Source organism: Lycium barbarum, chromosome 6 (genome assembly GCF_019175385.1).
Source record: "Lycium barbarum isolate Lr01 chromosome 6, ASM1917538v2, whole genome shotgun sequence".
NCBI lineage: Eukaryota > Viridiplantae > Streptophyta > Magnoliopsida > Solanales > Solanaceae > Lycium > Lycium barbarum.
Genome location: NC_083342.1, coordinates 125,444,379 through 125,588,138, shown reverse-complemented (window position 1 = coordinate 125,588,138; position 143,760 = coordinate 125,444,379). Strand labels below are relative to the sequence as shown.

General features: G+C 36.2%; 8 protein-coding genes and 1 non-coding gene across 29 annotated transcripts in view; 4 read left to right on the top strand and 5 right to left on the bottom strand.

The window, feature by feature from the left end:
* LOC132598661 (nifU-like protein 2, chloroplastic) overlaps positions 1–3,471 on the bottom strand; it is a 3,642-nt gene extending 171 nt beyond the window's left edge. The window contains exons 1-4 of the mRNA XM_060311663.1: positions 3,104–3,471; positions 2,937–3,015; positions 1,939–2,249; positions 1–415 (exon numbers count right to left, since the gene is read on the bottom strand). The exon at positions 1–415 is cut by the window's left edge and continues 171 nt beyond it. Coding sequence (XP_060167646.1) covers positions 224–415; positions 1,939–2,249; positions 2,937–3,015; positions 3,104–3,250 — 729 coding nt within the window. The 5' untranslated portion in view covers positions 3,251–3,471 and the 3' untranslated portion in view covers positions 1–223. The remainder of the gene's footprint in view (positions 416–1,938; positions 2,250–2,936; positions 3,016–3,103) is intronic.
* Positions 3,472–19,618: 16,147 nt separating this feature from the next.
* LOC132600136 (WEB family protein At3g51220) lies at positions 19,619–21,875 on the bottom strand. The gene is made up of 2 exons (XM_060313243.1): positions 21,244–21,875; positions 19,619–20,127 (listed from the first exon to the last, which is right to left on the bottom strand). The coding sequence occupies exons 1-2, from the start codon at positions 21,701–21,703 to the stop codon at positions 19,841–19,843; spliced, it is 747 nt and encodes a 248-aa protein (XP_060169226.1). The 5' UTR covers positions 21,704–21,875; the 3' UTR covers positions 19,619–19,840.
* Positions 21,876–29,174: 7,299 nt separating this feature from the next.
* LOC132598656 (DExH-box ATP-dependent RNA helicase DExH7, chloroplastic) lies at positions 29,175–57,896 on the top strand. 7 transcript variants are annotated; one of them, XR_009566627.1, is made up of 34 exons: positions 29,175–29,567; positions 31,162–31,264; positions 31,368–31,561; positions 32,445–32,498; positions 32,918–33,074; positions 33,146–33,555; positions 34,305–34,523; positions 35,151–35,262; positions 35,896–36,078; positions 36,684–36,763; positions 37,574–37,696; positions 38,115–38,201; positions 38,883–38,983; positions 39,853–39,910; positions 40,078–40,143; positions 42,626–42,708; positions 42,822–43,005; positions 43,339–43,485; positions 43,584–43,685; positions 44,195–44,347; positions 45,826–45,930; positions 46,861–47,001; positions 47,111–47,200; positions 47,307–47,363; positions 48,731–48,814; positions 49,143–49,241; positions 49,317–49,457; positions 50,777–50,847; positions 51,650–51,719; positions 52,526–52,618; positions 52,875–53,087; positions 53,634–53,876; positions 54,738–54,830; positions 56,299–56,328. XR_009566627.1 is itself a non-coding variant. In XM_060311653.1 (34 exons), exons 1-34 carry the CDS (start codon positions 29,295–29,297, stop codon positions 57,283–57,285), a joined length of 4,347 nt encoding a protein of 1,448 aa, XP_060167636.1. In that variant the 5' UTR covers positions 29,179–29,294; the 3' UTR covers positions 57,286–57,896. The 7 variants fall into 7 exon arrangements, 5 of the variants coding, with proteins under 5 accessions (XP_060167640.1, XP_060167639.1, XP_060167638.1 ...); XM_060311653.1 differs by lacking the exon at positions 53,634–53,876 and adding an exon at positions 57,208–57,896 and having other exon boundaries at positions 29,179–29,567; positions 56,299–56,421; XM_060311654.1 differs by lacking the exon at positions 53,634–53,876 and adding an exon at positions 57,208–57,896 and having other exon boundaries at positions 29,180–29,567; positions 32,921–33,074; positions 56,299–56,421.
* A 1,871-nt stretch (positions 57,897–59,767) lies between these two features.
* Positions 59,768–64,113, top strand: LOC132598659 (uncharacterized protein At5g49945). The gene is made up of 3 exons (XM_060311661.1): positions 59,768–60,979; positions 63,239–63,442; positions 63,526–64,113. The coding sequence occupies exons 1-3, from the start codon at positions 59,939–59,941 to the stop codon at positions 63,754–63,756; spliced, it is 1,476 nt and encodes a 491-aa protein (XP_060167644.1). The 5' UTR covers positions 59,768–59,938; the 3' UTR covers positions 63,757–64,113.
* Positions 64,114–64,480: 367 nt separating this feature from the next.
* LOC132598658 (embryogenesis-associated protein EMB8-like) lies at positions 64,481–72,028 on the bottom strand. 3 transcript variants are annotated; one of them, XM_060311658.1, is made up of 14 exons: positions 71,693–72,023; positions 71,240–71,329; positions 71,051–71,112; positions 69,702–69,802; positions 69,299–69,388; positions 68,832–68,954; positions 68,165–68,242; positions 67,649–67,734; positions 67,447–67,495; positions 66,371–66,427; positions 66,160–66,290; positions 65,648–65,731; positions 65,226–65,292; positions 64,481–65,075 (listed from the first exon to the last, which is right to left on the bottom strand). In XM_060311658.1, the coding sequence occupies exons 1-14, from the start codon at positions 71,941–71,943 to the stop codon at positions 64,656–64,658; spliced, it is 1,689 nt and encodes a 562-aa protein (XP_060167641.1). In that variant the 5' UTR covers positions 71,944–72,023; the 3' UTR covers positions 64,481–64,655. The 3 variants fall into 3 exon arrangements, with proteins under 3 accessions (XP_060167641.1, XP_060167643.1, XP_060167642.1); XM_060311660.1 differs by having other exon boundaries at positions 71,051–71,108; positions 71,693–72,022; XM_060311659.1 differs by lacking the exon at positions 65,648–65,731 and having other exon boundaries at positions 71,693–72,028.
* A 3,480-nt stretch (positions 72,029–75,508) lies between these two features.
* LOC132598655 (uncharacterized) lies at positions 75,509–84,843 on the bottom strand. 2 transcript variants are annotated; one of them, XM_060311651.1, is made up of 14 exons: positions 84,486–84,843; positions 83,957–84,046; positions 83,345–83,406; positions 82,050–82,150; positions 81,640–81,729; positions 80,529–80,651; positions 79,645–79,722; positions 78,936–79,021; positions 78,750–78,798; positions 77,718–77,774; positions 77,500–77,630; positions 76,799–76,882; positions 76,417–76,483; positions 75,509–76,203 (listed from the first exon to the last, which is right to left on the bottom strand). In XM_060311651.1, the coding sequence occupies exons 1-14, from the start codon at positions 84,734–84,736 to the stop codon at positions 75,766–75,768; spliced, it is 1,707 nt and encodes a 568-aa protein (XP_060167634.1). In that variant the 5' UTR covers positions 84,737–84,843; the 3' UTR covers positions 75,509–75,765. The 2 variants fall into 2 exon arrangements, with proteins under 2 accessions (XP_060167634.1, XP_060167635.1); XM_060311652.1 differs by having other exon boundaries at positions 82,050–82,129.
* Positions 84,844–96,333: 11,490 nt separating this feature from the next.
* Positions 96,334–98,464, top strand: LOC132598653 (protein WHAT'S THIS FACTOR 9, mitochondrial). The gene has a single exon (XM_060311647.1). It carries the CDS (start codon positions 96,495–96,497, stop codon positions 97,713–97,715), a length of 1,221 nt encoding a protein of 406 aa, XP_060167630.1. The 5' UTR covers positions 96,334–96,494; the 3' UTR covers positions 97,716–98,464.
* Positions 98,465–98,644: 180 nt separating this feature from the next.
* Positions 98,645–101,470, bottom strand: LOC132598654 (uncharacterized). Of its 12 annotated transcripts, XM_060311649.1 has the most exons (5): positions 101,295–101,466; positions 100,697–100,779; positions 100,060–100,239; positions 99,808–99,893; positions 98,645–99,161 (listed from the first exon to the last, which is right to left on the bottom strand). In XM_060311649.1, exons 1-5 carry the CDS (start codon positions 101,304–101,306, stop codon positions 99,121–99,123), a joined length of 402 nt encoding a protein of 133 aa, XP_060167632.1. In that variant the 5' UTR covers positions 101,307–101,466; the 3' UTR covers positions 98,645–99,120. The 12 variants fall into 12 exon arrangements, 2 of the variants coding, with proteins under 2 accessions (XP_060167632.1, XP_060167631.1); XR_009566623.1 differs by lacking the exon at positions 98,645–99,161 and adding an exon at positions 100,357–100,536 and having other exon boundaries at positions 99,174–100,243; positions 101,295–101,468; XR_009566622.1 differs by lacking the exons at positions 98,645–99,161; positions 101,295–101,466 and adding exons at positions 100,357–100,536; positions 101,138–101,286 and having other exon boundaries at positions 99,174–100,243.
* Positions 101,471–124,669: 23,199 nt separating this feature from the next.
* On the top strand, positions 124,670–124,775 carry LOC132600989 (small nucleolar RNA R71). Its single transcript, XR_009567443.1, has one exon. It is a non-coding gene; the product is annotated as a small nucleolar RNA R71 (small nucleolar RNA).
* Positions 124,776–143,760: the final 18,985 nt, after the last annotated feature.

Sequence of the window (143,760 nt, the reverse complement as noted above, 5' to 3'; positions counted from 1 at the left end):
TCGATCCACAAACTGGCTAGTGCAAATCCCTTTCCAGGGTGCCTATTCAAATAAAACAATATAGAACATATAGACTGAAAAATTAAATGCAGCACAACTGTACAAAGTAAAGTGTACTGTTTCTTTTAAGGGCATGGTAGCTTATGAAGTGGCGCAAAGTGAGCCAATCGTGCTCCAATTTCCTCAGCTATGATGTCCAAAAAAGATAGATGCGCGACACATTCTACTGTAAGAGTTGAACTGCTGCTATTGCTGGGATCTTTTCCCTCAGTTTCTGAGTTACAGCCACGCGAACAGTCATTACACCGGCTGCAGGACCTGTGATTCGGACTTTAACAATTGGCTCCTCAATTGCCACAAGCTCCAAACTTCCACCAGCTGCCCCAATGAGATATGGCCTTATCTCTTCAAGAACCTAAAATAGTTAAAATAAAAATAAAGTAAGAAGATCTGCCGGAAGAAAGCGAAACTTGAGCACATATTTCCTTTATTGGTCAGAACTAGTGACAATTTGAGTAATAAGTATAGCTGTTGAAGTGCTGAATGAGTCTAAGATCACATCTTGAACATGCAGATGCCTTATTCACAGACAGGGCGAACAAGAATTAACTATGACAGAGCAATTTCTATGCCGTGGCTGCAGCCACATCTTGGTGCACATTAAGCAAAGCATACAGTACCAATGAAGCACATATTGCTCTTTCAACTCCATTATTTATAACTTTTCTGATAATCGAGAAATAATAAGGGCCACTGGCGCAAAGTTTGGAACTCGGTGGATAACTGTCCCGCACCCCTCTACCCTTCTCCACTCACATACCAGGCTTTTGTGTGTGAGAAGCGCTCAAGCCAGCAGGTACCCTTAACCAAACACACACAGGCGCTGCCTCTTACCACTAGATCAGGGCCAACTCCATAATCCAAATATATCTATGAAAATCATGTGAACTGCACAATTCAATCACACCTCATGCCAAGCTCTCAGAGAAAATAAATAGCTCAGATATTAACTGGAGTCAGAAGCAACAATTTAATCATGTCACAATTGTCTTCCATAGGTCTTTCAGGATGAGAAGAAAATGGAAATGCAATGTCCTACTCAATTCATGACTGAGTCAGCCTGACTCAATGCCTCCTTGTATGCTGGATTTCACAAGGGCAGCGGTTAGAGTCTCACTAATAACAACAAGCCATTGTTAACTTCCAGTTATTACAAGAAAACCGCCACATTATTGCTAAATGTTTCACACTTACAGATTCTCTAATAGAGGAAATGCTCAGGTGGATGCTTCTGTAGCCAATTTAGAGAACACTGTAGGAACACGATATATCCGATGCAGCAGGCCTAGACTCACCATGGAGTAGTATGGTTAGCTCTTGGCACTACTGCAATAGACTCAAGTATGTGGTCAACCTATCCAGGAAGGAAGCTTAGCCGGTTCAGCCAACTCTGAAGGTAAAATGGCATGTTCTTCTTATGAACTGTGTGACTATGCATGACAAGTTAACAGGTTTAGAAAAACCATCAATAATTGGATCTGAGGCAACAGATCATATAACTTCCAATCAAACATTATTAACAAATATGGAATCACTTCTCCTTCGATATCTTTTCAAATTGCCCAATAGATACTGTATAAGGTCCGGGGGGACCAAAAGTCCAAAACATAATTAGAATGGATTCTTGAAATAAATCTGACACTCCCCATTTCTCAGTGCCACAAACTAGAAGGTCCTATTTCAATGGATCTATAAGTTGAGAAATCATTCAAAATAATCTATAACTTGAGAATCCAATATCTCTTTGGATGGCGACAAAGTAATTTAGGACGTGACTTAATTTGTCCAAAATGTGTTGGGGATCATCTTCAGTTTGCAGTTTTGAGAGGATTGTGCCAATTGTATGTAAGACATATAAATAATGAGAGAAGCATCTACCTTCTCTATGTTTTCTTCGTTAAGCTCAAGACCAGTTTCTTCATCTGGTACTGCTTCAACCGCAACAATTTCTGGTATCTTTTCCATCAAACGACGCTCAATTCCCAATTTCATTGTCGTGACAGAACTTGGGCAAGAGCCACACGCTCCTTGTAGTTTTAGCTTAACAACGTTGCCATCAATTTCATGCAGTGCAACATTTCCTCCATCTGAAATCAGATATGGTCGAATTTCATCCAGCACACTCTCAATGTTTTCTGCAGTAAGCGGCAACTCTACTGCTGAGTCTGGAGTTGCAACAGCCTTTACAACTGCACCAAGAGCCAGCAAGCAAAATCATTTCAGGTTCAACACAAAGTCACAACATTTATTAGCAAAGTTGAAACTACTAATGACAACACTACGTATTCCATCAAACGAAGAACATGAAAATTGTGAACTAAGCTTAAAAACCAACAGGCTAAGCTAATAATGAACCTTTGTAATCGTATCCTGTATATCAAATAGAAGAGATAAAGTTAGGGCCTTTTGGTTTGTGCGACTATTTCTAATCTTCTAAGTAAGTGATTATCGGAAAATTCATTACAAAATAATCAATTTCAATAATATAACAGTTGTCTATTTTCCCAAAAAGGCTAAAATCTTTAAACATATTAGTTCTAACCATAAAAAAGGATTTAAGCAAAATTTCCAATTAAAACAGGTAACAACAAACAAGCAAAATATTCCCCATATTTTTCGACTTCAGGTACAAGCTAATAAAATTCAACAAAATCAGAATAAGCTTTCTTTATTGGTACTGGTTCTGATCATAGAACTGATTTAAGCACAATTTCCGACTAAAACAGGTAACAAAAAGGTACTGTAAATTTATTTGATTTCGAGCATAATCAAATTCAAACTTGCCACGGTAAAATTCCTAATTAACGAATATTGTATTCATGAAGGTAAAAAAGGTCAAAAGGCAAAAAAAAAAAAAAAAAAAAAAAATTACAGACCTTGATACTGTGAAGCTCTACGCAGGGAGCGCGATGATGAATTACGCCTGGAAACTCGAGTTCCAAAGAAACCTGAAATCTGCAAAGCAAAATCAGATGGTTAAACAATTGAAAAATACAAAAATAGAAAGTAAAATAAGAGAATTAGAAGAAGCAAAGTGATATACCTTGAGAGGAGGAGGAGGAGGAGGAGGAAGAAGAAAGAGAGTGGTTGTAGATGAAGAAGAAGAAGAAGGCGAGCATGAAGATGAAGAATCTAGGGTTTGGAAGGTTCTAGAACAAGTTGGAGGATTCAATATCATGGCTGATTGCATCTCTTTTATTCTTCAAAATAAAAACCTTAACGAACTGATTCTATTTCAGCAACTGGAAAAAGTATTATCTGATTGTTCCTCAATATCACAAATAACCCCCGACTTTGATTGCTTTCTCTTCCGTTTCTCACCTCCCTTCTTCTATATATTTGTGGCCGGACGATATATTTCTTTTTTTGGTGTGCATCTGTATTTTGTCTTGCTCTCACTTTTTATACTTGTCACTAGACGATGAAAGTCCGTCGACGCAAAAAAATCGAATCACAATCTATTATTTATTTTAGACTAAAATTTTAAAAATCTTTCTTTTCTTTTCTTTTTTAAATTTTGTGTCTACATAAATTAGGACACAGAGAGTACCCTTTTAATAATATAATTATGAAATTTTTATTATAGAAAGTATTATAATTCAATTAATTAAAAATATCAATAAATTATTTTACTTAGTTGAACTTATTATTATTATTTAAATCTCTTTTTTTATGACTTTCCTGGTTGAAAGATTTGAAGTATACCTTCTTCTACCAAGTTTTATGTCATCATCTATTTCTACTCAATAACACTAAAATACGCTTTCATGTGTTAGCATCTATTGTAGTCTTAAATTTTTAAGTATAGACCAACTTCATCATTTTAAGAAAATATGTGTATACATTTCTTGACCGTTTATATTTCATCTTCTTGATGTTATTCCTCATTATTTGTGTGAAACATATGTGTTTGGGTATAAGTTTTAAATCTTTTGATTTTATGACTTCTTTAGCGATTTTTGTATTCAATTTAAATCGTTATTTCTTTTTTCATGAATTTCTCTTCTTTAAATTTTACCTTTACCATTTTCTGAACTTATTATTATTATTTAAATCTCTTTTTTTATTACAATTGTTTGCTACTTCTTCACGTGAACTCCACCTTAATTTTATTTTTTTAATTTAACTATATTAGAAGAATGGGTGGACGCCGATCCAACCCACTCTTCTAATATAGTACTAGACGGCGTATGCCCGTGCTGCGCATGAGCCCAACACTTTGAATTATAACGTATCTATGTGTATGTAGTTGTGTTTGGGTAGTGATAATATATATATATTTTATATTGATAATAAACATACATAAGTTTGCACTGTTTATATATATACTATATTCAAAACACGATTAATATAACATTGTAGTTTGTGCTCTGTATCCAAAACTTTATTATATTAGTGTTTTCTACAAATACAAAGTTGGCAAAAATTTATTAATACTTTTTAAAAGAGAAGACTTGTTTAAAAGAAAACTATTTTCCTATCTTTGAGATAAAACAATACCAATATTTAAGCATCAGTTGATACTTGGAATTTTAATTTGATTAATTTAAAGGTGTAAAATATTCTATTGTTAATGTATGTAGATTGGACCTAAATAATACTTATTATTTTTTTATCAAGTTTTGATTTGGATAATTCTATTTCAAATTATTAAATTAATTTTACATGTTTAAAACGAAACAAAGTAGAAATTTAATTTTCTATTTAAACGAAGAACTACTATTTTTTAATTTTTGGTAAATATTCTTGGTTTAGCTCATTTTACTTGTCCTGTTGTCTTTTGCATGGTTTTTTTAAGGAAACATCAATTAGAATTAGAATTTGACTAATTTACCTTATTAATTATTTGATCTCTATTGAATATTATTTTTTCTTTTACGACATTAATCTCTTTTCACATTTAATAGAGTAAGGAAAAAAATAAAAAAGTAATAGTAATTAAATTCTAACTTATTTTAAAATATAAATATTTTAAGTATATTTATTTTAGTAAACATAACAAATAAATGACATGGCGGAATAACAAATACAACATTTAAATAACTAAATTAGATTTCAGGCTAATATAAGAAAAGAAAAGAAATTGTATGGTTTGGCTACTTAACCTTTTGAAGAAAAGAAATTGTATGGTTTGGCTACTTAACCTTTTGAAGAAAAGCAATAGGGAAAAGGGCGTGATTTACCCCTCTACTTTGGGAAAAGGTTCATATTTACCCCTCGTTATACTATCAGGCCATTTATACCCCTACCGTTACAATAGTTGAAATATTTGCCCCTATTTTTAACGGAGGGGTAAATATGAACCTTTTCCAAAGTAGAGGGGTAAATCAGGCCCTAAAAAATAAAACACCCTAAAGTTTCCAAATAAAACTTACTTCGGGTACCTTTTCAACCCCTAAAATGACTATCCGAACGTCTACATATCGTTGATGTATTGAGCCTACATTATTGTACGCAGAAAAAATATCAGGTTCTATATAAAATATTGACGTTTCGGAGTCTTGACACACCACTAATCATTGGTCAAAGTATGAAAAAAAACTAAATGTTTTCAACCAAAACTTACTTCGGGTACCTTTTCAACCCCTAAAATGACGATCTGAACGTCTACGAATCCTTGATGTATTGAGCCTACATTATTGTACGCAGAAAAAAATATCAGGTTCTATATAAAATATTGATGTTTCGGAGTCTTGACACACCACTAATCATTGGTCAAAGTATGAATAAAAAACAAAAATTGGCCAACTTTATTTTTTGCAACACTTAGTGTTATTTTTCATACTTTGACTAATAATTAGTCGTGTGTCAAGGCTCCGAAACGTCAATATTTTATATAGTACCTGATATTTTTTTCTGCGTACAATAATGTAGGCTCAATACATCAAGGATTCGTAGACGTTCGGATCGTCATTTTAGGGGTTGAAAAGGTACCCGAAGTAAGTTTTGGTTGAAAAAATTTAGTTTTTTTTTTCATACTTTGACCAATGATTAGTGGTGTGTCAAGACTCCGAAACGTCAATATTTTATATAGAACCTGATATTTTTTCTGCGTACAATAATGTAGGCTCAATACATCAAGGATATGTAGACGTTCGGATAGTCATTTTAGGGGTTGAAAAGGTACCCGAAGTAAGTTTTGTTTGGAAACTTTAGGGTGTTTTATTTTTTAGGGTGGTTGCATTGATCAAACTTTGCTCCATTTTAGAACGAGTCTTTTTAGTTAACCAGATGATTAGTGATGAGTCAGAGTCTGATTTCTTGGCTCTAGACCGTGTGAAATATGGATGCTCCGCCAGTTCCCCTTTAGCACAAGTCAACCTTTTATTTTGAAAATAAATTTTAAAAAGAAAAAAAGATAAAACAAGAAAATGAGTCAGTATACGGTAAGGACATATTATTGCATATAAACACATTATTGCACATAATACATCGCGTTTTATAATGCAAGGGACCTCTTTATGCCAGAGGTAGGCCTAACGAATATTTGAAGGACAAACATGTGAGCCATCTCTTAGTTTACCGATCACGAGTGATCCCACATCTTCTAATCAACCAGAAACACATTTGGAGATCATTGCTCGTTTGGAGCGACGAGTTGCTGAATTAAGTCACATGGTACTTCACAACCGGTCATTTTCTCAAACGCCACCACATATGACTCCATCTCATGGGGTTCGTCAAACTTTGCCTATGCCACCTCCATTCCCAAATTTGGACGAATTTAACCAAGCAAATTATTTTACCACCTCTCAGCCGGTTCGTTCCGAACCCCTCACTCAAAATGCTCCCCTTTTATTTACAACCACCTCTTCAAAAACTCAGTTCATACCGCCGGCACATGATGTTACCAATACACATCAAGTTCCGCCAGTATATACTTATACCACAGCTCCACCCATGACACAAATCCAGGGACAATGTCGCACAGATGTTGATCATTATGTCGAAGTTGAAATGAGGCACGGTCAATTAATGATGAAATGATAAATAGAAAGCTCAAAAGTTTGGAGGATGCCATGAGAAGTTTGCGTGGACTTGGTAGTAACCAAAGCGTGAGATATGAAGAATTATGTGCATTTCCTGAGGTAGAATTGCCACCAGGTTACAAGATTCCAAAATTTGAGAAGTTTGATGGGTCGGGGAACCCTTTCTTCCATTTGAAGGTCTATTGTGAAAAGTTGATTGGTGTGGGGAAGAATGAAGGGATAAGAGTCAAACTATTCAATCAGAGTTTGAGTGGAAAAGCCTTGGAGTGGTATTCTAAGCAAGATACAACCAAATGGCGTACTTGGGATGATCTGGCAAATGCTTTTGTGGATCACTACAAGTTTCATGTTGAGATCGCTCCTGACAGAATCTCAATTACAAAGTTGAAGAAGAAGTTCATCGAATCATTTCGAGAATATGCTATACGGTGGAGGGAAGAAGCATCTAGAGTACACCCACCCATGGAGGAGACAGAAATGGTTACTTTCTTCATTCAAGCGCTAGAGCCGGAATACTATGAACGTTTGGTGACAATGGGTGGAAAGACTTTTGCAGAGGTGATCAAAGCCGGGGACATGATCGAAGATGGCATTAAGACAGGGAGAATAACAAGTCTTGCGACTTTACAGTCTACTAGTAGGGCCATACAAACTGGTACCCTCGGAAACGGAAAGAAAAAAGAGAAAGAAGCAGCATCGGTAATGGCTTTGGGAAACACATCATACCGCCATCAACAACCCCCACGATACCAACCTAACGCTCACCACTCACAATATTTCCAATATTCTCCACATCCATACGACCAAGCTTTATCTTACCAACCTCAATCACCACAAATATCCTACCCTGTTTACAACACACAACCAGCATATCGAGCTCCACGACCACCAACATGCCCAGCTCCACCATCACAATCTCATCATCCAAACGATGCATCCGCACCTCGCCCAAATAGACCTTTCCGCAATTTTACACCGTTAGGAGAGCCATTGAGCGTTGTTTTTGAAAGACTGCAAGCTTCAGGCTTATTGTATCCTGTGGAAGGTAGAATTCCAGATCCATTACCTAGAGGTTTTGATCCCACTAAAACATGTGCATATCATTCGGGGGTAAAAGGCCATTCCACTGATCGTTGTTACTCATTAAAACACAAGGTTGAAGATCTTATTGAAGCAAAACAGATCACGGTCAAACCACCAACACCAAATGTGGTTAACAATCCACTCCCGACCCATGATGGGGCCACGATAAATATGATTGGAACAGATGAAAATGTTGACGACCCAGCCGAATTTATAGTGTCTGTGGATCGTGTGGAGGATCATGATCTTGTAGCCGTTGCTTTTCCGGCTGTAGTGATAAGGGGTTGTGTGCCTGTCGAGATATTAGGAGCTTCATCAACGCCTGTGGAAGTAGTTCAAGCACCAAATCAGTTACCAGTGCTCAATACAAAAGCCGTACCATGGAATTATCAACAAACTGTGATGGAATGTCGAGGAAAGGACGCGATCACTGACAAGGTTAAGACATCAGGAATGACAAGGTCTGGAAGATGCTATTCTCCAGAAGAGCTAGTTAGATTGGGGCAAGTTAAGGAAACCAACGTACCTCCCAAAAGGGTCGTGACTGAATTCGAAGCAGAAGAATTTCTGAGGAAAATTAAAGCTAGTGAGTACTCGGTCGTGGATCAGTTGAAAAGACCAATGCTCAAATTCCTATTCTCTCTTTGCTTTTGAGTTCGGATGTGCACAGAAATGCACTCTTGAAGATTTTGAATGAAGCATATGTTCCTAGTGAAACAACTAGTGAGGCGTTAGCTGGGATGATCGAGCGCGTGCTTGACAGTCATCGAATCAGTTTCGATAATGAAGAACTGCCGCCAGAAGGATGCATGCATAACAAAGCGCTCTATATAACTGTCAAGTGTCGTAACATGTTTGTGGCTAAAGTGTTGATTGATGGGGGTTCTGGACTTAACATCTGTCCATTAACAAGTCTGAAGAAGATCGGATATAATGTTAGTGAGCTCAAGACAAGTGATGTGAATATTCGAGCATTTGATGGGGCTCAAAGGCGCCCTATTGGAGAAATAAAGTTGAAAGTGTTGATTGGTCCTGTTGAATTCATTATGGATTTTCAAGTACTGGATATTTCCACGACATACAACATGCTGTTAGGAAGACCGTGGATACATCTGGCTGGGGCTGTACCATCTACTTTACACCAAACTGTCAAATTCGAGTGGGATCAGCAACAAATATGTATACATGGAGAAGGGGATACGTCTTTCTATCGAGAGCAATCCATCCCATTCATCGAGGCAGAAGGAGGGTTCGACGGAGCAGCTTACCACGCTTGGGAGGTTGTGAATGTCACTAAAGTGGGTGAAGTCTGTCAAACTCAAGAGTTTAAAAGGTCATGCGCCGCGATTATGGTTGCAAAAGAAATGCTGAGAAATGGGTACCAACCTGGATTTGGGCTAGGGAAGACATTAAATGGGCGGGTTGAGCCAGTCGTTCTCCCTACGCAACAGTTTACATTCGGTTTGGGATATGAGCCAACTGAGGAAGAAGTGAAGAAAGCACGAAAGAATAAAAGGAAAGAGATTGCATTGCCAAAACCCATTCCTACCATTGATCAAACTTTCTCAAAACCTTCAGATCTGATTGTTGAAGTTGCCTATGATGATATCGTGGAGGGAGTCAAGAACCTGTTCGTGGAAAATGAAGATGATCATGCGGTGATAATCAAAGACTTTGCTGAAATATTGACTTTATAGGCTGCTGAGTCAGGACCGGAGTTGCAAAATTGGACTTCTATCTTAGCCCCGGTTCGCCGGGAGTTTCAGTATTTTAAGTTTAAATTTCCTTTTGTAGTAGGCCGGAGGCATCAACTAGAACATTTAGTTCCTTTTGTCATGTTGCCTCTATGTTTGTTACGACCTTTTTAAATTAAGATTCTGTCATTTTGTTTGTAACGAACTACGTTTGGCCTGACTTCCTGTTGGATACGTAGGCAGCCCACATCGGGTTCGGCCACTCTTTTAAAATCATTTCAGTATCTTTGTTTATGGTTGGAACTACGTTTGGCCTGACTTCCTGTTGGATACGTAGGCAACCCACATCGGGTTCGGCCACTTTTTCAAAATATTTCAGTGTTTTTGTTGTATGGGTGGAACTACGTGTGGCCTGATTTCCTTTTGGATACGTAGGCAACCCATATAGGGCTCGGCCCCCCTTTTTATCAAAAAAAAAAAAAAACTCAAAAGTCTTTATTTTTATCACGAACTACGTCTGGCCTGATTCCTTTGGGATACGTAGGCAACCCGAGGCGGGTTCGGCCCTTCTATTTTAAAATTTTCAATATCTTCGGTTTGTTCAAACATTTTGGTTCCTATAAAATACATAAAGATTTTTATACAAGATTTTGGTCTTCCCACCGTTTAAATTCATGTGTCTTAGTATCTTGAAACTGGGACAAATTTTTGAAATCGGTCAAATCGCTTCCAAAAACTTTCATTACAACTTTCTCACTTTTCAATTGTTCAGAACCAAGCTCCTCCAGGACTGGAAACTGGGACAAATTTTTTAGAAGTAGCATAAAAGTGGTCTTAAATGTTTAACAATTTTAAATAAAAGTCCATCCATATATTTCTAAAATACGGATAAATTCAAAAATCTAGTTTTCCTAATCATTTTACCTATTAGAGCCACTAAGTATTTCCCTTCGAAATCATCCAAATCTCGTTACTCTTATTTTTGTAAAGTACACTTTTATGACTGAAACTCCCCGTCAAGGCAAAATATGGAATGAGGTATCGAAGAACGTGGACGCGACCTAAACAAGGATTAATTCAAGGGCCAAGTTCCCCGACATGCACAAGTCAATCAATTTTCTTTTAAACTCACAATTTTCCTTTGATGAGACAGGTTCATTAACATGAATGTGGTGCATATTTGACTTATCTTAAAATTTAAATTATGGACATGATCAAAGAGTTAGCTTTCTTCAAAATGCAAATATTCTTAAACATGGATGCAAAGGTAGCTCGCGCTAAACGGTGGTCGTCATGCCACTCGTCACGAAATTTCGATTGCAACAGTGGACACAAGTTCATCTTCTCAACCAAGGGCTGTGAGCATAACTCTTTCAAACCCAGCTATTTACATATTCTTATCACTAACAGTTGTTTTAGCTCGTGGCATTTCTCGATGGATCAAGTACATATAATCGTGGATTTAACCTTCTCCAAAGTAGATACTGACATTGGTCATCCGTTATTGGTTTGAATTTCTCAATTTTGCTATCACTTTATACATATTTATTTATTTCAAGTCGCTAACAAAGTTCTTTTAGAATGTGGTATTTTAATAAGGTAACAAGATCGAAATTTTGCGTCGTATATTAAATTGTGGGGATAATTATAGATTTAACTTCCGTCACAACGAGACGTGGACTAGGATGTGGACATAAATGTGGATTCATATGAACATTGTGGACGTGGAAGTGGATTTATTTTCAAAGTGGAGGTGGATTTATTTTTTTCTTGCATCGTGGAAAGTGGATGTGGATTTATTTTTCGAAAGTGGAAGTGGATTTATTTTTGGTACCGTATAATACGGACGTGGAAGTAGATTTATATTTGTACATTATAAAAAAAAAAAAAAAATTGTGGAAGGGGATGGGGATTCATATGAACATTGTGGACGTGCAAGTGGATTTATTTTTAAAGTTTGTGAAAGTGGAGGTGGATTTATTTTCTTGCACCGAGGAAAGTGGATGTGGATCTATTTCTTTTTGCATTGTGAAAGCGGATGTGGATTTATTTTTTGTACCGTATAATACGGACGTGGAGGTGGATGTGGATTTATTTGTTGTACCGTATAACACGGACGTGGAAGTGAATGTGGATTTACATTTTTTTGTACCGTGAAATGCGGACGTGGATTTATATTTTTGCACTGTGGAAGTGGACGTGGATTTATTTTTCTGCACGTGGAAGTGGATGTGGATTTACATTTTTTTTTGTACCGTGAAATGCGGACGTGGATTTATATTTTTGCACTGTGGAAGTGGACGTGGATCTATTTTTCTGCACGTGGAAGTGGATGTGGATTTACATTTTTTGTACCGTGAAATGCGGACGTGGATTTATATTTTTTGCACTGTGGAAGTGGACGTGGATTTATTTTTCTGCACTGTGGAAGTGGATGTGGATTTACATTTTTTGTACCGCGAAATGCGGACGTGGATTTATATTTTTTTGCACTGTGGAAGTGGACGTGGATTTATTTTTCTGCACTGTGGAAGTGGATGTGGATTTACATTTTTGTACCGTGAAATGCGGACGTGGATTTATTTTTCTGCACTGTGGAAGTGGATGTGGATTTACATTTTTTTTGTACCGTGAAATGCGGACGTGGATTTATATTTTTGCACTGTGGAAGTGGACGTGGATCTATTTTTCTGCACGTGGAAGTGGATGTGGATTTACATTTTTGTACCGTGAAATGCGGACGTGGATTTATATTTTTGCACTGTGGAAGTGGACGTGGATTTATTTTTCTGCACTGTGGAAGTGGATGTGGATTTACATTTTTGTACCGTGGAAGTGGACGTGGATTTATATTTTCAGTTCAGGCGCCCACCTCCGAATGCGGGTATCTTATATTTCAGTTCAAGCGCCCACCTCCGAATGCGGGTATTTTATATTTCAGTTCAGGCACCCACCTCCGAATGCGGGTATTTTATATTTCAGTTAAGGCGCCCACCTCCGAATGCGGATATCTTATATTTCAGTTCAGGCGCCCACCTCCGAATGCGGGTATCTTATATTTCAGTTCAGGCGCCCACCTCCGAATGCGGGTATCTTATATTTCAGTTCAGGCGCTCACCTCCGAATGCGGATTCAACTTTCAAAACAGGGGTTGCAAGTGTAACTTCTCCAACCTCGTCTTATTTACACATATATTTCTTTATTGCTAACAATTGTTTTTAGCTGTTGGCTTTTTGACAATATCGAAGTTGGCATCACACATCAACTCGTGGAACTATTTCTTCGGCAGCGAACTGGGACAATTTGTCGGGAAGGATAATAAGACTTTCCGACACGGGTCAAGGATCTACCTCGAACACTCGTCTCTAATCACAAGTATTCTTTTGCATTCCAGCAATTGAATTCTCAAGTCTCTATCATAATACCCAGTGTCATCATAATTCAACACTGGGACAATATTTTGCAAGATTCGCGCTAATCGGGTTCAGGTGTCGTAATTGTTCCAGAACTACACTCGACCTGATTCTCGTGCAGCCCGAGATATGTAGGCAACTCATAGACCGCAGTTCGGTCATAATCCTCTCAAATTTCCTTTAGCCGGGACAAAATAGGCTACTGAGTCAACGTCTTTGCCCGACAACTCTTTCATCATTACCGGGCAAAGAGGGACAAGTTGTTGACACCCAATTTTGTCCCGCCTCTCTTCCAAAATACCTATTTACGCCTCTAATATTTTTAGAAAAATTAAAATATATATATAGTCATTTTTTACTAAATTATCAGCTTCTCATCAATACCGGCACTTTATTATTCTATTGCAGTTACTATTGTTGTTGTTGTTGTTGTTGTTATTACTATTATTATAATTCACAATTTTATCATTTTTTTAGCATTTTTTACCAGCTTACGCACACGCATCGCATTTATCTTTTTTGCATAATTAAATAATAGTGTTTATTTACTGTGGATTTTCGAAATATTATTGCACGGCTATTACAACGCCATTTTTTTATCTGAGCACTAATAATTGCATATTTTATATTAAGTAATATTTTTAACACAAGTTATTAAATAGGTCTTTTATTTAAATGTAGTAGCCCAATCAACTCATACTATTTTCGGGTCAATTCACAAAACCAGTCCACATTTTGATTTATCTGACATCATTTAGTTCACCCCAGCCCAAATAATTAACCAACATTTTCGGACCAGCCCACTCTTTTAATTTTGCCCAGCCTATATTTTAGCCAAACCAGCCCATTTTTAACCCGACCCGGTCCAGCCCATCCCTTATTTTCTTTAACCCTAAATCCTATCTCTCTCCTTTCTTTTTCCGCCTCCTTCGGCTCTCTCTCTCTCTCTCCTTTATCACCTCCGCCGCTCACCCCCTCCCTCTCTTCCTTTCTCTTCCGCTCCCTTCCCCACACCGCTACCCCACTCCCACGCTCCTCGTCCCCACCTCGCCGACGACCCCCACACCGCTACCCCACCACGGTCCTCGTCCCTACCGCGCCTCATCTCCCTCTCTCCACTCATCTTTGTCCCCGCTCCTCTCAAACTCAAACCCGAAATCAGTCTATAAGTATTCGTTTCATCATCCATTAAAGGGGAGGTTTTTTTTTCGATTCATGAAATTCCCCTAGATCGGAGGATTTTTGGATTCAGAAAATTCCCCCAAGAATTGAAGGGCTTGGAATCGCAGAAACCCCCTAAGAATCACATTTCTTGAACCCCAAAAACCCCCTATTTTGTAGTTTTTTTTTTTTCGGGTCGCAAGAATCCCTGAAGACAAAAGTTCTGAAATAAATTTCTTTTGAAATCCCGTTTATTCTCTGAGAAAAAGTGTTCGAGTGTAAATTGAAGATCCGCACTCTGTTCGCTGCACCCGAAAAAGGTAATTTCTCTCCCTTTTAATTTCTGTAGCCTTTGTATTATTTGAGTGTTAATCATATGTTAGTTTGAGTAATCAGCACATTTTGAATCTTAATTAAATATGTAGTTTAGTTGTATACTGGTTCGAGCATGATTGGTGTATTGACCATGAAAAATGTGTATGATTTATGGTCTATTCTACTTAAATTTCCCGAGTTAGCTATGTGTTTGATTGATGAAGTCATATTCAGCATGTTCTGTCAAGTAGTAATACAGCTCCCCTTTGGGAGCTTTAATCAAGAACTTGTTTTGTTCAAGTAAAAATGCGAATTCAGTTTGGCTTAGAAAAACTTAAAAAAAAAAAGGATTGCAATTTGGATCTTGCATGATTATGTCCCCACTTAAATGAGTTCTCCTTGTTTTTTTTTTCTCTTTTCTTCCTCTACTTAACTGATTATGTATTACCAAAGGGAAATTGAGTTATTTTACATTCTAGTTAAATTTAAAAGGAAGGTTGAAATCAGTTATCATTTCAGGAGTCTTTAGAGGATGAATCTGTCATCTTTACTCTACTCCTCCCTTTTCTAGTTATCCAGTTTTCTCTTTTCTTTTTTTTTTGTGTTTTGAAGTCTAGTCCATGTTAAAATATGGGATTTGCTCCAGTGATGAATGATTTTTTTCATTTAGTGTATGAATTCCTGAAATAAGAAAGAAACACTAGTTGAGTTGAATGTTGTTTGTGCATAAAATGTGCAAGGTCTTTGTTTGAAGTACAATGCTATATCATAGTTTCTATTACGTCAAAATGGCATAAAATGTGTTGTTTCCCTTTTTATCATCCCTCTCTGAATGTTCAAATGCCCCCTGTTATGATCCTAAATAAGAATAGTGATAAATTAGTAACTTGTGATCTTAACTACAACTCAACTTGTGTCTTTCCAATCCATTACATGTTTTGTAGTCTAGTTAGGTTCTAAAAAATGATTTAGCCTTAAACCATGACTAATCCTGCTCTAGTCATTAATATTTATCTGATGTTGTTATAAGTTTTCTGGGAATTAATCTTGAAAGCTTGAAGTGATAACACTAAGTTATGTGAGGTCAGACAACTGTTGGGATTGAGCCTTGATTCAGAGTTTTCATGTTGTTCCCCTATAGCAAGTTTAAGAAAAGTTTATTTACCTCTCTCAAAGAGGCATGTTTTCCTAAAAGACATTCTGGTTTCTCTTCAAGACTTTAACACTGGGAATATGAATCTGCAATTTTACCTACTGTTCTGTTTGAGTAAAGAATGATGGTTCAGCATGATTTTCAAGGTTACCTTTGTTTGAGGCATCAGCTTCCTTCAAGACCTGTTGACTGTTAGATTAAGTTGAAATCTGACCCCTTCTTTGATGAATGTGGCTTGTATTTCATCTCTATCTTCAAGCATGTTTAAGGCAGGGTAGAAGTAAGGGCATGCCACCTTCTTTACACTTTGTTCTTCCCTTTTGACATGTTCAACCTCGACCTAACTCTTTATTTATTTGAGAATCTATGATTGACTCATTTAACTCTAAAAAAAACTAGAGTAGGTTCACAATATGTCTGCATCCTACTTACTGTCAATATGTTTGTGCCTGGTGTGTGAGTTTGCTGCTATAAATCTTGTTTTAAGTCCAGTTGTGCCAAATTCATAGAATCATTTTAGAATTATAGTTGTCCAGTTAAACAAACCTATGTGATGTTGTATATAGTTTAATAAGTTTACTTTGATAAGGAATAAGTATCCAGATTTCTTACTTTAAGAATTGATTCTCACTCTGTTTGGTTTATATGGCCTTGGGAAGTTTCTGGTTATGATGTTGACTGTGCTGACAGAATCAGAATCTTGAAACTTAACTCTTTTAATTAGCTTAAACAATTTTCAAAGGCTGTAAACCAAACCTACTAATCAATAGAGAAGGCATCTCAGTTAATCTTATCTTGTTAAAAACCTTCCTTGTTTGGGATACTCTCTTTCACCCTTGTCTTCTTTGTATGACTTGATGGATTTTCAAATCCCGAATGCTTCCTGAGTGGCTGCTGAAACTTTGGACGATACATTGGATGAGACCTTGCAAAGAAGATGAATTTGGATAATTTTGTTGTTGCTTCCCCCCCCCCCCCCCCCCCCCCTCCTCCCCCTGCATTTGAGATAAGCTTGCTAGTCCTTTATACTTACTTCTATCATGACTCATTACATGCTAATGAATTAACCATTGCAACTAATTTGGGAAAAAGGCCAAAAGTAGCCTGAGAGTAAGCATAGGTTGATCAAAGCTTAGCAAAAATATGTTGAATATATCCTCTTAAGAATTCTGCAGTTGTAAAAATCTTGTATAATTAGCCTTTTATGATCATTTTCTGAAAAATCATGGCTGCATATTACATTAGCAAACCCAGCATTTAAATATTGTTTCAGTTAGGGAATTGCAACTGCTTTTGTCAAACATTAGTTGGTTGTGGATCATGTATTGCTATTGTTTGTTATGGCTTCATTCAAAGAAAAATCTGTGAAATGAGGCCATTTGCTAGAATGTGCCTGTTATTTCAGTTGTTGGTAGGTTTGCTGTGATTTGGATTAAAGTTTGGGATAGCATTGGGTGATCATGATGGCTGCATATTTGATTTAGAGACTACTGTCTATTGTTGACAGGAATATGCAGCTACTGCCCTCAACTCGCTATACTATGTAGCCACTGCCCTCAACTTGCTACCCCTCTAAGATTGAAAAATGTTATCAGTAATTTATTATCCTGCATATCTGTTTGATTGTCTATCTTGTTCTGCGTGATTTGGACTATTTCGAATAGGGATATATGGGGCTAGGCTGCCGCACTCGGTTTAAGTTTTGTGTTTATTTGTTTGTTCAAAAACCATTAACATAATCACCCAAAAGTAATCTGTTGCTTTAACTAAGTTATTAAGTAATTAACGGACTTTTGCAATATGTTCCCTAAAGCAGTGGGTTTAAAATTGTTTCTTTCACTAGTGTAAGGTTTCTAATTTGAATGTTGTTACTTGGCTTTGTTTCTTTGCTGGACCAGTTGTGATTTTATTTTTTTGCCAAAAAAACATGAAACATGCGTAAATCTGATTTCGTGTATGGATATGCTCGTGTGTGGACAACCCAATTAAATTAAATTTTCTTATTATGTGATGGTATTTGAAGTTTCTTTCTTTGAGTTATGAATTTTGCATTAGTAATTATCTTGATCACACACTAATCCTTTTCTTTTCATTTTATGCATGATCATTGCACACGAGTCCGAGGGACTCGTTCTTCTTCCGCATTCGGTGTTGGGCTAAAAGCCCAACGAGATCTTCTCTCGGTCCATCCTTGTCCACAGCAAAAAATGGAAAATACAAAATTCTGGGCCAAAGCCCAATAGACAAAAACAGCCGAAGCAGTCAATATAAAGAATTTGCTGGGTCGAAGCCCAACATCAAATAGGTCCGGCAGTTCCCAAAGGGGCTGGCCCATTCGATATTTATTTACCCCTTTTATTTTATTTTGTGCATTTAACTTGTATTATGCAACTAACCCTTTATCTTGCTTTATTTTCTTAAATTAGATGAACCTTAGCAAACTAGTGGGGTTTAGTTTAGTAATGGGTAGTTGAACTGATAATTATAATGCCATAGGTTTCACTCTCTTTCATTGTTTACATTAAAATTTATAGTATCAACTTCATTAGAATAATTGATTTTCAAAAGAGCATGACTATATATTTTGAGCTAAGGAATCATGATTAAATATTCAACGTGCCAAAATATTAATCCTAGTATAATTTTATAAACATTTTAGATTGATTCGATTTCACACATTTTAGTCTAATATAGCTAAATAAAAATTAATAAAAGAGAAAGAAAGTTATGCCTTTTCATCATAAAAACAGGCTTTTGTACATCACAATATTTGCATAATATATTTTTTCACTTAAAGGTTCATGTTTGATAAATCTTCTCTTAAAAAGGTATTATTCACGGGTAAATAACTCTATTTTTTTTTTACAGATCTTATTTTGAATAGAATTACTATATTTTCTAAGGCCTCAGCAACATCTTTAAGTTCTATTTAGCTCTTAAAATCCTTTTTTATGCAAATTATTATATTTTCTACAAGTCTTATTTTTCTAAATAGCATTATTATTTTATTCAAAGTTTCAACAACATTTATATGTTTCATTTTAAAATGCATTTTCTTTATGTAAATTACTATATTTCCCTATAAGTTAGTTTAAATGGCATCATCATATTTCCTTTAAAATTTCAGCAATATTTACAAATCATTTTCTTAAAAACTTAAGCATTACCTTTAACCTTCGTTAATTAACCTAAGTTTGGCCGGACAACCGTAGTTAGCGGATTCTAAAGGATGCCTAACCCCTTCCCTTTAGGATAATATAGAGCCCTTACCTAGAATCACACTGGTTAAGCAGACTATTAACGGAAGTTTAGTTTTAACTTTACCTTAGTTAGTATTTAGGTGTCCTAATTCACCTTTAAAATTAATTAGGTGGCGACTCCTTAAAACAAATAAAAATAGGAATCACCAATACGTCGTATCCCTAAATTGACTCCGGTTAAAATGGGGTGTGACATAGGGTTTTTATGTTTATAAAAAAAAAAACGGTAACTTAAGAAATCCAAATTGCATGTCCAAACATGATTTCATCACATAAGATAAAATCATGTCCAAACCGCTCCTTAGCATAAAATTTGTGCGTGTAATTACTTTACAAGTGATGTAATTGTATAAATATTTCACAACATCTGCCAACGCATAAAATTCAAACCTCAATTCAGAAACACATAATATATGGGACAGACAAAATAATACTCCTTCTAAAACAAGGTACATTAACTGTTACATTGAAAAATGAAAACTTTGAGAGGAAAACAAAAAAAAGAATAGACTAGCATCATCAATATACATACACACGAATTACAGAGATCATGGTGTCCCTCACGATATAAACACCCACAAGCTTGAATCTCAACGACAAAATCCAGAAAGAAAAAAGAAAAAAAAAAGAGAAAAAAATTAAGTTACAACAAGCAATGATAGCTAAATGTAATTCTTATTACATTTCTTCTCTTTTTTTTTTTTTTTTCAATTCAAAAGAGATGAGAAGAAGCAAAAAGTGGATTATCAACAGTAGTAGAAGATTTTTTTTTCCTGGAGAACAAGTCTCCCACGAGTGGGATGATGGGCTTCTTCTTCATTGTCTTCTTCTTTTCCTTTTTCTTCCCAAGCAAACCTAGATCTGTCTCTTCAATAGTTAAAATCTCTGATAATGTTGGTGGTGATTCCCATCTCACTTTCATTTCCTTTTTCTTATCACGATTATTATTACCGTAATCTTCATTGTTAATTTTCACTGATTTTGACGCCGCCATTGCACCTGTGTCAGTCGCGGAGGTATGTTATTATTTAGACAATACAATAACAACAACATATATATATACTCAGTGTAACAATATATAAATATATAAATGTGATAAGGCTTCCAATTATAAATAGAGTACATTTGGTACAATGGAAGTTATTTTATACATATATATATATATATATATATATATATATATATATATATATATAGAAAATATTTTCCGAACATAAATATTTGTATAGAATGTCTTCTAGCGTTTGGTTGATGATCAATCAAAATGTTTTATTATATAGTAGAATTCGCAATTAGCCTAGGAGTGTTACGATTTCAGTATTTTTATTGGAGCCCGATTAATTTGAATTCGCACAAAAAAAATTCATATCAAAAGTAAAGTGTTCCTTAATAAAGACAATTTCATATATATCTAGGCTGAGTCAGTTATTAACGAAGGCGATTTGACATGCTTTCTTCTTATATTCTTTTCTACTTTGATTGTTTTAACACTAAACTTTGTTGTTGTAATAATTTCTATGTGTCAACCAAATTTGTTGGAATGAGTAATAGCCTATTTGGCCAAATATTTTTTACAGATTAATAGTGCTATTTTAAATAAAATGAAAAACACTTACTTTAGAAAATGAAGGTATTTGATCAAGTTTTTGATGAATCAATAAATAATGAGTTATAGCATTAGCAAAAGTAGTTTCTCCCAAAAATAAGTGTATTCCATTTTTTTGTTGTCACGTCAAAAATTTCATATTTATCAAACTAAAATTAGTAATAACTTCTTTTTAAATAATTTGACACCTAATTTTTTTTTCTTTATTAGCCTTCCTATATGATTTAGCTAACACAAAATAATATTCTCCCTATACTTTTTCGAAAAACACTTTTAACAAGATATGTATTTGACCAAACACGCTCTCAGTTAAAAGTGAGAACATCTTTTCGGTAACGAAAGACTAAAAAACGACTTTCTCATTAAAAATATTATTTTCTTGAAAAATAATTCTATGGTTACCAAAAGCACTTATGTTTTGAGCCGGTATTTTCAAAAAAGTCATAAACTGATGATTAAGATAAAATCCTAGTATATATTTATATATGCATGAATCGGCCGGCTCTAACCTGCGTGAGCTGCTTCAGCTTGTGCCAATTTGGACATGTTTTTATGAAGCTCCGCGTTTAAAGACGCTAACGCAATTTCAGTCTCCGATTCTCTTGCTTTCATAAGCTTCAATTCCGTCTTGGTTTCTTCCAGCTCACTTTCTAGCTTCTTCAAAGCTTCCACAACTAGAGGATCATTGTTATTCAAATCTTGAGGACTTGGTGATGAAGCAGATTTCCATGACGTTGCACTGGCTACAATTTCTTGAGAATTAGCACTTCTAGGAGAATAATTATAACTATTATTCGATGGACTTTCTTTTGTTGGAAATGTGAAAGGCTTAGGCGAATAGATTTCTTTAACCAAGAATCGCTCACCGAAGATGGCTACAGCTTCTTTGACAGAACGAAAAGGCCGCGAACTATCCACGTTGGAGTGATAATCCATGGGTGGTGGTGATAATTTTGGTGTTATTTCCATGGTGGTGTGATTCTTTTTGAGAGGTGAAAGATGTGGAAAGGAGATGAGACAATATTATGATTAGATCATGATTGCTATAAGGTTGGAGGTTTGATGAGTTTTCTTTGCTTTCACTTCAAATATATTCTGAAGGGATTTTGATATGGGCTCTAGTGCATGGTGGGGGGTCGTAGATATGTATATATGCTAGTAAGTACTCTAATGGCTAGCTGGTGAAAAAATGAATATTAGAGATACTGTCGTTTGAAGGTTAAGTTATAAGGGATTTTGAAGTTGGAATAGAAGTTGACTCCTCAACTACCAAGCAAACGAATAATTTTTTTTGTCTTTTTTGTTTTGTTTTCTCCTCATATTCGGTATATGTATTGGGATCCGACTAATCCGGATTCACACACTATAAGACCCTTTAAAAAGGGAAACGTCCTATGGAAGTTAAATTTTACTCATATTCTCGAACCAAAAATTTCTTATTAAGGGTGGAAGACGACTTATTCATTTTATTTTTTAAATTACCAATTTCATTTATTATGGATTAGTGATGGAGATCGATAGCGTAAAAGACAATACGCCATATTTTACTCTATAGTGTAGAAAAATTGAACTCGTTTGTATTAGGGTCAGAGACAAAATTTATCCTAGGATTTGTTTATCAGATCATATGGATGCTGATATAAAAAGGCTACTTATGTATGCAGTAACGGTATCAATTACGTTCTTTAACAAGTACTAAAAAGGATTGCACGTATTACTACTCCATCTCCATCCATTTTCTTCTTTTCACGAAAAATAGATGCTTGTGGTTGTTACATATTGCAGTTTTTTGTCTTCATAAGCAACATGCAATTTTTTAGATCATTTTAAACTTTTTGTTTTCTTGTTTACGTAAATGAATATATGTATGAAGTCTTCAAAGCAAAAATAGTGGACGGAAATCGGAAACTAAGCTACACCCAAAAAAAAAATAAAAAAAAATAGCAATTCTTTTTCCTCTTTTTGAAAAAGAAAGGTCAAATGCTCCTCAGAATTATTCAAGTATATGAGTCCAAAGCAGTATTACTTCAACCGTTACTGATTAAGAGCCCGTTTGGATGGGCTTATAAGTTGGTCAAACCAACTTATAAGCCCTTTTTAGCTTATTGTAGGGTTTGGCTACCAACTGAAAGTGCTTATTTTAAGCCATAAAGTGCTTAAAGTCACCCAAAAATGAAAAGTTGGGAATCCTAACTTTTTTTCTGGAGGGCTTAAAGCCATTTTTGTTGACCATTGAAATTACTTTTATATCTCTTATATTTTATTTTAATTCCCAAACTACCCTCTCACCTAAAGCCCTAAAAGTCACGATCTGTTCCTCATTTCTTCTACAACAACGCAGCCTCCACGATCTGTTCATCATCTTCTACAACAACGCAGCCTCCACGATCTGTTCATCATCTTCTACAACAACGCAGCCTCCACGATCTGTTCATCATCTTCTACAACAACGCAGCCTCCAAACCCAGAACTTTCTTCACTCCCACACTCACTCTCTTTCTCTCTCTAAAATTTCCCCAAATCGCTGAGTTCTTAAAAAAATGTAAGGTTGTAAATCTAAAATCAATGTTGAAAATCGCTTAAGTTCTTCAAGTTTCTACTGATCTAAGGTATTCTTCTTCCTTATTCTTTGATTTTGCTCTACAAATTGTAATTTAACTTTATTTCATCTTGCATGTGGATTTTTTCTGCATACTTGTGTTTTTTCTACGCTGAAACTCTCAGTAGAATTAGTGATGATAAGCTCGTTGTAAATCACTGATTTTGTGTTTTCATTTTCGTATCTAAGTTCGTTGGTTTCGAAGAAATTGCTTCTTCTGTTGCTGAGATATCGATAAAGGTACTGTGCGATTTTCAGATTCCAATTTTTCGGTGTAATCAGTGAGACCTTTCATTTTTTATTTGCTTCGTGTGTAGCATTGCTTGAACAATTTTGTTTGAAATCGACCTTTGTTAATGCGCTTTTGAAATAATTGTTTGATTATCGTGGATATTACGGATTGAAATTGTTGGCGAAGGTGATTCAATATTGTATTAATAGAGATCTATTAGCTATAACCAAGGAATCTGCTAGTATTATTTGGTGATTTTTTTGGGGGGGGATAATGATACCTGCAACTATTTTTTGCTGAAATTTCTTAGTTTAGTGGTGTGTTTGGTAATTTCTTCCCATTTTTCCAAGCACTAGTGGACTAAATTACCCGGTACTTGTGCTCGTTAAATTAGTTGAGGTGCACACAAGTTGGTTCGGAAACCACGGTTGTAAAAAAGTAGTTCTAGGACTGGTCCGACATATTTAAAATTGTACAACAACTTCATTACATGTCACCTGCGTGATATGTAAAGTTTGAAATTCACAAATTGGATAATTAGAAAAAAAATCCACATGAAAGCTTTTAATTTAATATTCTTCGCGATAAATATTTTTGGTTTTTAAGTAAATAATAACTCTATTTGATAAGATTAGTATACTGAACACAACAAATTTCTTGTATCTTTTCGTTCACTATAGCCTATAGATTTGCGGTAAGTACAAAGGCCTTTAGCTAATGCAGTAAACACAAACATGTGGATATATCTGCATGAATAACAGTCAAAGTTCATTGTGTTTTAACATATAGAAATGTACTAGTCTGGGTGGTGATGTATATCTGTATTCAGTATCGTGGTAGTTGCCTTTGAACTACACATTCTAGACTAATTCCATCTTTGCTGTATAGTAGCTACTTTAAAAGTCCATCATCCAGTGTGATTCTGAGCTGAATAGTGTCTGGACTATTTCATTTTTGTTTTAGTACTTGCTTTTCTCATTTAAGCAAAAGAAACTGCAACCAAATGCTCTGTAATTGTTGATATTCGTAATTCGTATCATGCATAAACCAGTTATTCAGAGTTATAGATAGTCAGTCAATTGTTAAATGTCTTGGAGTTAGGGAAGAGCTAAATCCTTTAACATTGGTGTATTGCTTCAGGATAGTCTATACATAAACCTAATTCTTTCTATGATTTTCTCATTTGGAACTGGGACTTCGGTGATTGGCTTGTGACTACATGATTAAATTAGGTTAAGAGGAAATAATAACAAGAAAATGTAGAAGTTTCTAGTAGATACTCGGAGGAAATAAAGCAAGCAGAATGCTTGTGTTCTCTCTGTTATATGTTGTGTTGGCTATAATGAATGTGAGAACTTTATGTATTGCTGTGTTTTTTTTTTTTTTTTATGGAATAGTAATTTGTGATTTACAATGTGATTTTCCGAAGATAGATATGAGTGCATTGAAACAATGAAGTTTCTAAAAAATCTTGAAATTGGGTCGTTGGAAAAACTTTCATTCTTTACTAATTTGAGTCATTTCCATTTTCAGTTAAATGGAGAGTTGGGATATTAGCAATGTGGTATCTCCTCATTTAAGTGATTTGTTAGATGACGAAGATCAAGATCTAGAAGAGATCCGGAGAGAGCAAGGTGAGAAGGAGCGGATGGCTTTATGTCATATAACAGGTAAATACATTTTGATGTATTGTGAAAAATATCTATGCAAAGAACCTTGTCGTACATCAATGCGCTCTGGAAATGAGTTTATTCAAGAGATATTACGAGGAAATGAGTTTATTCAAGAGATATTACGAGGAAATGAGACTCGTTGTTACGAAAATTTCTAACTGAAGAAGGCGGTGTTCATTGATCTATCCAATGACCTAACTGATAAATATGGGCTTAAACCCACTCGTGGAATGTCTATACATGAAATGTTAGGCATATTCTTGATGACTTGTGCACGTGGAGTTGGAAATCGAATGATACAAGATACCTTTCAACATTTTGGAGAGACAATTCATAGACACTTTCATAGTGTTTTAAAGGCCGTTTGTAAGCTTGCAAGAGATATCTATTGGATGGGGTTTCGTGATATGATTGCTAGTGACATTTCTAATGCTTGATGCTTGTATTATATGAATATTTTCCACTTCTTGTATTTATAGTGGAGTGCTTTCGGTTGTATTAGCACTTTTATTTTGTGTCAAATTCTCCATCTTTGAAATATGAATTCTATTACCCTTTTTTAAGTCATGTTTATCCTAACTTATTAAAAAAATTGTGTTCTTTATAGTAGTCCTAGGCAAAAAATGCCCATTTGCTTCCGATTTTTTCATAAATTCCAATAATAGATCATCATTATTAGAATTAGAAGTTTTTGTTCTACTTGCACGTTCATCTAGTGCTTCAGTTATGTAATTGTTCAAAATGTGGAGGCTCTTCTTTTGACTTTTTTCCGATCCAATGGACAAAATTCTCATAAATTTCCACATGAAGTTGGGGTAGAACAATCTTTTGAAAACTGATTTTAGAGTTGTATCCATTGCAAGTGCAATTGAATTATCATCATGAAGGTCAATGGTGAGAATATTCAAACTTTTCCCTAGAGCAAGTCCAAAAATGTTATCAGTGCCAAAACGTATCATTAAATCTTGTAAAATCCACTCTTCACCGTTAACATAGGATATATCTGTTGGAGGAAGAAGAATGGTTTAATTAATATTCTCATAATTAATACACAACTCTTTCTTGAAACAACAAATCAATATAAATACATTCCAATAATGAAATAAATCAAGAAGATATTACTCCCTTCATTCCAAAATAAGTGTCTCTTTTAGCTCATGCACCCTCCTTAAGTAACATGTATTTATAAAAAATTAACTTAAATAAACATTTTATAGTGGAAGTGATTTTAAAATATAAATTACTTTTGATTTGAATCAACTTTAGAGTTTAAAAATCTTTTAAATCAACTTATTTATGGTGTTAACAGCTTTAAGGGTATTTCAGTCATTTTGACAGAAAATAAGTGCTTAACAGCACTTATTTACCAAACACATCAATAACTTATTTTCAACATAAGCACTTTTATCCAAACACTCAACTACTTATTTATAAAAATAACTTTCAGCACCTAAAAGTTCTAAAAACAATTTATACATAAAAGTCACTTTTTTTAAGCCCATCCAAACGGGCTCTAAGCCTCTGTTTGGATGGTCGTTACTCATGATTTCATAATGTACAATATAGTATTGTATTGTACTGTATTAATAAATACAATGTTTGATGGACTGTATATTTTGTTATGATTTAACAACAATTTTATTGTTTGGTTTGACTGTATAGTACTAATAATAACATGTAAGTTTACTAAAATACCCTTAACCCTTGATTACAAACTAGTATATATATATATAACTAAGATAAAAGATAAAATAGAAACTTTAAAAAATAAGTAAGTGGCGAGTGGGGGCGGTCATTGGGTAGGTGGGGGTAGTGGTGTGGCATGGTGGGTGTGAGTGGTTGTGGGTTGGGGTAGTGGTGTGGTATGGGGGGGGGGGGTGAATGGTTGTGGGGTGAGGGGTGGGAAGGCGGGGTGGGTGGCGGTAAGGGTAGTAGCAGGGTGGGTAGTGGTGAGGGTAGTGGTGGATGGCAGGGTGGGTGGTGGTGAGGGTAGTGGTGGGTGGCAGGGTGGGGTGGGTGGTACAGGGTGGTGGGTGGTGGAGTGTGGGGGTGGGAATGGGCTGGGTTTGGGTGTGATGGAGGAGGGGATGGGGCGGGGGTATAATGGGGAAATGAAATGCGTGACCACGCAAAAACTATCAAATCCGTGGTTACAAAAATTGGACTTTTTCATAGTTATATACCCACTGAATTACAACGGGTTTACAACACCATACAACATAATTTTAAAAATAATGGAAACAAATATGGCTTCGTAGAAAACAATACAATAATGAACCACGGGAAAAAACCATTCATACGGGGGTAAAAGTGTCATTTGAGAGGACGATTTTGGCAAATTATAAGATGAGTAAACCAAACAGAAGTATAGTTGGAGATGTCTTAGTTATAGACGGACTAAATTAAGGTCAGAGGCAAACATATTTATAAGGTGTACCTCTAATTAACTAGTCTTGATGTGATTTGCAGTATTTTTTCGAATAAATTTGTGGTTTTTTGTTTTGCTGAAGAAATTTGCGTGCATCTAAGACAAGGTAAATTATCTATTGTTTGAATTCGTTTCGGCAGAGGTAAGACTTAATCGAAAAATAATTATGGAGTACTATATACTTATTCATAGGTACCGAATATTTATTCCAAATCAAATAGTTAAACTTTAGCAGTTAAAAGTATTATCAAAGTAAGCATACATATTATATCAGGTGACCATTGTTAATTGGTAAATACGTGTATCAGAGTGGCGTGTATTTATTTTTTAATGTAATATTGAGTGCAAGTTTTTATGTTTCATCTCAGACTTCTTTTACACGTAATGATGTTTATTCTTGGGATAAGTCATAGAATCCATCTAACCTATACTGAAATTGTTAATCACACATCTAAACTATGCGAAGGTCTTATCACTCCCTTAATTTTTTTCATATTATTTACTCCCTTCACTAATTAAATAATTAAAAAAGTAAGTTAAATCATATCATGTGCATACGCACGTTTATACTAGATAAAAAGAAGGATTTTAATGTCTTATTTCATTTGATTCTAGTAGACCTAAATCGACAAGTCCTCATCGTCTCTCAAGTCTCATACCTTTTTTGGGTGGCTGAATTTTCACTTTATTATCTGTAGTATATACTTCAATGGAGCATGAATTTCCCGTTTAGCTGAAAACGTTCTTTACATCTAATATACACGAATGCCTCGACTTTTCTCATTTATGTGATCAGTATTTTACATGCAAAATATTTAGCCTTTAGTCCTTATGCATAATCCTTAATTAACTTTAAGAGATGCTGAGTATTACTCATAATTCTTGACTTTGTACTTTGTCGTGTCTGATCATTATCAAATGAAATAAGACATTAAAACCTTTTTTTTTGTCTAGTAGAAGCGCGTGTATATATATGACATGTTTTAACTTATTTTCTTTATCAGGATAAGGAAGGACGAAACTAAAACATACACAACCTTGCAGAATGTGAAAAAAAAAAGACACACGTGGTCATAGATAATCCTTTTTTTTTAACCCCTCCGAAGGAACTCCCAGCTTTTCGCTTTCTCGATGACTCAAACCCACAACCTTAAAGTTGAAGGTGGAGGGTGTTTATCACCTGAGAAATCCTTCTTGTCATTACTCAGAATCCTTGAATTTATACTTTGTTGTGTCAGATCAGATTTGAAAAAAGCAATAAAATCCTATCATTTTTGGTTTGAAAGAATCACATGACATGTTTTAACTTATTTTCTCTACTAGATAATGTGATCAAATTGAAACACACACAACCTCGTAGAAAGTGAAAAAAAAAAACACACACACACAAAGTAGCCATAGACAATCAATTAATAACAAGTCTCGCGTCAAAGAACGAGTACGGGCTTCTTGGTTGGCCCAATAACATCTGCCTTCATATTTGGGCTTACAGCATATATTGCCGTCTATTTGGTTCCCGACTATAAATTCACTCTCTCGTCAAAACTCGACTGTACTGTTCTCTCACTGATAAATCTTCCATCACCATTCTTTCTTCTTTCATTCTCCCGCCCATTCTATTTATAGATATGCCACCGAAGAAGAAACAGTCGTCATCAAAAGGCAAAGGTTCTTCTTCTTCATCAACAGGTCCCAAATTACAAATATCTGCTGAGAACGAGAATCGTCTCCGACGACTATTGCTTAATTCCGGCCGATCAACACAATCTTCGGCCCCGACTCCCGCAGAAGATGCTCTCTCCAAAGCACAGAAAGCCAAGAAACTTCGTTCTATTTACGAAAAGCTTTCTTGTGAGGGCTTTTCTGATCATCAAATTGAACAAGCTTTATCCTCTCTCAAGGTACACTTATCAAGAATCAAATAAATTTAATACTTTTAATGTTCTCCTGTTAACCCATCAAAGAAAAAAGAAATTATCTCCTTTTTAGCTGTGTAATTTCAAGAAAGGCCGTATAGATGCCTATCATGTTATGTGCATTATGTAAAATATACATATACAAGACACACTTATGTAATTTCAAGAAAGATCATGTCTACGTTACTGTGTATTCTCTATTTGGTACTTGATAGTTAGTGTTTCCTTTTTGGTTATTTGGAGATATATTCAGTCAGAAAATTGCCTTATGTCTCCACTCACAAAATTGAATGCTTTTAAAACTCTCATGTTAATCAATCAATTTCGTCAAAGGAAAAGAGTATTTCCTATTTTACTGTGTAATTTTAAGAAAGGCCGTCTATAGACATATCATGTTATGTGAATTACAAGACACACTTATGTAATTTCAAGAAAGTAGTGCTATTTGATACGTAGATGGTTTGTGTTTCATTTTTTGGTTATTATATATTCAGTCACAATCTTTGTGCTATAATTTAAAATTCTCCTTTTAACCGATCAATTTTATCCAAGAAAAAAAAAAAGTGTTTCCTATTTAACTGTGTAATTTCAAGACAGGCTGTATATATGCCTACCATGTTATGTGCATTATATAAAGTATACATGTAAATATACAAGACAGACTTATAATTTCAAAAAAAAAAGAATATACAAGACACTTATGTAATGTCAAGAAAGTAAAGTCTGGTAATTCCAAGAAAGGTAATTTCAAGATAGTTAATGGAGTTAACTGTAGTTTAAACAAGGTGGAATTAGTAGTCAAGGCCTTATTATTTTAAGAAAGAGGGGAAAGGTACTAACAAGAAACTGTTGAAGCTAGCTAAGTGGGTGTGAATGAGAAATGGAGGGAAAAATAAAATAGAGGAAAAATAAGATTTAAAGCAAAGTCCTTTTTGGAAAGAAGCTTTGCCCCACATAGGTGGTGGGAAGGAAAATAAGTGTGCTTAAATAGAGAAACACTTCTTCTAGCTCTTAAAGAGTTGAGAAGAGGGACTCCCTTCGCGCCGTCGTCGCCGCTCGGCTTGGATACTGTTTTGTCATTTTATTTTTCTGGTTTTATTAAAGCATTGTTTCGTTGTTTGAACATTCTTTTACTAACGTCATTTGTTGTTTTGAGCACAGTTTGGATAACAGAAACCACCTTATGTCTCCACTTACAATATTGAATGCTTAAGATTCTCTGTTTAACCAATCAATTTCATCAAAGAAAAAAAGTATCTCGTATTTAACTGTGTAATTTCAAGAAAGTCCATATATATACATATCATGTTATATGCAATATATAATATACTCATATATACAAGGCAGACTTATGTAATTTCAAGAAAGTAGAAGTGTGGTAAAATCAAGAAAGGCCATGTGTACGTATACTTTATTTGACACATGGATAGTTAGTGTTTCCTTTTTGGTTATTTGGAGAGATTTGTTTTTTTTTGTTTTTTGAGAAGGTAACAGTAGGTTGTTTGGAGATATATTCGGTCACAATCTTTGTGCTATACTGTTTCTAATAATATTTACCATTTCAAAAAATATTACTTAGGAGAGAGCCACGTTTGAAGCTGCGTTAGATTGGCTATGCTTGAATTTTAGAGGGAATGAGCTTCCTCTGAAGTTTTCAAGTGGTACTTCCCAATTGAACGAAGGTATTGATGAAAAAGATTATGTTTAATTTCCAGAATTGGCGATAGTAGGGAGTTTTACGTTAGGATAAAGAAGTTAAGTTCATGATCATATGCATTTTGGCAGGTTCTGTTGGTATCATATCAACTGCCCGAGAAGATTGGGTTCCTTCAGCAGATTCATCTGTGGCAGAAGTTAAAGATGAGAGAATACCTAAAGTTTCAGTTGTGCCGAAGGGTCGAAGTGATAGTGAATCTCTACGTACAGTTGAACGTTCACAGGCTGATTGGATCCGTCAGTATATGGAACAACAGGAAGAGGTACTTCTACAGTTCTACTTGATACTTATAGTTCGACTGACAGGTACAATAGGTTCTGTGGTCAAACTACTGCAGTGTATCTGATTTCAGCTTTTGTGAATTATCTCTTTACAGTGAAACTAAAAGGTAACTGAGAAAGGTTCTGCACGGGAGTGCATATGCCTAGTTAGTTACTGCATGCTTTACACTTCTAACTTATTTCTTGGTTTCACAACTAGCTGTTGTCTTAGAAAAACTTAATTAAGATACATGATAAAGAATTAGGGCATGATGCCGACTCCCTCCTAGATTCATCATTTCACTTGCTCTAGTTTAATCTATATACTTTTTGCTGTTTTTGGTTAGCTCCTGGGCTGAGTAGTGTAACAATGTAGGAGCTAAATCTACTTATCTTTGTAATTTTTGCATCCTTTTGATGCCAGCAACGAAATAGCTTATTTCATAAAAAAAAAAAAAAGAATTAGGGCACGACCGCGTAGTCCTGACTTAGTTGGCATTTAGGAAAACAGAGAATATGTTGTAGGAGAGTGTCATATTATCAAAATCAGTATCTGAAGAAACAACAGTACAGTATGTCATTTGAGAATTTTAGAGAAGCCAAAAAAGGCAAAATATTCTTCCACAAAAAGACAGGGCACTTTTCACAGTTGAAACAAGCAATTATTTCTGGTTGAGAGTCACCTTTTTTCCAATCAATGCTCTATGCAGTGTAGGATATGGCGGCTAGACTTTGTGAAACTCTATCTTTAATCCCATTGGTATCAGAAACAAATCACTCTATTTTCTAATCTTAAAGTACCCAATATTATAAATCTTAAAACCACTGAAATTCAAAGTGTATAGCGCTGAATACATACATTCTTCTTTTACTATGCATTTGCAGGATGAAGCTGAAAGTTGGGAATCTGGTTATTTTGATGATGGTTCCCTAGAGCAGGTAAATCTCATGGAACTTCTTCCATGTTTTTACACTAATCGAGCATCAGTTCACATGATTTGTGTTACACAGACTCTTTAGTCTTGACTATCTGATGATGTAGGGTTTCCTTTTACCGGTATCCATTGTCCAGTTCATTATAATATGTTTAGGCTTTATATTGGGCGAGTAGACATATGGTTTACATTCTTCGGAGCTCGTACGGCTATTTCTCTTGCGGGAATGACCTGTTTATTGTAAAGTTGAATCTAGATATAGTAACAGTTAGTTCCTTAACGCATTTATCCCTTTTTCCTGTTGTTGCGAATTGAATTTTGTCTAATCAGAGTAGATATAAGGTCTATATCCCTCAAAGACACTTGTTACTCGAACAATCTGAAAAGCATCCTACTCTCCTCGATTCATGGTTTATTTGTCAGCAGGTTCCGCGGAAAAAGCGTAGTATTGAGTCCATTGTCCAAGAATTTCATACTGCAAGGCTGGAAGCTATTCATGCAAAGGAGCGCGGAGACAAAAAGAGCCATGAACAAGCCGGCCGAACCATTCGGAAGATCAAGCAGGAGATATCTGCTCTAGGTGGGAAAACTTTCGATATTCCGCTTTCATTCCATTATTATAGCAGGTTTAACATATAACATCTATAATAGGGCTATCGGCTGATATCCTGGAATCTGCACATGAAAGTGCTTCGAACCATGCAGTACTGGACATGTCCTCAGAGAAACTTGATGTTGATGATGTTACTTTACACAATTTCAGAACGTCGAATATTTATGAACAGGCGAATATTCATGAACACGAGATAGAAATAGATGAAAAGGTAGCTGTCAATAGCAGCTCTAATGAATTCACTGAAAACACTCCACCAAGTGTTCCTATAGATGACGAGGTGGCTTCAGGAGGAGCACCAGAAGACGTAGAGCTTGGTGATTTCTTATTTGAAGAAGATTCCTCTGCTGATGTTTCGTCTACTATACTAGAGCTGCAGAAGAAAGAAAAGATGAGAGAATTATGTAGTCAGAAGAACTTAGAGAAGTTAGAAGGTATATGGAAAAAGGTAAACATTTGGTACCTGATCTTACGAGTTAGTTGTAAACTTATACCGTAGACTATGATCTAGAGCACCTCTTCAGTTACCTTAAAAACAAAGAAGATTTAAAGCTCCCCTTTTGGTATAAAGAGGATACAATAGGATAAAAGAGCCTGGTCAGTAGTTGTAACTTTAATAAGGTAACCTCTTCTCAGTGGAAGGAAGTACAATTTCATTGTTTTCCTTTTCTGTGTAGTTACTTTGACAGAATAAGTTGTAACTTATTTCTATGTTTTTTTAGTTGTGAAAGAACCGATAGTGTTATTACACTAAAGGGTGTGGCGTAACAGTTAATGAAGTTGGTAGAAACCTGGAAGACCAGGGTTCAAATTCCAATAGAGACAAAAAATGCTAGGTGATCTCTTCCAATTTGCCTAAGCCTTGGTAGGCTGAGTTACTAGTACCTGTGTTAGTGGGAGGTAGTAGGTATCCCGTGGAATAGTCAGGTTGGAGCAAGCTGGTACAGACATTACCCCGTTATAAAGAGAAGGAACTGATATTTTTATTTAGGTAAACTGATAAGAAGGTTAATCTACGATGAGCCCGTGTGGACCTGGTCTGCATCGTGAAGTTAAACCACCCCCTCCACTAACAAAATGTGATGCAAAATGTGAACCATGGTAGACTTGTGTCGTCCCTTTTCTTCTTCAGGTCTTCTTGCTTTTGTTCTAAAGTTCTTGTTCCTTCCTTAAAAGTGACTGTTGGCATAATTGCAGGGAGATCCACAAAAGATTCCAAAGGCTTTTCTTCATCAACTATGTCAAAGATCAAGGTGGGAGGCACCAAAGTATGCGAAAACACCTGGAAAAGGAAATATTTCAAATTACTCAGTCAGTGTAATGCGCAAAGCCAGTGGGAGGGGTAAGAGCAGAAAAGCTGGAGGGCTAGTAACAATCGAGCTTCCTAGTCAGGATCATACTTCTTCTACTGCTGAGGTAATGTCTAATGCTTTGTTGATACTGTTTTGTATTTGTTGTAAGTCCATTAAAAAGAAAGGAACGCGAAGTTAATGATAATTGCAGTACTACTATTTGGTCGTTACACAACGTTTCAGATTGTGGGTGTAAGATGGGGGAATTGCATGTATTCACATGAAAATAGGATCGTGTTATGTATCCCGTTGTTTCTTGTAATAGCTGTTGAATATGTTTAGCTATATCTATATTGTTTGTCCCTGTCCCCTCTAAAGCCTTACGGTTTCTTCCTTCGGATAGTCCACATAATTGTTTGCCCATGCTCTGTTTCTCCACTCTGTTTCTATCACCTATCTAAGCCATTTCACCAACCTGATTAAAAAGAGCCCTTATCACAAAATTCATGATCTTTGTTTCAGGAAGCAGAAATCTTATCAATTAGCTAAGAATTTGTCTTGCTTACGCATATAAAATAAATTGGAATTTGCAGGGATATGTTGTAAAAATGCTTGTCAGCTTTTTGTTAGTCTGATAAGATTTTTGTTTTGAAATGTGAATCTAAAACACCATTCTCAAAAAAATAAAATAAAAATAAATTGTGAATCTAAAACATGGTTCTCTTCTTTTCTGAACTGTGATTTGCTTTAGGATTCACAAAACAGAGTTGCAGCTTATGCTCTCCATCGCTTGTTTCCGGATCTCCCAGTTCACATGCCAATTACCGAGCCATATGCATCACTTATTTTGCAGTGGGAGGAAGGTGATTTTTCTTACTTCTCGTGCAGTCAAATATTTAATATTGATATTATATTAAGCATCTTGGTAACTCAATTTTATACTTCACCCTGATCAAACTGGTCTCTTGTAGCCATAGATCCCATAATTGTGTATCCAATCTTTTTACTACAAACCTTGCATTGATAAAGAGTGCTCCTTTTTCATTGATGAAAACTTTCATAGATGGTGGAAATAAAAAAACTTTCATGGAGGTAATACATCCATAAAACTTGGTCCAGAGGTAAAACTAATGCTACAACTGCTATGAAAACAGGGAAAAAAAAGGGAATTTATTAAAAAGCATCCCACGAAAATTATGTACCTGATAAAAGAAAAAGAATCCCATGAAGAAAGATCAATCTCTCCAAGATGTATTTCGAACCTTAGAAACGGTTTCGCTGACGTAGGCAGCATAAAGATGCAGAAACAGTTGTTCATGTTTTAGCTTGTTGCTTGTCTTCTTTCTCTTCTGTTAGTTTTTCTTTCCTCTGATCTCTCAGTGGTTGTACACCCTCATTCACAACCTGCAGAGGCCGAGTCTGTAACAGTTAGATTTGCAAGGTCTGATCTGATATCTCCTCCTCTTTCATGTGCATGGTGGTTTTTATTGGGACAGGTGATTCCGTGAAAGATATTGTGGATGATCAAGTGGAACGAAGGGCCTATTTTGTGGATTCATTACTAGACGCTAGCAGTTCAGAAACCATAACTCATTCTGATGTCTCCAATAATGCTATCGAAGAAAAGTTTTTAGAGCCTCACACCACAAAAGATAAGACAGTGGCTGCTGATTTTACAGGTGAAGTATGCTTATGGATTTCTTTTCTGGGTTGCATCAGGAAATAACTTCAAAATGTGACCAATTTTCTTAAACACTGAAAAATGTATGAAAACTTTTATGCAGCTGGCTTTGTTAGTTTTGAACCTTTTTTTTGCTTTATTTTATTGATTTTGTGTCAACCATGGACTTTTTTAAGTAAGGCTGCTTTTCAAAGCATTGCTGATAATAAGTCTTTAATATTTGGTGATTGTGTTCATTAGCTGGCAATAAAAGATTTATTCTGACGTCTATTGCAGTTCAATTTGTGCCCTTTTAGAGTAGATTGTTTTTTCATTTTTCCTTCTTTGGGGAAGATATAACTCATAGGTAAGAACAGCAAAATCAGCGAACTAATTGTTTCGTGCGGGGGAAAATGAAAAGTACCTCAAACAGATAATGCTTTCTGTTTGGGTGTAGGTTCAGCATTGCCCTTAGGGAGGGCTAAAGGGTGAGTTTAGTTATTGACTGTTACAAGATCTTGTATTCCTGTTAGTTTTTGCTGGTTTGGAGGCATTTGGGAGTTCACTGCTCTTTCAGAATGTAAAAGGTGGTTTTGCTGACTAATCTCTTTTGTTTTTCTGCAGCCAAAAATCCCCGTAAAGAAACAGAAAGTCTCTCTCTGAAAAAGGAACAGGAGGGGCGGAAGAAGCTGAAGAAGTACCAGGTCAGAGTCCTGCTAGTTCTATACTATTAAAATTATGTGGCACTGTGGATGAGATTGTGTTGGTGCTGCTGTAACTTTAAGGCAATCTACAATGGAGTTGTCATTCATTTTGGGCTGCTTGTTACACTTTTACCTAGCTATATAGACATCACAGATGAATAAGTCAGATTTGAATGATCGAAGAACTTGAAAGATGACAGTTTACCCAAAAAAAAAAAAAAAAGAAAAAAAAAGAAGAAAAAGAACTTGAAAGATGACACTAAAAAAAGGTAATAAAGATCCTGAAGATAGAAGAAAAAGAACCAGAGGGCCCTAGCTTGGAGCCGCTTTTCTTTTTGTTTTGTTTTTTGGGGTGGGGTGGTGGTGGTGGGGGAGGGGTGTGGTTGTGGAGGAATTTGAATTCTATTGCAAGTTAGGGTTGATACTATTTGTTCTTTACATTTTTTAGTTTTAACCCAAGCGGTTCTTTTTCGTTTGGTGATAGAGCTTGTCTGCAGCTTGCTAAGCCTAGGTCGGTTTCTCACCTTTTCATGTTATTTTGGTAGAGCTTTCATGACTAACAACTGACCTGGGGCAGTTGTTCGCTGGGACGGTGAGGTTTCAGGTTATGTGCATACGCTGTAATGGTGGTTAAAGTGTATCCATCCTTACATCATGCACTTCCGTCGGAGTCATTACATAGCAGCTTTCCTTATTTCCCACTTTTCTCTTCATAATTTTGATTTTTTTTTTTCCTTTTTATCATTGATGTTATTTTACCTCTCTGTCTGCTTTAATTTCTGAAGATATTTAATTATGTTCTCTGTGCAGGAAATGTTAAAATCACGGGCTGCCCTTCCTATTGCTGACTTAAAAGGCGAGATCCTGCATTCACTGGAGGAGAATGATGTTTTGGTCATTTGTGGGGAAACAGGTTGCGGGAAAACAACTCAGGTGTTGAATTCTTAAATTTTGTCTTTATATGTACCAAATTACTTCAATACTGTGTTGAGGTGCAGCTTTCACTTTTGTTTCGGCGCTACTAATTATGTGCTTTGATCCCGTTCTTATACTCTTCGGAGAACTTTCTTTCCCTTGTTTTATTGCAATGATCCTAGCTTGACATGTTTTGTGAAATCAATCTTTTTCCAAATGGGAATATCAAATCAGTGCCTCTATTTTCCAGATAGTGAGCTGTCGAGAAGATCCTACACCTAAACGGTTGCTAGTAAATAAGTCAGCAGAAATTGTTCCGAAAAAAGCTAATTGACTTAAGAAATTAATCAAGATGGTTTCTATTGCAGTGGAGGGTATCTTATAATTCACATTCGTATCTAGAATCATTGAAATCTTACATTTTGATTTCTTGTAGGTCCCTCAATTTATACTGGATGACATGATTGAATCAGGACGTGGGGGACACTGTAACATTATATGCACACAACCAAGGCGAATCGCGGTCAGTGCTACCATCATTACCCATATATATGCCTGCACTGACTGAAACACTGGCTCTGGAATTCACTTCTTTAATTGTCGGTTTGTTTGATTCAAAATAAAATGTAATGTTTTATATGCACCTGTTCTGCTGACTGACATTCTCAACTTCTATGACTTTCACGTACCTGCCAATACTTTTGCAGCTTTTAGCTGGTTGCAACTTTATCCTACCTTTCAATAGCCTTGTTTCACTGGGGATGAAAAATTAAGAATTAATGTTGTAGTTGGTTGAATTGTAGCCAAAATTTATTGGTTGGATTACGGTGAAGCACTGCAAGTTAGAAGAAGTGTATCACATCAAGGACAAGGCTAAATTGAACTCTTGTATATCGAACCACCTACCATATTATATGAAGAAGCCATTCATATTTGAAGCACACATGCATGGAATTCAAAAATTCGGTTAGATAAGTTTTTCTTTATCTTTTTCTTGGGGGAGGGGGAGAGAGATGGGTTCTTATCATCCACTATGAGAGGGATCTTTAGGTTGACTGCAATAGCTGAGCTAAGATTGGAGGCTTTTCCTCTTCAATTTTGTTGAGATGTCATTAGGCAATGCTTTCATCTTGCTCTTTACACCCACATATCTGGCTTTCTCTCACTTAACAAGATTTGCTGATTGTCATTTTCTCTTTGCTAGGCTATTTCTGTGGCTGAAAGAGTTGCTGATGAGCGTTGTGAATCTTCACCAGGTTCGAGTGAGTCCTTGGTTGGTTACCAAGTTCGCCTCGATAGTGCAAGGTATTGCTTCTCAAAATCTTCATTTATAAATGGATACAGAATCACTTGTCCCCCCCCCCCCCCCCCCCCCCCCCCAAAAAAAAAAGGGGGGGGGGTGGGGGAATACAAAATCATGAAATTGGATGTCATGTTGACTCAAAATTTGCCCTTCTGGAAATCGATTTATATCACTTTTTAGTGTCGATAAAGCTACCAGGGCTTAGTAACACCAGTCAGTTATCTCTACGTGGCTGGGTGTATGGATTGTGCATTATCATTTCGCTTGGTTTGTGCATAATTAATCATTCGATTACATTAAACATGTTTTAATCAGGTTTACCATGCATGATTCACGGGAGTAGTAGGAATACAAATAAGACATTGCTCATTGGATCCGAGAAATGGAAGAATGAGCAATGGAAGGATTTAGGTGTTGAATCTTGCGATACTCGGGTTCAAATGGATAGCCAATGTTTTTTTTTTTTTTTTTTAAATTTTTTTAACCATGGATAGCCAATGTTGTGCGTAATGCTCTGCTACTTTTACAACTCCCACCATGATCTGCTTTTGTTTAGTTGGAGATCTAATTATTCCTGCTGAGTCATGTTTCCTTAGATTTCCTTGAGCATTGCAAACCTGTTTTCACTTAGCTTTTTATGGGTCTGGTTATCATCATATAAGGACATAGGAATCTCACATCAGTGGTCTACCTAGAACAAGTATCCTTTTATATTCGTGCTTTAAAAACTATAATTATAATTGATATTGAAGTATGATAATGATTATGTTTTCTCTTGTTATTATTATATCAAAACATATGATAATGATTCTGTTTTCTCTTGTTATTATTATATCAAAACATCTTTTATTAATTTTTTATCCTCTTTTAGGAATGAGAGAACAAAGCTCCTCTTTTGTACAACTGGCATTCTTTTGAGAATGTTTTCAGTAAGTCACCCACTAATTATTGCATGCTTACTGACTGCAGTGTTCTGCGTTTTGAATTTGTTTGTCATAATAACATACTTTGCCCAGTTTACATTTTTTTTTCTTTTAACAGAATGTCAAAATATTAGCTAATATCTTTTGGTGCTGTTAAATGTATTATTTTGCAGGGAAATAAAAACTTGGCTGGTTTTAGTCATATCATTGTTGATGAAGTGCATGAGAGGTCACTTCTGGTGAGTTTTTTGTGCACTGCATGACATGTGTTAATGAATTGTGGCGATCAAGTATATTCAATTGTTAATTAATTGCGACTACTCGCTTATCATATTGATCGGGCTATCAAAAGATTATCCACATGAATATGAAGGCATGTTGTTTAAATTTTCTTGTGCTGATCTGATGACATTAGTAGGTACCTACTAATGGTGGTCGACTAGATATAGACCATTGTTGTTCGGGTGGTTACGAGTTTGAGGAAAGAGGAGAGGATAAACCAGGAAAATGCATGACAGTCTCAACTAGTATCCATCATGATAATTGCTTACGTCCATACTAAATCATGCTTCTTTCTGTTTCTGATACCTACTAATGGTGGTCGACTAGATGTAGACCATTGTTGTTCGGTTGGTTACGAGTTTGAGGACAGAGGAGAGGATAAACCAGGAAAATGCATGACAGTCTCAACTAGTATCCATCATGATAATTGCTTACGTCCATACTAAATCATGGTCCTTTCTGTTTCTGATAAGGTAGATAACTTTTTTTTTTTTGATAAAATATCTCGTATACAAGCAAATACCAAAAGGTCGAGAACCTACTGGAGAATATGATCTCCCCAAAAGACACCCATTTTTTACAAATTGGAACCTCATGGGTGCATTGAGAGAGGAGAAAAATGAGAGAGTAATAAAAGAGACAAGACACGAGTGACGAGTGACTATTCTCTTTTGAATGCTCTCGTATTTCTTTCTTTTCATAAGACCCACACAAGTGCTGGTGGGGCAACGTATCATGCCCTTTGTCTTCTCCACTTCGAAAGGCCAATTAAGTAGGCCTCCTTCACTGGATTCGATTGTCGCCCATTGCATCTCGAACCATCTTATGATCTCTCACCATAGGCAAGTTGCCACCTAAAAATGCTAGAGCTGTTCATGTCTTCGCTCGTTTTTTGCACATAAAACGTGAGCTGACATCTGTAATTTTTCTTTCTTGCTGCAAACTGAGTAAAAATTGCATACCTTTCTGGGCGGCCGTGAATCCAAACTGACGACTGCAGGAAACCTGATCCATACTGACTATAGGAGCATTCGATGATATGATTTTATGAAGTACCATACTTGTATGTATAGATGACTGGGTGACTTTTTTAGAGAACGATATTCCGATCCAGGTGTTGCTACTTTTTAGTCTACTTTTTGCGTGGTTGCCGGCAAGGGGTGTGATCTTGACAGCGGAAAGCCTGAGAAAGAGGAGGATCACTTCTTTTAGTTGGTGTTTTATGTGCAAAGACTCGGGCGAAGATGTAGACCACTTACTATTGCATTGTAAAGTGGCTAGCTGGTTATGGCGGGTGGTCCTTAAGTTGTTTCGATTGCAATGGGTGACAACCGGGCACAGTGAAGGAGGCTTTGCAAAGTTGGACGCACATGAGGGGGAAGAAGTACAAGGGCATGGAAGGTGGACCCTTTAGCAATTATGTGGGTTATTTGGAAGGAGAGAAATAGGAGGGTATTTGAAGGGGTGGAACGAGATTTTGTAAAATTGCAAAGTACTCTTTTGTCTCTAGTTTCCTTTTGGTGCACTTATGAGTTCCCTGTTTGTATAGAGGATTGGATCTCTTCTGTTTAGAACCATTTTTGGGGTGTAGGTTCTCTTCTCTTAGGGATACGGCTTGTATACGGGGTTACCCTTTTGTTAATAAGATTATTTACATTTCAAAAAAAAAATGACTTACCTTGTTTTAAAAAGCATACTCAGAATTACTAACTTGACAAATTTGGAAGAACTGCACATGGCTATGAATTCTGTAAAGAAGTAATCAAATGACTTATACTTCGTTGGGCATTATGAGAATTGGAAAAATGACCGTTCGCTGCTGCATATTCTTTCAGAAGCACTTCCATTTTTTTCATTTGGTTGGTGTACTACAGGTGCTATTGCTGCCAAATTTAGGCACACAGAGAAGCTGCTTCCTGACTGAGCGACCTGTTTCTTACTAGACTCCATGACAGTCTGACTCAGACATCAGCGAGATGCTTATACTCCTTGTTGTTTCTGAAAATATAGCTTTGATGTCACACTCTTCGTTCTGCAAATTGTTGCAGCTATAGGCAAATGCTGAATCCTCTTGCTGGACACCCCATGATATGCCCTTTATTCTAGTAACGGAAAGGATGACTTTCTTTCTCGTCTTTTGTCACATTCATTTAATTCTGAAATCCTGACTCCTGTGTCTATAGTAGTTGGGTGCCATTATTCTCATCTGCTTGGAGAGATAAGCTATGGTTCATTTTCATTTTCATGAGAACCTCTTTTTATCCGCTCACTACTCACTAGATGACTAGGACCGTCAAACTGAAGAGGGAAATAACACTTGCTTTCCGTGGTCTACTTTTATATACTAGCAATATCTGGTTCTTCCTCTTTTTTTGTTGTATATTAATGGATAAATTTGGAAACTAGTTGGAATAAACACTAACCTCTTTGAAAAAACAGGGTGATTTTCTGCTCATTGTCTTGAAGAGTCTCATCCAGAAGCAATCTGCCCTTGGTACGGCAAAACTGAAAGTTATACTCATGTATGGTTTGATTTCGTTTATCAATATCTTGCAGCCATTATCTTGTTCTGTGTCCTTTTTATATTTATGAGCATTCATGGAGGAATTTATTCTTTATTTTACACATTATTTAGGTCTGCGACAGTAGATTCACATTTGTTTTCTCATTACTTTGGTGACTGCCCTGTACTTACTGCTCAAGGCCGAACACATCCTGTTTCAACTTACTTTCTTGAGGATATTTATGAGAGTATCAATTACCGCCTTGCATCTGATTCTCCTGCTTCTTTGAGCTATGGGACATCTACTAGGGAAAAGGTATTTCTGTTTACCTGCCTTGATTGATATTTTAGATGGACTCAAAATTTGAAATTGTCTTTCTTTTCCTGATAATGCTCTCGTTGGCATTCCTGGCTTCTGCTTTGGAACTGTCTTAAAGTCTTCATACCAGTCTTTACTTTTAGCTGAACTCATTTCTGATCAAAATCAATTATTAGTTAAGGAATAGATCCTGAGAAACCATCATGAGTGCTCTGGTATTGGCTTACAGTTGAAGTAGATCTTCCTGTTATTGACTTGAAGTTCAGTATGCTAGCTTTTTGTTTATGTAGCTCGAGAGCTTCTTATATCTTTCCAATTGGATGACTGCAGAATGCTCCTATTGGCAATCATAGGGGGAAGAAGAACCTTGTTCTCTCTGCATGGGGTGATGAATCGTTGCTGTCTGAAGAATACACAAATCCCTATTATGATCCCAGTAATTATGAAAACTACAGTGGACAAACTCAAAAAAATTTGGTAATTGTTTCTTAAAAGTGCCTCTTCACTGATGCTAATTAAGATCATTAAAACTTTACTGATAGAATACTGTGATGAACCATCTCTCACTATCTCAGAGGAAATTGAATGAAGACATTATTGATTATGATCTTCTCGAAGACCTGGTATGCTACATTGATGAAACATACCCGGAGGGTGCTATACTGGTTTTCTTACCGGTAAGTTCATAAATTTAACACTTAGGGTGTGTTCGGTGTGAAGGAATTTTTTTTCCATGGAAGATGTTTTCCAGGAAAATAAGTGGGTTTCTTACTTATTTTCTTGTGTTCGGTACGTAAGCAAAAAATATTATTCTAAAAGAATTTGTATATAATCTAGACAAATACTATGGGAGGTGGGGGTGGGGGTAGGGTGGTGGGGATGGGGGCTACGTGGGTGGAGGTGAAGACGAGGTGTGTTGGAGGGTGGAGAAGACACAATCAAGGTGGAATGCCGCTTGTGGAACTTGTTTTCCCTACTTCCACTATACAAGTCGTTTTTCTCATTTTTAAGGGACTTGTTTTCCTAGAGAAAATGTTTTCCAAAATTTTTGACCAATCGAACATGGGGAAATTGGTAATTGTCCTCCATACGGAGCACACCCTTAATTGTGTTTTGATTTTCTCTCTCGAAGTTTTATGGCTGCATAGAAAAGGAAAATTGACTTGTGAATTGTATTCTGCTGAAGGGGGTTGCAGAAATACATACCTTACTCGATAGACTGTCTGTCTCCTTCCAGTTTAGTGGACAGTCTTCTGAATGGATTCTTCCTTTGCATTCTTCTGTAGCATCTGAGGATCAGAAAAAAGTGTTTATGAGACCTCCAGAAAACATCCGTAAGGTAATGTTTTCTATTCAATCTTATGTTCTTTTGTTATAGACGATTATGCTATCTGATTCCACCGTATGCATCTTATCATCTTGAATTTGGGTTCTTTTCCCCATGTGTTTTTTTTTTTTTTTTGTCTTTCATGTGTTGGTTGTACAGTGTTTTGTGTTATTAGTTTGCATCATTGTCTGAACACAAGCAAATCAAGTAGTTACTCTCTCAAGGCTAAATGCTTACTTTCTTCATTTAGCTGGTGTAAACTAACTCTTGTAACTAGCATTGAACACTTTTTGAGTTTTGCCAGCTCTTTAGCAGCTTAATTTATTTTTGTATCAGAGCTGACAACTCCTCACTTTTGTAACTTTTTGCATCTTCTTGATGCCAGCAATGAATTTTACTTCATCCCAAAAATAATAATATTAGAAGATGGGAAATTGCTGTTTCCCTCTGCAGTGCAGGAGTTTTTGTTGATGATTTTTCAGCAATGATTTGCCCCTAAAAAATGCTTAAATGGAACATATGTTTGGGCTTGCAAATTGCCTTTCACCAGAATAAGCAATTGGATCTCCTTTTGCTATTACACATACCAACTAGAAGGGTTATGAAGTCTATAGACTCTTAGCTGAGACAGAAACTTCCTCTCTCTACATTTCCTCTCATTGACCATGCAAGTTAATGCTCCAGTTGCTCTTGCAAATCTGTCACCATAGATCTTGTACTGATTGTTAATACCCAAGATTCACATTCTTTAATTAAACCTGTACGATGAAGCAACAAGCTTACTGTATTCATCCTCGCAGCTACTACTTTTCAGCTTTCGTTGGTGATTGCCATTCAATTTGCATCGAAACCCTTTTCCACTGACATAATTCATGTATAATCTCAAATGATATGATTGGCACATTTATCGTCTGCTTGTGTGACTGGCACCTGAAATGCTGACTGGCACCTGAAGTGCCACATGATATAATAGACTTCAATTTACTCTGCTTGACATCCATGCCATCCTTCTATTGTTACTATTACTTATCTTCATAGAGAGCCAAGAAAGGCCAACCTTTCCTGATGTTGTTTAGGATGAAGAACTGTGTCAGGAAATTTTGAAGGGTCTCAAAATGATGTGTAAGGTCCCTTAAAAATTGGAAGTTAGTACTTAAATTTGAATCTGAAAGCTGCACCAGCGAGTTTCTTCTCGAGAGTCATTCAGCAAGAACACATTTGCAACCTTGTCTTGCATGATAATGAAGAATGGAAGGGTCCAACATGGGAACAAGGTTATTTTGTCTTATTGCAGATAATGCAGAAAATCATCATATCTGTCTAGATATGCATGCTCATCATTTACTCCATGTTGGACCATATTCAACTTCAATTGATAGTTGTACGTGGAATCTGAGCTTCTCAGTCTTCACCAGATTTTGCCTACTTTCAAGTGATTCATTCATTTGCTTATTGTTTCTGTACTTGTCTTGGTAATTTACCTCTTTCAGGTTATAATAGCTACAAATATTGCAGAGACTAGCATAACCATAGATGATGTGGTTTATGTGGTTGACTGTGGAAAGCACAAAGAAAATCGCTATAATCCGAAGAAGGTTGGTTTTCTGCTCTCTTTCATAGAAAATAACAAGGCTGATTATCTGAGAGGAATGTTGTCTCAACAAAAAAATGCAGCTTATGTTGCATGTTTGCTGTTCTGGACTATAATAATTAATATAAAAGCCCCCCCCCCCCCCCCCCCCCCAAACACACACACACACGAAAAAACAAATGGCTTCATGCTTCCACATGAATTATATCTAACAGTTGAAATATTTCATTTCATCTACTTTTTTTAGATTTTTCAAGTTCTGACTCGTTATACAAGTGTTACGACTACTCTATCTACATAATGGCTGCTGCCTAGCGGTACTTCTATAAAGTGTGCATGGAGTCATTTTCATTCTTAAGTTTGCTCTGTCATATTTAGATTTTGGTGTGTGAATTAGAAATTGGCTGCAAAGAGCATAGCGATTTGGATAGAAAAATATTTGTCCACAGATGGCTATGACTAGGTCTAGAAGCATCATCATCAGAGAAGTTTCAGCTCACACATGTATTGTCATCTCTGTTAGGTAAAATAAAAGCTCAAATAGATATATTTCTTTGGAAACTGGTTAGCCAATGAAGTGGTTTTGACAACATCGAAACCAGAGAGAGGACAAAATTGTATTTTTGCTTGATGATGAGGTTAAGGCATGATGACTCTTGTATATCATCTGGTTATCTAAATTGGGCTTTCAGTTTTGAATAAGTGAAAGGTCTTGGTCCTTTATCATGCAATATATAATCAGCCTGCTAGGCTTTTCTGGATCCAGCCATGGGCTTCTGATTGCTGAGCTTCTAAATGACATGATTTACTTGTTGTTGGGACCTCTGCTTTTATGTGTTTCGTTTAAAGATATGTCAATTCTCTTTGCCTTTTGTCTTCAGAGTCTGGTTCACCAGTAATCATGTTTGCTATTGTGTAAACTTCTTGATTTTAGAAATTGTCGAGCATGGTTGAAGATTGGATATCTCAAGCTAATGCAAGGCAACGTCGAGGCAGAGCTGGACGTGTAAAGCCAGGAATCTGCTTTTGTCTCTATACTTCTTACCGATATGAGAAGCTCATGCGGCCTTACCAGGTACAGGGTATTAGTGGTTTTTTCTCGTTATTCTATCTAGTAGTTCTGTTCTTCGTTTCGGATAATCCTCTCTCTTACATTAGACTGATGTTTAGTTTGACCTTGGTAGATCCCGGAGATGTTGCGGATGCCGTTGGTAGAATTGTGCTTACAAATCAAATTGCTATCACTTGGAAGCATAAAGCTATTTTTGTCTATGGTGATTTTATCTTCTTTTTATTTTAATTTTATTCTGATGCAATTTATGTATTTTGTTCTATGGGTTCTCTAATTCATTTTTATCTTCCCAAACTGTGTCTTGTTAGGCTCTTGAACCTCCGAAGGATGAGGCTATTATGTCAGCAATTTCTTTGTTGTATGAGGTATACCCCGTGGAAGTTAATCTGTCTTTTTGTTTCTTAGCATCAAGATTTGCATATGTTATGATAACAGCATCATCAGTCAACGGCAGGATAGGGAAGTTGAGCTACTCTTCCAGGAAGAATAATTTATAAAAAATGTTGATGAAATATCTAAGAAGAAATTTAAATCCTTCACTTGGGAGATCTATTTACATAAAATATTTCTTTTCTAGTGTTGTGGTGTTTACACACCCTTTGGTCTTTAAACAATAGAGTCTTCACATGGGAGATCTGTTTACATAAAATATTTCTTTTAGTGTTGTGGGTTTTACACCTTTGGTATTTAAACAATAAAGTCTTCACATGGGAGATCTATTTACATAACATACTCCCTCCGTTTGAATTTATATGAACCCATTTGACTGGGCACGACATTTAAGAAAGAGGGAAGACTTTTGAAACTTGTGGTCAAAATAAGCCTTGAAAATTTGTGTGGCTGTAAATCATTCATAAAGTGAATTTGTTTCCAAATTAGGAAAGAGGTCACTCATTTTGGCACGGACTAAAAAGGAAATAGGTTCAAACAAATTGAAACAAAGGGAGTATATCTTTTCTAGTGTTATGGTTTTTACATACCCTTTGGTCTCTTTCATTGAGAGCGTGTAGTTACCTAATATTTTTGTCCCTCTGTCTCAGTTCATATGACACTTTCTCTATAATTGAAGCGTCCTAAACATTTGAAGACTATCCATTTCTAGACAACATTCTCAACTTTCAAGAATTCAAAATCATGAAACTAATCACTTTTTAAACTTCAATGCGATGTTCTCTCTATCAAATTAACTTCAGAACTAGTACTAGTATTTTTTCTTTCTACTATCACTACTATGAAGTAAATGCTCATGTTAGCATGTTAGTTCTTTATATAATCACATGTCTTCATATAAAATGGGATGGGTGTGTAAGGTATTAGGGTGTGTAAGGTATCAGGACCCATACACTCTACGAGGTCTTTTGTAATTTGAGACATCTGCTGTTGTTTCATAAATGGACTTTGATATAAGTTTCTACTATGCTTCATTTGTATTGAGGTATATATTTGTCATGTCTTTGGATGGTTCCATTTCTGTGGTACCATTGATAATGTTCATGCAAGATGGTATGCTGTCTTGCATAGCTTGGTTTGTTAAATGCAGTGCACTTGCACTTGTTTGTTTCCTAAATTTTCTTTTATACACATTCTTTCTTCTTATGTATATAAAAAGTACATTCCTGCCTTTCCATGTAAAAGGTGCTAAATCGCAATACTGTTTGTCGCATGAAGTGCCAGTTGAACTGCACGGTGCTGTGCTTTATGGTGATAATCTCATAGTTCAATTCATGTCCAGGTTGGTGCTGTTGAAGGGGATGAAGAGTTAACTCCTCTCGGGTATCATTTGGCGAGACTTCCTGTTGATGTGTTGGTGGGAAAGGTATTTATGTAATTATCCCCTTTCTTCAACATCTTATATATTTCCCGTTACAACTCTAATTCACAAACTTTTTTTCGAAAAGGTAAATGATTCTTTTTAATTTTTTTTAATTAAGGATTTCTCAAAAAAATAAAAAATAAAAAATAATGATGGAGAAATCTCTTGTATACAAGCAGAATACTAAAAAGTAGAGAATTTACCAAAAAATATGATTCTCTACAAGTGACAATTTTCAATATGAATTAAAATTTCATTGGTGTTCCAATTGTCTGGCTCTTGAGCTTTGTTGACCACTATTGTCTTATATTTTTCAAATGTGGAACTGTAGATACTGTTATATGGTGGAGTATTTGGCTGCTTGTCACCAATTCTATCTATTTCAGCCTTCCTGAGTTACAAGTCTCCATTTGTTTATCCAAAAGATGAGGTTTGTATCTTCAACGCTTAGAAGCTTCATTGATGTCTATATAGAATTTAATTACGTATTGACATGCATATGCAGAGGCAAAATGTTGAAAGAGCCAAGTTGGCACTTTTGGGTGATAAACTTGGCTGTGAAACTGACTCTGGCAGTGGTAACTGGCAATCTGACCATCTCCTAATGATGGTAGCGTATAAAAAGTGGGAGAAAATTTTGCGGGAGGTCAGTGATTTACTAACTTGCAACCGCTTATAAAATAACTGTGTATATTTTTTGATGACTGAGAAATCCCAAGAGCAGTGAACATGGTATGAATCTGGGTTGATATTAAGCCGGTTCCTCTATCCTTCCCCACTTAAATACCAGGCTTTTGTTTGTGACAATGTTCTAACCCTGCCGCAAAAATTAAAAGCTTTCCCCTGGGGCATTAGCCTATTAGTAAAGAGTGTAGCTTGTGATGTGTGGGTTCGAACCCTGCCACAAAAGGAGCCTGGTATTTAAATTGAGAAGCGTAGAGGGGTGTGTTATTCCCCGAGTTTCAAACTTTGCGCCTTTAGTCCTAGGAAATTTCTCGATTATTAAAGAAAGGAAGAACTAATTGAAAGTTTAGGTGTGAGTTGGCTTTTGCAATGGAAAACCTATGAATAATCATGATACTTTTGTTAGGGCTTGGTTCTTAGCATCTATAGCAAGTATTACTACCTCCATCCCAGACAGATTTGTTGTCCTTCCAATTTCTTGTCAATTTCAAAACTTGTGTCCACTCCTTCATTTTATATGACACAAGGTGTGGGGGATCCACTTATTACTCTTAGTGCAACTTTTTTCTCTTTTTTATTTCACAGAAATTGCAAAGTCATCATATAACCAACTGGTAAATAACTCATGATTTTCAACTCTGCTCCATATTTGTGCTGAGTCAGACCAAGGCTACTATTGTAGAGGATCAAAGGAGTAGTTATTTTGTTGCTTCAGATTGTTAATTATTAGTGAGCTGATTTCCAACTGTCATATATAAGAAGCAGATCACTGCTGGTAAGGGTGAACCATGACCTGATTTTAATCTTGAATAATTTGGCTAAACAGCTTCTCTCTATCTATGGCTACTCAATGTTTACCACACTCCACAGAGATTTACCAAAGAATATTGCTTCTGCTCCCTTTTTTTTTTGTTTTTTTGTTGTTTTTTTGCTTCTTCTGTTGGGTGCTCCTTTGACAACAGACCAAACAATAATGTATTTTGTAGAACGTGCATATTTTCTCCAGTGGAATTGTGACGTTCATTGTTAGTCGAATAAGAATAGTAGAGCCCTTGCGGATCAGATAGGCCGTTATTCCATGAGCGGACACTCAGTCTATTGATAAAATGCTTCAATGTATTTTAACACTTTTTACCTGTAAAAAAGTTAATTTACAACAACAACAACAACATACCAAGAAGTGTGAAAAAAAAAAAGGAAGAAGTTATTTACGAACGTTTAATTTAGGCATTGTCATTTTTTAAGCAACGCTACTGATGCAGTTCATTTTCATTCTGGCAGAATGGAGTCAAAGCAGCAAAGCAGTTTTGCAGCTCATATTTCTTAAGCAGTTCTGTCATGTATATGATAAGGTGTAATTTTTATTCCATACTAAATACATCCCTTGTTATTGATCATCCCTCATTATGCTGTGAATTTAACCGTTATAATATCAATGTAAAGCTTCTCTAACAAAGGAAAAATATCACTTTATCAAAAAACAAAGAAAGAATATTCTGTAGTCCCTGGGGTACTATTTCCTACTCTGGAATGCCTGACTAATTTGGAAGGATATCATGTAGCTCAATTTTTTTGTAATTCAAAAGTGATGGTGGTGTTTTATGCCTTGGGGCTGTAGAATGGATTCAACTAATGGGATTATGGTTGTCATTGTCCACATTTTTATACTTGAAAGGAAGCCAATACCTGATCCTTAATCCATTTCTGAAGTGAGAACCGGTAAGAATAAATTGCATATATAAGATGGGGTTAAACATGTTATGAGCAAATGTGCAGGATAATAGGGAGAAAACCAAAACCTCCTCCCCAGCAAAGAGCACTTCTTAATCCAGAATAGTCTTTACCACCATCAGCATACACTACCTACCCGAATTATTTTTCACATAGCCTCCCAGAACTACTTTCACCATCACCATTTATCATAGTGATCATTGGCACCAATCTACATGTTGAACTTATAATGATCCTTGAAAAAGTCCATGGAGGACAATAAGCAACAAACTCTGAATAGGATATACACCTGTGGTTTGCGAAGTTTAGCTCTTCCTGAATAAGCCACTGAGCTGTGAGAATTATGCCTCCTTTTCCTGGTTACCTCCTTTTTGAGACCTCAAATTGTTTTTCCAACTGCTAATACATGTCTTATTGTGCCAGAGACATGAGAATACAATTTGGAACATTACTAGCTGACATTGGACTCATCAACCTCCCAAAGAAGTCGGAGGTACTTTTATTTCTAAGATGCCTATTTATCAAGTATGCATTATTAATGTTATGACTTGTGAGTTGCATTCTCATCCTTTAAATTGGATGGTAATAATTTAGTGAAGTTAATATATAAAATTGAACTATGAATTACCTGTTTTTTCTGGATATTTACAATGACGGGAACAATAAAAACACGGCTAGAGGTATCTCGAGGACAATGTTAGACCAGGTTTACTTCAAAAAAGGTTAGGATGTTAAGGATCTGAGGAACTGCAGTTGTATGTGTATTCCTAGACAACTCATTGTGGACTCTTTAACAATTTGCGTCTTGGGTTCATGATTGCAACTTCTAGCTATATTGTCTACTTATCTCATATGATTATTTCTTTCTGTAATTAGCAACAGCTTTAATAGCCCCCTTTTTCTGTCAAATTGATAAATGTTTTCTTTTTGGTTCATAACTTTTTTCTTGTATGGGGGGCGAGGTGGGCATTGCGAGGGGCAGGGATTCTTCTGGTGTTTAGTCTGCAAAAGTATGACGCTGTGTTGTCACAGCAGGGAATTTCTTGATTTCAGTCTTCCTGGTTTAAGGGTGGCTTGATGGTTATCACTTCCCTCCTACTTACGTGCCAACTCTGCCTAAACTTGTGGACTCCAATATATTCATTCGGCTTCAATGGATTTATACATGTTTTCATAATAGTTAAACCTATAAATTTACCAAGTATTTAGACGATTTAATTTCTCTCTCCTCTATCTGTGTTGCAAGTCATATTACCCATTATTATGGTGCTTTAACTTTGGAATTATTGTTGAACGCAGATTGATTGGAAAAAGAAAGAGAAGCTTGACAGTTGGCTTTCAGATATATCACAGCCTTTTAATATAAATTCAAATCATTCCTCAATTCTTAAGGTACATTAAAGATTAGCTTTCCTTTTTAAGTCACCAAGGCAGGTTTGCTATAAAGCTTATAATGACTTTAATTATCTCCCCAAGGGCACAAGCAAGCTAAATGCATTTATTCAATATAGCAAATATATTTGAGGGTTTTGGAGGGGAGAGGCGGAAACAGATAGAGAATGAGGGAGATTATTTCACTCTAGTTATTCTTTCTGTCAACTTACATCTTTGACTTGTTTGAATACTGATCCTCTATAAATGTGTCTAGGCCATATTGTGTGCAGGTCTGTATCCCAATGTATCTGCGAGAGAAGAAGGCATTGCTACAACTGCTCTTGGGAACCTAAAACAGAATGCAGGTCTTTCAGCAAAGAGTTACCCTGCGTGGTATGATGGAAAACGGGAAGTTCACATACACCCTTCGTCAATCAACTTTGACTTAAAAGCTTTTCAGTACCCATTTCTCGTCTTTCTTGAAAAGGTTTGCATTTCTTAATCTTATACTTTGAAAACCTAACATTTGATCTCTGTGACCTTATCTATGAATGTCCTCCATGCTTTCAATAAGTGTTGCTTCTTTCTGTCACTTTAGGTCGGAAGTGGGTGGGGAAAGAAATTCTAGGTGCCTTTTCTTGATGAAGTTTGCTGTTTGCACTAAACACCTTTCTCCCTTTTGTTTGGGATAAAGAAAGAAATGCCAGGCAAGATGGCAAACTAATTGTATACTCGACACTATTGCATTCATTTGTCCAAATACATCACATTTTAGCATTCAGGAACAGTTCCGTTAATGTTTTCCTATTAGACCTTGCAAAACCCCAAATATGTAAAACTAATATCATCTCTAAGCATCTTGGTGTGACTAAATTTTTGAATAAAGGGCACAAATCCTCTGATAATCACGTAAGCTGCAAGTGGCTTATGAAGAGCTCTGATCTATGGCTATCTATGGTGTATGGACATAACATACAGTCTGCAGTTAGAGACTTATTTGTTTTTTGTTTTTTTTCCTGATGCAACTACCCAGATTACTCTCTCTGATGTTGCTGTTATAGCTCAAACTTATACAGACTTAACTGGAGGTGCGTGCTCAATTGGGGAGCAGCCAATAAAAGGTCTTTTGGATCCAAAATGGCACGGCTGGCTGTCGGAGAAGCACTCAATCAGCCTCCAAAACCATGATAAGAGCTTTACTCAGAATGAACTTTTTCTTTCTAGGACACCGACGCTAACAGGGTGATTATGGTTGGAATCCGTATCTAGTGTGCAAGTGAGTCCTGAAAGAGTGTAATGCCAAATTCTATCAAGACATCAGGAAGTTGTTATAAGACGATGGAATCCTTAACTGCATGGTTTCTTCAACATCTCTATTGATAAGAGGATAAAATGATAGGAGCTGGGTTTACCCTGTGCGCACCCGAAGGGTAGCGGCTGCGGGTTCCCATGTCATCAAAAAAAGAAGATAAAATGATGTAGATTCAAGACATGATGCCTTTTTGAACTTGTGCCTTTTTGAACTACTCTATTGATAAGAAGTTAAAATGTTGTAGATTCAAGACATGATGCCTTTTTGAACTATAAGAAACTTTTTCAACAAATTATGCTCCCGAAAATTGAAAAAGAGACGCGAAGATGAAGTAAATCATTCGCAAAATTTTAATAAACTATTCTCTTTAGTATTTATTAGATGATGCATTGGAATTTCGATGACCAAATTCTCCTCCAGTGATGGGCATTCTAGAATAGCAACTCTAATTGCTTATGAAGCAATTAAACAATTCATTCACCAAGTCTAAGCATGGACTCCGGTGAAACTAATGGTGACTGACAAGCGTGCTGAAGGTTTAGGACTGAGACATGGAAATAATCTAATTGTTGTGATAGTTTTTCTAACACCTTGTAATGTGGAAGCCAAGTTTGGCTTACCTTTCTATAAGATAACTGAAAATGTGTTCTTTTTCTCTTTGTGAATCCATAGCAAACATATTCAAATTGTTCAACTTAACTATCTGACTCAAATTTTGTATTGCAAAAAGTTTACTGATTTTCTTTACATAACTGATTTTTATCTGTAGTTATATATTTTGTTTCACCAATTTTTAAGAATAATTCATATTTGTGCTGATTTCAGGTAGAGACTAACAAGGTATTTTTGCGAGACACCACTGTTGTCTCTCCTTATACTATATTGCTTTTTGGTGGACCAATAAACGTTCAGCACCAGGTATCTTTTGTTTATGGTCATGCTTGCTTACCCTGCTTTTTCTTTTCCATAACTTGATAAGTTGTTTCTTATTTCTCAACGAGTAGTAGGTGTCTATTTCATTTGCCAAATTTGCTCAAAATGGTCACTCGAACTTTGAAGCATTGCACACGAGCGGTGTCCATCTTATGCTGTCTAGTGACAGAAGGGTAGGAGACTTAGCTGACAAAGTGGGAAAAAGAAAAGGAAAAGGAAACAAGAACTGTCGAAAACTGTGATTTGCTTTGTTGTTTATTTAGCATGGAAGATTGAGCATTTGTGCTACGAAATGCTAAAACAAACATGCTATATTGTACTTCTGTACCCCCTCCTTTTCGTTGGTTTGCTTTCCATGATTTTCGATGCAGAAGTAGGGTATTGCTTAGTTTAACCTGATACCCCCTTAAAAGGAGGAACATAAAGGCGGACAAAGTAAAACAGGTGCAATCACTCCCAAAGCAACCAATATAATTTTTGGGTACTATTGTTTGAGAGGATTTAGAACAGTATCTTACTCTGGAAACTGGTATCCAGTACTCCCTCAGTTTCGAAATGTTTGCCTGGTTTTAACTTGACAGCAAGTTTAAGATAGTAGAGAAGACTTTTGAATCTTGTGGTCTTAAATTAAAGATGTGTAGAATGTACCAAAATGTCATTTAATCTTTTGGTCTTAAACATGCCACGTGGAAAGTTGGAATTTAAGAGTTGCTAAAAAAGGAAAGAGATTCTTTTTTGAACGGACTAAAAAGGAAAGTAAGACAAACATTTTGAAACGGAGGGAGTACTATTTTAGAAGTAGCATACTTCCTGAGTTCCTTCAGGGGACATCTGATAAACATGTGAAAGTAGCGTACCTTCTAAATAGCACCTTTTTTTTTTTTTTTTTTTAAAGTGGCATGCAGAGCTTTCCTTTTGGCCTTTTCAATTTCAAAGGCATGATTCTGCGGAAAATTAAGTCAATTGCTTACCCTGCGTCCATATTGGCCTCAGATGTTAGCAAGATCTTACCAATTCAGTTCCAGATTATTGCAGTTATATGCAGGAAAAAAAGGATAGAACCCATTACATGTGTTTCTCCATTAATCGTTTGCAATATACTTGTACTATTTGTCCTTTTTGAGGAATATTTTCTTCTTGTTGGTTCCTAGTCCTGTCTTTCTACCCTTTTTTTGTAGGATATTGCATATAGTTGTAATTATTTGTCTTTTTTGAGGAATATTTTTTCTTGTTGGGTCCTAGTCCTGTCTTTTTCCCCATTTTTTGTAGGATGTATGACCTTCTAACAGCATTACATTTTCCAAAAATTCATTTATATGTCTCATTACTCAAGGATAGGAAGTTGTAGACCACTTAATTAGCAGTTGGAGAGAAATTATTTAGTTCTCTTAATGAACCCCCTCCTGATTTTATCCTTTTTCCTATGTAATGGTGTGTAATTGTTTTTTTCCAGACTGGAACAGTTACCATAGATGGATGGTTAGAAGTTGCAGCACCGGCACAAACAGCTGTGCTATTTAAGCAACTCCGGCTAACTCTTCATGATATCCTCAAGGAGCTTATTCGTAATCCTCAGGTAGATGTTTTATCGTAAAATAATAGATAGTACAACTTGTTTCAGTACTAACATATACTGTTTCTTTCTGATTTATCAATGCACCAACCCCGATCATTTAACTAATCTGAAGAGATAATAGTTGATGTACATTGCATCTTCCAACATAACTTTATGAGACAAAGAATACTTTTCAAATTTTAATCACTGCCAGCTCAGAACCTAATTGAGGTGGGGATCCCAAACTACTGCCCTGTTGAGGGAATGGTGCGCTTCCGTTTTGGCACTTGATCTGCTCCTTCTGGGCTATTCCTACAAAAAGTTAGTATGTCTTTCCCAAGTTTCTCTCCACCAGGTTCTCTGTCATTGACGTTTGCTAGTAGGAGACTCCATATGTTTTGGCTACTCGTGAAAAAAGATCCTTAGATGTTCCTATCCAATGTCCTCTCCGCATGTGCTACTGACATTTCTCTGAGACTCCACTTCCTTTGGCTATTCCCTCTTGAACGTAAAATTAACACATGCCTCTTTTCTGTTCCAACAAAGAAAAGGTTCTGCACAACCTTCCTCTGTGAAACGGAGTTCTCCCCCTTTTATACCTACCACTATGGTAACCATTGGCTCAAGATTCTAAACAACTTTAGAGGCACAGGGGCCCTTTCATTGTTTTAGACTTTTGGGCATTTGCTTGGATATCATTTTTCCTCTTTTTTTGGGTGCCAATAAATTTCTTTTCCATTCACATGTTCAGCCCTTTAAACCTTTCTTTTGGATTGATATGAATTCTTCTGACACTTCATATTTCAGGCTTCCAAGGTGACTGATAATGAAGTTCTCAGATCTATAATCCAATTGCTATTAGAAGAAGATAAACAAAGAAAATAGCTACTTAGCCTTGGATCGGGTGATCAATCCATGCCCACACAGAGCAGAAACACCTAGGAGCTCAACCTTTTCTACGGTTACATAAGGAAACTTTCTGCTATTGAGGGACTGTCTGGTTGCTGATCTCTCCAGGATCAGGTGGACACAAGGAGTGGGACATAATTTGTTCTTTGCTTAATTAATAATGAACCATCATGCATGTTGGTTCTCGCAAAATTAATATTTCTGCATTTGACAGAATTACTAAAGTTGGATGTGTATATTACCCCAAAAAGCTAATGAGGGAACCATGTTAAATGTAGCACCAAAATGCATTTACGGCACCTGCTGCATTATTGCTTTACTCATCTGAGTTGAGGCCAGCTTTTGTTATCTCTTTCTTTGCAGTACTGATGGTGGCTCCATAACTTTTTCTGATAATTAAGGGAATGCAAATTAATTTCCTTGTATAACTACTGTACTATCAAGAACAGACTTAGTTGAAGTGCTTGTTTCATAAGATGGGGTCAGTACCACCCTTCTACTGTCTGCCCACTATTTTGTATATATTACATCCAGGGGAGTTTATCATCTGAGGTGAGAAATGCTGTCAGGATTCGTTGACTAAAGTGCTTAATCATGTTCTTACGATGCTTCTTTTCTTTAATAGTCCATAGGTTTTTTAAACTAGCATTATGGATTTTGCAGCTTATAACAGTAATAAATTGATTTTGGCGCAGTTATATTTGTTATGTTTAGTAGTTGTGGACTGATTGCACATTTGAGTCAGTAAAATGTATGTTCGGCATGACCCTGAATTAAAACACGTGCTCAAACTTCAGAGATGCATTATGTGTTGTAACTTCTGGGTTATAGGTTGAATAATCTGACTAGCTGATCGACCAGATGATGGATGCCTAGCAAAAACGACCAAAAAAAAAAAAAAAAAAAAGGAGGAAAATGATTAGACTGTTGATGCGTCAAAAACATTCAGTTGATATCGCCGAGTGTAAAATTTAGTTCATAAGTATAATTCACCCAAATTGTCGAAGTTTGAACGAGTTGAGTTGAGACGGTTACATCAATCAAACAGGGGAAAAGGGCTAAAAATACCTTGAACTATTTGAAATAAGTAAAATTTATCCTCTGTTATGTATTTTTTTTTCAAAAATACGTTCGCCGTTACGTTTTTTTTTTTAATTAAAAAATACCCTCTAACTATCCAATTAGCTAAAAAATATCCTTCCTATTAACAGCTATTCCAAAACAAGGGAAAATGAGTCAATTTTGCCCTTGAACTATTTGAAATAGGGCAATTTGCCCTAATAAATTATCTTTCTTCTCACCTTCTCGAAGCTTTAGCGGAGTTTTACAACGGGCCTGATTTTTCTTGCGCAAAAACTAATCAATCCCAAAATGTATAATGTAGGGTGAAATAACAACCAAAGTTGGATCTAATCATTAGGCTGACACACGATTATTCGTGAGTTCATGAACTAATTATGCAAGAATAATAAATACCGAATTTATTATACATAAAAAATCGTAATGTGACATTGTTGTACCTCAGAGGCTTCCTGGATGGTACTACAGGCTCGCCATACTCTCCAACTGGTTCAATATCCTCAAAGTAACAAGTATAGCATGATTAGAACCATCTACCTTGAACTACTGCCTGGTTCTGCCAAGAGTTCAATGGAAATCACTGATGTTCACCAACAATGTCGGACAAAAAACTAGATTCACATAGTGGCTGCACTTCCATGACAGGCTCCTAACTGTGGATAGATTGCTCAAATGGGGAATACAAGCTGATCCAAAATGTGCGTTGTGTCACAACCATGATGAAAACCTGGAACATATGTTTGTGCAGTGTCCGTTTGATATGAACTTGTGGAAAAGATTTCTAGATTGGCTTCAGAGACCAATAGTGACTGCTACTCGATGGGATCAGTATATGAGCTCCGCTATTTCAAATGCTAAAGGAAGTCTCTTCATGCCAGCTCCTTTAACATTATCTTGGCTGAATGTGTACTCTCTATCTGGATTAAAAGAAATGTCAGACTCTTTCAAGGAAGGTCAACTGCCTATGATGCCATTGCTAAAGACATTGCCTGCTCCTGTTGTGTGAGAGCTGTATCAGTTATGGAGAAATACTTTCTTAGATTTTCTTTCTGAATTTGCTAGTGTTGTGTGATTCTTATTATATTGTCTGATCATTTGTTTTGTTTGTACCTGCTAAGATAGCTATGCTGTGTTGTAGCTAGCTATGGCTTTGTAACTCTTCATTTGGTGGTTAATGAAAAAAATTTGATTACCACAAAAAAAAATCTAATGTTATGTGGTGAATGACAATGCGCAATAGTTCTTACTAGTATTAAGAATTTTATTTTAAATACAAGGATTAAGTATAATAATTTAGTTAGTAATAATACTAGGATTATTAATTAGCATAGATGTGAACATCCCCTAGAGACTTTAAGTTTGGATGCAATCATTAGGCTAAAAGCCGATTACCCGTGAGATTTGGAGGGTTGGCTAAGCGGCAAGTCAAATTACGGTAAGTGCACTTTGGAAGTATCACACAGACACACACATCCACTTAAATTCTGCATCTTCTCCATTTCTTTCCAAATCCAAATCCAAATCCAAATCCACACAAACAACCTCTCTAATGGCGAAGCACTCCTCTTTTTCCCTCATCCATCTCTCTTCCTTCATCCTCCCTAGAGGAGGCGATACTCGCTTTTACCTAATTGCCCTTTTGTCCATCCTCTCTCTTCTCCTCCACATCGTCGTCTCCGCCACTCCCCACCACTTCGAGGGTTTCGACGCCGATGAAATCGACGACTCAGATGAACCCATCATCATCTCTTCCTCATCCACCCCTCCCCCACCCCTCACCACCACCCTCTCTGTCTCTGACCCCATCGAATCCCACCATGGCCCACCTGATCCCTCCCCTTCACAGCCGTCCGATCCAAAGCCTGCTTCTACATCCTTCGATTACTGGGATGAAGATGAGTTTGAAGGTATCCCTTCACCCTCTGATTCCGTTTTAATTACTGAATCTGCCACTGCCACTGCCACCTCATCCGAATCCGGTTCGGATCCCCAACAAGAGCCCGAGACTGAGCCCGAAACTCCCAAGTCTATATCGGCTTATACTGTTGAGATTGTTTGCGTTTCTTTCTTGATTATGTTTGTTATTAACTACTTTACTGGTAAAAAAGAGAATGAGAAGTTAGCGTTAGCTTGGGCTAGTAAATTTGCGACGAAAGATTCGATATTTGAGAAGAATTTTAGTTTATTGGGTGTTGGGGAAACTGATGATTCGCCGTTATTGTTGAAAGAAGGTCAAAATGTGTTTAAGTTTTATGCTAGTGGGAGGAGATTTTGTCAGGGTTTGTTGGCTACGATGGAGTTGAAGAGTAGGCATGATTTGATATCGAGGTTGTATAATATGGTGGTGCCTTGTAAAGATGAAATAACGTTCGAGGTTTATATGAATGATGATGCAATGGATCATGTGGTTGTTGCTGTGGGGAAGAAGAAATTGGCTAAGACTATGCAAAAGGAGCTTACGGATCTGCAGAGATTTGCATCGTTGGTGAGTCCACCCAACGGGAGGAAATGGGTTGCTGATGAGTTGGCTGTTGTTGCTGAGTCGAAAGAGGTTGCAGGGGATATGATCAGTGAAACTGTGCTTGATCAGGTTCGTGTTTGAATGGATTTGTATTAGCTTGAGTGCTACTTCAATTATGCTTTCATAGTTCATAGTAATCTCAGATGTTTTATTGTTAGAAATAATATGAATGGCTTCAGCTTACTGAGGATATGACCCTAGATAGGAAGGTATGGAGGTCGAGGATTAGGGTAGAAGGTTGTCGCACTACATGTGGGAGAGGCAAGGGGATAACCTCCTCTCTGCTTCTCCCTATTAGTAGTATTATTTAGTAATCGCGTAGTTTATTGTTCTTCAGTATTTTACTACTTGTTGCTTCATTTGAGTTGTATCCTGTTATTATGTTGTCTTATTTTCATGCAACCCTGCTTCGAATTCTTCGTTTCTTTTGAGCCGAGGGTCTATCGGAAACAGCCTCTCTACCCCGCAAAGGTAGGGGTAAGGTCTGCATACACCCTATCCTCTCCAGACACCATACTGATTTGTGCTAGATTAAAATTTTTGTCTTCTTTTACTGGAATGTTTGTGAGTATCTAATCTAGCTCAGCTGTCATCTGGAATGTTTGTGAGTATCCAATTTAGGTGCAGCTTTTATCCTCCTGAGCTCCATGCACAGTGTTCTCTGCATTTCATGTGACACCTTATAAACCGTAGTATCTGTTCTGTCGTGAGCGTAGACATTCCCTCCAAGAACTCTCCATTAACACCATTCTCTTTGAAAATCTGACGATAGCCACCGAGATTTATTTCTTCCAACCATAAACCAACATCCTGGCATCAAAATTATACATTCCCTTCTCATGTTGTTTATTAGTTGAACAACATACACATATCCTTTTTGTGTGGTTCAGACGCCAACCACTGCAAGAGCTCGGAAGGCATTCTATTATTTCCCACTTTTTTTTTTTTTTTTTTAAGTTTTTATTTTATTTGGGGATGGGTTAGGGGCAAGGAAGCTCTTCATCATGTGGATGAGTGTGGATTATAGCCCCAGGCCCCAGGAAAGCAATTGTGACGTGAGTGTAGTTAGAAGATGTGAGAATAGTATGACAATGTCACCCCAAAGTCATAATGTTATGGCACTATATGTGGTTTCTAGATTGGGAAGAAGAGGGGGAAAAGAGACTAACTGGTATTCTTTACTGTCTCTTCTTGTTGCTAGGACAATAAGTCATCAATACTTAGAATACATAAACTAATTGAAGATAATTCCTTTTTACCGATAAAAAAATGAAGCTACCTTCTTAATTCTCTTTTTCCAATATCAGTAATAGAAGCTAATTGGAGGGGTACCCAACTCATTCGCTTCTACTCCACTCCTCTTTTACATTGAAATGACTCCTTATGCTCCACTTACTTCAGTCCTTTTTCTTTTTCCCCAGCAAACAGCGTAAAGTAGTGTCATCATCAATTAACATGGCTTTCTAGAGATGTTAGATTTTGTTCCCAGTTGAAGAAATAGAATACTCTTTTTTCTGGAGCATGCTAAGTAGAGAATTGGTCAAACAAATTGAGGCAGTGATGAAGTATTTGATGCAAATTTCTTTTAGGTAGGTTTACAAGGAAACAAGAGGCGGTCAATTTGCTTAGGATTGATGGGATTAAGAAATTTCTGATTGTTGAATTTGGGATTGATTGGTTAAATGAAATTCCTAATTATTGAAGAAGTAGACTTTCTTAAATATAAATGTGTTGTAATCTGGCTATTTGCCGTTATTATTATTTCGAGTTTTTGGTGAAACTGTTGTGAAAAGTTAAAGCATTCTGTCTTTTCCCTAGAATCGATGCTAGCTGGATATGTTTAAAAGCAGTATTTAGGTACATATAACAAATCTTAGTAAATAGTGCAGTATTATGAACTCTGACTCGAGGGGTAATCAGTCGGAATATTGTTCTTATTTTCAATAGTGCCAAGAGGGCTAATTTTATTACAAATGGTGTGAGGAGAGACTTTTCTGTGGATAAGGAGTTTGACTTTGTGTGAAATCAGAACTGTTCACGTGTTTCTATGTCTCTCTGTTTTGCTCCGTGTACATATTTATCCAGTTTTAGCAGCTACTTTTCATTACTGTGATTGTAACCTACCCCATTGTTATGCTTATTTCTCCATGGCTAGTCCGCTATACCTCGCCTAGAGGTTTCTTTTCATTTGCTCTCTCCTCTTCTGTGGGACTATTTGCTTTTTTGGTTCACATAGCTGTAAAATAAGATGCTGATGAACTGCTAGTGCTCTCTGAATAGCAGGCTAAGTGAGTAATATGTAATATAGCTTTATGTTGATACTTGCAGGTTTTCGGTGACAAAGCATATGAGAAATTTGGTAAAGGTTTCATCTCGATGCATTTCTCTGATCAACATATTGGGTCACACAAGAAGATGCTGGTGTTCAAGTTTGCTCTCCCTGATGCTAAAAACATGGCTGACATGACCCGGCTTGTGGCTCTTGTACCTTATTACATCGACTTAGTTGGACGATACAAGCTGAGCTCGCATGTTAGTAATTATGGATGAAGCTTTGACTGTATGTGAAATTTGAAAACGTACATATTTCTTAACTTCTGTTTTCTGCTATTCAGGCCCGTACTAAGACTGATGGAGCAAGACAGAAGGTTGCCCAAGAGATTTACAAAGAACTCCAGAATGCCAGGCAAGAAGCACTGCAAAGGAAGAAGGCTGAACAGAGAAAGAAGATAGAGGAAGCTGAGGCTAAGCTTAGTGCAGAGGCACTTCGCAAGAAAGAGGCTAAAGAGCGTGCTCGGCAGATGAAGAAGGCAATGCCAAAAATGAAGATGTCCCGCACTGGGTAGATTTGAGTTTATGTGCCATCTCAATCTTCTCAAGATCCCGTCAATGGTGATTGTGTGTCCCTGTGTCATGAGTTTGCTTCTTGTATTAGTTAGACGGGATGTCTCTCAGCTGGTTCTGTACCTTAGTTAAGTAGTAGTCTAGGGGTCTTCCTTATTTTGGCCACAATTTGTGGATTTTGACTTAGTCTGGTGCCTATTGTGAAGTAATGGGCACACTCAGTTAAAATAACATTTTGTTAGAACTGAGAACCGTTTCTAATTACACTTGAGTAGAATATTTTAGACTTGAACTTTGGCGGTTTAAATGACTGGAATGATTGTTTGCTACAAAATTCGATGTAGTTTATCTGTGTACTACAGAGCTGGAGCAGTCACCACATTGTTGGCCCTTTTTATAAAATTTACTTGTGTTCTTTAATTCTGATCATCATTTTAACCCACATTGTATTGCAATACAAGATTTGATGATTTATTGAGAGCTTGTATCAGCAATGGCTGCAGATAAATGCTGAACTGTGAGTCTGAAGGCCTAAGAAAGAACCCTTGCCTGCTCCCCAGGAGATCCAAGACCCTCATGCATTGGGAAATTGGTGTAGTAAAATAACCTACAAGGACACAATTTTCCAAATGCATGATCTTGACCTCTTGGCCAAAAAAAATTCCAAGACTAACGAATCTCGTCTTGTATTCTTGCAGACATGAAATAATCAGGAAACAATGAAAATCTTTCTAAATGGCTCGTGTTATTATATGATCATTTTGAAGTAATAAGAAATAGTACAGCTATTCCCAAGTCTGACTTGGAAACTTAACTATTCCCTCTTCCCCAGCAATTGTACGATAATTGTATCTTCAATAGCAATGAATATTACTTGGGCACGGCTACATGCATGACATCGTCATCTTTTCAGTGAGAAAATGTTACGCAGCTTTTTCTTGAAGAACATTGGTACAGCTGAGCCAAGAATTGGCCAAGTAGTTATGAGTGCAACATATGCAAGTACCCACATTGAAATCTTACTATGCCGAGAAAGCTGATTTAGACGTCTTTTAACAGGAACCATCACTGCATCAAAATCAGGTTCAGGAGCCGGATCAAACTGAGTTGTTGCATTTGTTTCTAGTTGCATGGTGCCATTGACACCTCTAATACCATCTCCAGCCTTGTCATCTTCGACCGGTTGCTCATTCTGCTGACTTCCTACTTCACCTGATGGCTCATTGCTAAATGCAGTCACCAATCCATCTTCTCTAATATTCACATATGGTGCCTGATCAATGGATGAATCCACGGAACTGTCCACTGTGGTATTCTGCACCTGCATAATACAATGACATAAAGGCTCTCAATCACTCTCAGCATCAACTTTATGAATAGAGCTATCAATTAGCATAGCCAATTAACTAAGTATGTGAGCTTATCTTTTAAAGTATGACAAGTTTCAAAGTGAGAATACAAATTTGCATACCTTTTCTCGATGGATCAATGAGCTGGAGTTCAAAGCACAAAGAAATTCATCAACAGCCCTAACCCACCTGCACATAAGGAGCAAATCATAAACTTGTTCTCATTAAGTATTGTTGTCATAGCTCATGCTACTAATCATTACACTTTAATAGAAAACACTAAAAGGGTGAGTAACACTTCTGGTACTTATGAGTATCACTTAATTCTCTAATTTAGGTCTCCTACAACCCCCAAAGTCTATATTCACGGAGAACTCAGTTTTTTCTTGATTCTTTGTTTTTGGGGCATATTCTCGTGCTAAAAGAACTAAGGTGACTGAATAATGGCGAGATGCAGTGCTAATCTTAACAAAAACATAAAGAAAAATATATTACAATGCCAAAAAGGCAAAAACCATAGGTTGATGAGAGTAAGGCAAATAACCAGAGGCTTTTTGCAGTTATCCCTTCAAAATATCCCAAGTGTCCTCCATGGTGTGTGGTAGCTAGTACGATATTTTTGTTTGCCCTGGAAGAGAATCCTGTTAGTCATCCTATATTTAGAGGCACACCACACACACAAATAGAAAAGAAAATGAGTGAGAGCAAAAAGAAAACAATGATCCGGTGAACACAAAGATGATATGAGGATAACTTTGAACTAATAAAAGAGTCTTCTACTTAAGCAAGTCTCAGCCGACACTAGATAAGGTAAGGTTTCTTGCACAAATGCCTGCAGTTTCCATTATGTTTGGCGCAAGGCTGACTCCACAATATGGTTGACAAATTAAATTATTATTTCATGCCGTACTAGATAACTATACAGTTATATCCTTTTTCCAAACAAGCAAATAATTTTGCAACTCTATTAATTCACATAGTACTGGTGTTTTATCCTATCTAGCAATTCGAATTGAAGCTAAAAGGACAGATTGTGTAACAAAAAGGATGACATACCTACATTCATCCCATGGAATTGCTTCCCTTGTACAGACTGGATCATCCAAGGCACTAATACAGAGGAGGGGAACCATCACATTTCCTATATAACTGGTACAGCTAGCTTTCCTGTAATATGTATCAACAGTCTTGGGGAGAGGGGATGGAAATAAATGCTGGTTAATTAGGCATCGGACAAATGTACCGAAAAAGGAGACAGTTGTGTTACCTCAAGATTAGCAAGGACACGAGTAGAATGGTTGTCAAAATCTCTGAGAAAACGTGACTGCAAGAGAAACAAAGAAAATAAGCCATCAGAATAAGGAATACACAAGATAGAGATAGATTAACCACTTGTAGTTGCATGCGTTATCAACTAAATTAACTCTTTTACAAGGACTGCAGAGAACTGTGTCGTTAGGGGGTGTCGAAAAAAGAGGACTTTCCCACATCCTAGAAGTTACTTTGAGATTAGATATTGTATCTAACTGTTTATCTGAGGGCACCTTTGTTTCACTAGCTTCTTGATACTGCAATGGTGCTAAAAGTACAAGAGAATCAGGGTTTTTTGTCCTCTACTAATAGTTATCTTTCCTGTATTCTGTAGTGGATGTCTCATCCCAAGAGGAACACACCGAACTAAACTAAAAGGGCTAGACATCAATATACGAGAAAGTAGAGTCACCCTGGGGCTTGCATAATTATCTAATAATTAAATTTTCCATCAGATGTAAGATTTCACGTTTACTTTCTTTTGACATATAGGCTTCTTATAGTATACTATTCCAGATGTCACACACATGTTGTATTTCCCAACTAATAAACCACCATTTTATGTAAAGTCAGCACTATGGTCCTTTTCAGGAAAACCTATAGTTTGGTCGCATCATGCAGGATGTAAAGTCAGCACTATGGTCCTTTTCAGGAAAACCTATAGTTTGGTCGCATCATGCAGGCTAGAAACCTCCCTCGGTGGTTAGTACAATTCAATAAATTGTAACTAGGGGAACTCCACATATGTTAGTCTTTCTTAGCAGGTCCTAGCGTGAAATAGTCATATAGTATCAAAAATCCTTTAAACATTCAATTCATATACACAGCATGTGCTACATCTGCACCAGCGTTTAGTGCTAAATGGGCAAGGGTTCCATGATGATACCAGCCTGAGAGCGGAAAGGATATAGAGGACTTATATAACCAACCCAACTAGTATTGGATTGATGCGCAGTTGATTGATTGATTGATTTAAGTGATAGTCATAGACGATAAAGCAGTGACAAGAGATGACTAAGAGAAATAGATGACCTTAACAATGCCTTCCCAATCTGTCAAACGAGACAAAGTAGTCTGATGCCTGCAAAATTCAGATTTTGCCACATAAAAGAATTAGGATAAGAATATTAGAAAACATAGAATCAACTTAGGATTAATGCAATCATTCCAGTTAATGCAAAGCCATGAAACGAAATACAAGATCAGACTGATAAAAGAGACTACAGGTGCTTACAGCTTGGCATAATCTTTTAATCCAAGCGCAAGAGCTCTGTTGTAGAATCTCTGCACAAACCTGCGATTAATATACCTGTCACAAATCTGAACAAAAAAAAAAAAAAAAAAGAGAGAAAAGTGGATTTGAGTTAGATACTTAGAGAAAAGCAGGGATAATTCTTGTGTGACATAAGCAAAGGACAGAATAATAAATCAGGTCCGTATGGTGCAGAATAAACTTAAGAAATGACTAATTTGACTTTTTTTAATTAGGTTTCCACCATCACTATCTTCATCTAGCATCTTCACGGAATTCTTTCAGGCTAGACAATCTTTCCAGATCATGATAATCCAACAGATCATACCATCCAGAATAGCCCTTAACCCAGGAAACAAACAATATGTGTAAGAGAATCCAACTTAGTGGGAAGATATACCAGATAAAGAATGACATGTATGAAACCAAAGAAGTTAGCAATTCACCAATACCTTAAAAAAAGTCAGATCATGCAGATTAGTTAGTCTAGATACTAACCAAAAGGTCCCAAGGAGAACATATTGCAGCTGCCCCAACAATTGCAGTATTAACTCCTTCCTCACCAAGATATTTTACCTGGAAATTACTAATATTGTCAATAAAATAGTTATTGGCTTCGTCCAGAACATCTGCCATATTGCATATGCTTGAACTCATTGAATTCTCAAAATATAGAAGAGGAATGCTCATTTACTTTAAAAATCCTAAGAAATTTAATCATTAACACATCAACTCATGCTTAAGGTTTGTAACGTATCAAACTAAAGTAGATGGGTCAACTAGTAAACAAGGATTATATTGTGTAGATGTAAGTACTACTGCAGATTTTTTTTTGTAATGGTCATAATGTTTCTATACACTAGGTGTTTTGTATATAATGATGAAGAACTGACAGATTAAGTGTTACGAAAGCCATCGAGACAGTTGTAATATGCTTGTATACCTGTTGTATGTGCATGTATGTGAACCTTTCTGACAATAATAACTTCCCTGAAGATATTTACTGCAAAAAGCTATGATAATTCTCTTCCTTTTATCTTTCAAATTTAGTTTCAGTTTTCAGGTAACCACAAAGAAGATTTTTTAGTACAAAGTGTTGCAGAATTTTTTGGTAATATAAGGAAAGCTAATAAAATATTCAATCACAAAATATGTAATGGCGTACCAGAACATTAGCACCAATGCTCAGGCCAACAGCAAATAATGGAGCCTGAGGGTATTGGGTGTGGAGATGGTCAATGACTTTGCAGGCATCTTCCGTCCATGCAGCATTATAAAAGCAATCAGACTGCCATCAAGATAATCATGAATCTTCAGTTTCATTGCTCAATAGTCCACAAACTATATAATCATAGCACAATTAACATAATAAGGCAGCATTATAAAAGCAATCAGACTGCCATCAAGATAATCATGAATCTTCAGTTTCATTGCTCAATAGTCCACAAACTATACAATCATAGCACAAAAAACATAATAAGGCAGTTTCAATGCAAAAACCAGCTGATCCACCAATCATAGCACCTCTCATCTGCCAAGCAATTCAACTGATGAAAATATACATCATATTTTCTCTTATCAAAAGCAACTAAACTGGAAAACATTAAGTTTGGTCAAGGATGGAGTACTCACAGTTATTGACACTCCACCGAGACCCCGATGATTGCTCACGACGACATTCCATCCACGGTTGGCCATCTTGAAAGCCAGATGCTTTATGTACTGCTAATTTAAAGCAGATTTAAGAAATAATAAAGCAAATATTTGCAGTCAACAGCACATAATCTCAAATAATCATACGATAGAGCTCAATCAACTCCAGAATAAAGTTGAAAAACTACAATTTTGTCAAAGCCAGAAGGCCTGATAATATCAAATGAGAGGAAAAGGGAAGAAAAATGTTTATAAACAGAGAAGAACGTGGAGAAAGAAATTATTTTTGAAACAAAATTGTTTCTCCAAAAGAGAAAGACATAAACAAGGCAAAAAAATCATAATTTTGAAGGCGACAGGAAAAGAGTGGACGAAAGCTTACAGCAGAATCAGAGTCACTTGTTAAACCAGGAATCACTACCATGATGGGACTTTTGTCATCACTCTGAACTCCATCAAAATGTTCAACGGATGGCTTTTTAACTAACAAATAAAAAAAAGAAACAGGATTGGTGGAAATTTACTCCATTAAGTAGCGCATAAAAGCAACAGGGAATCAATACTCAACTGATCTGGTGAGAGCTTGACTTAAGACAAGTACTTGTTAAAGCAAATGATTAGAGATAGTAGCTTTGCATATTTAGCAGAGATGATCCATAACATATATCGAGTGCTATCAAAATGCAACCAATTAGATATTCCAAGTTCACCTTAAACATAAGTATTTCAATAAGGCTAAAATAACTATTAGTCAATGAAAGTTATTTATGGTTCTTTTTATTTTTAAATCAGAATTTCGTTAATACAATGAAGTTTGTTAAAGCATGTGACCAAATCATCTAAAAGCTGAAGTTGTTAGAGAGAGCACACTTTTATTTACTCAATTATATCTTCAACAAAGTCATGTATGATATAGGCTGATAAACTGCTTGAATAAGCTACCTCAAAAACAGGCACAACGATGTTTGAGAAAAAAGCACTAAAATTCCCAAGTTATCTAAGCATAGAAATACACGCTTTCGTAGAGAGAGGAGAATAAGGCAGCTTCAATGATGAGGAAAGGCAGATTAAGTATTTGAATCACTAAGAAGTTTTTTGATTACTTCAAACACCCTTATATTGCTTTCCACCAAGTGCACCCAAAAAATAGAAATTCATCTTCTACTGGTTCATTCTAGCAATTCAAAAGGGCTTCTTCACATCCTAAAATATGGAGTTGGAAGAGGTTCTTCCATAGCTTTTTTATTCTACTTTATGGTACTTTTATAAGCCTTTCATTGATTATTCTTGCACAAAATTAATGGCGAAGCTAAATATAATACGATCCTCTTTTTTCCCCTGAATTTTCTCCTCGAACAACAAAAAAATTATATGTGCTCCTCCTCAACTCAATTTCTTTACACTTTGTAAAGTTGCTTCACTAATTCATGTTCTCTAGAGCATCCATTCATAAGGTCTAAGTTGTCTAGAAAGTAATTCCTTCAGAACTGGTTATCCAACATAGTTGGGAAAAGTTCTCTATGACTAGACAACACTTTCACTACTGGAACTCCATGAAAACTTCAGTCTCGTAGATAAATTAACCACATCGTCAAAAGTACATTGGCATATTCCAGCTTTTTATTCTTTATTTGAAGTTCAGTAATTTCTAAAACACAAGCTTATTCAATCAAATTATGAGTTGAAACAGTCCATGATGAAATGAAGACAGATGATTAAAATGTACTTTACCATCGATCTTCCTTAGCCAATCCAAAGCTATTGTCCCACCATCAGACGTATGAAATATCTGTCTGGAGGCAAGAATGCATTAGTAACCAAAATGTAGCAATTCTTCATCTGTAAAAGTAAGACTTAAATGCTGTATTTTGCAAGTGGAAAGAGGTGAAACTAAATAAGTTTGCTAATTGTAGTTGTCACCGTTGGTAGTTGCAAACGGGTGCCCTTCCAAAGAACTGTAAAAAGGCAGTCTGCATATGAGGACTGCAAAGCCATGGAGTAGACAAATACCTGAAATAAGCAATAGGAAAATGCCATTGAGTAAATAAAAATGAACATAAAAGCCATATATACTCATGTCATACAAACTTCAGTTCAAAACTCAGGATAGATACAGCAAAGTATGTTATCTAGAATTAACACTTCTGTTACTTATAAGATAGAATTAATTAATTACAACAAAAAGTGCTCAAAAATATGTATCAGTACATGATTTAGACTAACAATCCACCTGATAAAATGGGTTTCTTGAATGGTTCCAAATTAAATCATCATCATCAATAATATACCAAAGCTCCAAATATGATCAAGAACCAGAAAGCATTCAAATTAATCAAGATTATATTTTTATTCACCCCTTTATTCAGTTTTTACCTGCCATTAAGAGTTTTACATTTGGAAACCACTTCTTGATACAGGTCACAGCAAGAATTAAAGGTTAAAGACACAGGCTGTCCTCTAAACGCAGTGAAGAAATCTTGAAAGAAGTGAATCTCCACAAAATGATACAGAAATACAAAGAGTAAAAACAGAAATCCCAATAAATAATGAGAAATAGGTATCAAGAAAGCAGCTTTAAGCATAAGCTCATATGGGGATTCTGAGCTTAACTCAAAGCAATCCATGGAGATCAAAACAAAAAAAAAAAAAAAAAAAAAAACACAACAAAAAGACAAGAAAGATTTATTATGGAAAATAAATATATTGGAGCAAAAGGGGTAGTTAAATGGGTATGAAGGGAGGCGAATAGTTCGTTCTACTAATGGTTGGTCCATTACACGTGACAATAGAGTGCTGACAGCCTGACACTGTTTACTTGTATTTTTTTCCCACTTCTTGTTAAAAAAGAAAGTGTTTATTTAGCCATTTACACATTTAAAAAAAAAAAAAAAACTAATTTTTGAAAAAAAAACTTTTGATTAGATTATTTCTAATTAAATAGGTATTGAGATTTGACACTTAATAGGAACAAACATGAAAAAATAAAATTAATTATTTCTTGATTTGATAAGTGAATACTTTTTTTGACCGGGAAAAAAAGGCTAAGCGGACACTCTTGGCAGCCCAGTGCATTAAGAGGCTGTGTTTCCACGGCTCGAACCCGTGACCTCCTGGTTACATGACAATAACTTTACCAGTTACGCCAAGACTCCCCTTAAATGTATTTTAGAAAATAATTATAGTTAACTTTACATAAGAAGTGAAATTAATATAACATGAATAAAAAGACAATTAAATCAAAACCCTATAAATAATGACAATTAGATCTAAAGATGACAAGCTTCCAACCAAACAAAACTTACTTTGGGGCACTCTACAACCCCTAAAACGACGATCCAAACGTTTAGGTATACTTGATGTAACGAACCGACGTTATTGTACGCAAAAAAAATATACTAAGTTCTATATAAAATATTGATATTTCGGGATTTTGAAACATGACTAATCTTTGCCCAAAGTATGAAAAAAAACGTAATTTTGATAGCTTAAAAAAAAATGTCCTCTGTGCGAGAAAGGATCAAACTCAAAAAGTTACAGTTGGTCCTTTCACGCACAGATTTTGTGCGTGAAGCCTAGTTTAGTTTTTTTTTTTAAAGGGTTAGTTTGATTTCAAAAGTTATTTTTTGAATTAAAAAAGTTTCGGATCCCTTTGTCTAGGGTGTTTGGAAATTTGGTTCAACCAAGGAAATCAAAATGGTTGGTCCATTTTGGAATCAGCACGTGACAACAGAGTGGGCCAAACATTGTAGTATTTTCTTTGCTCTCGTTACTCGTAATTATTATTCTAAAGCTGTCTTATTTTGAAAAATCAGTTTAACTTCAACACGCTTGTAGCCTAGAGAAATTTTTTAACTATCAGATTATTTAAAAGATAGTTATAGTTAATAGTATGTAAAAAGTAAAATAATTAATATGAATAAAAAGACAATTACCGGCTACAACACGTTTAAATACACAAATAGTGTAAATAAAAAATTTCATTGTGTATAAAAGTTAAATTATTTCGAAACTTCTTGAAGGAAAAGAGTGTTTGGACCAACCAAGTATTAAGGTAGAAAAAGGCTATATTTCTTTTTTGTTTGATGATTCCGCTGCACTTGCAACTTTCAAAGCCTATTTGAGTGATTGTTTCAAAATGAAAGACCTTGGGTCTCTCAAATATTTTTTGGGTATTGAAGTAGCTCGTAGTTCATCAGGGTTGTTTTTGTGTCAACGCAAGTATACTCTTGATATTATCTCTAAAGCAGGATTGTTAGGTGCAAAGCCAAGTGGGTTCCCTATTGAGCAAAATCATAAACTTGGCCTGGCAAATGGAGATTTGTTGTCGGATCCGGAGGTCTACCGTAGATTAGTCGGGCGTTTGATTTATTTGGGGGTCACTCGACCGGACTTGGCATATTCTGTTCATATTTTGTCTCAATTCATGCAAGAACCCCAGATTGAACATTGGGAATCGCCTTACGAGTGGTCCGTTATTTGAAAGGCACACCAGGACAGGGTATTTTGTTACGTGCCGACAGTGAGTTGACTTTGCAGGGATGGTGTGATTCTGATTGGGCGGCTTGTCCACTTACTCGTCGTTCGTTGACAGGTTGGCTAGTATTTCTAGGTCAATCTCCCATCTCTTGGAAGACAAAAAAGCAGCACACAGTTTCTAGATTTTCTACAGAGGCTGAATATAGGTCCATGGCTGTGGTCACTTGTGAGTTGAAGTGGCTGAGAGGTCTGTTGTTGAGTTTAGGTATACAACATCCCAAGGCGATCAAATTGTTTTGTGATAGTCAGTCCGCTTTGCACATCACAAAAAATCCGGTTTTTCATGAACGAACAAAGCACATTGAGGTAGATTGCCACTTTGTTCGTGATGCAATTAATGAAGGTTTGATTTCTCCGTTACACGTTTCAACATCTTCACAATTGGCAGACATTTTTACCGAAGCTCTCGGCAAAACTCAGTTTGACTTCTTGCTTTCCAAGTTGGGCATTTTTTATTCCCATGCTCCAACTTGAGAGGGGGTATTACGGTATAATATCTTTATATTATTTGATATTATTTGGTAGCATATTTGTAGGGAGATAATTACCATATATTAGTTAGTTTCCTTGTTTCACTAATTACCATATATTAGTTAGTTTCCTTGTTTCACTAGGGTTCAAGATTGTATCCTATATATATTCTCTCTTGGTGAATGAATGAAATAAGTCAAGATTGTATAGTTTCTACAAAGTTTAAGAAAGTGATTTGAAAGAGAAACGCTCGGAGAAGAAGACAGGAAAGTCTACTTTGTCTGTTGAACAATATTGTTAAGAATCGTTCAACATTCTATAACAAGTGGTTGTCCTTGTTTAGAATAGCAATAAGATTTTCACACTTTTTGTCACTATACAATTATACATGCCTTTATTTTTTGACGAGAAAGAACGTTATCAATGTGATCTTTTTTCCACTTTGGCCAAACTTGTTTTTCTCCAAAAGTACTTAGTTTTTTCAATAAGTGCTTATTTTTAAAAAGTGAGGTCTTTGGCCAAATTTTTTGAAGAAAATAAGTGTTTTTAGGAGTAGCAGAAGCAGTTTTTAAAAGCCAAAAAAATAGCTTATTTGAAAAGCACTTATGAAACAAATACACTTAGAAGCACTTTTTAAAAGCTTGATCAAACACTAATTGTTGCTCAAAAGTGTTTTTTAAATTAATTTGGCCAAACACAAACTGATTTTTACCAAAAATACTTTTCAAAATAAGTTAAATTTTAAAAGCTTGGCCAAACAGGCTATTAGAACAAGGTAACCATCCTTATTCTTCCTGAATTTATCATCACCATGCTCTTGGTATAAACAAGTTGTGAATATAAAGAAAGTGATTCACATTCATCAGCCTATCAATATATAAGGTAATTACAGGTGATTCTCTACAATAAACATCAAAGGTAACCTTATTCATCAGCCTATCAAAATATAAGGTAATTATAGGTAAATCTCTATAATAGACATCAAAGGATAACGTAGTAAAATTGGTAGTTAACATACTACCACAGATTGTATTATGCTGATAATGTAAGAAAACTGTGCGTGGAAGCTTACTGCAAAGCTTCCCGCTCACACTGTATGATCCAGTGGTCGAAGGAAATAAACCAAATTGAGTGTAATGAATACTACAAAACCAAACTAACAGATGAATTAGGAGACGTACAAACACCAGAATTGGTTAAAGCTTCTATACCAAAACTAGCATAGTAAGAAGCAGCCACAATAACTAGCTCTTATTCATTACGAATGATCATTTTAAGTGCTAATAAGAAATAGTACAGCCTTAACAAATCTACTTTTACAATAGATGGGATATCTAAAATTCCGATAGCCGACTTTGGAGCTCAGCTGTACCCCCTTCCCCAGTATTGTATGATGAATGTATCTACAATAATAATGACCACATGCATTACATCATCCATCATCTTTTCACTGAGGATGAGGAGAAAATGTTGCGCAGCTTTTTCTTGAAAAACAGTGGTAAAGCTGAACCCAGAATTGGCCATGTGGTTGTGATTGCAACACATGCAAGTACCCATATTGAAATCTTATTACGGCGAGAGAGCTGATTTAGACAATTTTTAATAGGAGTAATAGGAGCGATCATTGCATTAATATATGGGCCAGGAACAGGATCAGATTGAGTCGTTGCATTTGGTTCTTTTTGCACCGTGCTATTGTCAACTCTAATACTATCTCCAGCCTTGTCATCTTTGACAAGTTGCTCATTCTGCTGACTTCCTACTTCACCTGATGTCTCATTACTAAACGCAGTCACTAAACCGTCTTCTCTAATATTCACATATGGTGCCTGATCAATGGATGATTTCAGGGGACCGTCCACTGTGGCATTTTGTATCTGCATAATACAATGAGATTAGACTGAACTTTCAAGGTTCCAGTAGCATCAAATATCATGCTAATATATAAGAATTCATCATTGCTTTTATGGTGCCTTCACAATAACGTACGAGTAGAGCTATCAATCAATATAGCCAATTAACTACGTAGGTAAGCTTATCTTTTAAAGCATGATCAGTTTAAAGGGGAGTGAGTGTGCAAATCTGCATACCTTTTTTCTATGGATCAATGAGCTGGAGTTAAAAGCAGAAAAGAATTCATCAACGGCCCTAACCCACCTGCACATAAGGAGCACATGATAAACTTGTTCTCATTAAGTTTTCATCATGGATATCACGCTACTAAATAGTCACCAGACACTTCAATACATAACTTGAAGGGATACGAGCAATACATCTGAATAGTTACCAAACATAGATTACTCAATTCTCTAATTTATGTCCCTTACAATCACAAAGTGTGTGACACACAGAGAACTCAGTTCTTTTCTGGATCCTTGGTTTTGGAGCATTTTCCCATGCTAAATAATAGCGAGATACAGTGATAATTAGATTTAACAAAAACCAATCTGTGATGAGAGGAACGTATATTACCAGAGGCTTTTTGCAGTCATCCCTTCAAGATGTCCCAAGTGTCCCCCATGCTGTGTGGTAGCTAGTACGATATTTTTGTTTGCCCTGAAAGAGAATCACGTTGTCATGCTATATTTACAGTAGCAGAACACACACAAATGGATTAAAACCAAAAAGATTATAATGACCAGGGGATGATATGAGGATGACTTTGAACTAATAAAAGCGACTTCAATATAAGCAAGCCTCAACCTCCGTTAGGTGATAATGTGTTTTCGTACACAAATTACTTTACTGAACACCCAGTTAGTGTTGGAAAGAGTTACACTCCCTAGAGGAGCGAAGGGACAGAAATAAGGTTTTCTGCACTAGTGCCTTCAGCTTCCATTATGGTTGGCTCAAACCTGACTCCAGCAAATGCTTGAGACATTAAATTATTCCTTCATATTTTACTTAATAGTTAATAGGGTTAATACATAGTTTACCACTAAACTATCCTTTTACACACCCCAGTTCCACGGAGAACCTTTTACACACCAAATGTTACACCGAGCGTGTCTATGTAGTAAGCCTAGTTCATAACCGTACAGTAACATCCTTTTCTGGTACAACCATATAATCTTTCAACAGTATTGCTTCACATTGATACCGACCTTTTATCCTATCTAAAAATTCGAAATAGAGCTAAAAGGAGAGAGTATGCAGCACAAAGGATGACATACCGACATTCATCCCATGGAATTGTCTCCCTTGAACAGACTGGATCATCCAAGGCATTAATGCAGAGGAGGGGAACCATCACATTTCCTACATAACTGCTACAGCTAACTTGCCTGTAATACGTATCAGCAGTCTTGGGGGAGAGGGAACGGAAATAAATGCTGATTAATTAATTAGGCATTGGACAGACGTATTCAAAAAGGAGGCAAAGTTGTGTCACCTCAAAATTAGCAAGAACACAAGCAACATGTTTGTCATAATCTCTGATACAACTTATCTGCAAGAGAAACAAAAAATATAAGCCATCAGAATAAGCAATACACAAAAGAATGAAAGATAGATAATCTACTTGTTAGTTGCATAAATTATCAACTAATTAGTAACTCTTTTACAAAGAACTTAGAGAAGTGTGTTGTTAGTACGCCTTGAAAGAAGAGGACTGCACCACATCCTTGAAGTTACTTAGGATTAGGATATTATCTCTAATCGTTTATCTGAGAGCGCCTGTGCTTCGTTAGCTTCTTGATACTGCAATGGTGCTAAAAGTTCAAAGAGCATCAAAGGTTTCTTTCCCCTACTAATATTTTTCTTTCATGTATTCTATGTAATAGATGTCTCATCCCAAGAGGCACCCGAAACTAAAATAAATGGATAGGTGCCCATATACATACGCTCATTCCGGACTTTATATTTTATCTTTGTCATACTTTCTTGGCACTAAAATAATCACTTTGTTCAAGCACTTCTATAGCATGTTATTCCACATGTTAGTATTCCCCCAACTGACCCACCATTCTATGTTAAGTCAGCAGTAAGCCCCTTTATCAACTAGAGTCTCCATAACCTGCTTTACAGGAACACCTATAGTTTAGGTGCATGCTAGAAACCTCAGAAATTAATACAATATGTTTTAATTAGGGAACTCCACATATGCGAGTTCTACATAGCTAGTCCCAGCATATAAATAGTCGTAATATCAGTTTTTGATCAGTTAAATAGTGATTAAATCATAAATCCTCTGAACATTAAATTTGCTAAGATGTGCTCCCCTGGGAACATGCTATATCCACACCGGGGTTTAGTTTTAAATGGCAAGGGGTTTCATGAATGAACCAGCCTGAGAGCGGAATGGATATAGAAGATACATATAACCAAAACTGGTTTGGAATTGAGGCTTAGTTGGTTGATTGATTTAAGTGACTGCCAGAGAAGTTAAGGCACTGAGAAGAAATCAATAAGAGAAATAGATGACCTTAGCAATGGATTCCCAATCTGTTAGACGAGGCAAAATACTCCGATGCCTGCAAAACTCGGATTTCACCACACAAAAGAATTAGGACACCTGAATGAATGCCAACACATATAGAAGTACACTAGTTTTGACATAGAATTAGTTTAGGATTAATGCATCGCAGCTAAGAGCAAAGCCATTACTCACAGCTCGACATAATCTTTTAATCCGATTCCTAAAGCTCTGTCATAGGATCTCTGCACAAGCCTGCGCTTAATAAACCTGTCACCAATCTGAAGAAGAAAAAAAAACAAAGACAGATAAACCTTCTCAAGAAAAATGAGCATAGGTCCTTATGGTACAGAATCAACTTACGAAATGACTAATTTGACTTAAATTAAACTACATTGCCACCATCACTATCTTCATGTAGCACCATCACTGAATTGTTTCAGACTAGACAAACTCATTCCAGACTGTGATAATCCAACAGATCACCATCCAAAACAACCCTTAACCCAAGAGATGAACAAAATGTAATACAGCCTCTGTCCCAATTTATGTGAAGGTGTTTGACTGGGCGCGGAGTTTAAAAATAAAAGGAAGACTTTTGAAGCTTGTGGTCCAAAACTGGGCATGGAGTTTAAAAATGAAAGGAAGAATTTTGAATCATCTCACTAAGGGTAAAATGGGAAGTTTAAAGTTAAATTGTTACTAAATATAGAAAGATGTCCTTTTTGTGACTGCCCAAAAAGTAAAGAGTGTCACATAAGCTGGGACGGAGAGTGTAAAATAGAATCCAACATAGCAGAAAGATATACCAGATAAAGAATGGCATGTATGAAACCAAAGAAGTGGCAATCCATGAATACCTTAAAAAGTCAAAGTATGCATGTTAATTAGTCTAGTTACTAACCAAAAGATCCCAAGGAGAACAGATTGCAACTGCCCCAACAATCGCAGTATTAACTCCTTCCTCACCAAGATATTTTACCTGGAAATTATTAATATTGTCAATAAAATAGTTCTTGGCTTTGTACAGAGAAGCTGCCATATTGCATATATCTGAACTTATGGGATGCTCAAAATTTAGAATAGGAATGCACGGTTACCTAAACCCTTTGAAATCGAATTATTAGCACATCGATATATGCATAAGGGTTGTAATATATCAAACTAAAGCAGATGGACCAACTTGTAAACTTAGAAAATTTTTGTTTAGATGTAACTTTGATACTCCCTCCGTCCCAATTTATGTGAAGGTGTTTGACCGGGCACGGAGTTTAACAATGAAAGGAAGACTTTTGAAACTTATGGTCTAAATAAGTCATAGATATTTGTGAGATTGTAAAATGGGAAGTTTAAAGTTAAATTGTTACTAAATATAGAAAAGTGTCATTCTTTTGGGACTGACTAAAAAGGAAAGAGTGCCACATAAATTGGGACGCAATGGAGGGACTAAATAAGGAAAAAAAAAATTGTAACAGTCAAAATGTTGCAATACACTAGGGAATTACTATATAACTTTGAAGAACTGATAACTAAAGCATTACGATAGCCATATAGACAGTTAGCGTATGCTTGTGTACATGTTGTCTGTGCATGTAGATGAACCTTTCTGACAACAATAACTTCTCTGAAGATATGAACCTATGAAGAATTCTCTTCCCTTATCTTTCAAATTTAGTTTCAGTTTTCAGGTAACAATAAAGAATAGTTAACACAGTAGTGATGCACAATTTTGTGCTCATATTAGTAAAGCTAACAAAATATTCAATAACAAAGTATGTAATTGTGTACCAGAACATTAGCACCAATGCTAGTGCCAACAGCAAATAAAGGAGCTTGATGATATTGGCTGTGGAGGTGGTCAATGACTTCGCGGACGTCCTCCGTCCATCCAGCATGATAGAGGCAATCAGACTGCCATCAAGGTATCATGAATTTTTAACTTTCATTGGTCAATAGTGTATACACTATATATTTATAATACAGTAAACATATTACTAGCAAAGTTATGCACCTTAGACTACTGCATGAAAGTCAATGCTAAACTTTCACAAGTCCTATTCATATTACATTAAAGGCCAGCACAGTGCACTAAGCTCCTGCTATGCACTGGGTCCGGAGAAGGACCGGACCACAAGAGTCTATTGTACGCAGCCTTATCCTGCATTTTTGCAAGAGGTTGTTTCCACGGCTCGAACCCGTGAGCTCCTTCTCACATGGCAGCAACTTTACCAGTTACGTCAAGGCTCCCCTATTAATATTACATTGAGGAAAAAAAAAATAGAGGCATAGATTTCAAGAGGAGCAATAAGAAACTACAGAAATGAGAGGCACCATATACCATCAAAGAATTTCTCAATTTCCTAAATTTCATCAGGGACAGCTTCTAGCCATGCCACAAAAAATGCAATCTAGTAACAGAATCATGGAAGAATGGAAAACCCTAAAGACTGAATCTTTCACGAATGACCACTCTCCGGGAGCATATAGAGGACTACAGTATTTCCTTAGAGATGACTCAACCAAAAATTAAGCAGCTTCCCCGAGCAAAGTATAAAATCCACCTACAGGAAACTTCATTCATAAGTGTCACTTTGACCGGGGGAGCAAGCATAATAGTTATTACTGATGATCCCATCTGAATACACAATTACTGCTGTGATATTCTATTTAACCAAGATATGAGATACTAAGCCAAGTATGTATCGCCTTCATTTATTCTTTGACCTGTTACTTATACAGAAATCTGCAAAAGTATTAATGCACAGAATACCAAGCTGACGCAACAGCATCCCTCCTGTCAAAGACAGTTCAACTGAAGGAAATCTAGATCATATTTTCTCTTATAAAAAGAAACTAAACTGGAAGAGAATAAATTCTTCCCCAAGGAAGCAGTACTCACAGTTATTGACACTCCTCCGAGACCCCGATGATTGCTCACAACGACATTCCATCCAGATTTAGCCATCTTGAAAGCAAGATGCTTTATGTACTGTTAAATTGAAGCAGAGTTAAAGCAAATATTTGCCATACGAAAGCACATAATCTCAAGTAATCATGTAATAGAGCTCTTTCTCAACAAAGAAAAAAAGTATTCATATAATAGAGCTCAATCAATACCATTATCCAGAGGAAATGATAAGAGACAGAAAAGAGAAGAAAATTGTTTACACAAGAGAAGGAAGAGGAATAATAACTCAAGGAAACAAAGAATTATTTTAGAACAAAAAAAATTCTCGACGAGAGAGAGACAAAAACAAGCAGAAAACTCAATTTCGGAGGGCAATACAAAAAGAGTGGACGAAAGCTTACAGCAGATTCAGAGTCGCTCGTTAAACCAGGAATCACCAAAATGATGGGAGTTTTATCATCACTCTGAACTCCATCAAAACCTTCAATGGATGATTTTTTAACTAACAAATTAAAAAGCAGAAATTGGCGTCAATTTATGCCTCTAGATAGCATATATAAAGCAACAGGGGATAGTCAAGAACCAGAACATTCATCTAGTTGTGCAAAAATGCTCACTTGGTCTGGTATAAGCTTGTAACTTAAGATAAGCACTTGTTAAAGCAAACGATTTTACAACTAGTAGCTTAAATATTTAGCAGATATATATCAGAATAAATATTGGATGCTATAAAAAGGCAACCAACAATAAAATAACAAATCCACCCTTAAATATAACTACTTCAACAAGCTAACAAGTAGACATTTTTCAATCAAATCATTTATGATATTATTTTCACTATATCCGAATTTACTTAATAAAATGAAGTCATTTATGATATAGGCTTGATAAAGTGCTTGAATAAGCTAACTCAAAGCACAAGGATGTCTGGGGAAAAAAACATAGAAAGCTGAGTTACCTAAGCGTGAAATACAACTTTTTGATAGAATGATGAGAATAAGCTCTAATAATGGGGAAAAACGGAGAAATGAATCTATTTAGAACCACACTGATTACTTCCGACACCCTTATATTTCTTTCCGTTCAAACACACCAAGAAAATAGGACTTCAATCTTTTATGGCTCATTCTAACAATTCAAAAGGTTCCACATCCTAAAAGATAGAGGTGGAAGAGAGGTTCTTTCATTACCTTTTTATTTCTACTTTTTTGAGCATTTTTTGACTTACTTCTAAAACATTTTTTATGACTATTTGTTTCAAAAAAACTAACGGACAAAGTAGAATATAATACCATCTTCTTTCTTCCCCTGAATTTTCTCCTCGGAAAACAAAAAAATTATTAGTCTGTCCTCCTTAAATCAATATTATACAATTTCAAGTTGGGTAATCTGTTTAACTAATCCTTCATCTTCGAGATGAACTACTAGAACTATGTGGAAAGTTTTCTTAAACTTATACCATTTAGAACTGGTTAGCTAACATAATTGGGAAGTTCTCCATCACCAGAGCAACGCATCTACCACGCAACTCCATAAGGTCCTTCAATCTTAATTGAAATTAGCAAAAACTACATTTTGATATGTATTCCAGTTCTTTATTTGCTTTTGTTTAGAGGTTTATAAGCTTAAAATAAAAGGTTGTTTTATCATTAGTACCCATGATGAACGAATAGATACAGATATAAATGTACTTTACCATCCACATTCCGTAGCCAATCCAGAGCTATTGTCCCACCATCAGATGTTTTAAATATCTGTCTGGAGGCAAAAAATGCATCAGTAACCAAAATTCAGTTCTTCACTATGTAAAAGATATATAGGTATCAAAATACATTCTCTTTTCACAATATCAACTGATATGTTATCATTGTCAAAAAAAAAAAAACAATATCAACTGATTACCATTTTGAAGTCCTAACTGAAGAGCAAAACTATCACGTGAAACCTTACTCAAAACAGTTCAGGTGGTAAGTGATGACTAAAGCTAAAATATTACCCCAACAGAAAAGGGAGACAAAATTTAATCATCCGGAAAATGAAACAACTAAAATGTGGGAAATGACTCCATTATCAATAGCTAGACTGATAATACAATATTCTCGATTGACATATAGTGAAAAGCATGCTGCCAAATTGATTACTATAAATGATAGAAGTTCAAAGGACCAAACTCTTTCTATAAAAAAAAATTCTTAAAAAAAAAAAAAAAAGGAGAAACAACAACTGCTACACCCTGAGCGAGGAGAATATATTGAAGGTGAATAAAGCTAAGAAAAAGGCGAAACTGCAGAAGTCTGTAAATTGTCACCTTTGATAATTGAAAACAGGCGCCCTTCCAAAGAACTGCAGAAAAACAGTCTGAAGATGGGGACTACAAAGCCATGGAGTAGAAGAAAACCTGCATTAACCAATAGGGGGACAAAAAGAGAAAATTTAATTGCTGAAACAAAGCCAAAAGAAACCATAGTTTTTATGTTCAACACAAACTCAGTTCAAATCTCCAGGTTACTACTCAAATTTTAACAACATATGTTCAAGCATGTTTTGTCTAAAAGATATTAACACTTCTCCTGATAAGTAAGATAGAATTCATTGATCCTATATAGCACCAAGTAGTTGCTCAAAAAAAAAAAAGCACTAGTACATGATTTAGACTTACAATTCACCTAATACAAATATGCACTAGTATATGATTTAGACTTACAATCCACCTGATACAAATTTTCCAATTTGACTGATTAAAAATGAATCAGCATGACAATATTCCAAAATGATCAAGAATGAAGAGAACTATATCAAGATTTCATTTTTCTTCATCCCCTTATAGAATTTTTTACCTGCCGTGCAGAATTTTACACTTGGAAACAACCTCTTCATACAGGTCACAGCAAGAATTAAAGGTCAAAGACACAGGCTTTCCCCTAAATCCAGTGAATAATTCTTGAATGAAGTAAAACTCCACGAAATTATAAAGAAATACAAAGAGTAAAAATAGAAATCCCAACAAATAATGAGAAATGGGTATCAAGAAAACAGCTTTAAGAAGAAGAACATATGGGGATTCTGAGTTTAACCCAATGCAATCCATGGGGATCTCAAAAAAGAACCAAAATAGAAATCAAGAATGACTGATGAGAAGAAAATTGTTAATCAAAGGAGTAGTTAAATTGGGAAGATGGTTAGCTGAGCCAATGTGGGAATTAATTACACGTGACAACTAACAATATTATATTATTCCCTCGGGATTAAAAAAATTGTCCATTTAGCCATTTGAATATCATTATAAAAATATTAATTTCTAAAAAAAAAAATTGACTAAACTGTCTCTCATTAAATAGATATTAAATTTGATCATATAACATTTAATAGGGATAAATTTGAAAAAACAAGATTAATTTTTTTTATTTGATAAATAGACACTCTGCTTGACAAAAAAAAAAAAAAAAAGGGTTAACACTTTTTTTTTTTCGGATGGAGTACTATAGTGAGTCAAATGGTCCGAATGTGCCAAATTTTGTTTATCTGTATTTTCTAAATTTCTTTGCACTCAGTCTTATTTGGCAACTACTTTGCACTTTGTTTACCATTGAGAATATGTAGGAACACTTCCTAGAGTGGACCAGGCGTGAGATCTAATTTTTTTTAATCATAATATTAAAATCAAAATCATTTCAATATTTAATTTGCTCGATGTTGGAGACACCTTATATTATCCAGGTTTAAATGTCTAATCTCGGACGCGAGAGTGTATTAAGTCTCTCGTCAATTTATATTTAATGATTAACTTCTTTATATAATTTGAACAATCCTTACCTTAAGTCATATGAATATCTCACCTTCCACCTGAATTAGAAGAAAAAATGAATAAAATATTGTTACATCTAGCCACCTTGAATTATAAAAAGACCGTCATTTATAGAGGCACTTCTTTTGAGTCAATTTATTTTCTTATCCAGTAATTATACTAACTAATAAAGGGGGATAAGCAGGCACGACGTCAACATGGAGTCCGGAACCAAAATGCCCAAAAAAAAAATATTTTGAATCAAAATATTCCAACAAAAAAAAAGTTACTAAAGTACCTTTAGCGCAATATTTTACTGCGCTATAGCACTTCACGGAAACGGAGTCGTTAAGTGCTATAACGCAGTAAAATACTGCGCTATCCAAAACTTTCTCTCACCTATAGCGCAGTATTTTACTGCGTTATAGGAGTCCGCCATTTTCAATAACATCACATTTTCACTCCTCTTACGTAGTTTATCTTTTTTACGTAGTCACGTTTTTTTTTATTATCAATTTAGGATGTGAAACTATAAACAATAATAAAGACTAAGATAATATTTATAAATATGCAAAAAATAGATAATATTTACGATAAATTGTACAACACTAATGTATATACACTATCGAGGATAGGTCCCACATGTAGTATGCCGGAGACTATCCCTAGGCCTAAGGCTCATACCATTCCCATCGCCCTCGTCATCGTCTCCATCGCCCTTTTTCCTCTTAATAACCGGGCGCTCCAAGCCATGATCATCTCCTCTTCTCCTAGCCCTTGCGCCCTTAACTAGAACGTGCTTCTTCTTGGGATCTGTTCCCGCTGGCACGCTCAGAACCTCAGGCTGAGCTGGGTCTGGAAACTCGACCTCTTCCTCGTCGGGAGTCGCCACCGCAGGCGCCGAAGGATGAACCTGAAAAGTATATAAATATTAGTACCATTTTTTATTTATATTGAATACATTGACGTTATTTATTTAATCAAACCTGTGTGTCAACGGGCGCTTGAGTAGGCTCTTGAGATGGGTCTGTAGGCTCCTGAGATGGGTGTGGTGGTGAATATGAGGTAGTCTCCTGGACAACATGTTGTTCGAAGTCCAAGTAAAGGTTATAAAAATTAAATAAATATTTACCTTATATTGAATAAAATTAGTTTTAAGTAAAAAACTTACATGCACCTCGGTAGTCTCATGAGAAGACACCTCTGCCTCGGCAGGCTGATGAGAATGCTCCGGAATGGGCAGCTCCTGTGGACCCACTGGCGCCGAATCCTAAAATATGAAAAAAATGAAATAATAAGTACTTTTAATGATCAAATATGTATATTAAATATTGACCTTATATTGAATAAAACTAATTTTAATTAAAAACTTACATGTGGCTCGACAGTCACATGGGAAGACATCGCTAGCTCGGCAGGCCCATGAGAAAATGCCTGAGTGGGTCGCTCTGATGGACCCGCTGGCGCCGAATCCTAAAATATAAAACAGTACTAAATAATGAGTAACATATATATATATATATTTAAAATAAATAATTTAAATGAACAAATAAGTATTTTAAATACTAACAGGGATCAAAAACTCATCGAAGTCGAGAATTCGGGCTCCCTCTAAATTCCTCACAGGCCGCTCATCAGCTAATGAAGCGCGTAACGTCGCCCAATCAACGTTATCACGCTCCTCCATGTATGCATCCTGGCTCGGTTGTGATGAAGACCCGGGTATCTCAGCAAGTAAGAGCGCCGGCGTAAACGTAGGTGAGTCCCCAGGTGAGCTGTCACCGTCCTGAAAGGGCTGCGGATGGACTAGATCGTGAACACCCTCTGGAATGGGATCGGCGTCATCCGCCTCATCTACCAGATGGTGTCCTCCACCACCAGGTCCTCTAGCAGCAGCGCCGCGTCCTCTACGCGCACGGCGTCCTCCGGCAACACAGCGTCCTCCTCCTCTGGGAGCACCCGGTGCTGCCTGATACTCAGCCTCCGGAACAGGCTCCGCCATGCGCCTAATCTCGCCTGCCTGCCGGATACCATCCTCGGAAATCCTAATCATCTCCGCGGCAAGCCCCGCAAGCCCAGGGTAAGGCATATGCTCTAACCCCAAGATGCGTAAACACTGTATGGCCACCAGCTGCATTTGTGTTTAACAGAAACAAAAAAAAATTATTTTTAAAACGTAACAATTAATGAAATTAGATAAATCTAAATACGATAAACTTACCAATGCCTCGTACTGCCCCGCGAGTGCTGAGTATCCTACATCCCTAGGGGGACGCAGAGCTGAGTTGCCGATCAATCGGCGTGTGATCTGATGATACCAGCGCATGTACTGCTCAATGGGAGTCAAATGGCCGACCATCGCTAAAGTACCCAACTTGTTCTCCCAACGGTGGAGCTGGACATCCATGAAAGCCAAAAAATTGTCATCAACGGCAGCCCGATCGTCCCGCTGGTAGTGTCGGAGCTCATGACGGACATCAGGGGGTATACTCTGTGTATGCCCAAACTGTCGTAAGACACGCTCGGGCATGTGATCCTCTACGATGTTCAGGTGTATCAATGGACACCGCGACCTCCAAACCCCCTGACCTGCCCTACAGAAGGGGGGAAAACCATCTAATATAGTAGCGTATGACATCCATATAAATAGCTGCATAACATATAAATACAAATCAGTGATCACCGAGTAGAAAAGACGTTTAATTAAATTATTAATGTAAATTTAAATAGTTTTACCGCATCGTCCGTCATGTGATCAAGCTGGTCCCGGAATGGAAGAATATTGTGGTGCGTATCGACATCCCGGTCAAAACCCGCTGTCCACCTCCTCGCATAAGGCATGTCAATCTCGAGGTGATGATTAGGTATGGGCTAAAAAGACAGCATCCTCTCCCACGCCCATAACTGTAAGCGATATTAGAAAATATGATTTTTTAGTCGTCCTTTCAAGAGGTTTGTTGACACTAAAGGAACGCACACTTAAAATATTACCTGGAGAAGAGCAAAAAATTCACACACATCTCTGACAGCACCAATAGACGCTCGACACAGGCATCTGTAAAGATACGCCAAAACAGCACCGCCCCAGCTGTAGTCTCCCAAGCGGTCCAGATGCTCTAAGAAAACCAAGTAACGTAAACTAACAAAGGCACCCGATGAATTCGGGAACAAGATGCCCCCGAATATAATAAGCAGGTACAAACGGGCATGACGATCAACATCGTCCTGCGGGGTGCCGTCGTCAACCGGATCCAGACCCTCCAAATAAGTGCAGAGTGCACTAAGCTGAACCCGACTCTGTCCCGAGATCTGGGCCGCGGCATCAGGCACGAAGTGGGTGAGCCTAGTCAACTCCGTCACCCATGTCCTACCAGGAGGAGGCTCGTACCGAGTGTACAGTGGCTCTCCATCTACCCGCAATCCAAAGAGGACCTCCACATCCTAAAGCGTAATCGTGGCCTCACCAGTGCGAAGATGGAAGGTATGTGTCTCTGGCCTCCACCGCTCAACCATGGCCGTGATGAGCGCCCAATCATGCTGTACCCGACCAATGGACACACAACGGTAGATGCCGCCCCGAAACAATATCTCCAACACGCGAGGGTGTGGGGGGTGCTCGCGTAAAAGAGCCCACGCTCTCTGCAGCCTACGGGGACGGAGCCTAGTAGATATCCCTATAGTACCGACCCATAATAACTCTGACCTATGATTGTCTTGCAAAGACAATACTGATCTATCAGCGGGCCCCGGGTGAGCATCGGGCGTCGGGGGAACATTCGGATCCATGAAAGAGTCCGGTCTGTACAAACTAAATTAGTCATTATTCTTGAAATGAAAGATAAATTATATTAACTAATCGAAATTCAGCAGTAATATTTGTTTGGAACAAAACGTTGAATATGTGATATATTTTTAGTTGACCAAATAGCCAACACAACTACGATAAAATTAAACTAAAAGAGTATATTCGTCGACCACATATTTTCCTATAAACTTTACATTTTTTTCGTTAGCTTATGTATTTATGAAAAGAAGAACTTTAACTATTCTTTTTAAGATAATCTTTTTTTATTTAACATATATATTCACGCTTTTAAAATTATATAGATTAACATTTCATAATCGTTTACAACTTGTTTGGATGGTTGTTACCTATTGTATTATATTATGTTGTTAATTTAAATAAAATGTTTGCTTTGATTGCTACTTTAATTTTATTGTTATGTAACGACGAAGGGTTCTATTTTATGTAACCACTGATTTGGTCCTATACAATACAACACAATACGATAAATGTCAAAACAATACATAATAATCATCCAAACAAAGTGTTAACAACATAATAATTCATTACCAATCAACTTCTTTCAATTCATAAAGAATGTTTAACAAATACTCAATTAACAAAATAATAATTCATTAACAATTCATAAATAATTAACCAAATTAACAACTCATAAACATATAATAAATTAACAATTCATAAATAATTAACCAAATTAACAACTCATAAACATATAACAAATTAACAATTCATAAACATGAAACAAATTAACAATTCATAAACATTTAACAAATAATGAATTAAAAAAAAAAAAAAAAAGGAATAGTGGCTGAGGCCACTGCCCAGCCCGATCAACCCAAAAAAAAAATAAAAAAATTATGCATTTTTTTTGAAAATTAACGACGATTAAATGTTAAACATGCATGCAATATAATGTATATAACAAAATAATAACAAAAGTTCATAGTAGAAAACCTTAATCGAAGATTTTTTATAGAGTTATTTTAATCGAGTTGTACGCCGCTTTTTCTCAAAATTCGAACTTAGAATTTTGCTCCTTGACTTGATTATACCGAGAATCTACACTTTCCGGATGAAATTTAATAGAAAACGACGTTTTTAAGACGTGGGGATCACCTTGGCTCGCCTCCAATGGCGTTTTGAAATTTTTTTTGCCACTGGAGGGGACCAGTGGTGGAACCCGATCGGGTTATAGTGAAGTAATATAGCGCAGTATTTTACTACGCTATAGGAGAGAGACAAACTCCTATAACGCAGTAAAATAATGCGCTATAGGTGAGAGAATCTTTTGGATAGCGCAGTATTTTACTGCGTTATAGCACTTAACGGCTCCATCTACGTGAAGTACTATAGCGCAGTAAAATACTGCGCTAAAGATACTTTGATAACTTTTTTTTTGTTGAGTTATTTTGATTTAAAATGTTTTTTTTAAGGGTATTTTGGTTCCGACTCCGTCAACATGCCTGTCTGTCCCGGGGGTAGTTAGGTAATTTAGGCTGATAAATTTGTTTCTCATTGGTTAGAAAAGAATATCACTGTAGCTACTTTATAAATACTTTTACAACATGACTATTACACCCTTCCACTTTGCATAGGCTATGCTTATGTCATTCTGGAATGTGGGTCCCGATACTGCTGCTTTTCAGTTTCCCCAGTGACTTACGAGAAACACAGTACGACATGTGGGCCCATTTTTCTCTTGCAGCCGTTAAACAATAGTAGTTGTTCTGTCCTATATATTTTTAGTTTTCCTTTTCCATAATGATAATTTTTATTTTTATTTTAAAAAAAGGTTCTGTCCTAGGTATTTTTAGTTTACCTTTTCTATAATGCAAATTAAAAAAAAAAAAACTAAATATAATAGCAACTGAAAAAGTAAAGCTCATAAATTAGTTGATTAAAATGTAAGACTAAAGTCCTCACATATTTGCCATTATCATAATTTAAATTGTATGATATATGAGTTTGAATAAAAAAAATAATATACATTTATGTTTGTACTAATTATAAGATGCACATTTCAGTTAGACCTTAAACTAAGCTATTACTTAAGGGTCATTTGTTTAAGAGATAAGTTATATAGAGATTAATATTGTAGGTATTAGTAAGAATTATACTACAAAGATAAGTAACATAGAGATTCATGTGATGCATGCATTAATAATGCAAAAATCGTATATCTATAAAATTAAAAAAAATACACGAAAATCCCGCATAACTTATTTATTACTCCTATTTATGAGAAAAATAAAGAAGAACCAAACATGATACTAAATAATAGTGAATTTTATATGCTTATACTGATTTTTAGGTGAAAAAGATGAAATATATGTGTTAATATTCAAATATTGGGCCCGTGCACTAATCACTTCTAGTAATAATAATAAATTGGCACGCCACCATATTTTTTATGCAATAACATATAGCATAGGGGTTATAGCATTTCCAATACTGAAATTGGTATGACAATGACAAGTATACCCTTATTGTGTATTTATAATATATTTCAATTTATGTAAATAAGAAAACTCAAGTTGAAAATTATTAGCCCATGGACACGTGCATGACTTGTCTTTATTAATGCGGAATTCATTGGTACGATTGGTTAAACTATACCTTTTCCAATGCTACACTTTGAACGGGTAGGTCATCTCTACATAATGATTATGATCCCAAAATCGAGTAAATAGTGAGTGAGTCATTATCCATATTTTTTATTGGTTGGATATGACCAATTCATCAAAGTCAAAGCAAAAGAAAATGAAAGAAGAGACAAAAAAATATCTCCCTCCGTTTCTCTTTTACTTGCCACGTTTCATTTTTTAGAGTCATTTTAACTAAATTTTGGAACTAAATTAAATTAGATTAATTTAACATTTTAAAAATAAAATTTAAATGTTCGGAAACTATACGAAAAAAATTAAAAGTTGTAATTCTTCTCATATTAATACGATGAAAAAATACATCCTAAAATATTAGTCAAAGTTCATGCAGTTTGACGCTTGAGAAGTAAAATGTGACAAGTAAAAGCTAACGGAGGGAGTATATATTGAAAGTTTAAAACTAAATTATTATTATTACTATTAAATATAAAAAGTTATCTTTCGGAAAATCACATATTTTTAATTTAAATTTTAATTATGGTCAATGACCTCGTAATGGTGAAAGCGGGTCATTAAACATAAGGTGGAATAGTTTGGTAGACCTATGTACTTGTCCATTTTTGCAAATATATGCAGCTACAGATGACTCTGAAGATACGCCATGAGAGCATTCCCCTTACGGAGTCCACCGACTCCGGGATAGCGGCATATGCAGCATGGATAATTCATCTTACCGATACTGGTATGACACAGGCACAGAAGTGGCATCGTGTCGATGAGGATGTACCAGAGGGTGTTCCTGAAGGTGGTAGGGCTGATAGAGGTGGTCGGGCTGGCAGAGGTCTAGTAGATGAGCCTGATGATATAGCCCGTCAGGCTCCGTCAGCTACAGATATCCCGTCGACTTCTTCTTCCAGGCCGTCGACTTCACAGAGACCTGGATATACGCTAGAGAAGGTCCCACCTTATGATCCTTGGTCATCATTTCCGCAGGTGCCAGTTGGTGATCTACATATGGGAGACGGAGATGAGGACTTGGATATTATTTTCGATGACTACTTTCTTCGTTCTACAGCCGGGCCTATGGCACCATCTGCATCTCCGGCTCCGCGGGCCTCTCAGGAGCCCTCTCACATGCCATCTCAGGAGCCTGTCGACACACAGGTTTGTTTTTTTACAATAAAATAATGTATAAATTAATTATTTTATTAATCTAAACTAAATTATTTACATATATTATAGGTTCATTCTTCTGCGCCTGTGGACCCGTCTCCGCCCGTTCAGATTGACCCGTCTCCACCTCCAGCTACAGCTCCCGGGTAGTGCTCAGGAGACAGTTGAGGAGCCAGCTAAGGAGCCCTCTGACAAGCCATCTCAAGAGGGCGTCGACACACAGGTTTGTTTTTTTACAAAGAAATAATTTATTAAATAATTGTTTATATGTTATTTCATGTTTAGTTTATGATAAATATAAATTAAATTGTTTATATGTTATTTCAGGTTCATTCTTCTGCTCCTGTGGTCCAGTCTCCTTCGATTGAGTCATTTCCTGAGGCATCTACTGAGGCTACTCAGGTGGAGACCGCCGCCGTCTCCCACAGGAAGCATGTTTTCACCCAGGGCCTGAAGAAGGGAAGAAAGGGTGATCATGCCATAAATCATCCTGTCATTAAGAAGAGGAGAGAGGATCCTGATGATAGTGAGGGTGGTGGGGTTAGGAGGATCCTTAGGCCTCAGGAGATTGTATATTTGTAAATAAAATGTAGATTTTATATTAATATTATATATATTTTTGGGTATTAATTTTTTAATGATAATTAGTTATTTTAGTATTTATTATCGATTAATAATAACTCGTACGACGTCCATAATTAATTAGAACCCTATAACAATGATCGAAATGTATATGTATAACAAGTTTTCAAACTTACTTCGGCGCACTTTACAACCTCTAAAACGACGATCTAAATGTATATTTATACTTGATGTAATGAGTCAATATTATTGTACACGAAAAAAATAAATATTAAGTTCTATATAAAATATTTATATTCTGGTGTTTTGAAACGTCACTAATTTTCGGTCAAAGTATGAAAAAAAGCTTAATTGAGTTTGATTTCCAAAGAATGGAGGTCGGGGTGTTGGGGGGGGGGGGGAAGCCACTTCATGCACAAAATCTGTGCGTGAAAGGACTAAAGTGTAAATGTACACTTTGGTCCTTTTACGCACATAATCTGTGCGTAAAGCCTATTTAGGTTCTTTTTTTTAATGAGTTAGTTTGGTTCCAAAAATTTATTTTTGGGTTAGAAAAGTGCGGGGCTCGTCATTAAATAGGAAAATTTTACTTTGGGTCTCACCCAACCAACATTAGTTGTGTTAGACTTCTCTCAAATTGTGACAAGTGGAAATTGGGTCCCACTACATTAGGTTTTTTTTTTTTTTTTTTTTTAGTAAAACTTTCAACTCTCATCTAATAAAATTTTCTCATCATCTCTGGTAAATTTGCCGGTAGAACCTCCTTTCCAATTTTATTTTTTTATTTTGTTCTTTTCTCAGTATCTCACAGAACACACAATCTCACATTCACTCTAACATACACATACTCCTCTTATCAAAATCCATTCATATTCAGTTAAAATAAAATAAAAAATTACTACAATAAAAAACTACTGTAGTAACTTTGTCAGCTCCTCTCTCTCAAATGCCAACCAAAGCCCCAACCATTTTCCAGCTTACATGATGTTTACAAACTAAAAACTCCGAGACAATATGAAACTCCAAATATATTGCACTGTGTTTTCCAAATTACTCAAAAAGTTCGATTGAAACAATTAAAACTGAAAAGAGTTAAAGTTGTTAGTCCATATTAGGAAAAGCATGAGAAGATGATCTGTATGGGGTAAAAAGTGCATCCGGGGTTAGCTCGCAAGGTCGGATTCTCAATAATGCTGGAGGATCCGTCCAGCTGGCCTCCACTCTCACCAACTCAAGCCACGTTCACAGTCCTCGATCAGAGTGTCGCGGCATGTATGCACAGTGGGTCTGCAGAAAGGTCACATCACACGTACTATAGATTTTGAAAAGTTGAATGTTGGCTTTATATAAAGTTAGCTTAGAGTAAAAGGAAGGGGATCTTCTTCTTCATGCTCTTGTAAACTCTATTATTTTCTTCGGAAGAAGCAATATACAGGAGACCGTTACTTACTTATTTTTAGCTTCTTGAATCACTTTTCATTATCTTTGTGTCTTATTAAGCCTTACCCAAGATCAACACTACTCCGGACCGGACTCATAAAAGAGTTCTTGAGATTAGATACGACCCACTTGTATTCAAATCCTATAAAAATAAATCTATAACTGATTTTCTTGTTAAATCCTTTTTCACCGAAAAACATGATTAAGTGCCGATAAAGAAATCGAAGATTAGAGAAAATTTCACTAAATAAAAATATAGTAATTTCATAATTTCTATATATGTATAATGTTTCTCAAACGAAAAACTTTCTATGTATGTATAAATCTATATATACACAATATATTATTACAGTGGCGGAGCCACTCATGATCAAGGGTGGTCATCTGCACACCCTTGGCTGGAAGATGGTACTAGTATATGGATTAGATATTATAGTTAACTGGATATAAATTAAATTTTGAACACCCTTAAAATAATTGAGATAGATAGCTTAGAGGTTAAGAGTGTTCAATTTTACCTAAAAGTCACGGTTTAAAGCTTACGTCAAACGATTGTCATCTTCTTTCTTTAAAAAAAAACATACCAACAATGTCTGAAGCTACTTGGTTGATTTGTATTTGCACTTATTTTCTTCCATGTTCCGACTAAACTTACTTGTATTTGAGTTATGATTTGCATTTGGTTTATTCCTATGTTGATTTGGAGTTACGTTGGACTCATTTGTTGAAGCTCCTTTTAGTGTTTCTTCTTTCCTTCTTATTTTCTAGAAAAAAAGAAGACGTATCGTTAAAAAGAAGACAACGAAATCTAATTGCAAGTTAGCTACTACTTATTTTGTTCTCTTTTCTTTTCTAATTGCTTCTGTGAACATTTTAATTATCCAACTTTGTTCTTTTTTTTTTTTTAAAAAAAAAATTAATTAGTCGTTATCTCTCGCTTTGTAACATTCTCGGAATGCCCCTTGTTGTTCTCCACTCGTGGGATTACGTACACTGGGTATGTTGTTGTTGCTGTCATTTGATATTATAATCACCGTAAGAGTTTTCTAGCAATGAAATTTATCAATAATAACTAGCGAAATTAAATGGATCATAAATTTTTAGGGGGGTGTAGTGATGGTGTTAAAAAAATTCGTTGCACTCATTCATCGGAAAAAAATTATATACTTGTGAACATTTGAACAACCTTACCAAAATTTCTGGCTCCGCCACTGTATTATTATACATTGTTAACAAAGAAAAAATCTGTAAATAAAAAGAAAAGAGATAGTTTAGCTTTCTTTCTCCGTAATTCTGAAAAATTGCCAAAAGATAGTTTAGCTTTCTTTCTCCGCAATTCGGCCATTTTGGGGTCCACAGTTTCACTGATTAGTCCCCCACACAAGTATGACGTGTCATGTGTCACACATGATAAAATTTCTCCATTAAAAAAACATAATTCACCAAAGTGACTACCACCATGGTTCGCTTCTCCGCCACCACAACCACCGTCATCCACCACCATCTCCGGCGACAAATCCGCACATTCATAAACGCAAGGGTAAAATGGGTACAAGACCCATACTTGGATAAAGCAGTAGAGAAAGAAAAGAACCTCAAACCATTACTTTCTCTCAAAAACTTAATCATCTCACACCCATCAAAATCTCTATCCCTTAACACAATTTCCCCTTTAAAACCTCAACTTAATCTTCCCACAACTGCCCTTAAATTCATCCAGAATTACCCTTTTATTTTCAAGACTTTCAGGCCACCAATACCATTATCTACTCTACATGTAAAGCTAACTCCAAATGCAGTATCTTTGCATAATGATGAGACCCTTTTTGTTAGTCTTTCACATTATCGTAAAGATTTAGCTGAAAGATTAGCGAAACTTTTGATGCTTACAAGAGCTAAAAGACTTCCTTTTTATGTTATTGAAAGATTTAAATTTGATTTGGGTTTGCCTCGTGATTATTTATTGAGTTTTTTACCTGAATTTCCAGAGTATTTTCAGATTTGTCAAATGGGTTTTAAAGATTGTAATGGTTGTGAGGTTTTTGGGTTGGAGTTAGTTAAATGGAGAAAGGATTTAGCTGTTTCTGTGATGGAAAAAAGAGTGATAAGTGAGGATTTTGAAGGTGGGAAAAGAGTGCATATAAGGTATTCGATGAATTTACCAAGAGGATTTGATTTGCAGAAAAGGGTGAAAAATTGGGCTGAGGAGTTGCAAAATTTGCCTTACATTTCACCTTATGAGGATGCATTTCATTTGGCTCCTAATAGTGATCAAGCTGAGAAATGGACAGTAGGGGTAATTCATGAACTGTTAAGCTTACTTATATCAAAGAAAACGGAAAGGGAGAATATTTATTGCTTGGGGGATTATTTAGGATTTGGAATAAGGTTTAGAAAAGCTTTAGTGCATCATCCTGGCATGTTCTACTTGTCGAATAAAATCAGGACGCATACTATAGTTTTGCGGGAGGCGTTTAACAAGAACATATTGATGGAAAGACATCCATTGATGAGAATGAGGTACAAGTATATTAGTCTCATGAATAGAGTGTTGAGAAGGGGAATTCCAATCAATGCTGGAGCTCTTAGGCACAGGGCGCGACTGGCTTCTTTAAAAGGAGGCAATAACGGCAAAGGAAAGGAGAAGAGGATGAGACAAGTTAAAAGTATAGAGACTTGAGAAGATTGATAATAGGAACAGAAGATGATGTGAAAGAGAACTTTATGATCATGCACTATGCTATAAAGGCTTGTATATAGACGGATTTGTCTACTATGTTGTTTGGACTCCAAAAATGTTGTTGTATCGTGTCTGATCCCCCAATAATGCACTATTTTTGGAGGATTCAACACGCACCCTGCAAACATTTTCAAACAGTCCGAGCAGCATAGTTTATCTATCGGCGATTCACTATATGTTGGTGGAAACTTGGCAATGCTCACGAATAGAAGAATGGTACATTTGTATGGATATACAGGGAAAGCAAGGGAAGGAAACCTTAGTATACACGAGAAGCTGACCGTCTTTATATTGGATGATTTGACCTTTCACCAGTTAACTATTATCAAAATTGCTCTCTTTGCACCCCTTCTGAAGTTGAGGGAAACTCGTGCCCGTCGAAATGGTAATGTTGTTATCGTGATGGCAATCCTCCTTAACAAAAGGATGCAAGTTGGAGGTCTATATTGGGCAGTCTAACCATTTCAAGTGAACATCCATTATTTTACCACCTTTGCGTATCAGATCATTCTAATCTTGTCTAATTTTGTATGGCAACTCGTGCATTGTAACATTTGCATACTTAGAACACTCTTCTTTAGGTATGTTGGATCTCTGTTTATTCTCACATAGAATATTGCTAATCTTACAACTATTCCATAGAAGTTATTTTCAGTTTGATAGGTATGTTCGTGATACATAACGCACTTTAAACCTCCTCCATTTCAATCATTTGATTTTAATTTTATGTTGCATTTGGACTGACTATTCCAGGTGAAATTTCATCCTACTAACAAGAATATGAAAGTATTGTGTTCTAATTGTCACAAAGAAATAGAATGGAAAGAAGAAAAGTTAAAAGTAGTTTGAAATTACGAAGTATTCATTGAGCATGAAACAAGGGGATTGCAACACTTCTTTAAGAGAAGATCTTGGGGAACAAATATTCTCACTCTTTTTGACAATGTGAAACGGAGAAAGAGGGGATAACGAGTTGGAATAGTTGTTCTCTCTCTTTTCAGGCGATTCCTTGAACTAGTCAATATAATGAAGAGGAATCATAATAAGATAGCGTTAATTTTTTGGGGAGGGACATCATTTTTGGAATTTTGGCTGAAAATTTTCGTTAGCATGTATTTTTCTGGGAATTCCAAAAATATGCAAAATACATATATGAAATGTGATTTACATGTGTTCAAAGTTGACTGAGGTAACAGATGGTCTGGAAGATGAGATTAGCTTAAATCGCATATATGAAATTCAATTTGTAGGTCGCTTTCTGAAAAGCACTTGCAAGTCGCATTCTTGCACTTTTGAAATTTATATTACCACAGTGGATAGTCAGTCCCCTGGAATCATCCATTGATCAGGCACCATATGTGAATATCAGAGAAGAAGGATTGATAACTGCATTTAGCAATGAGCCATCAGGTGAAGTAGGAAGTCAGCAAAATGAGCAACCGGTTAAAGATTGACAAGGCTGGAGATAGTATTAGAGGTGTCAATGTTACGATGCAAATAGAAACAAATGCAACAACTCAGTTTGATCCAACACCTGAACCCGATAGTGATGCAATGATGGTTCCTATTAAAAGATGTCTAATTCAGCTTTCTCGGCGTAGTAAGATTTCAATGTGGGTACTTGCATATGTTGCAATCAACTAGTTGGCCAATTCTTGGTTCAGCTTTACCATGGGGGACACTTGGGATATCTTGAAGGGACACTCTTATCTTTTTGTGCGTGTGTTATGTGCATACACACAGAACTTTTCCCCTATCAAAAATATCTTTTTGTGCATGTGTATTGTGTGTAAACACACAGAAGTTTTCCCTATCAAAAGATGCTAATAGCATCATATCTGAGATCACGTTTCTTGAGCCCAATTGGAGCAAGTTCTCAGTTAGGTAATTTGCAAAACCGAAAATTTGTGAGACTAGTTAATTTAACATCTTTAGCTTAAACTTTAGCAAGTAGGCCAACTAAAAAATTCCCAAAACCATAAATAATACATCAATGAGCGACAAAATTCGCCGACAAAAAATATTTCCTCACCACAATGTGAAATAGCATTCCGGGCTTGTCCAGATTTCTTGCAAATATAACTCAAGTAGTCATGTTTTGCTCTATATGACATGCCCCTGCAATTACTACGTTGTTTCACCTTTACTCAACAAAACACAGAAAAATCCATAAAATGATATTCCAAACTGGAAAATTTTCCCAAGTAAACTTTGACTTCAAAATTTTCCCTACCAAAAGCACCCAAACTTCTGAAAAGAAAAGCAAAAGACGGTAGAAACGAACGACAAAACCAGTGAGCACAGTTGGTTTTGCAATGAAGAGAAATTCCCAAAGCAAATGGGACAACAGCCATCCTCTGGTGGCTTTTCACTTCCGCTCCTCTTTACACCCTCTTCCTCCTCCATCTTCACAACTCCTTCCTTCTCTTTTACTGAGCTAGAAATGCTAGGATTTTTCATAATCCTACCTTTTTCAAAAAAAATAAAAATAAAAAAAATTGTTAGTCACCTGATATCATACCCCCTCACCTATACACAAGTAGAGAAAATAGGTATTAGCCCCTTGAGTTTTTGTTCTTACTTCAGGACTTGCTGAAAACACAAAGAGAGCTTTTTGTTGTTTCTTAGTAGCAGAAGGTGTAGGCAATGCGTAGGAAAAAGTGATGAATTGAATCAAACTGTTTGCCCACTTTGGTCCACTTTTTATCCACCCCTTGGCTCAAGAGAACCAAATCTTAAAGCAGCGAACAACAGGTCTAAACTGTATATCACATCTTTTAAAAGCCGGGAAAAATTTAAAAGTGCAACTAAAATTCAATGTTATTGCCCAAGTGACATATTAGCAACAAGAAGATGCATAATGACCTATTAGAGAAAAGGAGAAGAGAAGAAAATGAGAAGAGATTAAAAAAGGCATTTACCCAACTAGATGGTAAGCCAGGACAACGTCTCCAGCTTCCTTAACGAGAATCGTAAGTTTCCCTAGAGCTGTATACAGTTTGTCCTAAATAAGCAAAAAGAGTAAGGTGTGGCACAAAATTTATTGATAGGAAAAGCTTACAAAGAGGTGCAAACTATACAAGTAGTGAAAGAAACTAGAGAGCAGCACCCTCTAGAGACAAATTGTTCTACTTCATGTTTAGATTATTTGATGTGAGTATACACAGTCAGATATCTAATGATCTCTTTCAAACTTATAATAGTACAAAAAGTATTGATTATTAGTAACAAGTTGGCCAAAAGTTAAGCAACTTCTGAAACCGAAAAAAACCTTTTTATTTGGGCAATTGGCACTAGGAGATATTAAAGAGAATTTTAATAAGTAGGATGGCATTGATATGTAAAAGGCATTGACACTTTACACTTCAGGAAAGCTCTAAGCCTCTAATGGTGACGGCACCAGCAGACAAAGTGGGATGTACCACGTCCACATGTTCGATAAATGATAATGTTGAATGTTGCCGAAGTTGTGCAGAATAATACAGAATCTAAATGGAAGTAACGAGATTGGAAGTGAACCTCTAATCTCATTGTCTGACCACCGGCAAATAGATTGTAGGCCGTTGATTCATTGAACTGAATAAAGGTAACATTATCAGTTTCTCAGGAAACTAAGAGCGAGATTATTTTAATAGATAATGATTTTTAAAATTTTCATTGAAAGTCTTCCAACCAAATTAATAAATTTCACTCTAAGCTTTTTCAAGCACTAGAGTGTGATATTAAGCACAACCAATTGAATCTCAAGTTAATTTTCTATTCCTAGCTTAAGTTATTAGATGAGGTTTAAAGCCTCAAATCCTTGTTAATTAATCTTTTCCAACCTCAATTTTCCTTTTCCTAACTCAAATCGAAGTAAATGGGCGAGTCCTAGGTTAGCTAATCCCATAAGAAATATTAAAGAACAAGATTAATTAAAGAAACAAAGACCTACTTCATTAGAAATAAAAATCAATAATCCCTTATTGATTTGGACGTTATCAATAAAGTGTGATAGAAAAGCCACCCCCAACTGAAAAAAATATATAACTAACAAAACTAAAGAAACTAGGAATGAAAATAAAACAACAAAAGTGACCAATCCACAACTACATCAATAATCACAAAACAAGCCTGATAAGGGCAACACAATATCCATACATTAACCATCAACCCGACAAGGGCAGAAGTGAAGCATGAATGAACAGGAAAATAAAGTGTGATAGAAAAGACCACCCTCATAATTCTTTAACAAATGTGATACTTAATAGTTTTTCACCTATATAAATAAAAAGATCGGGTGTAACTCAAATAACAAGTAGTAGTATTGCATTACTATTTGAGAATATCGTGAGGGTAAATATCACTTAATATTTAAAAAAAATACATAGCCGATTTGTACATTTTCACTTGTCATTAGTCTTTTGTCTTATGTATCATAATTATCAGGGAAAACGGCTATTTTGGTCTCCGTGTTACTGTATTATTCCTGTTTTAGTTTCTATGGTATCTGACAAAGCACATTTGACCTTCAATTAAGTAATGCGTGTGTTTTCAGTCCTTTTACTAACGGAACCAAAATAGAATAACGGATTGTTAACTCTATGAAGGGCAATACAGTATTTTCAAGCTAAAAACTTCCAAGACCTACCGTTTTGATTAGATTATCCACCATACAATAAATCCCTTTTTCTTCCTTTGCTACAGAGTTCTTCTATTGAAGACCAAACATTTTCTGAAGTTCACTAGTGACTTATCATTGTGATTATGTTCCATTTACTTCACAATTGGATAAGAAGTTAATTTTTTTTTTCTCATTAAGTGCCACCATAGCCTCCTTAATCATCTGGACTTTCTCCATTCCAACTTTAGATACACTAAAATTGCAAGTTACAAAATCTAGCTACAGTGAAGTTGGAAGCATTTGCAGCGGCTGCTCGGGGTTATGGTTCTCGACTTCTGTGACATCTTCTATATTTTCACAATTCTCACAAATTACCATCAAATCGTAACTGACTTATAACTTGTTTGATTATTCTGGGATCTGACACAATTATATTTAAGGAATGAACAGGTTTCACATTAATGAAGAAGTATCAAAAGATAAATCCAAGAAAAAATATGTTGGACTCAAAACAAGGCTTAAAATTGACTAAAAAAACTGAGAATAGACTTCGAACATACTGCAAATTGGAGTAAAATACACCCAATCTAGCCATGAACTGCGTCGTGATTTTATATTCTGAAAACATGCACTATTTGATCATATATAAGCTTCGACAATAACAAAATTCAAGACGAACGACTCTTCTATTTTGTCTCGGAAGTTTTTAGCTTGAAAATACCGAATTGCCCTTCGTAGAGTTAAACAGTCTGTTATTCTAGTTTGGTTCCGTTAGTAAAAGGACTAAAACCACACGCATTACTTAATTGAAGGTCAAATGTGCTTAGTCAGATATCACAGGGACTAAAATAGGAATAACATAAGGACTAAAATAACCATTTCCCCTAATTATCATATTTTAATATTTCGCTATTTGAAAGTAATTTTAATTTTATTCATGAAGGAGTTACGTTTTAATTATAATACCGATAAAGTTTATTGATATAAGATGAACAATATGATAGTAATATTGTTTTAAGAAATTGTGATTTTTTCATTGTTTGAAAGTTAAGAAGTTAGAGTTGATTTGTATTCTATAATAGCTTTTATTTCATTGTATTGTTTATACTTGTAAAATTATGTTATATATAATTACAAATTGTAAGCAGGGGTGGCTAGAAAAGCTTTTGCTTTAGGCCCCAAAAACTTTTAGCGGTGAATTTTATGGTTTAAGTTTCTCTTAGATAATATTGAAGATTGTAAAAAGAAGTAGAAAATAGATATAACAAAAAAAAAAAAAAAAAAAAACACTATCTATGTTTTAAGAGCAATGTTTTAAAACTTTGAACTAAACTACTCAAATCTTCATATTATTAAATAAAGTTTTTACAATAACATCATAGGTAATGTCTTGAAAACACATGACTAGTATCTTATTGACTTGAATTAACCATCACTAATATAAATACTAATGTTACTATATGAAGTAAAAAACAAGAAGTATGAAAAATAAAAAAAGGCAACACTAATTTTTTCTTTTATTTTTTTATGTAATTTTACCTATCTAAAAATATTTATTGTAATTATATCATTTTATGAAATATTAAAAGTTAAACAAAATATTAAGAGTTAGACAAAATTGCATAGACAAAATTGTTCAATGGGAAACAATTACAAACATGTATAAGCATGAGAAATTCGTCCATGGTCATGGAAAAAGGTGCGAGGTGGCCGGACCAGCAGCGAGAAAGTCACCCTCAATATGACCAGCAACAATAGCTACAACAGAAGCAGACTGATCAACGAAATCAGCAGTAAAATCAGCCTCTATGCAAGAGGCTGATGTTTCTGCAGCAGAAATGTGTTCCTCAAGGGTCAACATCATTTTTGCTTTACAACCTTGAAGAGGCATCAATAGGCGTGCTGAAGCTGCAGAACGCAATGCATCTCGTGCATGTACAAGATGTTGAGAAACACGGCTGCTGAGAGGTGAAAAGGGAATCGGAGATTCCGCTGTGATGGGAGAGACCGTACTAGTAGTGATGGTTGCGAGAGTGGAAGAGGGAGAAACAGTGGTAGAGACGGCGGAGAGCACCGGTGTTGACTCATAAGGTGTCAACACAGGCACCGGTGCCTCCGGCACCTTTACTGAGACTTCGAAAAGAGACTCCATCGGCACCAGTGGTGACCCAGGCTCCTCCGGCGCTAATAAAGGAGAAGTGATGCCTACTGCAGCTGTTACCGAGAGGACAATGTCCCATCAAAAAATTGAAGCAAAGAACAACCTACAGCACCGCCGATCCGGTCAAATAATAAACAACAGATTGATATTTTTTTATGCCTAAAAACTGAATTAAATTTACCTTTTCATCCGTAATGAATTTGTCATCGTCTAAACCATGCAAAAACCTACAATTGCTTCCAAACTTACAGGTGCCTTTAGTCCAGTGGTTGCAAATAGCTTTGGACGCCATTTTTGTTAAGACCTCAATGATACATGAGTTGCAAAGAAATAGTAGAATAGTAAAATCAAAAAGTGTCAATCATTTGGCTAATATCCGCCATATCATATTCGGTCATGAAGATATCTTCAAAGTCTTCCATTTGGTCCACTCCACTTGCTATCAAATCTTCAATCTCTTCCTCTTCGCCTTCCACCGCTTCTAAGTTTTGGTTGCGTCGCTCCGACCTAATCCAATCGCGAATGCACTCTAGTACTTGCAAGCTAAATCCGGATAATGAGTGTCTATGGTCTCTAATTTGTTGTCTTCCTTGGCTAAATGCACTCTCCGAAGCCACGGTTGATATTTGAACCGTAAGGATATCTCGAGCCATTCTTGAAAGTATCGGATGACTCGCCTTTATTTCTTCCACCATGCTAAGACGTCCAAATCATCTAGTTGGTTGATATCCACATTTGACTGTATCAAATAAAAGTGATATTCATCAAAGTTTGCATTATGAGAAGGAGTTGGATGTGAATGTAAAACTTTTAAATGCGACAAACCCGACAAGCCCTTTTGCTACTTTGAGAAGTAGTAGGGCGTGGAGCAACGGGTGTAGCATTTTCTTCCAAATTAGAATAATGGCTAAAAACTTTTCTAAACTCGGCATCAATCGCGAGCTCGGCGTCAGTTAAAGATGGTTCAACATCCTCTTCAATTTCTAAAAAGGTATAAATTTGATTTTCCAATGCTCTAATATAAGATATTTTTAAACAAGGATTTAAAAGAGAACCCAATATAAATAAAGTTGGGATGAGAAAAAATACTTCTTAAATTTTGTTGTCATATTAAAAATAGCCGCTTGATAACCGAATTTATTTTTATACTCTTGTAACTCTAGCTATTTCCGCTAAGTAGGCTAAAATTCCAGTTATCGTGGGATAGAATTGTCTAGAAAAAGCAAGAGTTACATTATAAAATTTTTGTAAAAGTTCAACACATTCCTTAATATCTTCCCAATCGGTAATATTTAATCAATCATCACTATCCGTATTAAAATGGTTGTGAACTTGTTATATGGGAATTCTATAATCATATGCTTGTTGTAACATAATGTAAGTGTAGTTTCATCTAGTGTCAACTTCTATTTGAATTTTCCTAGGTCTAAGGCCATTTTCCACACAAGAATTATTAAAATATCTCAGTTTTGCCCTATTAGCATTACAAAAAAGAAACGCAACCGCATTTTTAACTTTTTGAATAGAATCTTCAAAACACACAAGATCATCTTTAACAATCAAGTTTAAAATGCGACAACTACATCTCACATGAAAAATATTTTTTAGCGGAGGGTTTAATTCCTTTTTTAAAAGACCAATCGCCTTTGTATTATTAGAAGCATTAGCAAAAGCAATAGTAAAAGCAATACAAAGTGTTTTTCTATAAATGTTAAAAATCTCATAACAGTAGACATTGAATCCGCTAAAAAATTTCCATCGTGACGACCTTTCCTTTCATCAAATAAAAAAGCTATAATTCTTTTTTGCATCACCCAATTTTCATCAACCCAATGACATGTAATAGCAAAAAAATCTAACTTGTTAAGACTAAGACCCAAATCGGCGGTAAGACAAACACTACAATTTAAAGAATTAAATACATGACGCAAATAAAATCTATATTTTTTATACAAATCTATAACATCCGCTCTACAAGTACTTCTAGGAATACCCTCAAATAACGGATTATAACAACATTGAATATAAGTAACAAACCCCAAACCCGAAGGAAAGGAAAATGGTAGAGCATCAAAAGCAACCATTTTAGCTATTTCTACACGCTCTTTTTTCTTGTCATAGCAAAAATTTTTACCGGTTCGTGAGTCTATCGTCATTTGAATACCCCCCACATTTGAACCCGTTTTCTCTCCCCAAACATCCTTATGTTTAGCTTTCATATGACCCGTTAGTGGTACCCGTTCCACCATCCTTACTAGTTTGTTGCCTAAAAGCAAATTCTTGTTTACATAAATTACATATAGCTATTTGTTTTTCCTTATTCTTAGTCATAAAGTTCCAAATTTTAGCGGTTGGCTTACGAGTTCTTGGCGGTTTGTTTTCTGTATGTGATTGTGCAGGACCTGTATCTTCTATGGGACATCATCATCAATTTCATTAAAAGTGTCGGTATAATGTTGTTGCATTGCCTCATGATCTAAAAGTGGATTATTTCCACCAACATCAATACCTAAATTAGGTGTTTCGTTCACAAATGTTTCCTCATTAAACCCACCCCTAACAATACCACTACTACCGGCACCACGTCTAAATCTCTTCGCCATTATTAAATAGAATTAATTTAAATCACACTCAAATAAATCACAAGAAAATAAATTGCAACAAATTAAATTGCGTAAATTAAATAGCGGAAAATAAAGATAGAGTTGGAACGAAGGTACTAAATTGCCGGATTAATTTCCAACAAAGTGAAGGCGACTAGAATTGCAAATCCACCAAAGCTTTGGAGCTATTTCGGATTGTTGCAAAATCACCAATTCCACCGACAATTTTTTTTATAATTGCAAAATTAATAATTGAAACTAGAATAAAAATTTATAATATTTAATTGAGAGAAATTTAAAGTGGCTAATTGTTGCAAAGTAACTATAATTGAGAGAAATTGAGAGAAAGAGAAGAGTGAATTGGTGTGGATTAAAATGGAAATGAAGAGGGGTTTATATAGGGGTGAGGGATGGGTTAAAGTGTTAAAAAAAAAGTTTGGGGGGGGGCAAAAGGGGAGTTTGGAGCCGTTGCCAACGGCCATTTTTGCAAATAGATCATTGGCCAACGGTCCAGCCCACAATGGCAACAACTACTTAAAAAAAAAATCATTTTTGACCGGTTTAACCGGTCCGGTTCCGGTTTACCAAAATACAAACCCGGACCGGTAAAAAATAAACGGTTGGTCGGAACCGGTTTACCGGTTCCGGTTTAACCGGTCCGGTTACAGGTTTGAACCGGTCAAACCGGACCGGTTGCTAGGCTTAGTGGAGTGCGTGATGCAGTGGCACGTTGAGTAATTTTGGGGGAAAAGTAGGGGTTTTCACAATATCAGTTGTAAGATGTGTAACTAATGTTTTCATGTTTAACCCTCCTTTCTTTTACCTATTGAATCAATTTGTTTAGGATAGTAAGCCTGGGTTATTTGATTTATCAAATTTTAAACTATATTTTCTATCTTTGTTTTGTTGATAGTGAGCTTATTATTAAGCTCATTGGACTAGAGAAAGCAAATCCTAACTTTGCCTTTGCAATCATCATAAAGTATCAAGGGAAAAATAAACTAGATATAGAGATAAGAGAAAATATCATTATATTTTGCCAAAGGTTTACACATCAACTCATTTGCATGTTACCAAACTTCAAGGTTGTATTACATAGACTTTGTTTCTCATTCATATGACTTTGTTACCGCGGTTGCATCGGGAATTCACCAATGGTTAACTGAGCAATGCGGAATGCGTGATGTAGTGGCTGGTTAACGTGTTACTGGTGATGTGGTTAATCAAAGTTGTGTTGATTTCCATTTTGTTTTCTATAATATTATTTCGAGTTTTGATTATACGAGTATTATAACTCCAAATAAGATTCTAATTGCTTATCCAATTAATTGATACAAATTAAATTCCTCATCTTTCAGTTCTTTTACGGTTAACGTATTCACCTGCGCTTATGCTTCGCAATTTGCATCAAAATAGAATTTGGATTATGCCAAATTAATTTTTTTTTATCCTATTTCTTTTTTAATTCACGAAATGCAAAAAAATAAAAATAAAAAATAAATAAAAATAATAATAATAATATATATATATATATATATATATATATAATTTCTTATTTCGTTTTTTTATTCACGAAATGCAAAAAAAAAAAAAAATCAGTTTCGTTCATATTTGCACAACGAAATGCAAAAAATTGCAAAAAAAAAAAAAAAACAAAACAAAAAAGCCTATTTCGTGAATTGATTCACGAAATGCAAAGAAAAAAAAATCCATTTCATGAATTGCATCACGAAATGCTAAAAAAAAAAAACAGTTTTAATTACACGAATTGCCAAAAAAAATAAATTAAAAATGCCTATTTCGTGAATTGATTCACGAAATGCAAAGGAAAATTTAAAAAAATAATTTCTTGCATTTCGCTACACATGTAGCGAAATGCAAGAAATTCATCACCACCGGAACAGTACGTTGTGTGGGTATTTCGTTGGTTATCCAACGAAATACCCATTTTGGTCTAAAAAAAAAGCATACTATTTTTGTCTAATGACTGTAAAAATAAGCCATTTTGGCTCCGGACTCCCAGGGTTTGTATGTTGACTCTCCACCAAATAATATTTAACTTGTCACTTGATCCAACAACATAGAATAAGCGAAAACATAGCATGAAAGTGAAAAAATCAACCTCTAATGAGCAAGTTTAGCAAACATTCGCGACTACTTTCGTTGCTAAATTTTTATAGTTACAGTATACAAGACCGTAGGTATGATCATAAATCATAATCTTAAATTTTAAATCTTTACAATTAATAAATTGCTTATCCATTGGTTGATACAAATTAAATTCCTCACCTTTCAGCTCTTTTACGGTTAACGTATTCACCTGCTTATGCTTTGCAATTTGCATCAAAATAAAATTTGGATTATGCCCAGGTTTTGTATGTTAGACTCCCGTCTCCACCTAATAATTTTAACTTGACACTTGATCCAACAACACAGAATAAGCGAAAACACAGCATGAAAGTTAAAAAATTAACCTCTAATGAGCAAGTTTAGCAAACATGAAACTATGGAATATGAGGTGCTTGTAACTGTCGCGACTACTTTCTTTGCTAAATTTCTATAGTTACAGTATACAAGACTGTAGGTATGATCATAAATCATAATCTTAAATTTTAAATCTTCACAATTAACTGCTGAAGAGAGAGCTTCTTATTGATGTTGGCATGTTGCAGTGTATCCATAAAGTATTTAGTCTCATGATACACTATAAATGAAGCATGAAACGGTACTTGTATATATAATTAAGACCTCCATTAGTCGAAGTAATAAAGAAATAATAGCCTAAAATTAATTTTTAGCCCTGAATTATTGTCATGAAATCAAGTTGACAGAATGTTCTCGTTCTATTATAGAACTCATGTATAAAACTACTCTATGATTAAGTTTGTAAATCATATGGTAATTTCTATTATGTTTTTGCCTACTCTTCTTCCAACTTTTTTCTCCACAACTCATTTTCTTAGAACTTCTTACAAATTTTGAATGCAGATGTTTTCTTTATAAGGTTTTGGAAAAGTGTTAAATTGTGTATATGCCTTTAATTTTTATTGGTTGTACCTTACTATATATATACATATATATATATATATATATATATATTTTTTTTTTTTGCTCTTCTTAAAAAGATCCTTTTTTTTTCTTTGTTAAAACTTTAAAAGGCTCTTTTCTCTGAAAGGTTTTCCTGGAATTCCTTTAAAGAAAACTCTTTTTCTTTTTTAGAAACAAGTTCATTACAAGATTTTTAGTATATGTTAATTCAAGAACCTATATACATCTTGAAGAATGTACTTCATTTTTCCCGGGGCTGGTAATTGCACATTACTTTCCCGTCTCGCGAGTCATGTCGCTGCCCTCTCCCTTCATATGCAACGAATGCAATTCATCATGGGTATTAGTGTCTTATTAGCTTCTCAAAATGTATGCATACATGATTCGAAATATTGATGTTTCAAATATCATTTAATGTGAGAAATTCATTATTTTTTGTTCGTCCATCTTTCATAATTTTGATCCAAACATGTAAAAGGTAGTCCGAGTCACATGTTGGGCAATTATTGTCTAGTTTATATTGAAGTGTCAATTGCACGTGCCTATCATGTGACCACTAATTAAAGTGGAGGGATCCCGTACTGGAGACGAGCCTCGTCCAAATTAAACGCCCCTCGTTGATCCCCACCTAACCTAACACACCCTGACCAGGCCCCTGTACCCGTGAAAGAGCTCATCTGTGCTTATATATATGGATGCCTTAATGAGTAAACTTCGTCACACAACTAAACGAGTATTCACTACTTATTCCAAATACATGATGTAAGCATAGTGATGACTGATTTTGTGGCTTGAACCTCTAGATAATTTTATGCAAGACTTACCTTCAATCCTACTTATATTTAAAAAAAAGAGAGTTTAATTACCTTATATACATTGTCAATGTAAACGATTTTTTTTATATACTATTCGGTCTTCCAAAAATAATTGCATTGCTTATCATACGAATAAGGATTTCAAAGTCAGCTATATGTGCCGTTAGGAATGGCAAAATTGGTCCATGAAAAAATGACCCGCGTTGGGCAGGTCATTGACCCGCACATTTATTAGCTCTGCTCATTTTAGCCGAAATCATTTCAGTTTATCTAAATATTGAGTTGATATGTAGCCCAAATTGCCCATATAAATCTTGTTGGAATATTTTTAAAAATACTTTATTATTGATATGTAACATATAGCCATAATAAAGAAAAAATAGTATTATTAGGTACTTAATTATAAAAGAATAAGCAAAGAAATTAAAACTTAATACATAACTAGGCAGGCTGAGTTATAACACGTTGTTGACAAGTATCCTGGCACTATCTATGTAGTATGCTGAGGAGATTTGATTTTGCTGAGGTCTGGATAGAGCTTATTTACCGATTTATTTCTAACAATTGGTATTCTATTGTCTTAAATGGGGGCAGATCTGATTTCTTTAAATCTGGTAATGGCTCGAGACAGGTGATGAAATATTGTCTGTTTTACTTAATGGACTTCATGAGGATCCCAATTTCAGAAATTTTTACATGAACAAGAAAGGTCCAAAAATCAATCACCTTAGCTTTGTAGATGATGTGATTCTTTTTACTAGGGGCAATAGAAAATCCTTAAAAAGGATTATGAGAGTTCTTGGCTCCTATGAAGAGGCTTCCAGGCAAACAATTAATAAACACAAAAGCTCCATCATTCTTCATCCTAATGCTTGCTCTAGAAGAGTGGACAGGCCCAAGAGATTAACTTTTATGAAACAGGAGCATCTTCCTATTAAATATTTGGGTTGTCCCCGTTATTTGGGAAGGAAGAGGGCTTCCATCTTTTCTGATATGGTGCAAAAGATTCTCAACAAAATCAGGGGCTGGAATACTCCTTTCTAGGGGAGGCAAGAGCATATTGATCAAGCATGTCCTACAAGCTGTGCCTGCCCATATTCTAGCTGTAATTCACCCTCCCAAAACTGTCTCTATTATTATTGAAAATGCTTTAAACATGTTTTTTTGAAGTGGTTTAGATGGTAATAAGAGACATAATTGGTCTTCTTGGGATAATTTGTCCTTTCCCTTTGGTGAAGGAGGGGCAAGTTTCAGGTAAATCAATGACATTAGCAAAGCTTTCATTGCAAAATAGTGGTGGAGGTTCAGAAATGAAGATACTTTATGGACTCAATTTCTTTTGATGAAGTATTGTTAACGAGTCCATCCCGTTAAGAAAAAATGGTACAATGGCCAGTCTCACAACTGGAAATCAATGTGTGCCATTAAAAATGACATAGAACAGAACATTGTTTGGGATGTTGGCAGAGGAGATTTGGCTTTTTGGTTTGATAACTGGACTGATTGTGGTCCACTATATCATGTCCTCCCTATTAGGTCTAAACCAAATAAGGTATGCATCAAAGATGTCTATCATCACAATGGTTGGGACTGGCTAAAATGTGGTAATATCCCTGACACTGTTAAGACCATTACTGGTAGCATTAGTCTTTGCTTATCTGATGAAGACGACAGACCTCTCTGGAAAATCTCTTCTAATGGTAAGTTCTCCAGGAGTGCCTGGAATATGCTCAGAAAAGTCCAAAGTGAAAATCATCTGGCTAGCTAGATCTCTTTGGAATAAGGCAATACCCTTCAAAATTTCCTTTATGAGTTGGAGAATTTTGCACAAGAAAGTGCCTACTAATGAAGTAATTGGCAAGTGGGAGATCTCTGGTTCTAGATGCATTTGCTGCAGAATCTCTCAACTTGAGAGTATAAATCACATTTTTTTCAGAGGCTACATTCCTATGACTATGTGGAAATATTTTGGTGTCCTTTTTGGCATTGGAGGGCAAGGTTTATCTCTGGCTACTGCCTTCATCAGTTTTTGGAGGAATCAGACCCCTTCCAATCCTATCATGGCCTTCATTTGTAATATTACTCCCTTTCTTATTACTTGGGAATTATGGAAGATAAGGTGTAGAGGTAATTATGGTACTAGCAAGCCATATATTCCTAGCATTATCTTTCAGATCTCTCAAAGTATTATCAACTATGTCAATATTCAATTCCCCAATTTTAAATGTGACCTTACTTGGGATGAAATTCTTAGCTTGAATGACAAACATATGAGCTGTAAAAACTCTAGAATTGTACAATGGTCCAAACCTGTTGAATCTTTTGTTAAACTCAACTCAGATGGGAGTTTTAAAGATGATGCTTGTGAGGAGGGCTTATCTGGAATAGTCAAGGAAAATTTGCTATGGCTTTCTCCTCTCCTCTTGTGGGAAGATCAAGTATTGTTGCTGAAGCTAAAGCCCTTTTATTTGGTATCTAGTGGTGCACGCAGAATGGTATTACTAAGCTGAAAATTGAGCTGAAAATTGAGCTGGAAATTGAAACAGACTCCATGATCTTATTATCATGCATTAGGGAGGTCTTCAAAATTCCGTGGCAATTAACTCCTATTATTAAAGATATCAGAAGATTATTAAAGGAGATTTGTAGAAACTATACAATCTTGACTTGTTCCATTCATTCACCGAGAGAGAATATATATAGGATACAATCTTGAACCCTAGTGAAACAAGGAAACTAAGATCCTAGTGAAACAAGGAAACTAACTAATATATGGTAATTAGTGAAACAAGGAAACTAACTAATATATGGTAATTATCTCCCTACAAATATGCTACCAAATAATATCAAATAATATAAAGATATTATACCGCAATACCCCCCTCAAGTTGGAGCATGGGAATAAAAAATGCCCAACTTGGAAAGCAAGAAGTCAAACTGAGTTTTGCCGAGAGCTTTGGTAAAAATGTCTGCCAACTGTGAAGATGTTGAAACGTGTGACGGAGAAATCAAACCTTCATTAATTGCATCATGAACAAAGTGACAATCTACCTCAATGTGCTTTGTTCGTTCATGGAAAACCGGATTTTTTGTGATGTGCAAAGCGGACTGACTATCACAAAACAATTTGATCGCCTTGGGATGTTGTATACCTAAACTCAACAACAGACCTCTCAGCCACTTCAACTCACAAGTGACCGCAGCCATGGACCTATATTCAGCCTCTGCAGAAGATTTAGAAACTGTGTGCTGCTTCGTTGTCTTCCAAGAGATGGGAGATTGACCTAGAAATACTAGCCAACCTGTCAACGAACGACGAGTAAGCGGATAAGCCGACCAATCAGAATCACACCATCCCTGCAAAGTCAACTCACTGTCGGCACGTAACAAAATACCCTGTCCTGGTGTGCCTTTCAAATAACGGACCACTCGTAAGGTCGCTTCCCAATGTTCAATCCGGGGTTCTTGAATGAATTGAGACAAAATATGAACAGAATATGCCAAGTCCGGTCGAGTGACCCCAAAATAAATAAAACACCCGACTAATCTACGGTAGACCTCCGGATCCGACAACAAATCTCCATTTGCAAGGCCAAGTTTATGATTTTGCTCAATAGGGAACCCACTTGGCTTTGCACCTAACAATCCTGCTTCAGAGATAATATCAAGAGTATACTTGCGTTGACAAAAAAACAACCCTGATGAACTACGAGCTACTTCAATACCCAAAAAATATTTGAGAGACCCAAGGTCTTTCATTTTGAAACAATCACTCAAATAGGCTTTGAAAGTTGCAAGTGTAGCGGAATCATTCCCAGAAATAATAAGATCATCAACATAAACCAAGATATTAATCTGAATATTCCCTCTAGTAAATGTAAAAAGAGAATAATCAGAATAAGATTGAAGGAAACCGTACCCTTTCAAAGCAGTTACCAATTTTGCAAACCAACATCTAGGGGCCTGTTTCAACCCATACAGCGATTTGCACAAACGACACACCAACGTAGGATCTGGACTTTCAAACCCGGGAGGGAGCTTCATATACAACTCCTCATCAAGGTCACCATGTAAAAAGGCATTATGAACATCCATTTGGTGAAGTTCCCAATTTTTGGATGCTGCAATGGCTAGGAAGGCTCGAACAGTAGTCATCTTGGCGACCGGAGAAAAAGTTTCATTGTAGTCAATCCCCGTTTGTTGATGATTTCCCAACACAACCAAGCGTGATTTGAGCCGTTCTACATCTCCATTTGACAAAAACATGGTCTTGTACACCCACTGATTACCAAGTGCTTTCTTACCCAGAGGAAGATGTTCCAAAGTCCATGTACCATTGTCTTCCAATGCACGTATCTCTTCTTTCATTGAATGTCTCCAACCTTCGTGTTTCATGGCTTCTTTGAAGGTCTTAGGATCCTTACCCGAAATAATAGCTGCAAGAAACTTACGATAATTTACAGAAAAATTGTCACAATTAATATAGTGTGCCAAAGGATAGGGAGTACCTGAGGATTGATTGTTAACAGGAGTTGTAGGGGACAAACTATTAGCAAAAACTGAGTGTGTCACATAATCACGAAGCACAACAGAGGGAAATTTCTCCCGAAAACCACGCCCCAAGCCACCTTCCACATTCGTGACTGGGGTATGGTGTTGCTGCCCCCCCCTCTCGCTGCCAGCGGGCGCTGGGTTCCCAGCGGGCTGTGCAGTGGCTGTTGGCAGCCGTTCAGCCTCGCTGCCAGCTGGCGCTGGGTTCCCAGCGGGCTGGACAGTGGCTGCTGGCTGCAGCTCGTCCTGGCTTCCAGCAGGCGCTGGTTGGGCAGTGGTTTGCGGCTGCTGCTCGGCAGCCTCCGAACTATCAACTTCGCCCCCTAATTCATCCCCGTACACCATAAAATTACGATCAATTTCAGCACCCTCATAAAAAAAACTAGACGAAATATTAACATCTTCCGGACAAGCAAAAGGAAACACATCCTCCACAAACTTTACATCACGAGAGACAAAAAATTCCTTCGTATCAAGATCAAACAACCGCCACCCCTTCTTACCAAATGGATATCCCACAAACAAACACTTTCTGCTCCGACTAGCAAATTTGTCACCCTGAGTTTTTTGATTATGAGCAAAGCACAAACACCCAAAAGTACGAATAGCATCAAAAGAAGGAGGTTTATTGAATAAAATTTCAAAAGGTGTTTTATTTTCCAATTTGGGTGTGGGGGTACGATTTATGAGATGAGATGCAGCAAGAACACATTCACCCTAGAAAAAATTTGGCAAATTGGCCTGAAATCTGAGAGCCCTCGCAACATTCAACACATGTTTATGCTTCCTCTCTACCCTCCCATTCTGTTGCGGAGTACCCACACAAGAGGTTTGAAACAAAATACCAGTGGTGGAAAAATAATCGATGAAACAATTAAATTCTGTACCATTATCACTTTGTACAACTTTAATTGTTTGATTAAATTGTCGATCAACCATAACAACAAAAGCCATAAACATCGGAAACACTTCTGTTTTATCAACCAACAAGTAAATCCAAATAGCTTGGGAAAAATCATCAACAATTGTTAAAAAATAACGAGCTCCACACGACGAAACATGGCGATATGGGCCCCACATGTCATACCCCATTTTAACCGCGTTAAAGTAGAGTACAACATATTGGTGATTCCTATTTTGTTTGTTTGTTTTAAAGAGTCGCCACCTAATTATTTATGGTGAATTAGGACACCTAATGTTTATTAAAGTTATTTTAAAGTTAACTCCGTTTTACAGTCTGCGAAACTTAAGATTCTAGGTAAGGGTTCAATTAGTCTAAAGGGAAGGTATTAGGCATCCTTTAAGACCCATTAACAATGGTTAACCGACCGGACTAAAATTTAATTAGGCTAAGAATGCAGATATAATATTTTAAATGTTTGGGAAATAACTTATAAATATTGCTAAAGTTTTTAAAGGAAAAGGTAATAATGTTATTAGAAATAAGACTTGTAAAAATAATAATTTGTATAAAAGAGTTTAGTTATAAATTGAAGGAGCGCGGGATATATTTGAAAATAACTCAAAAGGAGGGGAGACCTTGACTAATTTTGTTTAAGAGTACAGACAAGATGGAATTTTCCCTTCTTCGTTATTATGTTTGTTAACTATGCCTAGCCAAAAAATATACGTGACTGATCTAAAGTTGGAGAGTTATTTATACAATATATTTGAATTTATATTTGCATATCAGTAATACTTTGAGATTTCCAATATAGTAGGAATGAAAATATAATTCAAAATATGTGTTCGTGGCCTTACGCCTTTGAAAACCGATTGCTTTAATATAGATAGATATTAGAGGTACTATAAATGATTTAATACGACGGAAGAAATGAAACCATGGGATTAATTATTTGTTTTCCTTAAATTAGCTGTTCATTATCAAACTAAACTCCACTAATTTTGCTAAGGTTCAATCTAAATTAAGAAATAAAAGTGTTAGTCATGCAATACAAATAAAATACACAACAAAAATGAAATAGAAGGAGAGAGGAGCAAAATGATTTAAATGGCTCAGCCCATTTTAACTGCTATTGGGCTTCGGCCCAGCGAAAATAAATGCTGCGGACTGTTGCTGATGGGGCTGACTCGAGAGAAATTATGTTGGGCTTTTAGCCGAACACCGGATGTGGAAGAGGATGAGTCCCGAATTAGGACTCCGTTTTTCTCCGATGTGTACATGTAAAGAAAAAGATAAAGATTAGCGACAAGGAAACTTACCCAAGGATATTCATGGTTTTAAATTCACACATAACATTAATGAACGCATAGTTACAGATTTTTTATTTTTTGTTAATTCACGTGACAAAACATGGTCCAATCCCGATAGTAAATGCAAAGAAAGAGAAAAAAAGAAAGAAAAAAGAACAAGCTTAAACATAAAGGAGGGGCAGCAGTCCCAGGTTCAGATTAAAATCTGAACTGCGCATGTATTTTGGAACGTATAGGTCCAGGAATGATTAATATGCAAAAGAGGGGGGTGTCCGCTGTATTATCAAAGCAGTAAAAGGAGGGAAAAATGCAACCAGTCTGAGACAATATTTATAAGGCATGTAACATGAATCTCTTTAGTAATATACGTAGTATACCTTCCCATATACACCTAGTGTATATCAGCCATGTATATCTCATGTATTCCGTGTATATAATCAAGATTTTAACCCAGAAATGCAGCAAAATGCTCACAAGCTAATTTTGACTAAACCGACCACACAGAGATCAGAGCATATGGACAGGTGAGGAAAGCAAGAAAAGACACAATGGGTTAAAACCATTCCTTTATTTATTCCAGCAGAAACAGAACAATATATTATTGGCACGAATTTCCCATTCAACAAATACAAACTTATGGCCTCAACTTAAAAGAGCAAAACAACATTGATATTCAATTTAATGGGCACACAGAGTTCTGAACAGACGTACGCTAAACAGATTGAATCCAAAACAATCCTCCATTTTCAAATTAGGTGTATAATTACTCATGTTCGAATAAGGGGACAGGTTTAAGTCAAAACAAGGATGTAAATCAAAAATGCATATGCATCCGAAGATTAGATCATACTATCTAATAGCCCATACTTTGAGTGTCTTCTTAAACTAAATCGTTTTTGAACCGATAGAAAGAATACTAAAAGCTGCAAATGATTCATACTTCTTAATTCGCACACCAAATCTGCGTAATACTAAGATGCTTATAGAATCAAATCAATCAAGCCATGTTGAACTTTAAACAAGTAGCAAACACGAACATACACGAATCCTATCAAGCTACTAACTAAAACTAGATTCACTAACGACTGAACACCCATAAACGAACTAAACTGACTGAAACGACAAACATATGTGAACACATAAACACTTACAAACTGAAATTAAAACACACCAGCTGGAAACATAAACGTGTAAGACTGTTAACTACTGAACTGGAAAAATTAAACCAAGACGCGAACACACGAACATTATTAGAACCGGAGTTAAACTAATTAAACATGAATATACATAACCCGACTAAGTTACTAAACTGCAACCCGAAAATGAAAATGGAACAAGGTCTAATACATGCCTGTTGATGAAACTACACTCAGAATTCAGATTTGGAATCAAACAGTATTCAACAACCAACGTCGACATGTAGTATAATCATTTTATCGTATTTGAAACTAAGCAGATTACATTCATCGCAGGGTACATTACTTAGAACAAATAGGGTAAAGAGGGATAGTTTAGAACTATTTTAACCATATACACAGTATACCTAAAATATACATATCAGGGTGTGTATATCGGGTGTATATCGCATGTATATCTCCTTCTTATCTTGTTAACCCAATTGTATATCCTATGTATATTCGGCTCTAAATGAGTTCTAAGTCCTGAAAATTTAGTCTAAACACCCAAACCACAGTGACGTCTTTCAAAATTCACTATTTGGCAATTAACACCCTATCCTAACAGCACCCAAACATCAAGCATAATAGGAAAACAAAGAAAACTACATAACTGCTACAAAGAAAACAGAAATGAGCTAGAATTTTAACTAAAGCGAAAACTAAAGATTAAAAGCAATAAATGTATCAAGGTTTACCTTTTTTGCGTGCAATGAACTGGGTGTCGAAGTCGTCGAATTTACGCTCGAATGTGACGAACTCGAACTCGATAAAAAGTCTTTCGAATCGAAAAGTTCGACAGAACCGAACACTCTTTTTTGAAAGGAAGTTTGGTTTGATTTTTTTTAAGTAATCCTAAAACTTAAATAAAAAAATGACTCGAAACAAACTGGAAGCGAAGCAGATTCGAATTCTAAAGTAATGGAATTCCCCCCAAATGTTGAATGCCCTCGGTTCTTTCTAACAAAAACACTGAGTCCTTTTTTTGTCTCAGTTGATCGGGTTTCTCTTCATCAAAATACCCTATTTCTGAAACCATGTTCCCTCCCCTTGAAACGTCTCCAGACAGTCCCATTTATAGGGTTTCGATTCAGTTTTAAGAAAAGAGAGAGAGGAGCGTATGAGAGAAGGAGTGGGGAACAGAGCGAAGTGGGGGACAGTGGTGAGTGTGGAGGTGGCAGAGAACGTGGGGGACAGGGGAGAGTGGGAGAGAGCGTGAGATGAGGGAGATGAGAGAGGAAAGAGTGAGGGGCGGAGGGTGAAAGGGAGAAAGAGAAAGGGAAAAGGGTTTTAGGTTAGAATGATGAATAAGTGAGGGGGAAATGGGTTGGGCTGGTCGGGTCGGGTCGCGGGTGAGTTTGGTTGGGCTGGACCAATGAGTTGAATTGTTGGGCTGGGTAGATTGTTAGGATAATGGGCTGAATTATTTTATCCGAATTTGGCCCCTTTTTCCTCCTTTAATTTAAATTATTTTTAGGTTTCTAATTTAATAACTAGTACAAAATATATTATGATAATGATTTATAAGTAGAAAATAAAGGACTTGATAAAGTATAAATTAATTTAATGAAAATAAAGTGATGACGAACCCTTTTGAAATTTGTGATAAAGTAATACTCGTAATGTTGAAAATAAAAGTAGTGATATTAATAGTAGTAGCAGTAAAAAAATAAAAAGTGAAAATAAAGTATTTAGCTCGTCAATAAATTTAGAAACCCGAGTAAATAAAATTAAATAAAGGAGGGACAAAATTGGGTGTCAACAGATGCCCCTCTTCGACCGGAGACGATGTAAGAGTCTTCGGGCGAAGAAGTTGCCAATTTTGTTCCGACCAACAAATATAAACTTGAGAAAATATGGGTTAGGAGAATTGGTGGAAAATATTATGAAGGCAGAAGGAATTATGGTCGAACCCGTTGAGCGAATGTTATTTATGGATTTATAACTTTGCAAGGGTTGTGGACATGTGACGAGAATGGAACATACGCTTATAGCCTCCTAATTATAAATGTGGCGTGCAACATACCTATAAGTAGGACTCTACTAGACATGATGTAAATTCTCCAAAAAATGCCCCAGTGTTGAGTTATGGAGACACTGGGATATAGAAAAGGATACGAGATTTATGAAAAGAGTTGATTGAGTAGAGTCTTGGCGGTGTATATGAAAGAAGATTTTTGGATAACCTACGTATCACATGTTTGTGGACGTAGGCGGAGTCGAGTTCGAGAGTAGATCCGTGACCTTTGCTTGTGAGTTTGATATTCTCTTCAGCATGTTTTCCCCAGTTCACTGCGTAAGATAAAGTTCCACGTTGCGCTGCCCCGAATGATGTTATCAGTGCATGTTCGGAACAAATAAGGCTCGTCCCAATAGTACTGCCGAGCATCCCGCAAGAATTTCTTCTTTTGATAAGTTTTGATATCATCGGGAACTATACCTGTCACCAAATAATTGGCAATATCGGCATACCAAGGTGCTACCTCCATCGACACTGCCAACACCCTTTCATCTGGAAAAGCATCATCGATATCAAGTTCATCAGAAGGTCTCCCAGCTTCTTCAAGCCGAGAGAGATGGTCAGCCACCTGGTTTTTAGTACCCTTTCGGTCTTTTACCTCGAAATCGAACTCTTGCAGCAATAGCACCCATATAATCAGTCGTGGATTTGCTTCCTTCTTTGCCATGAGGTATCTCAAGGCTGCATGATCAGTATAAACCACAACTTTGGACCCCAACAAGTAGGCCCGAAATTTTTCGAAGGCAAACACAATGGCAAGCAGCTCTTGCTCCGTCACTATGTAATTCATCTGTGTAGCATTCAGCGTTCTGCTAGCATAATAGATCGGGTGCATAATTTTATTGTGCCTCTGCCCAAGCACTGCACCTATTGCAAAACCACTAGCATCACACATCAATTCAAATGGTAGGGACCAGTCAGGAGCAACAATAATAGGAACAGTAGTGAGACGCTCTTTTAATTCCTCAAACGCCTTCTGGCACTTTTCATCAAACACAAATTTAGCCTCTTTTTCAAGAAGCTTGCACAAGGGATTTGCAACTTTAGAGAAATCTTTGATGAAGCGCCTGTAGAACCCAGCATGTCCCAAGAAACTTCGGACACCTTTGACTGAGATAGGTGGAGGAAGCTTTGAAATCAAATCAATTTTTGCTTGATCGACCTCGATCCCCTTTTCAGAGATTTTGTGACCGAGGACGATTCCTTCCTTCACCATAAAATGGCATTTCTCCCAATTCAGCACCAGATTGGTCTCCTCACACCTTTTCAGCACTTGACCCAGATGGCCAAGACAATCTTCAAATGAGTCACCCACCACAGAAAAATCATCCATGAACACCTCTAAGAAATCCTCCACCATGTCGGAGAAAATTGACATCATGCACCTCTGAAAGGTGGCTGGTGCATTACACAACCCAAAAGGCATCCGGCTAAATGCAAATGTCGCATAAGGACAAGTGAAAGTGGTCTTCTCCTGATCTTCCAGAGCAATGTTTATCTGGTTGTAGCCCGAATACCCATCGAGGAAACAATAGTAAGAACGCCCTGCTAACCTGTCAAGCATCTGATCAATGAAGGGCATAGGAAAGTGGTCCTTGCAAGTGGCTGTATTGAGCTTGCGGTAATCCATGCAAACTCTCCATCCGGTGACAGTTCTGGTCGGGATCAACTCATTCTTGGCATTCGGCACAACAGTGATACCGCCCTTCTTAGGAACACATTGGACCGGGCTCACCCATTTACTATCAGCAATCGGGAAAACCACACCTGCATCTAGCCATTTGATGATCTCTTTCTTGACTACCTCTTGCATATTCTCGTTTAGTCGCCTCTGATGCTCTACATTGGGTTTGCTGCCCTCCTCCAACTGAAATTTGTGCTCACAGATTCCAGATGGGATACCTCGAATATCTGCTATGGTCCAACCAATAGCACGCCTATACTCCCTCAAATCCTTCAAAAGCTGCATCCCTTTGCTAGCCTGAAAGGTCACTTCTTCATTGTTGACTCAAAACTTTATTTCATTTTTCTCAGAATCCATCAGCGCCCTCCTTGTAGCAAGGAAAGGTCTCCCCAAAATGATAGGAATGTCTCGATCAACAGCGCAGTCAAGAATCACAAAATCAGCGGGCAACAAAAATTCCCCAACCCGCACAATCACATCATCAACCACCCCAACAGGTCTTTTGATAGACCTATCAGCCATCTGCAACCTTATCGTAGTCGGTCTTGGCATCCCCAAAACTGATTGTTTATATATAGCAAGAGGCATCAAATTTATACTCGCCCCATTATCACACAAAGCGCGAGCAAAATCGTGGTGCCCAATAGAACAAGGAATGGTGAACGCCCCAGGATATCCCTTTTTCTGCACAGTTGTAGTTGAAATGATGGAACTCACAGTGTGAGTCAAACTCACGGTGTCATGCTGCACCGTTTTCTTCTTGGTCAGCAACTCCTTCAGATATTTTGCAAAACCTGGCATCTCCTTGACAGCTTCCAAGAAGGGAAAATTCAGAGATAACTGCTTCAGCTGATCATAAAACTTCTCAAACTTAGCATCTTCATTCTTCTTTACCAACCTCTGAGGAAAAGGAAGTTTAGATTTGAAGAGCTGCGTCAAAGGGCGAAGAGCCCCTTTTACAGCCTGCTTGCTAGTGTCATCAGCTTCTCTCACCATCTCTGGAATATCAGCAACCTTCTTGTTAGCAGGGATCTCATCAGCAATAATAGGTGCGTCAGACTGCACCTCATTCTCTTCATCTATCGGCTCAAGATTAATCACCTCTTCAGCAGCTCCCTGTATTGTTTTGCCACTTCTAGTAGTAATGGAAAACACATTGTTTAAACCGCCTCCCCCATTCTTCGGATTTGGGATGGTGTCACTTGGAAGTCCTCCCTTTTTCGGAGGGTGCTGCTCTCTAGAAATATCCCTCATCTGTGACTCAAGCTTCTGAATAGCCGCTGTATGAGAACCCACTGTTTCTGTCAACCCAGATAAAGTCCTCTCAGACTTCGATTGATTTGCCAGAATCTTCTCAAGCATTGCTTCAACTTTCGAACTACCCTGCTCTGATGATTGCCCTTTCGGTGGTATATAAGGGTTGGAACTCTTGCTCCCAAAATTGTTGCTGTTGTTGTAGCTCCCTTGGTTCGCACCACCATAGTTATTGTTGTAGTTCCCAGAGTTGTTGTAAGCACCTTGACCTTGCTGAGGTCTCCATTGATTCTGATTCTGATTCTGATAGCCACCCTGGTAATTCTGCCTTTGATAACCCCCTTGAGAGTTATTAACATAGTTAGCATCTTTAACCTGAATAGGTGGCCCATCCAGGAACGGACCATCTGGAGCATGGTACATCCCTTTTGGCAAAACTGCATCTTCCTCACAAACATTTACCTTCTTGATTTGAGACTCATCAAACTTCTTTGTCAGCAAGGAAATATTTGTTGCAAGTTCTGCCAATGTTTGCTGGGTGTCCTGATTCTCCTTCACTATATTCTGGAGCATAGTACTACCATACGGTACCACATCAACATTGTTCGAGTGCCAAGCCTGATTATGAGTTGTCAGCTTGTTAAGTATTATGGTCACTCGTCGGAAGGTCTTGTTCATAAAACACCCATTAGCTGCATTGTTAGCTACTGACTGTGTCACTGGATCTAACCCTCGGTAGAACTTCTCCCTCAATATATTTTCCGGAAAACCATGATTTGGGATCTTCTGCAGATATTTTTTGAACCTCTCCCAGGCTTCATATAGTTGTTCCCCAGGTCGCTGCTTGAATTCATATATCTTGTCTCGAATCTCAGCCTTCTTACTAGGAGGATACCACTTTTTAAGAAAAACAGTGACCATCTCTGCCCATGAAGTAATTGAATTTCGGGGCAGCTTCTCGAACCATGTTCTTGCCTCTCCAGCTAAGGAATACTTGAATAGTCTCAACCGAATCGCATCTTGTGGAACATTGTTCTGGACGTGATTAGCACACACATCCACAAAATTCTGCAAATGACGTTGAGGGTCATTCTCGGTAGAATTCCGAAAGTACCCCTCAAGTTTCAGCAGCTGGTAAAGAGATGAGTCAATTTTCACAGTAGCTGCTCCAACTCGAGGTTGAACAATGTCAGATGCATAGTCCTCCTCTTGAACCAGTTCAGCAAAAATATTCTCATCATCAGATTCATCCGTTTGATTGTTCAACCGATTCACCTGATTACTCGCACGCTGATTTTGCTGATTTTGATTCATATCCACCTGGTTTACATAAAGTAGCAAACAAGGTGTGATGGAATAAGAAAAAGACTTTAATCAAAGCAAACACTATTTAGTAATTTCAAAACCGTATTCCCCAGCAACGGCGCCAAAATTTGATACGCTCAAATTACACCTATAAATGGTATAACGCGGACGTTGTCAAATATAGTAACCCAACAAGGTTGGGGTCGAATCCCACAGGGAATATGGTGTGAAAAGGGTACTAAAGTCGTAGATGCTAAGTTCTAGGTCTAATGTCTTAATCCGATAATTTGTGTAAAAGTTGGTTTTTCTATGACTAGTTGCTAAATTATTGCTTTGGTGAATATTTATGGTAAAAGAAACTAAGGTTGTGTCCCCGTCAGATAGAGTGTATGATCATGGGTATTGATCTTGATATACTTGTAATGGATCATTATATGAATGCACTTAATCTCTATGTGAATCTCTACTATTTCCCAATAAATAAAGATTATATCTTTCTATGATTTTCCCAAATATAAGAAAGTGATTATGAAGAACGATTAATCATGCCAAGTAAATTCCTCTTATTCCTAAGTGAATTTATTAAAAAAAGTTTAAAGCTTTGAGTTCTTGTTAATTATTCTTACCAACCCTAATTATTTTTCCAAATAAATTTAGGGTTTATGGCTTTAATCAATGTTTGCAACCATTAATTATGAATGAAGAATGAAGAATAATTAAACCCTAATAATCCATTATTTGTATATCAATCACAAACCCAATCACAAAACACCCATCATTGGGTTCACAACCCTAGTAAGGGAATTTAGCTATTCATGACCAAGAACAAGAAATAGAAAATTGAAGAATTCATAATTGCTTACTTTGAAAGAAAAGATGAATTGATAATACTTGAATTGATGTTTGAATCTTCAAAAACTAAAGAGTATTTGATGTTCTAAGTCCAGAGAAAAGACATATAATAACTGATGTCTATTAAAAACCCTACAAAGGCTATTTATAGGTTTTGGAATTACAGAAGTTTCAGATTTGCACTTTAGTCCCGTCATGGCGAAATACGGTCTGTAAATCACTTTACGGACCGTAAAATTGGTTTACGCCCAAGTTGGCTGCTCAGTTGTGTGCAACTTCCCCTTTTGAAATACGGACCGTAAAGTAGTTTACGGTCCGTAAACTGCATGGTCGTAATTCAACATCCAATACTTTGACTTTCTGCCAGATGCTCAACTGGTTAAATACGTGATGGAATACGGACCGTAAACTGAAATACGGTCCGTAAACCTAGCTCGTAAACCACCATCTTCTCAGCTTGACTTTCTGGTTCTGTTATCCTTAAACGCGACCATGGAATACGGCCCGTATTGTAGAATACGGACCGTAAACTTCAATTTACAACCTGGTTCTGCACTTCAACTGTGATTGTGCCGAATCTGTTCCTTTACTTGAAAAACACTAAAAACCACGTAAAATCACATAGGCTTGCTTAAAAACAAGTAAAACTTAGAGTCAAAAAGCATCGATTGTGGCGTAAAACCACGCCACATCAATAAGTAGCAAGAATTTATGGACTAAGCTCTTTGGTTTTTGTCTCCACCACTGCCAAAGAATGGCTTGAACTGAATTTCCAGTGACCGTAAATCCCAAAGGTCTCGTTATAGTATGCCATGTTTTTTTGGCCAATTCACTTGTAGCGAAGACATGGTCACCTGTTTCCATGCATGCTACCCTGCAACAACAACAACTGGGTCCCTTGTTAATGTTAAATCTTGATAAGTAAGCTTCTAGAGGAAGATTTTTCTTTAAAAGTTTCCACATGAAAAATGAAATCTTAAAAGGAATCTCTTTAGTCCAAATGTACTTATAAATAGGAGGGGCCACATTTTTATTCCTGACAATTTCATAAGCAGTTGAACAACTAAATGTTCCATTGCTATTCAAAATCCATATTGCTTTATCATCCTCCCTTTCATTGCCAATAGGGATACTTTTTATCATTTCCAGGGTGTTCCTTGGAATAGAAGGATCATTTTCATCCAACTCCCATTGCTGATTATGTAAAAAGTGTTTAACCATTACATTTCTAGGTTTGGGAGTTGGATTAATCATTTGATAAAGGGACCCTCTAAGAGTCCAGTTATCCCACCAGAATAAGATATTACCAGAATTAATTCTCCAGTTGATATTGATCTCCATTTTATCCCTAATGTGAAGCAGGTCCTTCCAAGCAGTAGAATCTTTTGAAGCTATCATTTTGGAATTGAGATTGCTTCTTTGACAATATTTGGATTTTAAAAATTGTGCCCACAGAGAAGGCTCAGTTCTTAGTCTCCACCATCTTTTAGCAGTGAAAGTATGACAGATGTCCAGCAAACTTTTGAAGCCCAGGCCTCCTTCATTAATAGGAAAGCTCATGTTCTCCCAAGAGGACCAATGATAGCTGTTTTTCCCATCTTTTTCACCCCAAAAGAAATTAGCAAACTTCATTTCAATCTCATATAAAACAGTAACTGGAGGCATAAGTGCAGCAAATATATGCAGTGTTTGAGATTGTAAAATATGTTTAATAATCACAGCCTTACCTCCAGGAGATAAGAATCTACCTTGCCAACCTGTAATCTTATTGATAATCTTTTTGGAAATATCAGAGAAATAAGAGATTCTTTTTCTTCCACAGTATATGGGACAGCCTAAATAAGTGAAGGGGAAAGTAGTTTGTTTGTAACTAGTCCACCTTCTTATCCTCCTATTATAGATCCTGTCTGTCTTACTATGAGTTAGAAAGCAAGTCATATCCTTATTAATTTCCTGGCCTGAAGCTCTTTGATACAACTTCAACTGTTTCATAATAAGCTTAATAGAGATTCTATCAGCAGATGTGAATAGAACAAGATCATCAGCATAGCTCAGGTGATTAATTTGAGGGCCTTTTTTATGCATTGAGAAACTAGTGAACCTTTCATTATGGTGGAGATAATTCAAGGCTCTGGTAAGAGTTTCAGCAGCAATAATAAAAACAGCTGTGGACAAAGGGTCACCTTGTTTTAATCCCCGAGAGGATTTGAAGAAACCAAATCTAATGCCATTAATAATCACAGAATACCAGTTATTAGAAATTAGTCTATAAACCATTTTAATAAAGAAATCGTCAAATCCCATCTTCCTAAGAATAGAAGTAAGGAAATTCCAAGATAATTTATCATAGGCTTTAGACATATCAAGCTTGATAACAACATTGCAATCATTAGATTTAGATCTGATACCATGAATAATCTCCTGTGTCAAGAGTATGTTTTCGGTAATCAGTCTTCCTTTAACAAAACCATATTGATTTTTTGAAATAATCTTAGGCAAAATAGTGTTGATTCTCAAAGCAAGAATTTTAGACAGAATTTTGTTAGAAAAATTGCTTAAACTGATAGGTCTAAGCTTGGAAAAACAGTCAGGAGAAGTGACCTTAGGGATAAGAGCTAAACAAGAGTGAGTATAAAACTTAGTGAGTTCAGCTCCATGAAAAAAGGAAAGAACAAAGGATAATACCTCTCTTCTGATGATTTCCCAGCAGTGTTGGAAAAAAAGACCATTGAATCCATTTGGTCCTGCACAACTATTAGGATCCATAGAATCTATTTCCATTTTGATTTCCTCAGCTGTTGGGATTTTGGTCAACAGAGTATTGTCCTCTTGACTAATCAAGTTGTCACAGTCTCTAAGAAAATCCAGGCTTAAATCCCTCTGGTTTTCGGAGAACATCTCACTGAAGTAATCAGTGGCAACTTTAGAAATATCAGTATTACCTTCTACCCAATGGCCCTGTTGATCTTTGATTTTAAAAATCTGGGCTCTCCTTCTTCTAGCCCTGATAGTACTATGAAAGTACTTAGTATTGGAGTCTCCATCTTCAGCCCATTTTATTCTAGCCTTTTGCCTTATGATAGAGTCTTCCATTTTCAACCATTTTATATATTCAGCCTTAGATTTATTGAGAAGCATTCTATCAATATCAGAATTTGAGTTCAAATAAGTTGTTTCAGCTTCTGAAACTTTTTTTTCCAGCTCCTTAACTTTCTCAAAAACATCATCAATGCTATGTCTAGACCACTTACTGAGCTCCTTGGTTAAAATCTTAAGCTTTTGTTGTAACCTCCACATAGGGTTACCATAAACTTCAATATCCCAAACAGTTTTAACCAATGGAAGAAAGTCCTCTTGTTCTGTCCAGAAATTAAGGAACTTAAAATACTTGATTACCTGTTGGTTGTCCTCTGTGCAGTCGACCAGTAATAGATTGTGGTCTGATCCAGTTTTTGATAGATGCTCCACATGAATGTTTTGAAATTTGGTAGGCCATTCTTCATTGTGCAAAAGTCTATCAAGTCTCATATGTATCCTTTCAGTTCCTCCTCTTACATTGCACCAAGTGTGGATATTACCTGTAAAACCAGCATCATTCATTCCACAGTCTTCCATATAATTAATAAAGTCCAGACAAGTGCTTAATCTAAATGGAACACCCCCTTTCTTTTCTTCTGCTTCCATTATAAAGTTAAAGTCCCCTCCAATGATCCATGGGCCATTGATGATAGAGTTTAACTCTCTTAATTTCTGCCAAAAGTGTCTCCTTTTATTTGCTTTGGATCTAGCATATACGATTGTTATCCAAGACATGTCTGCATTTCCTTGTAGTTGAACCTGCAAAGTAATTTGTTGCCTACTTTTGGACAGTACTGGACAAATAATGTTAGCTTTCCAAAAAATCCAAACTTTACTATGAGAATTGGAGATAGCATGATCAAATCCAAGCTTTCTCCTAAAATTTTCAATTTTATTACTTTGTAAAAAAGGTTCCTGCAAAGCAATAAAATCAATTCTGTGAAGTTTAACTAATTTAGTAAGTCTATCAAAAGCACCTTGAGAGGTTATCCCCTTAATATTCCATATTATGAGCTTAATCATAAAGAAATCTTAGAGGGGGTAGCAATTTTTTCAGCTTGTTCAGCTTTGTTTCCTTTTTTACTGTTTTTACCTTTCCTGTTTTTGTTACCTCTTGGTGACAAGCCTTGTTGATTTATGACTTGTTCTCTTTCCTGTGTGATAGGGTCTTTGATGTCCCTTGGACTTGGAGCAAATACTTCAACCAAACTGTCTAGTATTTGCTCCTCTTCTGCTGCTGTAACATCCTCAAAACTGTCTGGCACCTCCTCATCTGATGAAATTCCTGCTATTTGTTCCTCGCTGGTGTCATAACATAGTTCCTGATCTGAATTATGTTCTATATCCGGGCCATGTTTATCTTCCAGTAGAATGAACTTGACATATCCCAAATCTATCTCCATCCTGCCTCCTTTTTGTTGCAAACACTCAGTATCCGCAGTAATAGAAGACATATGCCCTTTATGTTCTCCTTTAGAGATGCTTCTCTGGCTGTCTAAGAAGTCATCTCCAATTACTCCTTTATTAACTTCGATGCTATCTGAAGAGTGCTCTGTTCTATCTAGATTTTCTTTAGCATAAGCTTGCTTTGGTTTCTGTTTAACCCATAGCATATTCTTGAGGAATCTAGCAGCATTTAATTTCTTCCTTTTCTTTTTGTGCTTCTTCTTCTGCCCTTTAGCTCCAACACTTTTCACATTCACTTTGTCCTCTATGCTTCCTGTTAAAATATGAGGTTTTCCTGGTGCCTTTTCTTTCTCCTTCTGCTTGCTTTGTTCAACTCCTAGTAGCTTAATAACCTGAGTTCCTATATCTGCCACCTGTTGACCTTGACCTTGATTGCCAAAATAGTTCGTTTCTGCTAATTGGATACTTCTTTGTCTATCTCTTTGTACCTCAGTCTGCTGATACTGTTGCTTTACCTGTTTGCCTCTTTCTTGGTGTTTTTGTATTTCATTGTTTGGAATGGTTACTTTGTTCTGAGCATCTTTGGTGTCAATACCCTTCCTTGTATTTACAGGGTTTGTGGGCTTATCAAAAACTTTCTTGTTCTTTCTCCTAGTGACCTCTGTGAACCCATCCTCATCTTGCTTCTTTTTCCCCGTGTTAGAACCACCTGGGACATTGATGCATTTCTCCTTGTGCCTGTTCTGATCCCCTTCCCTTTCCCCTTCATGCTATTGTGTTTCATTTTTTTCCTCTTGATTCTTATTGTTTTGTACTTCCACAACAGCCTCCTGTTTACCCTCTTGTTTGTTAGTTTTTTTCCTAGCTTCCACCTTGCACTTGGATTGATCATGACCCTGTAATCTACAAGTTCGACAAAAAGCCGGAACACCTTCGTATTCAATTTTTTGATAGTAACCTTTCAGACAAACTCCTTTCTTTTCTATCCCAATGAAAATAGAGTTTGGAAGAGGTTTCTCCAGGTCAACCTCTACCCTTACTTTAGCAAGATTTGGTCTAGTTCTAGTATTTGTTGCAATGTCCCCTTTTATAGGAATCCCTACTTGCTCGAGTATTTGACTAAGATAATTCCATTGATACAAATGATATCAGACCCGGAAGCAGATTCCAAATTGGGGCTAATGAGGTTTCCTCATTTGGGTCAAAATCCGGAGACCATTTAAACATTCTCATCAAAGAGTCATTAGTAGAAATAAATCTTCTAAAGTAAACGTCGTTGAGATCAGCTTCATTATCAAAATCTAAGAAAATATGTCGATAATCGTAAACACCTATGCGAACTTCACCTTTTAGAGGAATCTGCTCACGAAATTTGCTCCTAATTAGGTCGATTTGAGGTCTGCCATACGTGTATTTACCCACCAGAGTCCATTTGCACTGTTCCGTCATCACCCCGTAGTAGTTATCAGCATCAAAGATCGCCGCAGGTGTGCCGTTGTGGGTTGTTTGCCTTGCCTTCACTGGGTAATTATTAATAGGGATGAATTGTTTATGGGTTCCTTCGATTGCCCCTTTATAGCTGTTCTTCTTCAGATTCGGCAGTATAGAAGAGGTCGCCTCTGTTGTGGGATCCTTTGGCTGCTCAATACGCGCCGGAATTCTGGCCGTCGGAGTTGCGATATGGAGGCGCGTGGGTGAACGCGCAGGTTTTCCTGCCGTTGTGGTTCAATGGGAGTATTTGTACGGAGAGAGAAATTACTTTACTATTTTCCAGAGAATACCATTCATCAGGTAGGGGTCTGCCTAACCCTCACCAAAGGTGGCTTAAATTTAAATTTAAAAAAAAATAAAATCAACACAAGTAACTTTTGAACCCAGTTATTGATCCGACCATTTATTAACGTGTCATTGACGGTTGACCCAATAATAAAAGAAAGAAACAAATTTGAATGGCTTTGTGCCGTTTCTTTACCAACAGAAAATATGACTCGTCTCCTCATCCCATCACCTTCCGCAGACGTTAGGATTCGTAAACCCTCTTTGGTTATTCTTCTTGTTTTTAGTGTCCTTATTTTTGTTGACTTTTGGATTCCTAATCATATATAAATTTTTATTTAGGGTTCCTTTTCTATTGTCTACTCTTAACATCTATTTTTTTTTAAATGCTTCAGCTTTCTCAAGTTGAACTAGTTTAAAAGTTTCAGGTATGTCTTTTACTGATCTTTATTCCATATTTCTTTTTTAATTTCTTCTCCCTCTTGTTTTTTAACAATGTTAATCCTTAGGGAACCGATATGTTTTTTAATTGTTAATCTTTAAGGAACAGAATTGAAGTTGGCTGCCTTGGCTAGTGTATATATATTCTGAACTTTCCTAACTTTTTTTTTCTTTAGAAAGAATAGTTCTCTGAACTGTTGCCCCATGATGTCCTAGTTATGAAGCCTAACTTTGTCCGATTAGTGGATCGGAATTGGTATATGGTTGATAGTAAACATTAAAAAGAGAAACTTGCTTAATTTATTCTCTCCTTAATTTCTAAGTATGATCACTGACTTCCTCTAATTTTCATGATATAAATATGGTATGATCAGGACAATGAACTGGAATACGTGTCCCTAATCTATTACAACCTTAGTTTGAAAAAAGTACCAATCTTTTTTTTTTTTCTGAAAAAATAATGAGATAATGGTCAAAAACACACCTTAAGTATCACTTTTGTGTGAGTTTTCTACCTAAACTATCATGTGTTTGCCTTTCCTACCTAACTATCATAAACTATTTATCAAAACACACCACGACTAGTATCTGAGGTGCATGGTGTACATTCTCTTTTTTGTGTTTAAAAATAGCGCCAAATGGCACTCCACGCAGAAAATTAAATGAATTAATTGATTTTTTTTAAAAAAACTAAGAGATAATGGTCAAAAACACATTTGAAGTACCAATTTTTTGTGAGTTTCCAGCACCATCAAATACTAATTGAGGTGTGTTTTGATAAATAGTTGGTGATAGTTTAGGTAGGAAACGCAAGCAATTGATAGCTCAAGTGTGTTTTAATAAATAGTTGTTGATAGTTCAGGTAGAAAACGCAAACACCTAATAGTTCAGGTAGGAAACTCACAAAAAAATGATACTTGAGGTGTATTTTTTACCATTATCTCAAAAGTAATTTAAGTACTTTATCCGTATAAAGCTGGAAATCCTTTTTTGTTATGCCTTGTTTTAGGCGCTCACAAGCGGAAGAGAAGAAGTCTACCATCAATATATAATGACCATGTTAAGTACCAGCAGCCCAATATTCCTTCCAAAGGAAATCATATTTGATATGTTGAGCTATTTGCCAGTCAAGTCATTGCTAAGATTTAAATGTGTATGCAACCATTGGAATGTCATAACTCAAGATTTTCAGTTTATGTGCCTTCATTATAAACGTACCCCTTCAGTCTTTTACAAAAAGCCGCCACAGATACGGAGTAATGCAACAGCAGGTGAAGATGAATTTAAACCCTTATATTCGAAAGGTTTACTACTGGAGTACGCTACTAGGCCTAGCCATTCCCTTTATTCTCCTAATTTCAGATTCCGCATAAGGAACCCCGAAATGCAGCATCAAATTCTTGAAATTCCGGATTCACAAAGCAATATCGTGAACATGCGTATCGTGTTTGATCCAGATTACCAGATTTTGAAGTTGCTCTCTTTTGTTTATGATTTTTTGGGAGACCAAGCGCTCGGTTATGAGGTTCTTGATCTTCGGAATGAAAAAAGTACCTATTCTTGGCAACCCCTTAACTTGCCTCAGCAAAGCCGCGGAGAAACTAGAATGTGCACCCCAGTTAAAAAATATAGCAACCAAATTAAAATTCTCACTGCAATGGGAACTGCTTACAGCATGTGGGACACCGCAGTAAATTCCCATATAGGAATTGATATTCTGGATATAGTGAATGATAGCTACATGGGTCATACTACTTTTCCTACGAGTTACTACACAAAGGACGATTGCATACTTTGGAATGGAAAGTTGTCATTTGCTAAAATAGTAAAAGAGGAGCTTCATGTCTTGGTGTTAGACGATTACAAGAAGCAGATCAAATGGGCTGAAAAACTAATCATTAAGCTACCATTCATGAGAGAGCTCTCGGCTGTGAAGGAACAGATAACAGTTATATTATTTCGAGAATCTGAGTTGTGGTTTTGGTGGAAGGACAAGGACAACGAACCACTCTGCGGTTATGACATCACGACGGGAAAGGTAAAAACTTTCAGGCAAAACCGTGAATATTTCAATTCCATCAGGCGACCTTGCCTGGTGGCTTTCAAAGGAACGAATGCAGCTGTCATCTAGACAGTAATCACTACTCTTAATATGTTCAATTTTCCTTTCATGTCAGTACTTGCGTAATTATTCCTCACTACTATGAGCTAAGCTTTTCAATATATATGATGTTGATTGTTTTACGAGATTGTCAATTTTTAGAGATAAGTTTGCACGTTGAAACTATTTACTCAATGTTCTCGGCCTTTTTGTTTAAAGGGAGAGGATATTGCCTCCAGTAGTGGTCAATCATATTTGGATACTTGTGTTGTTCACTTTTTAGTAAATGAGAAATCTGCCTATAAAGCTCAAGATATTCTATTCCTATTTCTGCTTGAAAATGATGCACTTTTCTCCAATGGGAAATGTGCTGGTTGTTGAAGCTGTGACCAAGGAAGATGTATTTGATATTAAGAGGCCTGTACATGTTGATGATTCCAAAGAATTTTCCTTCATTATTCTACACTGGAGGATTTATTCTAAAAATTATAGGTGCATCACACGTTTCTGTTTAAATTAATATTAAAGAGAAAATATGGAAAGCAATAGTATGAGGGTGTTTGGATTGACTTATTTTAAGTGCTTATTAACTTTTAAGCTCTTTTCTAATTTTTTTAGTGTTTGACAAAGATAAAAAGTGCTAAAAGCACTTACTTTTAGGCAAGAAAAATGTTATTCTTTGGAGAAGGTATATGGGACCTTATATAATACTATGAACAGGTATTCTCAGTAACAATAGTGAAACATAAAAGGTGAATATTGTTTGATACGATCCGGCTTGTGGAAGACACGGATTCGAACAACAAACTCGCTGAATTAAAGATAGGGAGAAATTAAGGGATGAGAAGTGAAGAAAAGGGGACGAGGATAGAAGCAAGACCCACTTGGTAAAAGAATTACTCCTACTAAGGAACCTATACTATTTGAAATTCAAGAAGATTAATCCATATGAATCCACAAATGAACGACTCTATATGAATATCAACGAAAAGGATTTCATAGCCAACAAAAGAATAACTATCACTAACACTAATCACTAGATTAGCACTACCCTAAACTAAGCTATCAAACTAAACTAATCACTCTTCAAGAGCATTCTTTCAGCATCCAAAAACTAACTCCAATGAAATGACTAAGGCAAGTCTACATAGTATTGCCTTTACAAGCCTAGTCACATTATTTAACTAATAGCCGCATTTGGCATCTAACTATCCAAGCTTGCAAATGTAGCCACGTATGACACGTTTGGCTTCCTTTAAGAGGCAAGCATTTGGCCTTGGACTCTTGGGCTCTTGTAGTCTTCTTCCATGCTATAATCCATAGCTTGAAGGTCCTCCAAAGTATATCTTCAAGTGCTTCCATAGCTTCATCCTCCCTGAACATGGCTCGTAAAGCTTGAAAGTCCTTGACTTGACTTCTAGTCCATGACCTTAGGGCAAATCGAGCACTTGAGCCATTTCGTATCGTAGTATTGTTGAAAGAGAGCTTGCAGAAAGATTAACAAGTACTCCACTTATGTTTATGGGACTCTTTGCATTTTGGACCCTTGATGTATTCCGTTTAGTAATTTCTTATTTTTTTGCGATTTGCTCCCTAATCTATTTACATTTTAGCAAAATGTTAGAGGTATTCATTTTTTGATCTGACGGCTAAATTAGGAAGTATGGTAAAAAAAAAAGAGGCGGCAACTAGATGAATGAAACACTAATCTTCATTTGATGCTCGGTGTAATTTCCTGTTTCTTTCTTTAGTTTCTGAATCTGAAGTCTTTACTTTTTTTTTCTGATTTTTATTTTTTCGTAGATGATTTAGCTTTTACAGTATAGAGGAGTTGTTCTTTTTTATTTTAGGTTTACAATTTATTATTTTTATTTTTATTTTTATTTTTTTTGTAATAAGGGATTGGCTTTAGAACTAGGAATCGAGAGAGATTACCATCAAATAGCTCACTTAATTTTAGGTACAAAAATAATGCTCGCCACAAAAGACAAGATGACTACTTATTCTTCTTTTGGACCTTTTAGATCTTGCAAAGTTGTTCCTCCTTACGTTAAAGGTTGTCAAATGGTACTATTAGAAGCATGACTTTATTGTACCTAAAAGTAGAGATACCACAGACCTCCCTTGAGGTATTTCATATTTGGAACACAAAGCTCCCTTTTGATTGCAGATATTACATAATCCTCCTTTTGCATATTTTATGCAACAAATCTCATTTTATACCCCTTGTTAATTTTAGTAATATTTTCTTCTATTTTGTTTACCGATACTGCCTTATTTTATTTTAAATTTTATCGTTGGATGCATAATACATTCATTCCATGCAACTTCTTCTAGATATAGCCCTATATAAGTAAAAACAAAATTAAACAAAATAAAAAGTCCAGAATAAATGAGAAAAAATGCACTCTCTATTTAACTTTCTTTCTTTTGCAATAATTTTGGTTTTACTCTTTTTTCCCTTAGTTAAGAAAAGATTATTGGAAGAAGTTGGGTAGAAGATGGTGAATTTAGATTCGTCACTCTTTTTTTTTTTTTTAAAAAAGTTTTCTTACACAAAATAAAATCTTGTATGTTAAGTCTATAACTCGTACATGAATAGCCAATAATTGCAACTCAAGTCTTTGTATATTACAATACATGACTTGGAGCACGTATCATTAGTATTCAAGGTTACAGTCTTTGTATATTACATGACTTGGAGCATGTGTCATTAGCATTCAAGGTTACTTACATTTTCTTGTTAATTTGAGTAGTCCTAATTTTTCCACATTGTGTGTTATGTCATTTCTTTGAGCACTCACTTTTTTATACATACTATTATAGAAAAATGGGTTTAGGGCTGTTTAGCAATAAGGATCGACATGTGTGCTCGAGGTCAAAAAGGAATTAATAGAGGGTAGTTTCGTCATTTCACGATTCATGCACTATTTCCATTTTAAAATAATCCACGTGTTATGGCAGCCACCGCATCAGTGTCTGTGTTCATCCATATTCCTCTCCGTCTTCATCCATTTTGTTATACCAAAAATATAGTACTATAATTTTCGATCATATCATCTAGCTCAGAGTGTTGCTCCAATTTTCAGGTATTTCTTTTTGTAACTCTTCTCCGTTCATCTCCAATTTTGTCTTTCGCCTTCATCTTCTCTTCTTCCTGTATTTGAATCAGTTCGTAATTGCTCCTCTTTCTTTGTTCTCAGTTTTTTCGCTTGCTGATTCTTGGGTTTATTATTATGTTCTGTAGGAAAGAATAGGAAGAGAATATTTTTCTTAGAGAATGCTCAAGTTGTATTAGGCTACTTAAGGCCACTTGAGATGATTACAATCATCAATTACATCTCTATTTATACTACTCAAAAAACCAATTCAAAAGTCTTGCACAAATAACTAGATACATGTATCACAATTCACTAGATACATGTATCACAAACTTTTAAAAGAGTTCTTGAAAAACTAAGAGATAATATTGAAAGACTAAATGATATTCTTGAAACAATAAAGAACTCCTAGAAAACATAAAAGTCAAGGATAGTATCCTTGTGAATGCATTAATTCCAACACTCCCCCTTAATGCATTTGCTTGACAACTCCAATGCATTCTCGAAGATAGCAAAACTTTTCTCTAGGAAGTGCTTTGGTGAAGATATAAGCAAGTTGTTCTCCTGTCTGGCAATAATGCAACTGAATTTCACCTTTCTCTTGTGCTTCTCGGATAAAATGGTACTTGATGGAAATATGCTTTGATCTTTCATGGTTGACCGGATTCTTGGCAATGGCAATCGCTGATTTGTTATCGCAATACAAAACAGTCCCTTCTTTTTGTTTTTCACCAATATCTTCAAGAATTCTCCTAAGCCAAATAGCTTGAGAATTAGCCTTAGCTGCTGAGACATATTCTGCTTCGGCAGTGGATTGAGCAACAACACTTTGCTTTTTTGACAACCAAGAACAAATGCTTGAACCAAATAAGAAAGCATAACCAGAAGTACTCTTCCTATCTATACTTCCAGCCCAGTCACTATCAGAATAGCCAATTAAGTCCAAATCTCCATCAAATTTGTACATTATACCATACTCCATTGTTCCTTGCAAGTAGCGTAGAACACGCTTTGCAGCTCCAAAATGCACTTGGCTTAGTTCTTGTATGAATCTGGATAATAAACTAGTAGCAAACATAATGTCAGGTCTTGTTGAAGTAAGATATAGCAGGCTTCCAATCAAGCTCCTGTAAAGTGAGCTATTAGCTTTCTTTGCTCCATCATCTTTTCTGAATTTCTCATTTGCTGCTAATGGTATGGCCACAGACCTGCAATCCATCATTTTAAATTTTTGAAGAATACTTTTAGTATACTTCTTTTGAGAAATAAAAATTCCTTCTTTCACTTTGAGAAACTTCAATGCCCAAGAAATAATGTAGCAACCCAAGATCACTCATTTCATAGGTTTGCATCATATCTTGCTTGAATTTCTGCATCATCTTCAAATCATTTCCTGTAAAAATCAGATCATCCACATAGAGACAAACAATGACAATGCTGTCACGTTCTTGCTTCACATACAAAGTGGCTTCGCTTTTACTTCTCTGAAAATTATTTTTCAGAAAGTATGTATCAATTTCATTGTACCAGGCTCTTGGCGCTTGCTTCAGCCCATAAAGGGCCTTTTTTAGCCTGTACACCTTCTCTTCTCCCCCTTGAACAAAAAATCCTTGAGGTTGCTCAACATAAATTTCTTCATCAAGTTTTCCATTTAGAAATGCAGACTTAACATCAAGTTGAAAAATCTTCCATTTATTTTGTGCAGCAACAACAATCAAGGTTCTAATTGTCTCAAGACGTGCAATTGGAGAGAAAGTTTCATAGAAATCAATACCTGGCTTTTGAGTGAAACCTCTAGCAACCAACCTTGCTTTGTGCTTTTGAATTTCTCCTTCTTGATTGAGTTTGATTTTGTAAATCCATTTTAGACTTACAACTTCTCTTTCTTTGGGTACATCCACAAGCTCCCAAGTATTATTCTTCTCAATCATCCAAATTTCTTCTACCATGGCTGTCTTCCAAACATCATGCTTTATTGCCTCCTCATAATTTTCTGGCTCAATATAGGCAAAGTTGCATCTTTGATAGATGTCACTCAACATTCTTGTTCCTCTTGGAGGTGGTTCTTCATCTTCTAGATCTGAGATTTCTCCCCCTTGAGGGACATCTTCCTCTTCCTCATCCTCTTCTTGACTTGACACATTTAAAGAAATGATAGAAGTATTCTCCACTTTTTTGAATGCATTGTAATGAAGTTTTAAAGGAAAGTTTCTTTTTATCATCTTTACTTCAACAATGACTTGATTTGGCTCAATTTTATCATAAATTCTACAACAATTATCTCTAAACACAAGAGAATAACCATTTTCCATGAGCTGACCAACACTAAGAAAATTTTCTTCCAAGTCAGGAACATAAAGGACATCATGAATTTGCTTACCGCTCCGTTTTCTGTTGATCGAAATGGTACCTTTACCTTTTGCATCAACTAAGGCTCCATTCCCCATTCTCACTTTAGAAGTGATGCTGCGATTAATTGAGAGGAAAGCCTTTTCATCTCCAGTCATATGATTGGTACAACCGGTATCAACATACCATTCATTGCTTTTTGCTGAAGCATCAGATTGAGAAGCGTAGAAAAGGTTTTATTCCTCTTTTCCTTCATAGAAATTTACTTGCTCCTGTTGCTTGTGCCTGCAGTCCTTCTCAATATGGCCAAACTTTTTACAAAAGTTACATTGGGGCTTGCTTTTGTGCCAACATTTTTCTGCATTATGATTAGTCTTTTTGCAAATTTTACAAAAAAGACTAGTACTTTTCTCACCTTTTTCTTCAACCTTGTTAGTAGAGCCATCACGATCCTGCTTTTTTTTTTTTTTATTGTACTTCTTTTTTTGTTGATTCTTTAAGAAATTTTGAGAATTCTCATTGGTTCTGGACTGGAAAGCCGTCTCTTTGGGTTGATTCTCACGAAAAAATCTTCGCTTCTCGTGTGCACGAAACGATCCAACTAGCTCTTTGATGGAAAGCTTAGAAAGATCTTTCGTCTCCTCAGTGATAACAACAATATACTCATACTTTTCTGTGACACTAATTAGAATCTTTTCCACAACTTGTTGGTCAGAAATTTCACCACCATGATTTCTCATTTCATTAACACTATTCATGACTCTTGTGCAATATTCATCGATTTTTTCAGATTCTATCATCTTCAAATTTTGAAACTCTCTTCTAAGAGTTTGAAGATTGATAGTGCGTACCTTTTCGTCACCATACACCTCAGCTTCTAGAGACTCCCAAGCTTGCTTTGCAGTCTCACAAGTAGCAATTTTTGCAAAAAATGCTCTTGAGACTTGTTGACACCCAATTTTGTCCCTCTTTATTTCGATTTATTTCCTGGAGCTTCTAAATTTGTTGACAAGCTAAACACTTTATTTTCACTATTATTTTATTTCTACTGCTATTAATATCTTTACTTTCATTTTTATTATTTTTTTACTATCAACATTACGAGCATTTACTTTATCACAATTTTTAATGGCTCGACATCATTTTATTTTCGGATTTTTGTACTCGTTAAATTAATTATACTTTATTAAATCCTTTATTTTTACATGTTATCACTAATTATCATAGTAAATAAGTGTACTAGTTATTAAATTAGAAGTCCAAAAATAATTAAATAAAAGAGAAGGGCCAATATTTTTGAGCCATATTAATGGCCCAAAAACACAAACACAATATTCACCAATTCTACCAGCCCACAACCAAATCCACCCGGTCCAGCCTATCTAAATTACCCGACCCGGCTCATTTTATTTTATTCCCTAAAAAAACCTAATCCATTCTCCCTCATTCTCTCTACCCTACCTCTCTTTCTCTCTTCTCCTTTCCATCTCACGCCGCCGCACCCACTTCCTCCTCGTCCTCTCTCTCCTCACGCTCCTCTCCACTTCCCCTTGTCCCCCACGCCTATCTCTTCCACTTCCCTCTGTCCCACGCTCCTCTCTCTCCTACGCTCCTCTCCGCTCCTCCTTCTTCTTTTCTTAAACCAAACGAAACCCTATAAATCTGTGTGCGAATTGAATCTTAAAGAAAAAAAAAATGATTCAGTATTTTGGGGGAGGGACACATACCATCTTCCGCACTTGATTTTTCCTTTTCCGGTGAACTTTAGCCGCGACCAACAACTACTCAATTTTCATTTTTTGTTTTGAAACCTTAAGTTACTTTAATCGGGTTCGGGTTCGTTCGAGTTCGAGCATAGATTCGAGACCCCGACGCCTCAGTTCATTGCACACAAAAAAGGTAAACCTCGGTACATTTATTATTTATAGTCTTTAGTTTCTGTTTTGGTTAAACTTTTTAGCTTATCCTGCTATATTTTTAGTAGTTATGTAGTTTCTTTGTCGTCACGTTATTTGTTTGATGTTTGGGAGCTGTTAGGATAGAATATTAATTTCTAAATGAATTCGAAAGATGTCTACTGTATTTTGGATGATTAGACTGAATTTCCAAGACTTAGAACCTATTTAAAATCAAATATACATAGGATATACAATGGGTTACCGAGGTAAAAAGAAGGTATACACTCGACATACATCTGATATACACAACGTGGCGTGTATATCTTAGGTATATTGTGTATATGGTTAAAACAGGTAGTAACACATAAGGCCTATATGTTAGATGAACAAAAGAATGGGCTCAGCTTTAGCTCAACCTCATTAACTGGACTTTTTTTAAAAGTCTGTAATGGTCCTATGTCATGTTCTTGTGGTGTTATAGATGATGTCATGCAGTTCGTAGTTCTCGTCATACTCTTCTGTTTTGAGTCTGGTTACTATTCTGTATGTCTATGTGCTAGCCTGGGTTGTCCTGTTACATTAAGTAGAATAAAGATAAAAGATAATCTTGAACTTGAGGTTTGCTCTAGTCCTAAAGGTTTATTACAATGTTACCTTTGTTACTTAATAAACATATATAAAAACCAGTAGCTTGTCCTCTGTTCCTGTAATCCTCTTTCTCTTTTATTTTTATAGCATCTGCTTGTTCTAATTGCTTTTCTGTTAATTATGTGCTTAGCATGTTGTTAATTATGTGATTAGTATGCATTTATCAGTCTGAGGGAAAGTACATAATGCGGTTATGCTTGATTTATGATTTTGCTAAGTGGTTTATTTTCTTTTTAACTTGATTATGTAAGTTAAATGCACGTTAAGCATTTTGGTCCTGTTTGGAGATTATGTACTCATTTTGTAAATCTGATCATGTTCAGAGGATTATTTAAAGCTAGTTCTCATATAATATCTCATGAGGTGCTCATTTTGATTAACTTAATTCAACTTGATTTACTTGCCTAATACCTGCTTGCTGCCTGTTTAGTCTAGCATTCCAGCGTCATTTGCTTTAGGTGGTGTACGTTACTTCTGTAGCTTTATTATGCCAGATTAGTTTTTTTTTTTTCCGATTGGTTTAGTTGATAGTTCGGTGCTAAATGGTTCTTGTGTCTATTCCTGTGTCTATAATAGTTTATATCATGAGTCAATCTCTGTAACTTAGTTCAAACAGGCTCCTATATTTTATTGTCAAAACATGCTACGGCACTGCACTTGTTAAAGTTTACATGTTCTTATATTGCAAGTATACTCAGATACACCTGGTGTATACGAGCCATCGATTTGTTTTCTTTGAGCTTACATTGTGTCTAGCCTTGTTTATTGATTTCATACTAATTCTTTTCTTTCGTTTTTTTTGTGCATGATCATTGAGCACGAGTCCAAAGGACTCATTCTCCTCCGTATTCGGTGTTTGGCTAAGAGCCCAACCTGATCTCCTCCTCTCGTGTCAGCCCAA

Excerpts from the sequence above, each read along its gene's own strand:
- LOC132600136 (XM_060313243.1), bottom strand. The coding sequence starts at position 21,703 with ATGGAAATAACACCAAAATTATCACCACCACCCATGGATTATCACTCC. Across the intron at positions 20,128-21,243 it reads AGCTGAAGCAGCTCACGCAG|GTGCAATGGCGGCGTCAAAA; the intron begins GTTAGAGCCGGC and ends CGACTGACACAG.
- LOC132598656 (XM_060311653.1), top strand. The coding sequence starts at position 29,295 with ATGCCACCGAAGAAGAAACAGTCGTCATCAAAAGGCAAAGGTTCTTCT. Across the intron at positions 32,499-32,917 it reads ATGATGGTTCCCTAGAGCAG|CAGGTTCCGCGGAAAAAGCG; the intron begins GTAAATCTCATG and ends TTTATTTGTCAG. Across the intron at positions 47,364-48,730 it reads CAATTTCTTTGTTGTATGAG|GTTGGTGCTGTTGAAGGGGA; the intron begins GTATACCCCGTG and ends ATTCATGTCCAG.
- LOC132598659 (XM_060311661.1), top strand. The coding sequence starts at position 59,939 with ATGGCGAAGCACTCCTCTTTTTCCCTCATCCATCTCTCTTCCTTCATC. Across the intron at positions 60,980-63,238 it reads GTGAAACTGTGCTTGATCAG|GTTTTCGGTGACAAAGCATA; the intron begins GTTCGTGTTTGA and ends TGATACTTGCAG. Across the intron at positions 63,443-63,525 it reads GATACAAGCTGAGCTCGCAT|GCCCGTACTAAGACTGATGG; the intron begins GTTAGTAATTAT and ends TCTGCTATTCAG.
- LOC132598658 (XM_060311658.1), bottom strand. The coding sequence starts at position 71,943 with ATGGATTGCTTTGAGTTAAGCTCAGAATCCCCATATGAGCTTATGCTT. Across the intron at positions 67,735-68,164 it reads GTTCTCCTTGGGACCTTTTG|ATTTGTGACAGGTATATTAA; the intron begins GTTAGTATCTAG and ends TTTTTTGTTCAG. Across the intron at positions 65,293-65,647 it reads ATAACTGCAAAAAGCCTCTG|GTGGGTTAGGGCTGTTGATG; the intron begins GTTATTTGCCTT and ends CCTTATGTGCAG.
- LOC132598655 (XM_060311651.1), bottom strand. The coding sequence starts at position 84,736 with ATGGATTGCATTGGGTTAAACTCAGAATCCCCATATGTTCTTCTTCTT. Across the intron at positions 76,883-77,499 it reads ATTCCATGGGATGAATGTCG|GGCAAACAAAAATATCGTAC; the intron begins GTATGTCATCCT and ends ATTCTCTTTCAG. Across the intron at positions 76,484-76,798 it reads ATGACTGCAAAAAGCCTCTG|GTGGGTTAGGGCCGTTGATG; the intron begins GTAATATACGTT and ends CCTTATGTGCAG.
- LOC132598653 (XM_060311647.1), top strand. The coding sequence starts at position 96,495 with ATGGTTCGCTTCTCCGCCACCACAACCACCGTCATCCACCACCATCTC.
- LOC132598654 (XM_060311648.1), bottom strand. Across the intron at positions 100,240-100,696 it reads CTGGCTTACCATCTAGTTGG|GATTATGAAAAATCCTAGCA; the intron begins GTAAATGCCTTT and ends TGAAAAAGGTAG. Across the intron at positions 99,894-100,059 it reads CTGTGCTCACTGGTTTTGTC|GGGCATGTCATATAGAGCAA; the intron begins GTTCGTTTCTAC and ends TAGTAATTGCAG.